The following is a 131,031-nucleotide window of genomic DNA, read 5'->3' as shown; positions in this document are numbered from 1 at the left end:
TTTTATTTCTTCCTGTTTATTTATGGGTTTTTGGTCACCACCCGTAACATTTTGGTGGAGGTGCGGGGTACCGCATGCCCGTGCAGCGTTCCCCTCCAAGGGCCCGCAGTGCAAGTCCGTTTCCCGGCTCGGTGAGAAGACCACTCACCGCGGAACCTGAAACTCGGACCAGCCGCCGCACCAAGGGAGAGGATCCTGAGTACGGTTTGCTGCTGGACAAGTCCAAGCCGAAGAAGACGACGATGGCCAACCAGTCGCAGAACCCCGCCGCTCCTGCCGTCGTCTACCTACCCGTCGTTGCTCGGACACCGCTCCCTTCCACGGCGAAAACCACGAAGACATCGACGACTGGGTCCAGCAGTACGAACGAGTGGCCCGTCATAACGGGTGGACACCAGAACAGTGTCTACAGAATGCGTACTTCGCCTTGGAAGCAACCGCCCGGAACTGGTTCGTGAACCACGAAGCTTCGATCACTTCCTGGGAGCAACTCAAAGCTGAGTTGCAAAGAACATTCACGAACCAACAACGAAAAGACCGCGCCGAAGAACTTCTTCAAGCGAGGATCCAAGGCCCTGACGAGAGCGTCGTTAGCTTCGTGGAAGACGTCCTGCGACTGAGCAACCGCGCCGATCCTGAAGCATCCGAAGCAAAGAAGCTCAAAGCCTTGATGCGCGGCGGGAAGGAGAACATTTTCGGTGGTCTTGTGCGAAGCCCGCCTACCACAGTCGAAGGCTTCATGACGGAGGCCACCAACATCAAACGTGCCCTTCAAGCACGAGCCGCCCACTATCACCGAGATCCCGGCGTCCGTTCCTTTTCTTCTTCCGGCAGCAACACCACGCACATCCACGCGATAATCTGGGACGTCGTCCGGGAGGAGATCAAGAAGCTTCTACCTGCCGCCGCAAGCCCAGCTTCGCCCTCAATCGCCGAGATTGTCAGGGAAGAAGTCCAGCAAGCGCTGCAGCCTGAGGTTCTCGTTAGCACCGTTCCGGAACCACCGACGTTGAGTTACGCCGCAGTGGCCCGACGGCCACCGCCTCCTCGTCGCACCTATGTCGCGCCGCCCAGACGTCAGGCTCCTGCGCCGCAGCACGACCGACGCCACGACAACCAGGTCCAGTACGCCTGCCCGGAGCCTCGCCCAGCCCGCAAGACCGACGTGTGGCGAACGCCCGACCGGCGCCCACTGTGCTTTCATTGCGGGGAAGCGGACCACACCTACCGCCGATTCTCATACCGACGACTCCGGCTACGCGGGTTCCACCCGAACGACCCGCGCCCCCGTCCCCGCAAGGGGCACCTGTGAAAGCAGGTGTTTGGAGAGTGGCGTCTCCACGGACCCCGAGCCATGCGGGTTCGCCCGCCCACGTCTGGCTGTGCGTGGCCTTCCCGTGTCCGGGGAAAAGGGCATACTGGTGGTTGAGCCGAGCCCGGGGTAGGTTTGGACCCTTCGGGGCCCCCCGGGCGAGGCAATACACCACTTCGGCCCCCGCTTCCCGTAGACGGGTGTCCTGGCTTGGCCCGACCAGGATGATTCAGTCAGTCGCCTTTTCTTCTACTATCCCCTCCCTTTTTTCTCCTTTCTCTGCTCTTCTCATTTTCATTCTCTCCTTCTTTGGCGGCAAGGGCTAACCTTGGGTGGAGACAGATATCTTTCTCGAACCACACTTGTTTATAGTTACTTGGTAGCACTGGTAGTGTAGCATACCCAGCCAAGCCATACTTGCTATGGGGTGCTACCTACCCCCTTAATGGGCTCGGTGGTGGGTGGTGCGCCACAGTTTCTGAACATCCTCCGCCTTTCATGGCTTCCGCAAATCCTAAACCCGGTTCGGGACGAACCTCTAAGAGGCAGCGTCCAGAACCACAGACCATTGAAAAAGAAACTGTCGAAACATTTTCAAAGTTTTTTTGTTATTCACTGACATGACGAGCGAAAACCTGTAGCAAAGATGTCACCTTTTATTGTTGCCAAAGTGCTAGAAAACCTTGTTGGATTTTCTTACAAGGCTAAGAAACTGCACTCGGAAGACCTTCTTGTTGAGGTGAACACTAAAAAGCAAAGCGAAGCGCTTCTCAGACTGACCAACATTGCGGACGTGGAGGTGTCGGTGAGCCCTCACCGTACACTAAACACGGTCCGTGGTGTCCTGTCTGAAGAAGCCTTTCTTTACACCAGTGAAGATGAACTTCTTGAGGGACTAAAAAGTTCAGGTGTCGTCGATGTCAGACGTATAGTGTTCCGCAAGAATGGTGAGAATATCCCTTCAAAACATGTTATTCTCACTTTTGAAAGACGGGCACTCCCAGAGACGGTCAAAGCCGGTTACCTCAACTGTCGCATCCGCCCATACATCCCCAACCCCCAGCGGTGTTTCCGTTGCCAGCGCTTTGGCCACAGATCACGCAGCTGTCGTGTGAAGGAGACATGTGCCAAGTGTGGAAATGAGGGTCACGTGTCTGATGGTTGCGAGACAGAGGCACTCTGCGCAAATTGCAGAGGACCACATCCTGCCTACTACCGAAGCTGCCCCCTCTGGAAGCAAGAGAAGGACATCCTCGCAATTAAGGTTAAAGAAAACCTGTCGTACGCAGATGCAAAAAAGCGCTTTTCCTTCCTTTCTAAGGGAGGTTATGCCGAGGTGGTGCGCAGGGGCCCTGCACCACGCTCGGAGACAAAGGCCACTCAGGTCTCTTCTGAGATCTTGGTTGCCGACCTAAAGGCCCCATCCCCACAACAGAGGCAGCATGCTGCTCCCCTGGGCAAGGACGGGCCGGCGATAGCCGTGCCCGCCCTCCCTTTCAAGACGGTGGCAAGGGGACAGCGGGCTCACCCTTCTCGCGGAGAGGGCGCTCCAGCTGACTCCTCTGCTCAGGACAGGCCAGCACTGGCTGTACCTGTCAACACAGGCCGCACCCCTATGGAGGAGAAAAAGCAAGTTCCTCAGCCTCAGTCTCTGGAGAGACAGCCAGGAACCAAGGAGCTGTATGGGTCGCATGCAGCTCCCTTGTCGGGATACGAGGTGGAACAGATGGATGGGGAAGAACGCCTCCCCAGTTCATCAACCACCCTTCCACCCAATTCTGGTCGTAGCCGCGGATCGGGGCCTCGCGGCACGGACCCTCCCAGGCCGGCAGGCAAGTCTGCCTGCAAGGCTCAGGAAAACACTAGCGCTGCCTTGTCTGCCCCCTCTTCGACTCCGGGTTCTGACCAGGACGAGATGGAGTGGCAGACTACTAAGAAACAAAAATAAAAAAAAACCTTTAATTCCTCCAAAGTGAAACAACTGACTCACCTTTCCATCTGCTCCGGTTTTTTGTCCCTAAAATGGCTTCAATACTCGTACAGTGGAACTGCCGTGGCCTTCTAAGAAACCTGGACGATGTCGAGCATCTTCTGGAGGAGTACAAGCCACGAGCGCTGTGCTTGCAAGAGACTCATTTGAGTCCCAGTCACTCTAATTTTCTGAGACGTTACCAGGTTTTCCGGAGGGATCGCCCGGGCTCTGGCAATTCTTCTGGTGGAGTTGCGGTGGTCCTCCCGAGAGACGTTCCTGCGACTCCGGCTACGCGGAGTCGCAGGTTTCTTAATCGTCTTCTTTGTTTGTGTTCTCATGTAGGCTCTTGCAGAAAGACGCTTGTTGGAGTGCGCGCGCGAAAATAGCTCATATATGGCTAGGCCAGTCCTAGCCATATAGGCTGCACTGAGGTTCCACTCTCCACACCACTTGAAGCAGTGGCAGTTTTTTTCATGCAACATAAAGCTCTGACAGTATGCTATATATATTTACCACCTTCTTTCACCTTGAAATGTTCAGATTTTAACTCGCTGTTAGACCAGCTTCCAGAGCCTTTCCTTTTGATGGGCGATTTTAATTGTCACAACCCTTTATGGGGGAGCACACGTCAAGATGTCAGTGGAAAAATTGTTGAGTCAGTTTTAACCACACGAAGTCTCTGTCTTTTTAACACGGGCCAGCCAACCTATTTTAGTCCATCATCTTTGTCATCCACTCCCATCGACCTTTCAATTGGTTCTGCTATTTTACTTCCAGTTTTTTCCTGGAGTGTGGATTCTAATCCTCGTGGAAGCGATCATTTTCCTACTCTTTTAAGCTGTAGCGTAGCCCCTCCTTTAATTCATACACGCCCGCCCGCTAATTGGGGCCTTTTTAAGCAGGCATCGCATCTAGCATATCCTTGTCTTGAAAGTCTCACAATTGACGAACTCAATCATATTTTAACCGAGCGCATTATCACAGCCGCCAAGTTGTCCATCCCGCAGACATATCAATTTCTTCCTAGGAGGCCAAAGCCCTGGTAGAATTCGGAATGTGAAGAGACACCCAAGAAACAAAATCGGGCTTGGGGTATTCTGAGATGATACCCCACTAGAGATAACCTCATATCTTTTCGGAAAATGAAGGCCCGTGCACGCTACGTCCGAAGAAAAGCCAAGCGGGAAAGTTGGCAAGGCTACGCTTCCACTATAAATAGCAGTACCTCACCTAAGGAGGTCTGGGATCGAATACAAAAGATCAATGGTTCCTATCATGCATTTAAAATCCCCCTGCTTTTTAGGAATGGAACATGCCCAGACACACTCGAGGAACAAGCTGATATTTTTGGAGAACATTTTGAATATATATCCAGTTCACATCATTATTCATCTACTTTCCTTTGACACAAGATGAAGGCTGAGAGCAGTCCCTTGAAAACCTCAGGAGGTGAACAGGAAGAATATAATGCTACATTAAGCTTGCACGAGCTTCTCGCAGTTCTTCATAACACAAAGCCCTCAGCTCCTGGACCAGATGGTTTACATTATTCAATGCTGCAGCATCTTCATCCTTCTACACTCGATGTTATTTTATATCTTAATAACCGCATATGGCAGGAGGGCTATTTTCCTTCATCTTGGAAGGCAGCACATGTTCTTCCACTTTTGAAGGCTGGTAAGGATGCTTCTTGTGTTTCCAGTTATAGGCTCATTGCTCTTACCAGCTGTCTCTGCAAGACACTAGAACGAATGATTAATCGTAGACTAATGTACTATTTAGAGCATGGTAAGGTGCTCGACAAATTTCAGTGCGGCTATCGTTCATCAAGGTCTACAGTCGACCACTTGGTCCGTCTCGAAACTGTCGAGCGTGAGGCCTTTGCGCACGGGCAGCACTGCCTCTCCGTGTTCTTCGATCTCGAGAAAGCGTACGACACGGCTTGGCGCTTTGGCATTTTGAGGGACCTGTCTGACCTCGGACTACGTGGTCGCATGCTTCGTGCAATTCAAAGCTATCTAGACAGGGGCACCTTTCGAGTTCAGCTGGGAAACACACTCTCCCGTGAATTTCTGCAGGAAAATGGAGTGCCACAGGGGGAAGCGCTAAGTGTCACCTTGTTTATAGTTAAAATGAACTCCATTGCTTCAGTAATCCCTCCGTCGGTTCAGTACTCTCTTTACGTCGATGACTTACAAATTTGAGTTTCCTCCTGTAACCTCTCAGTCTGTGAACGCAGGGTTCAGCTTGGCCTCAACAAGCTTACTAAGTGGGCTGACAGTAATGGGTTCAAGTTCTCTCCTGAGACGACTGCATGTGTTTGCTTCAGCCGCAAACGTGGAATCCTTCTCGAACCATCCCTAACAATCTACAATAGTAATGTTAGTGTCCAACCTCAGCACAAATTTTTTGGTCTTACGTTTGATAGTAAACTGAATTTTATTGATCATGTAGAAAGCCTAAAATTGAGAACTCACAAATCTCTCAATATCCTTAAAGTTCTCTCGCACCGGTCTTGGGGCTCAGATCGATTGTGCCTCCTGCGGATCTATCGCTGTTTGGTACGCTCCCAACTAGACTATGGCTGCTTTGTTTATGGGTCTGCCAGACAGTCTGTTCTCAAGATGTTGGATCCCACTCATCATCTTGGGCTTCGGTTGGCTACAGGTGCGTTTCGTACATCCCCTGTGCCCAGTCTATATGCAGAGGCTAACGAGTGCTGCCTCGAGAGACGTAGATTCGCATTGGGCATGATGTACTCTCTTCGCATCCGATCTGTACTCCAGCACCCTACTTGAGAAGTTGTTCAAGAAACACGCTCGGAACGACTGTTTCTTCCAAAACCTAGCGTGATCCCTCCGTTCAGTATGCGACTGAAGACCTTGGCCGAGTCTGTCGGATTTGATGTGGCATCCCAGGTAGTAGAATTTCCTGGCATCATAGCACCTTGGGAGCACCCTGACATACACTGCAACCTGTCTCTTGCACACTGTAACAAGAAAAACACTCCATGTGCTGTGCTTCTGCAAGAATTTTATGAACTGGCTCAATTGTATGAAGATCATACAAAGTTCTATACAGATGGAACAAAGACTGAGACCTTTGTTGGCTGCTCTGTCATTGGCTCTTCAATGGAAGTTGTAAGGCGGATAAACACTGCCGCTACCATTTTGACAGCGGAGCTGTATGGCCTCCTGCTGGCTACGGAACACATAGCCCGCCACAGGATACCGCTGGCAGTAGTTTTCACGGACTCTCTCAGTGCCTTGCGAGCCATCTCTTCTCTGCTGCCTACAAGGAACGCCCTTGTTGTTGAAGTTCAGAAAAAAGTTATTGTGGCAGCTACCCTTACAGAAATGTAATATCTGGACTTATATTAAAAAATACAGATATGAATATATAAGGAATTGGGCAGATATGGCCAGATATGCACAATCAGGCCATATCTGGATGGATATAGCCATATCTGCCCAATTCCTTATATACCCATATCTGCCCAATTCCTTATATACCATATATAGACTGCATTATATGATAACGTGTTTGGGTCTGGCAGATAGGGTACCCACCCCATATAAAGAAATTTTCACGTGATGCTCCTTCTAGCATCACATGAAAATTATTGCCATGGGGCAGGTACCATACTTTCCAGGTCCAGACATGGGATCATATAATGCATTTCTATGAATATCCACATAATATACATTTTTCTGCTATCCCACACTGCCAAACGTGTGCTTACGTAGATAAATCTACAGAATAGGCCACTGACCAATCTTTATTGCTCTGGTTCAGAATCTGTCATTCCGACAAATATGTATGCTACAAATATAGACTGCAGGCGATCGCTAGCTCGGAAACATTGTAACATATCATTCGACGTCGGAAAGTAAACAGCCCTTTGGCGGGATTGGTTGTCGAGGGAGCAGACCGAGAATATGGTTTGCAAAAGAAGTTTTATTTATAAAAGCGCCAAAACTCTAAACAAGTACTTCCCCCATTCAGGAAAAAGTTATAAGAAACAAAACTGTAATATAGCACAGACAAACATTAAAATAGACTAAAAATGTAATAGTACAAAGACACCTATTAAAATAAAACAAACGGAAGGCAACAATTAGGTTGTAAACTATACGAAAGTTTCAAAGTCGTTGATTCCTACTCACAGAGTCACAGTCCTGATTCAACTCTCCGGTCGAGCACAGCAGTTTTGACAAGGGCTTCCTTGCTAGCCTCGTCGTTGAAGTCCTTCCTTGCACCGTGTGATATGTTCAAAGCCTCCAGTCGCTCCTCGCTGGCCTTGCTTTTCCGTTCGGTCGCCAAATCTTCCCGTGTGATTAACACGTCACACACGCACACAGACACAGTTGTTTGCCGCGGAAGTAATACAAGATGAAAAGGTCATACTGCTCCTTGAACACGACGAGGTCACCACTGTTTCCCGGACTAGGAAATGACGAGGGCATCATTTCTTTTACTAAAACCTCATAAAAATAAAAAAATAAAATAATGAACACATAAGAAACAAAACCAAAAGGACTAAATCATAAGAAAAAAATGAAATAATGAACACATAAGTAAAAAGCATAAAAACACGAAGGACTTGCACAGACAGCCACATTTGTTCAATTAACAATGACGTTAAATTCTGATAAAAAATATTCCTGCTGCGCTAAAGATCACCAATATGGTGTGTAGACTAGGCCACCTTGAGCAAAGCAGGAATATTTGGGATCATAATCAAATGTCATTGCGAACTCAAAAAGTGTGGCTGCCTGCGTAAGTCCTTCGTACTACTATTCTTCTGAATTCCGTGTTCATTATTGTGGCTGTTTGGGACCAGGCGGAACTTGGTGCTTTTTTTATTCTGACCTTACTTCGGACAGCTTCGTACCCATGGAAAAACCCACTAGCTTCTCTACATAATCACACTCCTCAAAAAAAGAAAAAAAAAAGAAAAAATTGCGTGTATGTTTACACAGTCGGAAGTTAGCTTGCCTCAGTGGGCGTCTGCTGTCTCAGCTGTAGAGTAATTTAGCCAGCGCGGTACAACCGCTGGCCTGGGGTCTTTAACGCGCACCACGCAGTAGTGACACACAACCGCACGCCATAATGATGCTCATCCAGATCGAAACGGGCAGGGGCGGGGATCCACTCCTTCTCCTTGCTTCCCTTGAGGCACTGACAAATAAAAATCAAAGGTTGGGTCAATTATGTTAACGCAATATACTTCAAACACGTAGCATGAGTGCTGGCAAGATATTTGCTGCCTTCAATCTAGATACGCTTGGAAATTTACATGCTAAATAACAAGTAACTTAAAAGCTGAAATATATTTCGATGGAACTACAAAAACCGAAGTGTAGCTCTGCAAGTATAGTGCTATCTAGTACACCATAATTGAGTAGAATCGAATTACAGCGTCCCCCTTACAAAGACTGGAGCAAAACAAGTACAGACTCTGCCATGCCACTACAACAGAAACAATGGTATTGTGATCTCGTGGAGATCAGAGTTCGAAAAAATTGTGACAGGCTTTGGCACGACAAATATGCCAATGTCATTATTCATTTTTGCATATTCTATGGTAACAGTGCAGGGAAACAATCACACAACAGATACTCAGAAAGACAAGCACACGCGCTGAACGTATAACTCTTGTGTATTCGACTAATATAGATACCGAAAACTGGCGAGACACTACCTTAATTGAGGACATGCATGTACATTTCCCTAGAAGCTTGTAATTAATACTTCAAAGCCTCCAAAAAAAAAAAAAAACACCAGTAGGAAGAGAATAAATGCTTCACCATATAAAGCAGCCTGAGTGTTTCTGGAGATGTGAAATTCGTTACACGTACGTTGGATCATATGAAACACGTGTACAGCAAATGATCTTTAGAGCTAGACATTTCGCGAGGAATAAATGCCAGCGTCAAAAATTATTTCGCGGGCACAAATTCTTGCGATCGGAAGTGGTATACTATGCATTAATCACCACGGGGTGAATTCATCGCGGCACCAATTTTTGGCAATTTTTTTCTGGGTACGAACTGCGAAAATGAAGGCGTCTGCAGACGACTGGGGCGGCGAAAGCTACGGACTTGCTCGATCAATCAATCGCTGTTTTTGTCGGGTCCAGCTCTCACCAGGCAAGTACGGAGAGTGGCGTCGGCGATGGAGGGGCACCGCGCTCTTCCAGACATTCTAGCTTACCAGTAAACAATACGGCGGAGGGAGGAAATCAACCCCCCCCCCCCCACCCCAAAATCCGTCTCCCAAAGAGTTCCCCCCCTCCCACCCCCAATCTGTCTCCCAAAGAGTTCCGCCGCAACTGATCGACCTTAAGCGAGTAGACAGCCTCTGCATCGAGGAAAAAAGAAAAACAGCCTCGCATAACACCATTCGCGCACAATTAGTAATACTGGTAAAAGCAAGCGATCTACGGACAATAACAGGCCTTTTGAACGCAGGAAATAATCTAGCCCAAACGAACAAAACACGAACTTACTTCGATCCCGTGCCATGATCTTGGCTGTTGAGCAGATTTGACGTAGTTCCACGACCCACAATCGCTTCCGTCTTTGTCGGACACATTTGAAACTAAGGCAAACTCCACGCATCACCACCAATCGGATAATTGGACCGTTAGCCGGGCGTGAACAGGCATTCAAACGCACACGGCCGGCAAAACGTGCGAAAGAGAGGCCGTTGCTTCGATGACATTGTAATCGTATCTTCAACACGTTTGAAATAAAACGATCAGCAAACTGCATTATAAAACTCATAAAAGACACAGCAATAATAAATTATTTCGCATGTCAATTTCGCGACAATATTATGAATAAGTCCTGAACATGTTGCAAAATAATAAATACGAAACTAAGCCTGCAATAGTGAAAAACAAATTCAGCAGACATGCAACCCATAGAGTTATTATAATGTACGCTAGAGGTTCAACTGGCGCTAGTGTCTATGCGACTTCCGTGACGCAAATTGAAGCAGACAGCAACCAGTCTACTTTTGCGGTACTCCTGTGCATTCTTATGGGAAAACGCGCGTGCATTTTGTCTCTTCGCCGGAAAATAACACGGAACACTTTGGTTATTTGGGTCGTACCAAATAGCATGTACCTTGATTAACACTGTGTAAGTGTAATTGCTTTAGTTAGCGCATTTTTCTTCATCAGTGAACGATATTGAACTTCGCTACATTTCAGTCCCGAACGTGTGTTCCGCAGTAGGTGTTTAAAAACAAGAGACGATTCAAAGCAAAATTACAATCGAAACGAATATAGAGTGGGTTCAAGGCTCGCCAGCATTCCGGTGACGATTGTATATTGACAATATGCCAGTCCTGTCACTATATGAAAATGATCCCGTCGTGCATGAGGGGATAAAAACCTTCAAAACGTAGATAATAAAGTCCGTGGGCTATGAAAGGTGTCTCTTCGTATTGTTTTCTCTGCCGGGCAGCTTTTATCGCGCACTTGTTCTCAAAGATATCGAGCGCGCGGGTGATATTTTGAACGTAGAACAAGCAGCTTCGCTCAGGGCGAGAAAGAATAAAGCGGTACTTACTTATTTAAAATCGAAATAGATTACGTGGCCTTCAATTTATTTTGATTGTACATGCACTGCGAGTTACTGATCCGGTGTTACTGCGCAGTTCTTGCCGCCGCTCTTGATTTTCCAGGTGTGCTTCGTTCGTTTGGCATGTATATCCCCCATGCTGGAAATCGCCGACGCCGCGTTCGCGCTAACAGTGTCCGACAGTGCACATAAATACACGTACGAAGCCGTTTTAGCACCGTTTTTAATACGATGAATTCGAAAGAAAAACGCCGTAACTGACCAATTCTTTCGTTGGCCTGACTGAGAAATGTTCCAAACTACCTAGTACGTACGAATTATTTGGGTTATTTGCTCTTATGATCGAGCGCAGGCAGAAAATGCACTCACTTTTTCCCATAGAAATGCATTACCGGAAGTCAATTTTCGACTGGTTGCTGTCTGCTTCAATTTGCGTCAGCACACTAGCGCCACTTGAACCTCTAGCGTACATTATAATAACTCTATGATGCAACCTTCTAGAAAGGGAGCGAAGGTCACCCGGGCGGCGGTAGCGTAGTGTGGTGGCGCTCTGGTTTTCTGTTTTGTGGTCGTTGGTTCGAATCGCGGTAAGCGCTATTTGTTTACTTGCGCTGTTTTTTTTAATTTTAAATGTTTTTTCTCTGCTTTTCGTATTCGTTCTTATTATTTTTAATCTTTTTTCTCCCCTTTTTGTATTTTGTTTTATTTTATTTCGTATTATTTTATATTATTTTGTGTTATTTTGTGTTATTTTGTATTATTTTGTATTATTTTGTATTATTTTTTCTCACCTCTTTGTATTAGTTTTTATTTAAAATATTTTTTCTCATCTTTTTGTATTACTTTTTATTATCTTAAATATTTTTCTCTCACCATTTTAAATTTGTTTTTTATTATTTTAAAATTTTTCTCACCTTTGTGTATTAGTTTTTTTATATTTTAAATATTTTCTATGTGTATGCTGCCGTCGGCACCGTTCTTCGGGGTAACAACCACGCAGAAGGTGAAAATAAAAAGTGCGAGCCCACATTTGGATTGATGCAATTCAGAAACCCTGTCCCTCTTGTTTTGCCGGGATGATTCGATCCCTCCGTGCTAATAGGTGGGTCAGTGTAGAAGGCAAACAGCGCAACTCTTTTCAACGAAGAAAGACAATTAATAAGAATGGGTACATTTAGAGAAAAATGGGAAAATGTAAGTGATAAAACTGCCACAGTGATGAAGCCAAAGTTTGTCATGAAAGCGGTCCATCTTCACCCACTATTGAAATAAAAATACCGCCATTTTAAGGCAGTAATTTAGTTGAGCTCATAGCTCATAAGCACGTCTCTTAATTTTCTGACTTCCGGAAAGTAGTATTTAATTTTGTTCTGGTAGATCAGCGCTATTCCCCGCGTGACGCCAGGTCTTACTTATACACGTTGTACTCCGCAGTTTTACTTATTGTTAGGCCTAAACACTTTTTTTATTCCTGAGATTCAAGTACAGCGCGGATAATTAAACTAGCTTTCAGAAATGCTATCGCTCGGCATTGTGACATTTATTTTTCGTAGTGTCAAGGGGTCACATTCACAAACACAGCAGTGTGTACATTCAGAACGCATTGGTGTTTCTCACTTTTTTTGAGTAAAGAAAAAAGTTTTTATATTCGCGTTCCTTTGGTACGGTATGTCGTATAACATAAGCTATTAAAGGGACAGATACCGTTTGGCCTATGTGAACATTTAAAATATTTCTCTTAGATGATCGTTTTATATGGTAACTACCACGTAAAACAGTCAAATCCTGCCTGAAATAGCATATTTTCACACTAGATTAAAATCACCATTAAAATGATCTCTCAGGAGATTTATGTACCTCTCGTAGCGTCATAAGAAATAAACACATCTCTTAACCCTCATTCACACTGGAAGCGGATCCGTGTTCGCGAAGCGGTTGCAAACGCGGTTGTATAAAGATCCAGTGCAATTGCACGCGCATTTGATGTCATCAAATGCGCGTGCAATTGCACTGAATCCTTATACAACCGCGTTCACAACCGCTTTGCGAACGCGGATCCGCTTCCAGTGTGAATGAGCCCTTACTTTTCTAGTTCCTGGAAAGTAATGTTTATTATTGTTTTGTAGCTCAAAGCGCGTGCTCAATCATGCCACGTCTTTTTTCTTTTTTCATTCGAGGCTCCGCTATACCGTTTTTATTTTTTATCAGAGCCAAACACGTGCGTATAACGCCATGTAGTACATCTAATTAAACTGACTTCCTGAAAAAAGTGTCGTTCGGCGTTGTAAAATTTCATTTTCGTGGCGTAGGGGGTCAGATTCTCAAATCCTGGACTGCAAATTTTCCTCACGGCATTGTTTTTTTTTTTTCTCGTTTTCGCGATAAAACACGTCAGCCTTGCCATGGTGGGATCAAATACGCCAGCGTCGGCAGTCATTTACGAAGGATTGATCAACGCAAACATTTCCACTCGCTACATATGAATCGCCGCAGTTCGTCGAAATCTCAATGACGTGACTGCATAGTCAAAAAGGCAAAAAAAATAGAACGATGCCGGTCAGTAAACGGAAGTTCCCGGGGCTCGCCAGCCTGCGAACAGCAAAGCGCCAATGCCGGCCAGTCACTGAACTTCCATGTAAATACTGCCCATCAAAGACAGGAAAATACCGATGCCGGCCAGTTACTGAACTTTCATGTAAATACTGGCCATCAAAGACAGTAAAATACCGGTGCCGGCCCGTTACTAAATTTCCGTAAATACCGGCCATCAAAGGCAGCATAATACCGATGCCGGCCAGTTACTGGAACCTCCAAGGAAAGACTAGCCAGCAAAGATAGCAAAAACCCGATGCCGGCCAGTCACTGTAACTTCTACAGTTGGACTGGCCAATGAGCAAGACGAAATCCCGACGCCGGCCGGGGCCGGTAGCTCCCCGGTGCCCATGGCCAGGCGCTGCCATCCTGTTACCATGGGCGGGCCGGCGTAGTCCCGATACCGGCCGATGCGGAGTGCTACCCTGCATCTACATGTTGACTGGCACCATATAGTGCCATATACAGGAGTGTCAGGCATCCTATACTGTTATATATGGCAGCCACTGGCACCATATATGACTTTATCTGGCAATATATGTCGTCATATATGGTGGCACCTTACCATATCTGCCCTGATTTCAGTCCTTGTATGGCAATATATGACCGTATATGTTTACTTATATGCCCATATACGGCCCTATATTAAACATATATGGGTCATATATGACATTTCTGTAAGGGTAGAAAGCATTGCACCATTGTCTTTTGCTGGATTCCCAGCCATGTTGGTATCCCAGGCAATGAGGCGGCCGACCGTGCTGCTCGCACATGCGTCAGCAGAGAGGTAGACATAAAAGGAATCCCTTACGTGGACTACCGCTCTTCTGTAAGGTCTCACATACAAGCCCAATGGCAAGCCGAGTGGAATGAAGAGATCTACAATAAGCTGCTTCTCATTAAGCCAAACCTGGGTGAATGAGCAAGTGCCCGCCACCGAGAACAGTTTTATGAAGTAATACTGTGTCGTTTGCGCATTGGCCACACGCATCTGACTCATGGCTACTTGCTCCGTGGGGAGGATGCCCCTTTGTGTGAACAATGCGATAAACCTATAAGTGTTATCCATTTTTTAATTGAGTGCCCTTTCTACGAACGGGAACGCCACTCTCACTTTGCACAGTTGTAAAGAAATCACACTCCCTTACACCCAATGCTGTTGTTGGGTGATGAACCATTCGTGGCTTACAAGCGGGTTTTTAAGTTTTTAAATTCTGTTGGTCTTCTACATCAATTGTGAATTTCAGTTTCTCACTCATGCCCATTGTTGTATGTGATTTAATCCAGTTTTATGTCTCATTCCTTTATTTTTAACCCTGACCACTAGAGTCCTTTCTTCTCACTTACCCGCAATGCAATAGTTTCCTTCTTTGGCGCTCTTTGGCCTCAGCAGCCCTTGCGCCATAAAATCCCAATCCCAATCCCAACCCGCGCCCCCGTCATGGTGAACGCCCTACTGAGATCGACCAGTACCTGCGACGACCTCAGTCCCCCGAGCCTGCGTCCCGCCGAGAGTTCCGGTCGCCGTCACCGCGACGTCCAGCTTCGCCGATGCACCGACCACGACGTGAAAACCTGTCCCCCCTCGCTCCTCGCCGGGGAAACTAGGCGCGGCATCCCCTGGAGGTGGAGTTGCCGAAGACGACCGACGCCAAGATACTCCACGAACGTCGGGGAGCCCCCACTCGAACGATACCAGAGACCAAAACGACGCCCCTGCAGTGGTGTCCAATAACCTAAACGTCGGCATCGACGGCCACGACGCATCAGCACTCGTGAACACCGGAGCAGACTACTCAGTCTTGAGTGGGAGGCTCTCCCGCCGCCTTCGAAAAGTCGCGACGCCGTGGGATGGACCTTCCTCAAATACGAACCGCCGGAGGGCACCTCATCACACCAATCGGGAGATGCACTGCTCGCGTCGAGATCCGCGGTGAGGCATGCCCTGTGAAGTTCGTCGTTCTACAAGACTGTTCCAGAGGCGTTATTTTCGGCATGGACTTTCAGTGTAAATACGACGCCGTCATCGACCTTGGTGAGAACATATTCACGCTGCGCAAGCCTGTTCCGTCTTCAGAGAAACCTCGAACAGCGTCAGCCGCCGTCCGAGTCGCTGCCGACCACGTGAACCTGCCGCCGCGATCAAGTGTTGTCGGACCCGTAGTGGCCGATGCAGCTACCTGCGGCGAAGTTGCTCTTGAAGGCAACCTTCAATTACTCCTAGGAAGAGGAATAGGCATCACAAGAGGAGTGGCTGAACGTCAGGATGGGCGCACTGTGGTCTTCGTGACGAACTTTCGACAAGAAACGCAACACCTTGCGAAAGGTTTCGCTGTATGCCACGTCGATGAAATTCGGAACTCCGCCGAAATCGCCGCGATTGCTGAAGAATCATTCCCACCTCAGCAACACATTAAGCCGCCAGCGCAGCTCGACATTGGCCCCAAGCTTCCAGGCCCGAAACGACGGCAGCTGAGTGACCTCCTCACCGAATACAGTGACTGCTTCGCGACGTCGTCTAGGGTGCGCCAAACCGCCGTTCCAAAACACCGCATCGTTACCGAGGACGACGCGCGCCCTGTGCATCGATCGCCGTTAAGAGTCTCCGTTAAAGAAAGGGATGTGATCCAGGAGCAAGTGCAAGAGATGCTGAACGACGACATAATCCAACCTTCAAGCAGTCCGTGGGCCTCTCCAGTTGTACTGGTTAAGAAGAAGGACGGAACGCTTAGGTTCTGCGTGGACTACCGGCATCTAAACGCAGTGACGAAGAAAGACGTCTATCCACTCCCCCGCATTGACGACACGTTAGACCGGCTGCACCACTCCCGATAATTTTCATCCATGGACCTGAAGAGCGGCTACTGGCAGATCGAAGTCGACGAACGAGACCGAGAGAAGACAGCTTTCGTCACGCCAGATGGGCTGTACGAGTTCAAGGTGATGCCCTTCGGACTGTCCACGGCTCCAGCAACTTTCCAGCGTGTCATGGACACCGTACTGGCAGGCCTGAAGTGGCAGAGCTGTCTCGTCTACCTCGATGACGTCGTAGTGTTTTCCAGCGACTTCGAAGAGCACTTGCGACGACTCCGAGCAGTTCTCCAAGCCATACGAACCGCCGGACTCAACCTGAAGCCGTCAAAGTGTCGGTTCGCCTATTACGTACTGAAGTTTCTAGGTCACGTGGTTAGTAACGAAGGCGTTCGCCCCGACCCAGAGAAGACTCGCGCCGTCGTAGCATTTCCAGCACCGACAGACAAGAAGGCCGTGCGAAGGTTTTTTGGACTATGTGCCTACTATCGGCGCTTCATCCGGGATTTTGCAAGGATTTCCGCACCGCTCACAAACCTCACCAAGGACGCCGAGAAGTTCGAATGGGCCGAGGAGCGGCAGCAGGCATTCCACGACCTGAAGCGACGACTGCAGACTCCTCCTGTTCTAGGACATTTCGATCAAGATGCAGAAACCGAAATTGACACGGACGCAAGAAACGCTGGACTTAGCGCGGTACTGATTCAAGTGCAAGAAGGCACCGAGCGAGTTATCGCATACGCAAGTCGGACACTGTTCAAGGCGGAGACAAATTACTCCACGACTGAGAAAGAATGCCTTGCGGTCGTCTGGGCCATCACGAAGTTTCGTCCGTATTTGTACGGGAGCCCGTTCCGTGTAGTTACGGACCACCAGTCGCTCTGCTGGCTTGCGAACCTCAAGGACCCGTTAGGATGCCTCGTTCGCTGGAGTCTACGACTACAAGAGTTCAACATGACTGTGGTCTACAAGTCAGGCTGCAAGCTCAGCGACGCCGACTGCCTGTCCAGAGCCCCCGTCGAAACGCCGTCCGGCAGCAGCAACGACGATGACGACGAGTGCTTCCTAGGTGCAGTGAACACCGACGACATGGAACGACGTCAAAGAAACGATCCTGAGTTGCGCGCGTTAATCGAGCACCTCGAAGGACGAGGGGCTACTATCCCCCGTGTCTTCTCGAGAGCCCTGCCGACTTTCGTCCTCCGACAAGGTGTACTTTACAAGGAGAACTTCGGAGACAACAGCACACCATGGCTGCTGGTAATCCCTACCGACATTAGAGCGGAGATCTTCCAAGCCTGCCACGACGACCAGACGTCCGGACACCTTGGTTACAGCCGTACGCTGACCCGAATTCGTGAAAGGTATTACTGGCCCAAGCTGCCGAAGTCCGTTCACTTCTACAGACGGTCCTGCCACGAGTGCCAGCGACGCAAGAAACCGCCGACGAAGCCGGCAGGTCTCCCGCATCCGATCGCTCCCCCGACCGTACCGTTCCAGCCGATCAAAATGGATCTACTTGGTCTTTTCCCACCATCGACACAAGAAAACAGATGGATTATGGTCGCCACAGATTATCTCACACGGTACGCCGGAACGAAAGCCCTTCCTGCAGGGACTGCTGTGGAAGCCGCCAAGTTCTTTATGGAGTCCATCGTCCTCCGGCACGGCGCTCCCGAAGTTTTGATCTCAGACCATGGATCATCGTTCATGGCCCAGCTGACGCAAGAAATCCATCGTCTCAGCCACACCAGCCATCGGCGCACAACGGCGTACCACCCGGAGACCAATGGGCTGACGGAGAGACTCAACAAGACCATCGCCGACATGATCTCCATGTACGTCGACGTGGAGCACAAGACATGGGACGAGGTGTTGCAGAACGTCACATTTGCCTACAATACGGCCGTGCAAGAGACCACCGGGGTGACACCCTTCCGACTGGTTCATGGTCGCAAAGTAACCACAATGCTGGACGCGATGTTACCCCACGAACCGGCTGTCCACGGAAGCGACGACGCCCAGGTGGTTGCCCAACGGGCAGAAGACTTCTGCCAGCTCGCCAGACACCGTATTCAAGCCCAACAACGTGCCGACACTGGCCGCTATAACCTTCGTCGTCCGGACGTCCACTTCCAACCCGGAGACAGGGTGTGGGTGTGGATACCGATCCGCTGCCGTGGTCTCAGTGAGAAACTGCTAAAGCGCTACTTCGGGCCCTAAAAAGTACTTCGTCGACTCGGGGATCTGAACTACGAGGTGATGCCCGACGGAACACGGACTTCATTACGCCGCCCTCCACGACCGGAAGTCGTCCACGTCGTGCGCCTCAAGCCGTACTACGCGCGATAAGACTGCAAACTGTGATCTTGTGCACCGCTTGATAGGATTGGGTTTCGCGAGCGTCCGTATGTTCCCATTTTTTTTGTTTGTTTCGCTTTGTTTTGTTGCCTTTTACGTGGCATCGAGACGATGCCTTTTTAAAGGGGGAGTAAAGCCACGCTCGATCGGCGAGCGATTGCGTGCGTGGCCGAGTGGTTACCGTGCTTGACTTGTAGCTTGGAAAGTCTGGGTTCGATTCCAATCAGTGGAAAGCTCTTTTATTTGTTCTTTCAACATTGCGTTGTAGTGTGTCCGAGAACATTCTCGTATGATCGAGTTCCGAATGTTCCAGTCCCCGAACAATCTAGGCCGATTGTTCCAGAACCCAACGCTCGTACATAAGGGACTCCGCGTTGTGATCTGCAGTCTGTCTCGCTTCAGCGTTCGACTCTGCTGTTACGCCGACTTCGACGCCCGCGACGCTCTGTTATTATCTTTTGTGCCCTTTTAGTTTTGGCACAAGTTCGCCACATTAAACGTTTATTTCTTCCTGTTTATTTATTGGTTTTTGGTCACCACCCGTGACAATATGAATGGCCTTTTTCGTTGTCGCAACATTCAGTAGACGTTTTTGTTTTTTTTGTTTGTTTTTTATTTACGTTGCTTTCTGTCTTTCCTGTATTCGCAAGTGTTTACCTTTGCATACTCAATTGGTTCTCCCTCCTCTTTCGGAATTATCTTTGGGAGCTGAACTCCCTGGCACTCTGTCGCCGGAACAAGGGTGTGTGGAAGAGGCATTTATGAGGCAGCCATGAAGTTCCCAGGTAATTGCCTCGTTTCCAATTTTTCACCAATATCGCTAACAACAGCAACAACTGTTTGGCAGCTCGTTTCCCCCCTTGCTTGACCTGCTTTTGCTTTACCTGGTGCTTGTTTGCTTGACCTGGTGAGCTTTTGCAAATCTCACCAGGTCAAGTTTGGTCATTGTGAGCGTTATCTCTTTTGATTCTAGCAGCTGGGGTCACGTAGTATAAATCGAAGGGACCTGGCCCTTCGCTGAGAAGTTATTAGTCCGGGGGTCTGGCCGCGGATTAGTTCTACATAGAGTACAGTTAGTCCCAAGTTAATGGTCTCCCTGCAATTTAGCTGTAATAGTGATAGGTTAAGAATTAAGTGGCAAATTGGTATCACAAAAGTTTAATATGACTCCGCTCGCTAGTTACATCAACTCACTTCTTGACGTCACTGACGTCAAGAAACTATCGCTTTCAACAAGGAACGCGCTGTTTTAAACGTTGGCCCCGACGACTCGGACGCCGGGTTCTCAAAGTGGCCTGGGTTTACGTCACAGAGCCGTGGTCATATTCGCTTTCGTGCTGGGTACACGGTAGTAACGATGTGAGAAATCAACCGTTGTCTCGCCTTCCGATTAATCACATTCACGTGGAGGGGGTTTATGTTGAAAGTACGAAAAAATGGCCGCAAAACCCGTTCCGAGTAGGAAAGGTTGTCATGCTAAATCAGTAAAACCAAGTGTAGATAAATCTATAATCAGCAACGCACTGGACGAGTTTTCTGCATATTTTATGGGTCGTGCAGTTGAGAGGCAGTGGTCAAGGTTAGACGATGCGGGTTATGACTGTAAGTTCATAAAAAGACAATTAGAATTGCAGCAAAGAGTTAAACAACGACCAGAAAAGGAAGCGAAAAAACATTATGCGGTTATTCCGTATTTTCACACAATTTCTCACAACCTCGCAAATGTGTTAAGGTATTTTCACAGAATTTCTCACAACCTCGCAAAAGTTGGTGTAGCGTTGAGGTCCGACGTTAAACTGAACCGTTTGACACCGTTTCAAACGAGTCAGGAAGTATGTCAGAAAGCGCACCGCGATAAGTCGGTTGATTGCAAGGAAGGGGTGATCTATGAAATACCACTGGAATGTGGTTTCAAGTATGTGGGTCAAACGGAAAAATATGTAAATGATAGATTGGTAGAGCACAAACGAAATGTAAAACTAAACGCACCCAATTCAAAGATTGCTAAACACATTAGACAGTGCAACGATTGTACGGTACTTTGGTCACAAATTGACGTAGTGCACAGATAGCGTTACAACACTAAGAGGCTCATAAGAATGACAATTCTTATAAAATGCATCGGTAACTGTATAAGCCGGGTTCCGAAAGAAAGGTCCCCGGAATAAAACAGCCCGGAAAAAATGTCCCTGGAAAAAATATCCCCGGAACATATGTCCCAGGAAAAAAAGGCCCCAGGAGGAAAGTAGGAAAAAAGTCCCAAAAGAGATATTTTTTCCACTTTTCTAGGTTTTGCCTGATTCTCGTGGCCTTCAGGAAGTCCTGTCATTGTCCCGTCCCAAATGACCTGAGTCCACACTTATCCAAACACTTCTAGCCAAAACCAAATTATTGTGTTTGGGCAAATATGAGAGGCACTTGTGTATCGTCTCCAAATAGGTAAAAAGCGCGACACTGTTAGCACAAACAAACGACCGCTAGTTTTTTTTGTTTTTTTTTATACAAACTTTATTCAAAGTTCTTATAGGCACTGAAAGTGCTTATTTGGGGATATAGTGCAGACGGTAAAATTTCGTCCCCACTAATACTCTTTCTAAGTAAATTGTGAAAATGCGCCGATCTCGTGTTCGCGCTAGCAGTGTCGCGAGGTGTACCTCGGGGAGTCGCATATTTCCTTATTTGTTGAGGCCGTCTTTTCCTACTTGCAACACGGTGCCTTTTTCCCCGATGGCATATGACCGGCCCGCCCGAAAGCCACGAGAATCAGGGAAACCCAGAGATAGAGGATCTTTTGGGGACATTTTTTCCTACTTTCCATCTGGAGCAATAGTGACAGATGGACCAGTTGGTGCATGCCTTATTTTGGCAAAATGGGCTGCAAGACAGAAACAGAGTAAGACAACACGAAGTGCTTCCTGTTGTCTTACTTTCTCTGTCCCTGTCTTGCGGCGCATTTTGCCAAAATAAGCCACCTGGGGCCTTTTTTTCTGGGACATTTTCTCCGGGGACCTTTTTTTTTTCCGGGGACATATTTTCCGGGGACATTTTTTTCTACAGCCGTATCAGAAAGGCTTCGATGAAACTCGGAAGTACTTCCAAGACTTTCTAAAAATGTAATGTTTTGGTCGTTTTTTTTTTTTTCTTTTTCGTTTAAGTGAACATGCATTGAGTCATTTTGCGGGCAAGGGTTCAGTCGGAGGACGTATCAGTCCACGTTTAGATAAAGCACTGCCCTTTCAGACTCCGGCTGGAAAGGAAGTGGGTCGGTGGGATCGTTTCTTTTTTTGTTTTCAAAGTCCCAAGTTTTTTTGTTTTGGATTCAGGTCACCTTTTACGGGACAAGTGAAGATCAGTGTGGCTGGGATATTATAACAAAGGTTGACTTTGTGACGTCGGCGGTCGATGATTACATTGTAGATATATAAGGCTTTGAGAAAATAAACGCAGTAGCTGAGTTTCAGACGTTCTTTTCACCTGTATTTTTTCTTCGACCAAGTTTCCCAGCATTTACCACAGTCTCGGGTATCCTATATTATGATCAACATCCACCAGCTCTTCTGCGCACTTACTGTTTTTTTGCTTGTCCAATTTAGTCATCGTCAACATGGTCAGTGCCCCAGCTTGGCGATTACGGAAGCTTCTCATGACGAGACCGACGGAAACGGTGCCGATTGCTTATCTTTATTTGTTTTTACGGTACGCAAGCCCTTGAGATTTACACCGGCTCGTTGTGGTACTTGTTTTTGGAAATGTATGTCTTACAAATAAAAATTCTATTATATTCTATTATAACATTAAGGTATCAATTTGGGCCAGTTGGTTCATGATCACCTAAACAACCGCAAAAAATACAAGGACGAGGAAGTAGACCGACAAGAGCGTATTTTTCATGATCACCTAAAGGAGTGCAAAAAATACAAGGACGAGGAAGTAGACTGACAAGAGCTCTTGTCTGTCTACTTTCTCGTCCTTGTATTTTTTGCGCTTCTTTAGGTATTCTATTATTTTCGGTGTTCCCCCTTGAAACAGGTCACATTGCAAAATGATGGTAATGTGAACAGTTTTATGTAGTAGTTTTGTCTGACCGGGTAAGAATTCAACTGTAATGTAGTTGGCGTCGAAATGCTCCCTGGATTTGCTTGGATAATCGTGTAAGCCTTGGCGGTCAAGACCGGCGCAAGCTTTCTCTATTGGCGACTCCAGCTAAATCGACGCCGCGTAGCGGTTACGCCGACAAGCTCAAGAGAAGAGGTCGTTTCGACTCCGTCGTTTACTATCGCTGCTTGGTTCTCGTAGGCGGCATAGAAACAAACATCGTTTCCAGTAATTATTTTTATCCTTCCGCCGTATCATTCCTACGCACTGACCAGAAAAAAGTTCCTGCCGCCAAAAAATCGCTTTCCTTATATCTAACACCGATTTTAAGCTACAGTGCAACAAATGTATGGTGGTACGCGGGCTAAACGACAAAAGCGACCTCCTTTCATCCTCCATTTTGCCTGACCAACGTGCCCCCTATAGTTCACTGGAGTCGTGAATACCGATGGCTCTTTTCGTTCGTTTAGTGCTCGCTCCTGTTACAAGGTTTGTCAAAAAATTACGGGGGTGAGAGTGCTTTTTGCTATAATTTGCTGTGACGTGACAGTGCTGCTCCGTCCGCCTTGCTGCTCGGTTTTAAAAATGAAGTATGTCGACTGATGTGACCCCTTCAAAAATGTATTAAGTTATCCATGAAGCTTGCACCCTTGGCAAGTCACGCCGTGGTGACAAGTCGGATTGTAACTTCGCACACGGAAGAGTCCTGGCGTCATATTAGACAACACGAGGTAAAGAATCTTGTGGATAGCACGATTGCCCCGCGTGCAGAATCCCTGTCGCGAAGGTCCCGCGTCATTAGCCCCATGTTTTGAAAACCCCGCGTTTAATTACCCCGTGCCAAGAGAACCGTCCTCACTGCCCCGTCCCACCTTCTTCGCTTTTCAGCCAGCATTGTTCCATGTTCCATGTACAGGGTCTACTAAAGATATTTTAAGTGAAAGAAACAACTAAATAAGGCTTACTTGAACTGCCGAAAAACTTTGAACGACGTACAAGTGGCCGATGGCATGAATCGGCACCCCTAGCGATGCATTACTCTGTCATAGAGGCGTACTCAGAGCAAAAATTGATTTTATCTACATAGATAAGTACAAATATTTTATTAGAACGGTGTAGTAAAATGGAACTGGTCTTTGGTGCTGTGATAAGTATGTTGTCATAAGATGCGGTTTAAGTTTTGACAGAACCGACTTCGTCGGAATTGTGAATCTGCTCGTGCTTCAGAGTCAACGAAAGCTTCGATTAAATACTTATTAATAATAGCTGTAACTGCATATGTTTTCCAGTGACTGCTATTTGTTTCCTTATTTTTACTTGTAATGTCGCAAGACGTGAATATGGTCACGGCACACCTGAAGAACGGGAAGTATTATCCAGTGATTCCTTACTACAGTCCCGGGTACGGCATGATTTCGTTACACAAGCTCGCGTGCACGCTTACTGCGTCTTAGTTAAAAGCGGAATGCTACGTTGTTACGTTGAGGACCCGGCCAGCCGGCACGAGGGATTCGCGTCATGGGCCTCTGAAACCACGGCATTTGAAAGCGGGGCAAAAAGGACGGGGCGTTTGCCGCGGGGCATTAGACACGAGGCTTTTGAGATCGGGTGCTTTCGTGCACCACCCAAAAGCTTCTAGAACTTCGCATCGTATGAAATAACACAGCTATCTCTCCTGCCTCGAGTCAATATCGTCCCGTACAAAAACTAGCGAACTTCGGTCCCTCCGCTTGCCCCTACAACCAACGCTGCCGATGCAGCCATAGGGTGGAGCAGACGATAGACGCACTACTTTTTCACAGCGGAGGCACTTGCAAAGGACATATTACGCCTGTCGGAGGAAGCATCTACTGAACTCTAAACCTGCCACTGACTGCAGTAAAGTATTTGGGATAGCGCTGTATCTCGACAGTCCTCGCCCGCTCACCTGCTTTATCCTCAGTTTCCTTCAAGTTCGCCTTTGTCGTCTGCGACAACCTATTCTCTACAGGCTGTTCCCAGTATTCATATCGTCACCGCGGACGGTGCTGCGCGCTCTGCAAATGTTTATTTCTCAGCCAGCGATACGTGTCACCGAGCGGCTAAGCCAACCAGCGGCAAGTTGGTAAAGGCAGGCCGGCTTTATTTACGGCTGATATTTCGTTCTGCTGGGAATTTAACCAACCTGACCACGGTCGCTGCCACACAGTTTTTTGCGGAGGCAATATTCAATGCTATGCAAGAGCGCCAATTTCTTTATATTGATCATCACACCGATATCAAAAAGCGGCCGAGAAAGATATGGTCTGGAAGCACAATATAATGTCTCTTTTGTCATGACAGGTTCGTACTGTTTCACGCCGGCTCGAGTGGGTACATTCGTGTTTGTTGATTGTGTTTACGTTTCCGCAAACACCAGGCGAATATTATGAGGATTCTTTTACCACAAAATGCAATTTATCAGCCAATTTAAATTAGAAAACCGTTCCGAAGAACCCTTCTGTCAATTTCACTGTTAATTGGTGTTTAGGTGACCACGTCACACGACCTAGAGTGAAGTGATTTCTAATTTACGTGACTTGACTACATCATGCTAGCTCGCTTTACGTGACGTAAATTTCTGAGATGTGGTAGTTTGTGCTTAACACATCCTGTACTTTACAGTTTTTGTCAACGTGACCACGTTTTTTTTTTGTTTTTTTTTTTTGCTTTTGCTTTTTAATGATGCAAGAGGAAGTGTCTGCAAAGTAGACTAAATTTGTAGGTGGGCGGAAACAAACTTTAAAGCAGCGAAATGGGAAGCGTACCGTGACCTGAAGGACAGCACCGTCGAAGGCGCCCGATCGGCGAATTCTCGCTCCAAACGAGAGCCTCCAACAAGTGACTCGCCGATCACAGGCTCAGGTGTATGTGTAGGTGGACGCTTGTTGCGTGCCGCTGACCGTTCGTACAACTGCTGCGACAAGGAAATCTTAACGCGGTTTCAATTTCCCTTCAAATTCTTTTTTTCATTTTATGCTAAAAATTATATTGTTAGCAAACATCGAGAGCCGTTATCACATATTCTGACATTATATTATTAAATTCATTTTTTAAATATCTCTTTTAAGGGGTTCAGACAAATGTCTGTGAGAACTCAAATAATTCAGCGTTCGTAATAGGAAGCGTATGCTGATGCTGCCTCAGTCGAAAATATAATTATCGACTCGACGACTTTTTTAAAAAATTCTTTAAAAAAAATAAGATTCAGACATACTGATTTATTTTACCTGATTTTTTTCCGAGTTATCCATTCACATCCTGTCAGGTCGTAAATGCACGAGCTGTTATTCGTGTGGCATTTTGTTCGAATAAATTTGAAAATGGGATCAATATAACGCAGTAGTTAAGGGAAATGGCACCGCAAAAACCATATTATCAGTATAAAAATTGCCCCCCCCCCCCAAAAAAAAATAAAACAACCTCTGCCAACTAAACGCTGATATTGCTCAGGTTTTATTTCATTTTTGTTATTTTTGATTATACTAGACATCAACGGCCTAGAAAATGAACGACGCCAAAAATACATTAAATATTTCTGTCAGGTCTGTCCAACGTGATGAAAAAAGATTTCGAGAAAATATCAGTTTCACAGGGAAACCTTCATATCATTTGTACGATTCACTGTAAAAAGGTTGATGAAAGGCTAGTTGGTATTCGAACAGCTAAACGGTATTAGCGCACACGTGAGAGGAGAGAGAAGATACAGGAAACAGCGCTCTTTCCAGTATCTTCTCTCGCCTCTCACGTGTGCGCTAATACCGTTTAGATGTTAGACTATTCACTTGATTTAACTTCATATTGACATAAATGGAGACCCAGGTAGAGACAATAAAGCGGGCCTGGACCTGAGATCTCTAAAAGTAATTAATTCACTTAAGTAATTATTTGCCCCAACCTATCTTCCTATTCCAATCAGCACACTAGTCGAAGTTCCACAAACGTATATTTCACTGTTAATAAATAACAGATGCAATTATTTTAAAAATCGCCTATAAGCGCTACACGCGTGGATAAATATTAATGCGCATGGTTAGAAAGCCCTTGGCATTTAAAGGTTCACGTGCAGATTCCACATTCCCAGTTGTGCGAGCAGTCGTTGCCAAACAGCGCGCAGCTATTTCTGTTTCAGTATCGAATAAATCTCTACCAGTCTTCATAAATGACGCATTGTGAGGAGATGCACTTTATTTTAGACGCTTAAGTATTATACAATGCACAGCCGACCACAGAAAACAAAATTTAAACGGATCTCATCCGGTTATAAGAGTCATTGTAGAGTTTGATATTTCAAGTCTTGGTGTGGGCTAAACCAACTGCAATGCTTCCACCTCATAGACTATGCGTTGTGGCATTTGCTTAACTGACTTTTTTTTTATACATATAAAGATATATTCCTGCTTGTTTTTCTGTTTGTTCGTTTGTTTCTTTTGTAAATCGGGTTGCGCTAGAATTGGCAGTTTAGCTATTGGAGGGTCTACACTAGAGCTCACTCAGAAGTATCATTCGTGCGTAGGATGAGAAACACAACGGCGCATGTGCAGTATTTTATCTCACCCATTTATGACAGCCTGACTCAGCATTTTTAGTCGCAATTTGTTATCGGTTCATGCTTTACAATAATACTGTTTTGAGTTAATAAAAATGTACACCCACTTTAAAACCCACTCCGTGATAAGAGTGTTGAATCCGACACACCGCTGACCATAGAGAGAACGAAAGATCCATCAATATCTTTGCGAGATTCAGACTAAACACGTTGAGCATAGGAATGGTACGTAAACGGGTTAAACTATTTGAAGGACCAGTGATAATCCTAAATAAACATTTGGCTGTCCCAAAGAACTGAAGGTAACCCCCGGTGATTAGCCTCGAATGTTAGAAACCGAACACTCCGTCATTGCGACAAATGGATAATAATTTTAAAAAAATCCCAATTTGAACTTCCCGCGGCAGTCAACAACTCTGAAGTGCCGACCGATGACCTCAGAAAAGCACGAGTCTCATGCCAGACAAGAGCCTAGATTGTAGAGAAAGTCCAACTCAAGCCGTGGGGAGCGTTTGCTATTTAAGGATGGGCGGTTCTCGCGTCAATGGCTTGCGAGTAGGCATATCAGTTGCGTTGTCGCGTGGAGAGGTGGAAAGCAGGTGGAAAGGCCGCCACACTCGCAGGCAATCAACGCGTTCGTCACCTCCCTGAAGTTTCAAACGCGGCCCTGAAGCCACGTGACTCCGATCCAGCAGTTGAAAAGTCTCCGCAATACAGACTTCCTATACCACGCTGTGGGATGTCGCGATCCTGGCGGTTGGCACTAGAAGTACCGGTAAAAAGCAAAAGCGAACACGAGTGTCGCTGACGTCACAATGCGGTGGCCGAACTTCTGGCTGCTAAAGCTTAGCCTGCGGTAGAACAGGCCAGAACCGAGTACATAGAGTTTGGTCAATCGGAGGCGTTGGCAGAGCCAGGGCGTGCACCAAACGCAGAAAGTGGGCTTGACATGCTCTCTTGGCCAACCAGAAGCCGAAAAGAGTCCCTTAGCGGTGGTAGTGAGAAACCGTTTTAATCAAAGATATGTGTTGGCATATGATTTTAGTAAGCGCGTTAGAGCGAAATCTGGTAGCCCTTTATAATTGAAAATAGGGTGCACTAGGTGTTTCGATCATGATGATGCAGAAAGATGTAAGAAACAAATGCGCGGCTCAACTCTGTTTTACTGGGGCAGAGTGTGACCGTTCGGACGGCAGATTGCCGGCCCTCGGCGCTTCGCGTACGAATTATGTCGATCGTTTTGCTAGTCAAACTCTTCCACCATTATTTTGGATGACCATGAAGCATCACGTGCACTATATTTTCAGTCACCGAGAGTTACTCCGACGCACTCATCAAGTTTGTTTCTCGCGACCACCGCCAGGGTAATATTTCCCGCTTGGGTTTGGCCACATTCGAATTTGCAAAGACGCCCTGGAACACGCCCAGCACGCTTTCGGTACAATGGTGGCCAAACTCTCTACATATACGGCTCCGGAACAGGCGTTTGTCACGTCCCTCGAGGCTGCTGTGACATAGCCCGGATTGCGGACAGCGACAGTATGACAACCTAGCAGCAGGAATGGCTGGCGATGGTCTTTTGGCCAATGGCAATAGAGTGGCCATTCATCGGCCAGTGTTTGGCCGATGGCTGATGCCCAGCAGTGTTGCGGAATGGGCACCCCCATTCCATTCCAATTCCATTCCGGGGAATTGGAGTTTTCGATAATTCCATTCCTTTCAACTCCTAGGAATGGGGACACAGGGCCCATTCCCACTCCTGGACTGGCTGAGTCGCTCCATTCCATTCCTCCAATTCCTAAACGTTAAAAGTGTCACTTGACAGCTGCATTACGTTGCAGGGTTGGGCAGAAATATTCAGAAATGTATTTAGAAATACAAATACTGGGATAGATGAAAATAGTTGCTAAGATACTGATACTCAAGTCTCTAATATATCTGTAAAAACGTATCGTGATACGTATCGGAAATACATTTTAAAAAGAGGCAAGAAGTCTTTGGAAATACAAATACAAGAATACATTTTAGGGAGGGCAGAAATATAAATACTGATAATACAATACATTTTTCAAATTTCTTTGAGACGCCAACTGAGATGAGGCTTTAAGTTTAAAGTGGAAGTTTCTTTTTTTTTTTTTCGTCCCGTAATTACTTTTCTACAGGCTTGGCACTTCGCATTGAAGATAGTGGTCCCTGTACGAAGAGTCCTAAATGGGTTTAAAAAACGTTCCATCAAGGATTGACCGCGGTCCCTTCCCTGGCATCCTGTCTGACTGACCAGAGATGCGAAAAGACTTCGAACTCTAAAACAAATTACATCAAAACATCACCACATCCCTGTCCAATAAGGGCGCCCCTGTCAGCACTGATCACATGACGTCACGGTGGGATGAACTAGTATTGTTGAATCTGTAGGTGTTGCCCTGAAGATGAAACTTTACCCACGCTGCTGTATCAAAGGACAATACATACTTTCGTTGTAGCTGACCTCGTTGAAGACCATGCAGGCAGTTGCATTTGGAATTTTCGAGAAAAGTGGACCACCTGAAGCATCCTGAAGCACATGTATTATCTTCTGTTACGGTTGAAAAATCGATACAGTGGCATTCCTGTTGTGACGGTCCTTCCTGCCGACTCTTCGCCTCCAACGCATTAATGGCAGTCTTCAAGTTTCGCCTAGCATCATTCAAACAGTGACCTCGTGGATTGCGACCTGAGATGGCCGGCACATTTGCGAGCTCTCCGAGAAACAGCATGCTCGAGACGAGTCGAAAGTGTACGAAGTCTGGGTCCGCAAAGGTCCGGCCTCCTTCCTGGGTATCGGATCACCAGAGCAGCAGGTCACGTTCACCTCGGCTGATGACGTACCAGCCGTGCAATATTACAGGCGCAGACGCATTCGGATATGTGTTGAACTTCACTGGTGAAAGGCGCCACCACCGCCTCCCCCCCCCCCCTCCCCTCCCCCTCTGTTCTTTGCTTTGGCGCTTGTTTTTTTGTATTGCATTTTTTCTTTTGCGCATAAGTCTGCTAGGGCCTTACGCGGGTTCGTAGTTTCCTGCTCATTTTATTTCTGTACAACCGACTCCCTGACTGGCTCGGTATAGCTGAACGTGAAAAATAAATAAATAAATAAAATATAAAGAACCTGGCCCTTTCCATTCCCATTCCATTCCGGGCAAAAGGCATCTAATTCCATTCCCATTCTATTCCCCTGAACGTTGCCGCCATTCCATTCCCATTCCATTCCGGGGTCGCGAAAATGCGGAATGATTCCGGAATCATTCCAACTCCGGAGTGGCAACTCCGCAACGCTGATGCCCAGTGGCCATTGGCCAATGGCCAGAGAAAGGCCAGTCATCGGCCAGTCGCTGGCCACTGTGTGGCCACTTTCCGAAGTACCATTGCCAGCCATCGGCCAATGATTGGCCAAATATGTGCCGCTTGGAAAGTCTATGACGTAATGAGGCGGAAATCGAGGGTCCACATTTTGGACGTGGTAAACGCAACATTTGGAGACGCGTTCCATGCACCATAGTAACACGTTAACGTGAGTGATTCGTTGTGTGTTCGCGCGGTTAACGTTTCAATATTAGCCTTTGTCTGGATTGGCTATTCTGGTTGCGATTAAACGTAATATGGTCCTAAACCACACTAGGCAAAGAAAACACTCGATAATATCTTCCTCGGAGTGCGAACGTCTTTTGGATCGGAAAAAGTAGAAACAACAAAGCCTGCGGCAAGTTTTTTTTTTTTTTTAATTTTTTTTTTTTATTTTTTATAGTAAAGCGAGCTTAGCCGTCGATTGTCGCCATATTCAGGTGCAAGCAGAGAGCTCAGTGCCTGCCTATGCCACATGCCACTTCTGGGTCCTATTCGTTTATGCTTCATAAAAAAACGACTCAGTCGAAGCGCAGGAGTCGTAAAAAGAGGTTATTAGATGACACTATTTATTTTATTTATTTACGAGGAGGCTTCTGACACATTGCTGAATTGTGATTTGAGAATACTATAAACTTTGGTCGCAAACATCGCCGCAAATGCGGAAGTTATAATCCCGGTGGAGAACTTTTTTTTTAATGCGTATTGAGGCGCTATTAAAAGTTTATCGAGAATTTTAATGGTTTGCTGGATCATGTAACACCATCCAGTAGCGTTTGAAGCAAGAAAAAATAACAATTTTATGGTCCTTATTGACCCTTTAGTAAGGACAGTAGACCGTTCATGAATTATTTGCGGAGCAGAAGGCCGTCTCTGGTCTCGAGTAGTTTGGTGAGGGTTGTAAACAAAACAAAACATACAATACTTTACTCTTTGCAATTTCGATTGTGTAGTACATGTCCTTAGAGGTATAAAATTGCTACTTTACGAAATATCTAGAACACTGTTAGTCGCAGAAACCGTTGTTACAATCAATGCTAGAGAACTTGTCTCAAGACGCAGGCAGCACACTTCTAGGAGATAGGTTTGAAAACACTTTCCACAATAGGACAAACGTCTTACCATAGCTTTGCTGCAACGAAAGATAACTTAAGCTAGGTGTTGGAGTGAATTACAAAGCATAATTTAGATCATATCGAAGAATAAATTAAGATCACTGAGAATCATAAATCTCACAATCAAGGTAGATAAGTGTCTAATTTCATATCGTAATTTATTTTTAAACTGCCCTTGAGTTTTTCGTTGTGGTTATTTTTAGAGATGTTCGGTAAAAATTTTTACTAATTTCATACACCGTGTTGATAGCACTGAACTTAGAATAAAGAAGTGCTGAACAACCATGTTGGCGCGTGATATACAAGCCTAATACGCGCACGCGCACGATCTAATGAATCCTTGAAGCCATAGTTTTTTTTGTTTTTGTTGTTATAGTTGTTGTTTTTAAGTTTTTTTTTTCATTTGTATACCTTCTAGAAGCTCAAGAACGGTGTGCAGAAAAAAAAACTAAGGGTAGTACAATGTTGTGCTGAAAACACATGTTGTGCATTTTAAAGAAAAATATATCATACATTCAACATCCTCCCCCCCCCCCCCCCCACCCTTATCCCCGGAATTCGTGACCCTTGATCTTTCATATGTTGTTGCGTGAAACCATCTATATAAAAATGCAAGAATAAAACAAGTGTACCCGCCTTGACATTTTACATGAATGCGTATTTTTGGCGCCCACACGTCGACGGAGGATATAATTCATACGGATGTATTATTGCTTAATGTAACCTTTATATTTTGGAGAAAAACAAGTTGTGTAATGCCTGTACTGGTTTGAAATGCCAGGCGAAGCTCAGAAGCAACTGCACTTGTAACACAAATATCGAAAGGAAAGTAAATAACTTCTGTGTCTTTCAAGAACAACGTTTGAAAAGTCTGCATATTTTTGTGCTGTTCATTTCGTAGATATAGGGAGTATTTAGTTCTGACCATTAATTGAAGTTCATCACGATCTTGGATTGATCTCGACAGTTTCTACTCAAAACTACATAACTAGCCTAAAGAGACAAAAACGAAAAATGGAACACACATTACAAAGACGGACGCTGTCGTACGTTTTCCTCTTTTCGTCCTTGTCGTGCTCTTGGTGTTTAGATGGTTTTGACTACATTTAGTAATAGACAAGTCCTAAATTGGGGGAAAAAAGACATTGATTTATATATATTACTTAGGATACAAGACAAAACTCCACTTCTATAGTTGGAGCATCCACAAATTCACCTTAAAAAAAGGCTGACGTGAAGTAAACATGAAGAATTATTAAAAAGTAATGTATTTTTATCACATTTTTGTGATTTAATACAAAAATACATTATTTAAATCACTGTAGATAAAATGCAGTGATTAGTTACAAATAGGTGCGTTCTAGAACGTGGGAGATTGATTGAGAAATTGTTCCGATCGGTGATAAAATTGCTGAGAAAATAATTACGGTAAATATGGAGTTTATTTAACTATTTGTTATTGTAGAAATCCTCGCCACATAAGAACAAAAACAGCTTGAACGCTTTCTTAGTTAAACATTTTTATTTGATGTTTCTGCTATTTGACTTCACTGCCATCGAACATAACTTTTATTGCTTTCATTTCTCTTATTTGCGTTTTGATTTCGTTACATTGGTCATTACGATTAAAGTGGAAGGTGGTAATTAGGCTCGAACCTCCGATTTGCATAGAAAATAACTTTTTGCTCGTGTTCAACCTAATATACTTTCTCTCGAATAATATTTGTTTTATATAAATACAATACAAATAAACATAGAAAGCATCAAACAATACATAAATTGTAAGTACAAAATATTATCGAGATTAGGTTTCCGGGAATTTTTTCTTTTATTCTGCCATATTAAAACTGGTCAGATTTATATCAAAATTTAAATCATATTGATTTTCTTTATCCTTCCTGCCCTGATGCCACTTGTTCTTGCAAAAGAAAGTGCGAGTAAAAAATCTGAGAAGTCTGATGTCATGTCCACAACTTTGGGCATCTCCACGCCTTCCGCCAAGCTGTCTCAATCAATAAACAAAATGTTTGCGGTTCGTATTTTTGTTTTTTACCCACGCAGTTGGCCAACTTGTTCGTTAGATTAGATAGCAGATGTTTGTTGCAGCAGTTCTTTGTGCCTGTTTTCACCATAGTTTCAGGGTGTGCAAAATTTACACGGTTCTTCCTTTCTTTCACGGTGTTAGCTTCACAATGCCATTCCTGCCTACGGCAAGGAGTGCGGGTACTCGCGCACCTCGCCGTCCTAGTCTAGACACAGCCGACGCTACAAGCCGACCGGACCAATCACGCAGCGTCACAAGTGTACGATCGCGTTGTTTGCCAAGCTCCTGTTTGTGTTCAATCATCGTTGAACCAATAATAAATGAAGACCTAGTGACTTGCGCTTTTGACGCTGCTTGATTTATTCCATTACTTCGCTGCGTCTGCTGCGTCTGCACTTAAGCTGAAGCGAAGCATAGAAGTTTTGCGAATCTATGCACGCGCACCTCTACACGATGAAAGAAAAATGGCACAAAGGGCCAAGACGATAGGCGCTGATTAACCACCACCACCTAAGCCAGCTGTCAACCCTGCCGCAGCCTTCACATCTTCATAAATGCGCCAAATAGTATACTCGAATGCTTCCCCATAAGCAAGCGCGATAACCCATAACGGTTATCGCGCTTGCTTTCCACACAAAAGGCCGGGGTTCGATTCCTGGCCGCGGCTACTAATTTTTGTTGACACTGCAATGTGATGTTCTAGTGAATTCGAGAACCGTCTAGCTGATTCGAGGTTAGAATGTTCTACGCGCCGAACCTTCTACGCCGAACGATCCATAAACCCACGAGGGTACATAAGGGATTCCGCAAGGCGAGCGGGGCCAGTTTCGCCCCAGCGTTCGACTCTGCTGCTACGCCGACCTCGACGCCCGCGACGCTGTTATTATCTTTTGCACCCTTTTATTTTGGCACAAATTCGTCACATTAAACGCTTATATATTCCTGTTTATTTCTTGTTTATTGGTCACCACCCGTGACATTTTGGTGGAGGTGCGGGGTAACCGCATGCCCGGGCAGCGCTCCCCTCCGAGTTCCCGCAGTGCAAGTCCGAACACAAGCCCCCACGAACCCAACGAAGACCAGACCGAGATCCGATTAAGTCGCCGGAACCTTGGCCTACCCCCGGAATCGGGACCCTTGCCACCCAAGACCAGGCAAACCAGGAGGACGACGATGGCCAACCAGTCGGAGACCCCGGCCGCTCGAGCCGTCGTTTATCTGCCCGTCGCACCGCGCGCGGCAATATTACATCGTAACGTGGCGTAATTATTTGCACACTAAATTTATCGTGGAAACACATTCCGTTATATTATTTGACAATACTATCAGCCCCACTGCGGGGACTATGATAGGAGAGAGCATTTAGGAAAGAAAATGAAACATCATTCAGATTCTGGCACGCACACGCAGAACACCATAAATTGTTACTCACATACCGCTACGATTATACAGTCATTCTAATCATCCCAATGCATTTTAAAGCTGGGCGACACAAAAATACTGCTCAGGCATACAACAGTGATAACAGGAATACCATCAATCTATTTCTTGCATATTTAGACTTCTTTTAATCTCCAATATAAAGATGGCTACGACAGTTCTCTCCAGCAACGCATCCCAATACCTTATCGATTGGGGGAAAAAAGCATTTTTGAAACATTTTTTTCTTTTGTTTATCCATTCTAAGTGTTTCATCTAAAACCATGTAAAGTGTTTTCAAGCGTTTGTTTCTGCGCTTGCTTTCCAGCGTGCCGAAAGCTGCTTTGGTATAAAGTTTTGTTGGTTAATAATACATCCGATACTTAAAAAAACAATTAACCGAATTTAGTGCATGAATGGCGACGTCGTGTAACACTGCAAATTCACATAACACCGTCTTGTTACATGACTATAATAATAATAATAATAATAATAATTTGTTTATTTAATGTGCCCAGAAACAACCGCGCGGTCTTCACATTGGCGCACACAAAACAAAAAGAAGAAACACAGCACACGCACAGCTTAAAATGTACAAATTAGCATGACAAAAAATAGGTCGCACACTTCACACAAAATGTAATAGTTTTAACTTTTAACTAGACTTCCCAAGTTCTGGCGAAAAACTACGACATCTGTGAAGATGTCCAAGCTAGACGATGCGATTGTATTAAATGAAATTTGCATACGGTACAGTGTTGAGAGTTTAGACATGAATTTAGTATAAAAGACAGTAAAATTTCTGGTAACGCGGCAAGGAACATGAAAATCGACAGAATTCAAAAGTTGGTTAGCATCAGTCCAACCATTTACCACCCCGTGCGAAAAAATCAGATCACGCTCAAATCTTCTATTTGACAAAGACTTAAGTAAAACGCTCTTAAGAAGAAATTCATAATCATAATAAAAGCGACGCTGAAAGCGCCTATCACATAAAATGCGTATGATTCTTTTTTGCACTGACGTCATGTCACAATGTGACGTCGCATGGAGTTACATATCGTCAAAAGCACGCGGTAACCAAATAGCAGACGATCTCTCAGCGGTTGTGTTTTTTTTTCGCACTTATTATACGGGATGCTCGACTTTAATTCGAGCAGTTTTATTTTTAAAAGCCGTGAAAGGTTCCATAATGCGGTATGTGCAGTTACATTCTACAACCAGGGGGACATATTACAGGAGTAAATTAACTGACAAGTTGGATTATGAAGTAAAATTTGTTAATTAATTATTTAAATATTACAAAAAATAAACGTGAGTTTCGAATTAGAGACGCGTTGAACATTATTCAAGACTACAAAATTAGCAACCTTTAGATACCACTCAAGCAACAGCCACAAAGTTGGCGGCACGGAAAAAATGTGATCAAATTTTTTGCCGCGTCTCCGCACCACCAGCCTTGCGCCTGTTCCATGAGTGGTAATTTTAGAGCACCTCCGCGCTTTTCACGCGCATCAAGTTGTTCTATAATTTACAAATCTAGTAGTTCTCAATGATGCTGGGCAAGTTTCTAACTTAAATCATGTTCTTCATTACTAATTCAAACATTGAATAAGTAATATTAGTTATCTGACTTTTCGTTATATTTAGCTACTTGTATTATGTCCCCTTGGCCGTATAGCTCACCTGCAAGGATCGCCTTAGTGTACTTTTCAAAGAGTTTTTTAGATAATTCTGTACCTAATAAAATCATTATATTTATATAAAATCAACCATAAAATACCTTTACATTAAATTTCATATGCCTGAGAAGAATTATATTTGTATTAAAGTGGCCTCGCTTTTGCTGGAAAAAAAAAATCTAAAAATTTGCTTTCCATTTTGGTGGAACGAAGCGATTTACAGCGCGCGTTCCTGGTTTTGAGAGTGTACGTTTGTGTTTTCCGACTGCCCTGATCTCTTGGTTTTCTAGTCAGTTTGCCTTGGCAACCTGCGTAGGCGCAACTCCGGATACTTGTAGCGGCCAAATTGCTGCGTTTTAATGTTAATTTTGTGTTTAAAGGCGAATTTAATTTGTTGAAGCCTTTGAAAAAGCATTGTAGCATTTTTTTAGAACTAAACACAAAACATCCCAGGCAGCACACCATTGTTGGACCTACATTGGGCCAACAATGGCAAACGCTGGCTCCGGAGGTTGGTCCAACATTGGTATTCTGGCCTAGCGCAACTTCTTCTAATGTTGGCCCAGCCATTGGCACCAACGTTGGGCCATCGTTCAACCAATGTTCCAGCCATCATTGGCACCAACGTTGGGCCCTCGTTCAACCAACCTTCCAGCCGTCATTGGCGCCGACGTTGGGTCATCGTTCAACCAATGATCCAGCCATCATTGGCACCTTTTTTAGGCCATTGTTAAACCAATATTTCAGCCATCGTTGGCATCCACACTATGTCATTGGCTATGCCAATTTTGGCTTTCACACTAATTCAATGGCTATGCCATCATTGGTATACAAGTTCAATCATTGAATAGGCCGTTATCGGCAGTCAAGCTGATTCATTGGCATGTCCCAGTGTTAATGCCATATCTTTAATGCTGGCCATGCAATGATGGCAATGTGTTTAAATCCTGGTTATTCCAACATTGGGTTTTAAGAACCCCTGGCCTGTTTCTTATTAGCAGCCCACTGCAAGAAAAACATTCTGGGCACAAATGGCAAGGTCCTCCTATGCTTTGTCTATGCACTATTTTATCTGGCGAGCAAGTGACTACTTCGAGATCAATTAATACTTTTTTCGGAACTTTTATTGAAAGGGGCTAGGGAGGAAGCTCAGCGGGGAGCCTATGCCTGGTCCTGGGGAAGGTCCTGGGGCGAGTCCTGGGGCTGGGGAGCCATTACGGCTTCCTGCAGCCTCTTCCTGCAGCCTCCCCTGTCGCAAGACCCTGGCAGCTACTTCAGCACCATTTTTAAGCTGCCGATTCTTCAATTGTTAGCTTCGCACTGATGGCATCTACAAAAAGATCCAAAGGTCAAAGATCAACGCTTTCAAACCCACATTGGTTTTAGTAAAACACACTCCCAAGCAGCACTTCAACAAATGTTAAGGTTTGAGTGTCCCCTAAAAAGTCCCTCGCTCACGACTTTTCAGTCCTTGCGGCGTAGCACCCGTGGTAGCCGATGATCAGGGGTCTACGACGTCAGGGCAGAGGTCCGGACGTAGTGACGAGGCAGTTGACCGATGGCCGAAGGCTTGAATCAGGCCCCGCACGCCGGTGGCAGCCTATGACCAGGTGTCCGCCAAGGTCTGGGCCGAAGGACGTAGCGACGAGGCAGTTGGGCGTTGGCCGAAGGCTTGAGTCAGGCTCAGAACGTCTGTGGCACGGAGTGGCCGCGGGTGTTCAACTGCGCCACGCATGCGGTCTTGTCTACCTCCGGAAGGTTGGCGCCCGGACTGCGTGAGAAGTGGGTTCTGGGTCGGGCCTCTTGACGTCTGGTCACGCCGACGGAGGTCCGGCCTGGTCGCGTCTGCACCGTCCTTTGTCAACCGCCCGAATCCCCTCTCGCGCTCCTCGCATGCCCCCACCTCGTCTTCTTCTTTCTCGTCCTCTTCGGCTGGTCGCGTGATCGCTCATCACACCAGACTAAGCCAATCAATTGGCGACGTGCGCGACCGAAAGCGTCGCTGTGGTCGGCCTTTCACGATTGGCCCAAAAGCTGACTATGACGTCGGAAAGGGTATACCATCGACGGAAATAAGAAGAATGAAGGAACTTTAATTTCGACGGTGTTGGCAGTGTTCCTTTGAGAGCGCAATGATTTCAGGCTTCCACCATGCTATTTACAAACACCATCGAACTTGTTCGCAAGGTAATGACGTCACAAGGAGGAACCATAGGAGGGCGCCACCAAAACATCTCGCCGCTAATTACCAACGTTGGTAGGCCACTGGCTAAGACAGGCAATTGGTGGCCAGCTTAAACCAATCGATTGCCAACTTAGGTAACCCGTTGGCTCTATTACAGCTTATATTTCTGAGGGCGTTGTCACTACCGTAGTCAGTACTGCAGTTGGCGTATTTTGTACGCACTTTGAAGTCATTTTTGGGCAAGCAGGCATAATGCTCCGCTTCTTCTGTTATAGACCTTTCCAATGTTTACAAATCCACAGCTCAGCGTGCGATCTCCACAGCTCAGCGCGCGCGTGTGCGTCGCTTCGGAAAGCGAGCAAATCACGCGCGATACGCACGAACACTGAAAATGAAACCGGCCAGCAGCCCTTTTCTGGAAAGGTCTATATGTTGCGTGATAACCTTTCTTTGCAGATTGAAATGCGCATCAGCTTTATGTCACCTCTTACCTCAAACATAGGGTGTTCGAGATGTTAATTCAACGCAATTTTTTATTCGTGAAGACATGTAATTGCTTAATCAGTCGCTGGATATTTGTTTAAGGTTTTATTTTTTTTTGCTAAAATTATTAGTGCTTTTTATTTATTTTTTTTAAATTTTGTCAGGTTCAGTCTGAATTATAAGCCGCGTTTTGCGGCTCAGCAAAGCGGGTTGCCTTGAGATTTTCAAGATCACATACAGCTGACAATACACCCGTGTCCTAGGTTGGGGAGGCGGGTGGAAATTTCGGGGTTGAACCCTGCCTCCCCCCCCCCCCCCCCCCCTCTTCGGAAAGGTTTCCCGGCTGCGTCGCTAAATGGGCATAAGAGAAGAGGCACTATGCTTTTTGCCGTATAAACATATACACAAATCGAAGGAAGCGTGCATTTTGTATTTTGTGTGGAATTTACTAAGCATAACCATCAGTTTTGGGAAGACGCGTGTTAGTTATAGTCGGTGACAGGTGGTAGAAGCTCCTCCCATCTCTTTCCATATTTGTAGATCGAAAGATCAGGAGGAGTCGACCTCCTCCCCAGCGTTTATTTTTAACCTGTCACCGAACACGGTTTTTTTCTGCGTGGACGTTCAAACTTGCTACAGCTCGCAATGCATACAGCGTTCTAATTCAGTTGCTAACTTGCTCTGCGTGCGAAAACAGAAGAATCGTTCCCCCCGGAGGCATAGCTAGAGATTGTTCTCAGCGTGCGCGATCAGCACATTAAAAGAACTAAGCCAATTATATATAACATCGGTAAGCCACTGGCTAAGACAGGCCAATGTTGCCCAGCCTAAGTCAATCGATTACCAATCTCGGTAATTGGTTGGCTTAAGCTGGCCAACATTGGCCTGTCTTAGTCAATCGATTACCAATGATGGCGACTCAATGGCTAACATAGACCAGTGTTGGCCAGCCTAAGCCAATTTATTACCAATGTTCGTAACCAATTGGCTAAGACAGGCCAACGTTGGCCAACCTAAGCCAACCAATAGCCAACGCTGCTAAGCCGTTGGCTGAGGTTGGCCAATGTTGGCCAGTCTAAACCAATCGATTGCCAACGTTGGTAAGCCATTGGCTGAGGTAGGCCAATGTTGGCTAGCCTAAGCGAATCGATTACCAACGTTGGTGAGCCGTTGGTCAAGTCAGGCCAACGTTGGCCGGTATATTCCAGTGTACCACCAATATTGGTTCCACGATGGCCACATTGGCCCAATATTGGACCATTGCTTGTCAATTAAATACCGATGTTGGCCCGACGTCGTGTACTGTCTGGGATAGCTCTAATTTCCCCGCTCTTAGGTAACCATATCACTTTTGTTGTAGATTTTCCTACACAGCCAGGACTGTAACCTATGCATAGGGTTCCGTGTCTTTGGATAATCTGAAGAACTGCGAACAACGCTCGCCTGTAAACTCATCGGCCAGTTCGTATTTATCGCATAAACTCCCAATTTCAAGATCACGAAGTAAAAAGAGCAATATTCTACTAATAACATTTAAAGTGCACAAAATCAGTGGTTCAGTTTTCTTTCGGATATCAGATAATTTACAAAAGGGTGCACCTCTTATTTCGTAGAGGTTAGGTCAGGGTAATGTGTAATTCTACTTCTTATTTACGATAAAACTCAGTGTTCGTGACTTTGGGTTTCCAAGTGGAACCATACTATTTTTTTGCTTTTTAGTGAAGGCTATGACTTGTTAGATATTCTTGGAGGGGGGTAAGGATGGCTGAAATATTTATGTTCGTTGCTTCGACACTTCCGTGCAACCGTGGAGTTAAGTGGTGGAATAAGATTAGAAGAGAACTAGTTTCACAGCGTTATTTCTGAGTTTCTAGATTTCTAAAGCACCACTGGTTTGCAGGTTTCGTCGTGGAACAGCACAATATTACCAGTCCTAAAGACGCCAACGACAAATTCGACTGAAGAAATATCATTTTATATTCGAGGGTTCTTGTGACTTTAGGGCGGAACTTTGCAAAACCTGGGAACGGAGCGAAAATAAATCTTGAGGGAAATATAATTGAACATCTAACAGAAATAAAAACCGATAAACTCCCAACTTTTTTACGGAACACAAATTTCCTTCATTAAACACCCTCCGATTTTCACAAAATATCAGCTTCGAAAGCGCAAAATCCTACCTAAACTCCCTTAAAATAAGTAAAACTCGATTCAGTTTTTTCTTTATATCAACCGCAAATACATTCAAGTCTGTAGTGTCGGCTGTCGTTTTCGACTGAAGAGACTGTACCCCAGCATTGCGTTACCACTAAGGTTGTGGTCGATAGCAACCAGTTCGTCAAAAAATAGTTCGTTACACATATGTGGTGTATTCGTCTGGCAACAAAGATTGCCGATCTCTAACAATGTCTGGCGCACCGCACATAATATGAACAGTACCTAATAAGTACGTGACTGTTATGAACATTGGTGGTACTAGTCGATAAACGAACACAAGGGGGCTCAAACAATTTATAAAAAAAAGTATGTAAAGAGCTTGCGTGTAGTTGTTTACACAATTTCGCAGCAAAACATACGTCTTTATATCCCACTCTCATGTGCTGGTATATGTATAATCTCAATCGGCAATGCACCGCTCGTAAAATTTGAGCCCGATATAGTTTTATATTACCCTTAATTCTCAATACAATTAACCGAAAAATGAAGGATATTTAGACTACCATGTTGCTAAACAATATTACTTTTACGCACGCGCGTGGCACAGGCATTGGGAAAAGAAAATCAGTGTAATTCACAGTCCTAAGTGCCTTCAGTTTTTCCGCCGTTATAAACCACAAACATGGACAAGGCCACTAATAAAATGAGCGCAGTTGACAGTGGCCAGAACGTTATTTTCAACCAGACTAAAACACTGCTTCAAATTAAACGTTCACGCCAAGTTAATTTATTTTGCAGGATGGTTCAGTGCAGAACGTTTTCTGTTCAGCCGTCGAATCTCTATTGCAGTCAGCAGTCAGCAATGAAGGGTCTTCGGTTGTTGTGAGCGTAACAAATTTGTCCGACACTGCCTAAATGCTAGAAAATAAAATGTTCGTATAATTAGCAGTAAGAATAGCATACATAAATAAATAAACTTTCATTAATGCATAACTAATTCAGTTTACTCTTATGGAAATTGTTAAATAGCTGAAATACTTAACAAGAACAAAGACAAACACTTTTTCTATGACGTACGTATATCCTGTTTACTTTCTACTGCAGTCGACATGTTGCTTCTTTGTTGAAACAATATTTTACCCATTTGAGGCTTGGCAGTTCACTCTAAAGGTCGGCAATAAAGTGTGAGGGACACAATAGTCAGCCGTCTTCGCGGATTCGAAAGCTTTTACCCAAGATGAAATCCTGGGTGATGTTCATGGCTCTGGGAGGCACTATGGTCGGTAAGTGAAGAGCTTTTTTTTGAATAAAATGTAAATATGGTCATCAAGTCCTCTCTACTTTAAACTCTTAAATTAATTTCTTATAATATCTGCGTGAGGCAGTTAACACTTACAACGGATCATTGCTCTTTCTTTTTTTAGGTACTGACGAGCCTAAACTTTTACCGCCTAGGATCGAACTACGAATAAAATTTTCTACGGTTCTAGGAGTTTAGATGTGGGTCTCAGGAAACGCTAACAAACTCTATCTTTATAATATCTGTCGGTATCGAAAATGCAGTGTTAATTGTGTGTTTTGCTTTACTAGCCCTAAAGAACAGATTCGTGAACATTATGGCTCTTTTAATGCGAAAACATGAAATGTTCTCATAAGGCGATCCGGCGCTTTTTGAGCTTGAAGCCAGTTTAATTGTTGTCTGTAGCAGCGATAAACGGCAACTAACTTCCCCTGAATGAAACAGCACTTAAATTTCCATTTGCTGCGACGCATCATGTGGCTCCATATCAACGGCGTCATCGTTGCTAAAGGGTCAGCCGAACTGCTGGTGGCGCAGCGCAAAGAGTAAAGTACATCAAAACAAAAGAAAATAATGGATTTGAAATGAAAATTTTTTAGATTTCGGTCCGGGTGGGAATCAAACCCGGGCTTATGGGGTGACGGACGAGCGCGCTTCCCCGACGCCAGGACGGCTCCACGCTTCCGGCAGACTAAATCTGTGCCCAGTGCGTGTGTTATGCTTTACCCTTCCCGCACGTAAGCAGCCTTAGAGCGAGTTCGCTTCGCACGCACTGGCACGGTTCGAGTTCTCTCCGTGTGCATCTCACTCGCAGAGTGTCGCACGGAGAACTGTCCTCAAACAAACTTGTGGAACGCACCGAGTGCAGAAGACTGATGCGGCCGCCATCTATTTTGTAGAAAGAGTACCGACCTCAAACCGAAACAAGCGCATTTCTGTTCGACATGATGCCTGGGAATGCGAGAGTGCAGTCCGTACGCACGTTTCTCTATAAACTTTGGTCGCTGCAACCTGTAGTTTTTATTTGCGATGACGTCAAGCAACTCGGCTGTTGGAGAGATATTTACAGATGGCGTAAATTTCCGCAATTGGCTGACTACAAAGCAGCTGGGGTTTACACTGGAGAAAGCGGATGATGCTGTCCCCGCAGAAGCTTGATCCGTTTGAGCATATTATTATGCGTGAACCACGGAAAGGGTCTGTTGGGATGTCCAGCAAAACGTTTAGTGGGACTCTCGATTTCGATCGTAGTTGCAGGTGGATCAGAATTTAGCTTTGGTGTGGGCGTCGAGAACGGGAGCTTCCTCAAACAAAAAACCACGGGGAAAGATAGCTGACGTTGGTAAATGCTAAACATGGTGATGTTGCCTAAGCCTGAGGTAAAGTCACTAGGTTTAGCTTTGTCGGATGCTCATTGAACACTCAGAGGTTTCTGCTGGGGGAACTTCGACGACAAATATTCCATTATTCACCCTTACACGTATGGTGATAAAGATATCGGGAGCAGCTGGTGTGATTGCTCTGAGCATTTCTTCACACACTGGTATCTTTAAGCGCCTGTACGGCAACAAAGCGACTAGAAACTTTCAAATAAAGCGCGGTTTGTCAATTGCTTCCTTTATAAAATAGCAGACGCTCACAATTCAAACTCTCGTTTGATTGCGTTGCCCGCGGGATGCGATTAATATCAGAAAATAAACGTTTTATCCTTTCGGTTCCGCCTCACGAAAGAGACATCGTAACACACGGTCCTTTGTCGTTGCTTCCGCTCCTCGCCAGAGCAGGGTATGACAGGATTGTTTTCGGCGCACGCTCGATTTTCTCGGTGCAGAAAGTGCATGCACGCATGGGGTGCCGGCGGTGAAACGGGACCGGATATTGCAACAACTCGTGGAGTGCCGGCTGAAACGAACCCGCTCCACGCTGCGAGTGGGCACGAGTGGGCACAAGTGCCCACTTGTTCCCACTTGTGCAAGCACAACTCCTGTTCCTGCCTAACACCAAATTTCTTCAAGCCCCGTTCAATACCGTTTGCTAGGCGAAAAGCAGTAGAGAAAGACTTGGCGAAGCACGTCAAGAACAACGTTCTCACACCTATGGACTTCTCGCAGTGGGCCACTCCGATTGCGGTCGTCCCAAAGTCGGATGGATCGGTTCGAGTCTGTGGTGACTTCAGTGTCACCGTGAATCCTCAGCTCGACATAACCCAGTACCCACTGCCACGTTCAGGATAACTTTTCACTAAACTAAATGAAGGCAACAAATTCACGAAGCTAGACTTCTGAGAAGCGTATGTCCAGCTGGAACTCGATGAAGAGGCAAGAATGGCTCTCGTGATCAACACGCACAAAGGTCTATTCCAATTCAACCGGATGCCCTTTGGAGTCGCCTCCGCCCCAGCAGTGTTCCAGCGCACGATGGAACAGGTAATTGCATGGCTCGAAGGCGTTGCCTGTTACCTCGATGATATCATCGTCACTGGGGGAGACACTCCTGAATACCTCTGTAATCGTGAACAAGTGCTCCAGCGGTTACAGGAATACGGCTTCACGCTCAAGAGGCAAAAATGCGCCTCTCTTCAAGAAAAGGTCGAGTACCTCGGGCAAGTCGTTTCCACCGACGGCTTCACGTCTTCCATAAAAGGATCTCGGATATCCTTAATATATTAGAACCGAACAACATCAGCCCGCTTTAATCTCCCCTCGGCATGGTGCAGCAGTACAGCAAGTTCCTTCCGAAACTTGCTGACGAATGTGCGTCAATGAACAAGCTATTGAGAAAAGACACCACCGGGCGACGGAGCTCCGAGTGCGTAGATGCGTTTGAAAACATCAAACAACAACTGACGGCTACGGAGGCACTAGTTCATTTCAACCCTGATCTGTCAATTTACCTTGCGGCGGATGCATCGTCGGAAAGCGCGGGCGCGGTGGTATACCACGAGACCAATGGCAAGGAACATTCCACATCAGTTTGTGCTTATGCACTAATAGAGAAGAAAGCACTTACTATCATTTTTGGAGTCTCTAAGTTTTAATAGTACCTTTGGAGACGCAAGTTTTTGCTCTATACTGACAACAAACCTCTGACAATCATCCTTTGCCCCATGAAAAGAACACCCGTGACATCGGCGAACAGACTCCAGCGTTGGGACCTCATACTAATTAACTACAGCTACACCATTGAGTACGTGCCAACGGCAAAGTTCGGAAACGCTGATGGGCTTTCGCGTTTCGCACAAGGTCCCGACGAGGAATTCGACGAAGAAATGGCAAGCGGAGTTTTCCGCTTGCCATTTGTCTTTGCGCTTGACACCCAGAGTTTGTCTACGCTACCAGTGAAGGCAAAGGACATCGCCACGGAAACTGCGTCTGATCCTGTCCTCTCCCGAGTACACCCGTACATCAGTCAGGGCGGGCCAGAAAAGGTGACGGACTCCGACCTCATGCCATTCCAAATACAGAAATCAGAATTAACCATCCTCAACGGTTGCATCCTATGGAATTCGCGAACCGTAGTTCAACGCAAGTTCCAGCACCAAGTGATAGACCTTCCTTATGAAGGACACGTAGGACAAACAAAAATGAAGATGTGGTTAGGGTTGTACGTCTGGTGGCCACACATCGACAGAGACATTGAGCGCACGACGCAGCAATGCGAGCCCTGCAGCAGTGTTTGCGATAACAAACCACACGTTTCTCTTCACCACTGGGAAGCTCCTGAAACCCCGTGGCAGAAACTTCATGCTGACTGCGCAGCTAGATCAGCTAAGCTATCTTATTGTCATAGATGCTTTTTAGGAAATGGTACGAGGTTATGCCGATGAAATCCATAACAGTGGCAGATACCATCGACGCTTTGCCGGAAATGTTCTCTCGTCAAGGCCTGCCACAACAACTTGTCGCCGATAATGGGCGACATTTCATCAGCTCGGTAGTTAAAAAAATTCGTGCAGAGCGGCAGTATTTTTCATCTCTTTACCCCGCCGTATCCCCCGAAGTTCTATGGACAAGCGGATACTTTTGTGAAGGCATTGAAGACTGCTCTTCGACGTTCCTCCGGAAGAGAGAGGAAGGCAGCCATCCGAGACTTTGCCTAAGTACCGGCTCACTTACCACACCTCAACAGTAGAACCCCCTGTCAACTGCTCACGAGCAGGCCTACCGGACGGTTCTCCACTTATTGAAGCCTTCCAAAGTACAGACTCATGCCGAAACGGCAAAGAAAGACGAGGGAACCGTTACGCTCGCAAGAAACAGAAAGCGTGAGTAAAACATCCTCTCCACAAACAACACTGGATAAAAGCTGTTGTCACAAAAAAAAAATGTCAACGTCATTATGAAGTTTCAGATGAAGGTAACAAAGCACGTCGGGTCCATGCAGATCACTTGAAACCAAGGTTGGCATATAACGATCCCGACACTTCAATCTTCCCAATGGATGCGCCAGGGCCTTCTCAGGTTTACACCCAGCAGGAGGCCACGAACAGGCCAGCTCCTGCGGGGTCTCCACTGCAGCCAGACCCCAGTAGGCGATATCCGGCCCGCAGCCACCTCAAGCCGAATCGCTACAAGCCTTCCTAAGAGGGAAGAAAATGTGGTGACTGCAAAAGACGATCGTCGTCTTTGTCAGCAGAGCACGAGCTCGGACATGGGAGCTCGTGCATTCCGTTCTTCGGCGAGCTGGAAACCTGTCAGCTGGTCATGCCCCTCCGACCTGGTGCACTAGAATAAACCCTCAGTAAAGCCCTCGATTCGTGTCTACTACAATATCAGATATAATTTGTAGTTAATAACAAGAGCCATCTTTATATATTCCAGTGATATGAAGGTTATTAAAATTTCTCAAATAGGCCACACAAACAAATCTACAAAGGAAGAAAGTCCGACTTTTTAAATACTTTGAAAATTCTTATTCTTTTTATTCATATAGCGTAATACATATATTTTGAGAGTTTCACAGAAGAGTCCAAGTGCAGTATTTTTAAGTGCACATCTCTCAAGGTTCAACCTTGGCTTGCTTTGACATAAACAAATTTACCGAAGTAGTATTTATATTTTCTTATAAGGAACTATTATAGTTTACTGCTAAAAAAAGTAAAGCAAATAAGCAATGTGTTTTTGATAAAATCGATACCAAATTTGGTATATTTTGGTCCCAAATTTTAGGTTCTTACAATTTTTTTTTTTTATTTTCTAAGTTTAATATTATCTCGTTTGGGAGTGTCACAAAATACTCTGCGCTTTATTTTGTGAAAAAGAAAATAGTGAGCGGTCAAACATGCGATCCCCGACCGGTGGGAGGAACGTCAGTTGTCGCCTCGGCCACTTCAACGGGCAACAACACAACTCGGAAAAAACAAATTTGAAACCTTGCCGTTTGCGCGCTCGTTGATATCAAATGAGAATGCTTTTTAAACATACATGTTTTGTCAACATTAGAAGATGGACCCCAAAACACTGCCTGAATTGAGATGAAAACACCCAAAAACATTGTGCCTTGTGTAGAAATTATTACATTTTCATATAGATGCAAAGTAGCCCAAAATCGTTTATCTTATCTAAAGTCGGTGGCGGTTTAGAAATTTTTTCTTGTTTTGGGTTTTGTGCGTGTCCTAAAAAACAAGATGTTCTGTTGTGTGGATCGGCGTATATAGGACGAATGTTTTAATAAAATCATTGGTTGAGTTCAAGCCGTAGTCTATATCTTTCTTTTTATACCATTGTCAAAACGATTCCCTCATTGGGCCCCAGTCTTAGGTTGAACTAATTATAGTTTATCTAAATAATATTTATATCTTGATAAACTATAATTTTTAATGTTTTTATAAATGAAATAACAATGTCCGGTGAAATAAGACGGGGAAAGAAGTTTTAGTCTAGTTCTCTCTTAACCGCACATTTTTTAGAGCGCAGCTCTTTGGCGCCCGTTTCCGGCTTGAGCGGCGTCGGCGTCGGTGACCGCGTCGGCGTCGCTGTCGCCGTCGCCGTGGGCGTGACCGCGCGGTGCATTATGGGTAAATGTCCCCGCTAAGTTTAGCGGAAAAAATTCCCCGCTAAATGTAGCAGAAAGATCTCCCCGCTAAATCTAGCGAAAAAAGTTCCCCGCTACATCTTGCGCAAAAATTTCCCCGCTAAATCTAGCGGAGAAGTTTCCCCGCTAAATCTAACGGAAAAAATTCCCCGATAGATTCAGCGGAAACTTTCCCCGCTGATTCTAGCGGAAAAATTTCTCTGGGGGGTCACGTGACTTCGGGGGGGGGGGGGGGGAGGGTCACGTGACTCCCCGCGTGGACCACCCTCCCCCGAGGTCACGTGACCCCCCCCCCCCCCCCCCCCCGAGAATACGTGACCCTCAGTACGCTTCCCTTCTCCTCCTCAAGGGCTGCGCTCTAATTCGGCGTTACAGGGAGTTTTAAACGGCGTTCACTTTTTTTATCAAGGAATAGACCCTTTCACGAATTCAGTGTCATCTAGTGTCTGAAATATTAGTCCAAATTGTTGTATGCTCTTGGCAGATAAAATCTGTTACCTATTCATCAACGGTAGATGTACGAAAGTTACGGTGTTTTTCCATGAGCAGTTATCTCTCTATTCGCTTCAGTTTCGATGGTGTCAAGAAACTACCACTGCACAAGGCGCGTATAGTTAAGTAACCCTATTAAAAAAATAACATTTTATCATGTGTCACGAACTGTCTGGGGCGTGCCGAAGCCGAGCATTCCAAGGACTTACATGACAGCAACAAATGCGTAGAGCGCAAAAACTTAACAAATCTCGTCTCGACGTCATCAAACAAGAATACAACGAAGTAAGGTCTGGATGCTCAGGCTCCGCATCGGTTTCTTTCTTAAAATTATTTTTTCACCAGCCATCAAAAAGCCTCCATTAGCATGTACAGATCATACACACTTAGGTGATGATAGCTCTCCAAGCGACTAGACTGAATTTCGGAAAGAGTCTATTCAGAAGAAAATAGCGGACAGTATAATAGGAAGGCTATTGAGGGATGCACATGAGGGCTTAAGAAATTATGTGCGTATGATTTTGGTATTATTAATGATTTTAACTTTAAGAAGAAGTGATATTTCTAAGCTGTCTTTCAAGCTTGTGGTCATAATTTTATGTTTCAGGGGCGAATACCATATCCATGATGCCAGATATAACACTAGGCGTACGTTTTGTATGTGATACTTCGTTGGTCAAGGCACGCCAAGAAAAAAATCACACTACACCTCTTCGGCAATACATAAGTATATTTCTTAATACGGTAAGTATCGACCGTGTGCGTGTTCCGATATTCTTATTCAATTCTGAACAAATGCTACGCACTCTTTCGTCTGAAGCTCGATTTGTAACTAACAAAGCATACTGCATGCATCTCTAATATACTGGGTGTCTCAAGGAGCGGCCAGGCTCTTTAAATCGACCGCTAAATTCGGTTTCTTAACCTATCGCGCTATTACTTTGTGCAGCGTCGCCCACAGATGGTGCATTTGTTTTGTAAAATTTCCAAAGAGCGAACTTACCTGAGGAAAAAGTGAAAAAAGAAGAAGGCTTAGAACCTATGGAAACGCAGCGAAGCCACCGGTCTTCATACAGTACGGCGCCGTTTCGCACGGGAGACAAGAGATGGCGCAAGCGGTCGCGAAGCCAACTGACGCCAACGAACGAGCATACGACGCCGAGAGCCGGCGTCTTTGGCATACGATCTTTCAACTCAAAAGCGGCGCGCGTTCCGCAGGCGGCGACGTTCGCAGAACCAGACATACGCGGCGACAAGAAGGAGCTGCAAAACAGATGACATCCGTACCCTGAGACAAAAAAAAAAGTCAAAATATTCTGACAAACCATTTTTAATCGATTATGTGTCATTCAATATGTTATATTAGTAATATTAGTAAGGATGATAAAATAATGCATGCCAACTGATATCAGAAAAGCTCCCGCCGCTTTTGAGTCGAATGGATCTTATGCTAAAGACGCCGGCTCTCGGCGCCGTATGCTCGTTCGTTGGCGGCAGTTGGCGTCGCGACCGCTTGAGCCATCTCTTCTCTCTCGTGCGAAACGGCGCCGTATTCTTTGAAAATCGGTGGCTTCGCTGCGTTTCCATATCAGCTAAGCCTTCTTCTTTCTTTACTTCTTCCTCTGGCAAGTTCGCTCTTGGCAAATTGTACAAAGTAAATGCACCATTTGTGTTCGACGCCGCACAAAGTAGTAGTGCGATAGGGTAAGAAACCGAATTTTGCAGTCGATTTAAGGAGCCTGGCCGCTGCTTGGGACACTTAGTATTAAAGCTACTTTACTTCTGCGTGCGGGAGTAATGCATGCGACTAGTTTAATGTGATATATTAGCTTGTTTTGTGTACAAATTAACGTATTTTCAAGCAATTAACATAAAATCTTCTGCTTAAGCCCCGCTCTCAGTTTCCCGTTCAATTTAGGAGGGAAGTATACGTCACATGACACACCGAATTCCTTTCCCCATTCCTCTCCTTCCCATTTTATGTATCTCCCCGTCTCTCACCTCGTAGGTTGTCCTTTCCATCTGCCTTCCTTCCCTTCGCTCCCTTTCCATCTTTCTCCCCATCTCTCCCCCATTCTCTTAGCTGCCGTGCAAAGATGTAAGATCAAAGTCAAATTCGATTTTGTCCAGTGTCAATCAGGCAGCTCCGACTTCAATCCACGCTCGATCCGAGGCGCCCGACTCCAATTCGCGCCGGATCAAGTCAACCGCTTCGATTGCTCCGGTCGATCCAAAACGATCCCGGCGAATCCAGTGTGGCCTGATCAAGACGGAATTGTTATTTTTTCAGCTTTTGACATAAAGAGCCGTAGGACGAAGGCAATTTAGGATTCCACGAGGTTCGAGTTTTTATCTACATTAGCGTCCAATACGAATCAGAACGCGGATTCCTACACGTTTGGCTTGCTCTGCTCTGCCGGTCCGATGGCCCGGTCGGCTCCTCGTCAGTGGCTGTCGTACCCCTTTCAGTGCTCTGGCGGCCGATTCCGCCTATTACTTGCGTGCGTGCTTAGGAAGCATTTAATACGGCATTGATAATGCGAAACACTTTCACCTGCACAAGGCGGGCATGCTTTCAGCGACTGCAGATATTATATCACTGGGCGCCGTCTTCGTATACATGTAAAATCATTTTGTAGTTACCCGAACTTAAAGACAAGGACAAAGAATCGCACATGGTGTCATTATGACCACGTATTGATAGGAACGTTTTAATATCGATCCCTTGTTAGGTCTCTTGTGAGTAGCAATATTAAACTAATTCTAATCTAGGCGATACATTTTTTGGCTGGCGCAGTGCTGGAAACAGGTGGGCTACTCCTCTATGCTTGGATCTGTGGCTCACATCAGTAAAACAATCCCGAGGGTTCGGTGATATCCGTGGTGGCTATTGGTGATGATAGGAAAATGAGGACGGCATAGATGTGCACTTAAGCTTCGTAATGCCAGACATTATTAGGATAGCCGTTTGATATTCTTCATCTGTCAACGAAAACTGTGCAGCGTTGATGCGTTGGACCATTTGTCCGAGCCCAGGCAGCACCGAGTTCTGGGCCAAAACTTGGCTTGCGTCTGGCAGTTTAGGGCATTAAAAAGCCCGAAGAAGCCAAAGTAGTGCCAAACCTGACCTCCCTTGGCAGCAGTCTGGGTATCTTGGCCCTAATCCGCCAAACAAGTGCCAAACTTAGGCTTCGCTGCCGGGTAGTTCGATTATTATTTGGCATCTTCGGGCCTAAATCGCCTAACAAATGCCAGATTTAGGCTTACTGCCCGTTAGTTCGACAGATCTTTGGCATTTTTGGGCCAAAATCGCCAAACTAATGCCAAAGTTAGGCTTCACTTTTTGATAGTTCGGCTATCACCTGGCACATTCGGGCCAAAATCGCCACAGATGTGCAAGAGTTAGGTTTACTAACTTGTAGTTCGGCAGAGCTTTGGCATTTTTGGGCCAAAATCGCCAAACTAATGCCAAAGTTAGGCTTCACTTTTTGACAGTTCGGCTGTCGCCAGGCACATTCGGGCCAAAATCGCCACAGATGTGCCAGAGTTAGGCTTACTACCTTGTAGTTCGGCAGAGCTTTGGCATTTTCGGGCCAAAATCGCCAAACTAATGCCAAAGTTAGGCTTCACTTTTTGACAGTTCGGCTGTCACCTAGCACATTCGGGCCAAAATCGCCACAAATGTGCCAGAGTTAGGCTTACTACCTCGTAGTTCGGTTGAGATCTGGCATCTTTGGGCCCAAGTCGCCAAGCGAGTGCCCAAGTTAGGCTTCGCTTCCCGATAGTTTGGCTGTGATCTGGCAGCGACGGGCCAAAGGTGCCAAACAAGTGCCAGAACTAGGCTTACTGCCTTGGAGTTCGGCTGATGAGGTATTTGATGTACGCGAGTGGTCTTCATCTTAATTAAATAGAAATCAAGTTTTATTCGGCTGGCAACTTTATCTTATTTTGGTTGTCTCTTGATTTCTGCAGTCCAAAGGTGGGCTGAATGTTTTGACGCGGCTGCAGCAGGCTTTGCAAACGCAAATTGTGGCAGATGTTTTACTCGCGCGTAGGTACACAAGCCAATATCGGGACGCGCCGTGAGACTGGTTCGACATTATGGCGCGTTCACACCGGCGACGCGATCTAGTCGCGCCATAACTTTCATCGCAAAAGCGACCGTCGCGGGCAAAAAGTGACGGGTTTTGAGCAGTCGCTTGCTGACCCGACGTTTTGCGATGCACTCTAGTCGCGGAGAGGCCGAGCCAACCAACGGCGTTCGGAGCGAGAGTTTTTGAGACGCGACTCGCCAACGAAGGCATTGGACTCGCTCATCGCGCACGCCAAATTGACCAACTAATTACTTTTTTTTTTTTTTTTTTGCGATGCGATTCAGTTGGATCGCGCGACTGCTATCCCCGGTGTGAATCCGCCTTTACAGAAAGTGCTGCCGTTGAGCTAACACTGCACAAGACGGATGTGCGCACGTCTCAACAAGATATATCATTATTAAGGGGTGTCCAAACAGGACACTACAAAACGCACGAGTCCTACAAATCGTGAAAATTGAAGCGGACGCGCCCACTTCAAGCCCGCTTCAATTTTCACGATTTGTCGGAGTCGTGTCCTGTTTGGACACCCCTTTAGGCGGCGCATTGCAAAAGCGAGCGTGGCTCTGTGCGTGTCTTGCATCGTGATTGAGCACTGTCAAATCCTAGCGATAACAAAGTGCGGAAACGACCGTGGCTCTATGGCGCGGTTCCCACATCACACTTGGGGGATGAAAATGAAATTCCGGAAATTGTACTATTTTAGCGTGTTGATACTTTTTAAACATTAAAAAGTGGAGACACAAAAGGGACGATAAAGACAGGACAATCTTTGAACTTTAAAGGCCGCTGTACAAACGGGACGTTTGCAGAGAAGAACCTTCTCTCCCGAAGCCGGGGGACGGGGAGGGAAAGGTCAAGCGTTGGATGAAAAGAGGTTTAGAGAATGGGATTAGCCTCGGGGCGAGCCATCCTCTCGAGAGGGAGTGGGGACGGAACAAAGCTGCCGTGGGGTTCCGGCTAAAAGGTGGAAGAAAGTTAAGCTTGTCAAACGGCGACCTCGGATCCGAGGACGGGCACGCCAGAGAATTTGAAAATAGCTGCTTGATTAGCCGGACGACCCAGTGCGGTCTACTGGCTCTAGAAGGTGACTCGGAAGAAGAAAACTCGTTTTGGTTGAAAACTCTAAAAGCATTCTGGACGTGAACTCTTGCCACAAATAAAAATAACACATGCATGAAAAACTGCGAAGGCACCTAAGCTTTCGCCTATGATGTCGGAATGCATGAGCATTACAGGCAGAGTTATGTTGGCGCAACTTGCAATAAAGAAAGAAAAAAAAAGTTATGTTGGCGCAACGGATAGCGCGCTAGTTTCACGATCAAAAGGGCCTAGCTTCGAAACCGGGCAGGGGATGGTTTTTTTTCTCGTGTTATTTTTTTTTTTTTTTCGTTTTTTTTTTGTTTGCTCACGTGACAAGAAAAATCACATGAACAGAATTTTTTTTGGCCAAGTCACCAGAGATTTTTTTTCTAATTTCTCCTTTTCTTCAGGCTTTCTTTCTTTCTTTCTTTTTTTTTTTTTTTTTTTTTTCCTTTTTTTCGGTTTACGCTTCCTATCGAAAAACTCTTTGCACCTATTTCGCGTTACATTGGCGTTAGCCAAATCGTTTTATTTATGGCAGGGAATTCTGCCGTACGTATCTTATGTTACTATTACCAACCCTGGATTTCGTCCGGCAACCAGTTTGGGAATAACGACGCCAAATTTGTGTTATAATTTCTTTGAGGTCTAAGGCCTCGTTATCCGTCGGTCTCTAAGATTGGCTCTTCAAGTATCTTTTGGGAAAGAGTTGACGACAGGCATTTTTAACGAGCACGTGTGTCGACCAGAGTGAACATTGCTGAAGCGCCTCTAGTGTGATTTTGGCCGTAAATAACTGGAGGCCCCGGGCAAACCAACCCAATGGAGAAAAGTATCTACCTTTCTGGTTTCATAGAGAGCTATGAAAGTCAGAAGGGACGAATCCCAGCCGAGTCAGACTACCGGCTTGCAAACGCTATCGTGTTGATAATAGCGCAAAGGAGTTTGTATGACTCTCTCTGGCGGTGCGCAGAGAGTAAAGGCACGGAGGTAAAATATGCTTTTGCCCAGTCACCTCGCGAACGGTTGGGTATTGGCGGCAGAGATCCATTTCGCGTTGTTTTATTACGGGATTATATATTGATTTCTTTGTTCCTAGTTTCACAGACGGAACGAAATCGCTTTTCTCGTGTGGTGTCACGGCGGGAAGACAGAAATCAATCAGTGTACCGAAATTCGACGCTTGTGCTCGTTCTATAGCGCTTCTAAAAACCGCGTGATCACGGCTGCGTATCGTCAACATTGCATAAACTGCCGTTACTTGTACTCGTATTGCATCGTGAGGGAACGACTATGACTGGGTAAACAGAAATAGGGAGAATGGGTGCGTGTGATTTGTTGAAGTTCGAATCAACAAATCGAGCTTCAACGAATGCGATAGTATTGCATTCACTCAGCCAGCTATATGAGTTTTCAGATCCTTCCAAGTATGCGATTCGTGTTCTGCCAGTGGTACCTCAGTTAGATTAAAAAGCAAAAGCCATGTTAAAAAAAAAAAAAATTACGGTGACTCGAGTTGCTCCCGCGCCGAATCATGTTTCACGTAAGCGTAATTTTGGGTTCGATGCACGGCGAGGGGTCTTCAATTATAAAAAAAATATTTTGATTACGATTATTTGCGGCGCTAAAAATTTGAAAGCCAAGCAGTCAAGACGATGGTGTTCTTATAAATATTATATACATTTTATTTTACACTGTTTGAATACGCTGCCGTCGTTATGTCCTTGAATTATTGGCTAGCTTGTGGCGGACAGGGATGTCTTGCAGGACCATTATGATAGGACCTACACTAAACCTACCGCGCTTCGAAAAATGTTAGTCCAATGCATACCAGCTTGTTCAAGGCGGGCGAAGCGTTACGCATCCGGCAAAGCGCATTAAATCGCTGCCCGCGACGTTTTTTTTTTTTTTATTTTTTTATTTATTTTTTTTTTTTTTTGTGCAGCGAGATAATCTTTAGTCAAGCAGCACGCCCCCTCTACGGCGGGTTATGCCGGATTAACGGAGGCGTCTCCTAATCCATTCTCCGCGTTGGCCCCTCGGGGGAGGGCGGTGAAGGGAGGAAAGGAGGGCAGGAGAGGAGGAAACGCAAAAAAAATGGAAAGAGCGAACTTTATTTTCGCCTTCAACCTCGAAACCCGCCCGCTCCGTGGGAGTACCGGAAAGAGAAATCTTGGCGGAAGGAGAGGAAGCGAAGGAAGTGTACGCGATCCCCCTGTCCTGCGGGACCAGGTACATCGAGCAAACGGGGCGATGCCTCAACGACCGACTCCGAGAACATCAAATGGACGCCGAAAGAGCTGCTTCGGAGTCCAAGCACCCGATCGTCATTTACGGGAGAAAATGTCCCGGTTGCGCTCCTAATTTATGTAATAACAAAAACGGCTTGACATAACAAAAATAACAATTTAATTAAACGTTGCGCCTCCAATGCGAGAGGCATCTTCAGTAGAGCACAGAGCGAGTAAGAGTCGCACAAAAAAGTTCGGCTATTTAGGCATAAAGTTTGTGTACACGTCCGGCAGGGGGCCACGGTTCTTGTTTACCAGCGATGAATCACTTCCGCGTTTATCGTTCTGGATGAACCAAGATTCCAGCAGCTTCCTCGGTTCCCACCTTTTATCCCCCTCCAAGGTCGATGCCTTGTCAATGTCAAATTGGTGTCCTGACGTCCATGCGGGTCGACGAGTTCGGACTTGAAGCCGAACGCTGACAGGCTAGGCAAGGCGACAAGGTCACCGGCAGAAGCGGCCTTTCCTTTTATGCGTTGTTGATGCCCCTTCGACCTCGCCTTTTGCAAATCCTCCCCACCTGGTTTTGCGTCTTCGTGTGGCTGCCAGCGAGCTCGACAGCCGCTTTAAGCAAATCAAAAGGATGAAGCGAAACGCGTGACTCAGCGTGACCTCTCTACATAGGACGCGTAGGACAAAAGCGTTTGGACGAAAATTTGTCACGTGACTTTCTCTGTCACGCTGATGGGATCTCTGGGGCTGTCGTTTTCGCCGTTTGCCTAGTTACAGAAATAAGCAGGCCACGTAGGTCCGGTTTTCGAACTGGGCTCTTCACTGTTCTGTTGCTTTCGTGCGTTGCACACGCGGCCGTGTTTTTTCGTCGTAAACGGTCGGAATACGTCCATGCCAATTTTTCGGTAACGGTCATTTTTTGCACCGGAGTTCGTGGAATACTTGTGATGTGTTTGTTGGACACGCTTCGACAAAAACTGCTCTTCGCCGACGACGAGACGTCAGTTGAATGTGCGCAACCTTCTTCCTCGAATGTGTTTGTGGGGTGCCTGAGTTGGATTATGCATCTATCAAGGATTACATGATATCGCTCTTTTATTAGTAAGTGCACTGCAAGCATGATTCTGATAGTCGTCCTGCTTTCCTTTTATTCTCCGCGGTTTTACGTGTGATGAGTTTTGCTTGGCATGAGGACAGTGTTAATTGTATTTTATAATTTGCTTTTCGTTTTACAGAGAAGTGTGACCTTGTAAATATGTTGGGAATACACTGTGTGTAATGATAGTTGTTTAATAAACTTCTGGGAGCGATCGAAAAAATTTGTTTGTCCGTATAAGTGATTGGATATGCAACAAATGACATGCAACGTACACATACTTGCACGACGTTCGGCCAATACGAAGCAGACGCATCGTAGAGTTTTCGCACAATATTACGTGAACGCTAGGCCGGGGCGAAACAGCTGTACGGCAATACCTGCCGGGTATCAAACGGTGGTGCAAAACTGGACAGTTGAGCGATATTGGAACCCACTTTCGGCCGGCACTGGCACGATACTGCAAAGTATTGCCGTGCTGCTTGGGAACGGAGGTGATGACATCTTACTATCGTGCTTCCAACGCCTATTTATTTTATTTCTCTTCTGGGACGCGTAAAAGAGCACTTCTGTGACACACCAGAGATATTCGAAACTTGGGCTGGCCTCTCGGCTTTCTTTGCCACTTTGGCACTTACTTGGCACTTCAGTGGGTAGCCAAGAAAGAGCCAAACTTCGGCATGCCCCGAATCGACAAATTAAGATTTACTGCGGCGGTTATGGCTCAAGTCTGGCACTTACGTTGGCACAACTGTGGCGGACCAGAGAAAAGCTAAACTCGGCGAGGCTGAAATACCGAAATTAGGCGTTGCTTTGGTAGTTATGGCTCAAGTATGGCACACTTCGGCACTCCTGTGGCGTATCAGAGAAACGCCAAATTTTGGCGTGTCCGAAATACCCAAATTAGGCGTTGCTCTGGCAGTTATGGCTGAATTATTGCATCAACTTTGGTGCTCCTCTGGCGGACCAGAGAAACACCAAACCTTAGCACGTCCCAAATACCGAAATGAGGCGTTGCTCTGGCAGCCATGGCTGAAGTATGGCACCAACTTTGGCGCTCCTCTGGCGGACCAGAGAAACGCCAAACCTTGGCACGTCCCAAATACCGAAATTAGGCGTTGCTCTGGCAGTTATGGCTGAAGTATGGCACCAACTTTGGCGCTCCTCTGGCGGACCAGAGAAACGCCAAACATTGGCATGCCCCGAATTCCCAGTTTAGGTTTTACTATGGCAGTTATGGCTCAAATCTTGCAGCAACTTTAGCGCTCCTCTGGCGGACCAGAGCAACGCCACACTTTGGCATGTCCAAAATACCCAAATTGGGCATCGCTCTGGCAGTTATAGCTCTAGTATTGCACTACTTCGGCAATCCTGTGGCGGACCCGAGAAAAGCCAAACTTTGGCACGTCCCAAATACCGAAATTAGGCGTTGCTCTCGCAGTTATGGCTGAAGTATGGCACCAACTTTGGCGCTCCTCTGGCGGACCAGAGAAACGCCACACCTTGGCACGTCCCAAGTATCGAAATTAGGCGTTGCTCTGGCAGTTATGGCTGAAGTATGGCACCAACTTTGGGGCTCCTCTGGCAGACCAGAGAAATGCCAAACCTTGGCACGCCCCGAATTTCCAGATTAGGATTTACTATGGCAGTTATGGCTCAAGTATGGCTCCAACTTTGGCACTCCTCTGGCGTACCGGAGAAGAGCCAAACTTTGGCATGCCATAGGATCGCCCAACTAAGGCTATAGTTAGGCACCGTACTTTGGCACTGATGAATGCCATGGTGCAAAAACCTAACTGCGCCAAAGTTGGGCCCTTATGTTTGCCAGACCTTTGCCCAAGTTGGGCATTCCTCTGGCGTGCTACCTGGGAGAGCATTAAAAAGGAAAGAAATTGGTAACACGCGAGCAGTGCCAAAACATATGAGGTCTCTCTGCAACTTGAATTCAAAATTCACAAAGAAATTTCAAATTCAGTCGGCGTTCTTGCGGTTCGACGATGATGCACTACAACTTACAGGCATTTGAAAATTTTATTGACATCAAGGGTCTAAAAGAACGAGGCTATATTAGGGACTTTATAGTGCGAAATTGAGAAACTTCAACCAGTTGGCGTCGACCGCCAAAGAGGGAAGTCACCGCACAGCTCCCGGTTTCAGTCCGGCGAGTTCCGTTAGAAAAACTACAAAGACACTTAAGACTGCTGATGTGGAAGAATGCGAAAGCATTCGCATACGTAGCGTATTCCTATAAGCTGCGCGCCGCGCTGAGCCCGGCGAAGCGACACCTGCGTAAGCTGCCCGGGCAGGCTCTGCGGCCGGCCGCCATGGCCACTTATCTAAGCCCGGCCACCCTCTCCCTCTGACAGTCGGCCGGGCCGCTCCGCCAGGGAGAAGGCTTCTCTGTGGGGTGGCGTTCTTTGGAATTATGCCGCGCGCCAGCCAGTTGGAGTTACCCATCAATTTGCTGCTACAGACTACAGGCTTGGCTCCATGGGACAGGGGAATTTAGGGGCCGTTTGACGCGGCTTCAAAAGTTGATAACGCTGGTTCGCTTCATGGGACACTTATTGCTTTCACGTTAAAAACAGAACAAGAATTACGCTACAGCTAGATGCTTTCAGGCTTTCTTGGTGCATTGCGCCAAATTAGGAAAATTTTTATCCTAATTTGGCGCCTAATTTCAACATTTTTCTTTCAATTCTTTGCTGCCGAATTTTACGGCTCGCAATAGCGTGGTTACCAAGGGAGACGGAAAAAATTGCCTTGCCTTTGCCCGACCGCGTTCAGCAGCCAACTTCACAAAACCCCGTTAGGTCATTGTTGAATCACGCCATGGACCGAATTTAAAGTACCGCGTTGGATTATTTTTCGAGTCAATATCTAACGACAACGTGTATCTTGGTAGTAGCACAAAAAACACCGAGGAACAAAATGGCCGACGGAAACGCAAACCTGAAACAAAACGCAGGTGCAGGCCAATGGGAGAGCACGTCGGCACATCCATCCGCAAGTTCCAGCTACGGTGTCGCCGCACTGGCGGCTAACCTTTGAAGCGAAAAAAGGGAGATTGAATTTGCCAGTCTAGGCTCTGAACGTAGGTACAGGGTGCTCACAAACTCCGCCAGAACTAATATTACGGGACCACAGTACGATAAGCCGGTAACGTGGTGTGCTACTAAACCACACGCGGCAACAAGACCACAAGGAAAGCGCGGCGTGCGTCCGCTAGGCACCGGGCCCGCCGCTTGATGGTGCTCGTTCGTCCCAGTGCCATGGGCTTCTTCCTCCAAGATGTGAAGAAGCTTCGCTGCTAATTGACAGTGGAAACGTCTTCTCTAACGTCTGTGTTTGTTCTGTGGTTGGATGATTCTCATGGAGCTGCTTTTGCAGCTCCGGTACTAGCCCTGAACGGAAGTTGTGAAGGGCGACGAATAGTCAACAAGTGCTCCCGCGTAGACTCTAAGGAATAATTTTGACAAAAAGTTGGGTTAAATGTTGCATTTTTTATGTAACCAATGTAAGAAAACTAAGTTCACTATGAACACTTAATTGCTGTTTTAATGAAGGTGCGTAAAACCCTCCTTCATCGCGATCGTTCAAAACGATTTGCACCCTTAACTTTGCAGTCGCTCGGTTTCTTTGGGTGCACTTTGTCTAGAACCTTGACAACTTATTTTATGATGCTTGTTTGCTTCTCTCCTATGGCCTCAACCATGTAATTACGTCTCCGGAGTGTTCGTCCCTCATATCTCGAAAGCAACTACCGATGTAGTCGAATAGCTTGTTCCTGTTTACTCAAAAAGAAGTGCAGAAACGACGGTATTCAGATTAACGCTGAAAACATTATAAAATTATTCCACGAACCTGTAAAGTGCAGATATTGCAAATTACACAGCGCCCGCACGTCGTCGCTGCCGCCACCAAAGTGTTGAAACTGCGATGCGTTAGATCGACCGCCCAAGTGACACAAACGATAATTGATAGTGGAAGACAGTCTGGACAGATGGCAGTCCTAGGGTCCTGGCCTAAGAGCCGTTTAAAATGAGAGAGTTTGGCCGATTGGCAGAGCGTGTTGCCCGCTAGAACCAGCGTATTTCGCACTAACAAAATGGTGTTACATTTTCTCCTCTTTATTCCTCAGAAATCGCAGAGAATTTCTATGAGTAAGCACACCAAAATGGCGCACGAAGTAGTCATATTCCGGTTGTCCGAGTACGCTGCTGTGGCTGCCAGACTATCAAAATCACCCTGAAAATGCAAAACTGTTCCTATTTAAAATACGACTTCTGCCTTGATGTTTTATAGGACCTTCTCAACGCCTCCAATCTCTTCGGGCAATAAAACATCGCATCCCTCCAAACCACTTCAGGCCTTCATCCCTCAAACCCTTCAGACATTGAGACCCCCTCCGACTTGCACCCTTTAAACTATAAAATGACTGTGAATCATAGACTAACATTCTGTTTAATACGTTATTAGAAATTCATTTTTACATGCCTGTTGTAACTCGGAAGGCGATAAGAGCCAACGTTTACTCAAACCAGGCGCAAGATGCTGTAGACAAAAGCGTTGCGTTCAGACCAAACGGAGACAACCGAGTTATTTGTCGCAAAAATATATTTTGCGGTACTCTCAATGCCGCTAAGTAAATTCCTGAGTGTACGGTAGTTCGACAAATAAAAACACCGCATGTGCACACACACTGTAAGTAGCACGTCCAGCGAATACAACGAACACGGAACCAACATCCGCCGCTGTTGAGAAGGCCTGAGAACAGTCACGTCGCTGTCTCATAGAGGCGTCGCGGTGACGTCTCACGCGTCGTCTTCGATTGCTGGCTATTTTTGGAGCCGAACAGACGCGAAATCACATAAAACCGGGAAATGAAAGACATTTTTGATTCACACATCCAGTTGCTCTGGAAAATACATCCCACACATGGGACGGGAAGCTGAAACAGCGCCCGCTGGTTGTTGCGCATTCAGTTTGCGCTCTGTCGGGGGAGAAAAAAACGGGGCACCAGCTTCTAACCAAGGCTGTATTTCGACTTAAACTGTCTATCTTCAAACAAACACCAAGAAATCTTCCTCCCGATTTCCCACGCACCCTCTTTCCATCGTGAGCGTGGACTGCGCGCCCATAGGCATCGGGAAAGCGACATTTCTTTTTGTCTCTCTCTCTCTCTAGTCCAACCCGAGAACAGCCCGTGAAACACATGCACACAAAACACAGACTCAGCAATGATGGACGGCGAACGTCTCCTCTATTTCCAACGTTCGTATTGTCCGCCCGATACAAAATGGCCAAGAGGCTTCTCCGACGCATATATCATGAAGAACAAGTGACCCTCCCACCTGTGGTTTCAATGAGATTGGGATACAAAGAGCATGATGGGTTTTTTACACGTTAAGAAAAGCTAAAAGTGTAGGTCATGCTCCTTAGAAAACTTGGAAGAAGATCTCAAACTCCTCAATAATGTCTAAATGGAAAGTCAAAGTATTTCAGAAATACTGGTGGGCCCCATAGACAAATATTCAATAGGGTTCTCAGTATAAACGACACTGTTTGCCCGTAGGCACGCAGGATCTCCAGAGAACGATGTAATGCCAAGTCTAGAGCTTTTTTTCAAAAATGCCTGAGCATTCCCAGTCATCAATTGTAAAGTGCAGAGATTTGAGATTACACAGCGCCCGTACGTGATCGCTGCCGCCGCCAAAGTGTTCAAGCTCCGATGGCCCAAAGTCACCGGCGACTTGATGCTAGCGATAGTAGGTTGATAGTTGCAGAAAGTCTGGACAGATGGCAGTCATGGGATTCTGGCCGCGTCCTCTGGCTGAAGCTCAAGAGGACGCGACAATGCCAAGTGTCGAGCCTTCTTCTGATGTGCCCGGGGATTCCCAGCCACCGACTGTAATGTGCAGAGATAGCGATTCCAGAAAACCCGTACGTCGTCGCTTACGCTACCAATGAGGCTCGCGTGGCTCGTGCCCAGCCAGCGGAAGTGGCTGTGATCGAACAGCCAGCGCACCATCGGCGCAGCGTCGAAGCTTGGGTTGTGCTGGGCAGGGGTGAAACACATCGGAGTTGGACGCACTAGAACAGGGGTGCCAATCCGAGGGAAATTTTCTAGATTAAGGTCATATTGAAGTGTACGTGGGAATAAGAGAAATCCTGCTAGTTTGAGAGAAAAGTTGGCCATCGTGTACATCTGGACTGTTATGTGTCAATTACGACTTTTTTTAAACTTTACATCGAATTTGAGCGGTTTTAGCTACATTTGTGTTATTCCCTCCAACCGTATGACGGTTTGTTGTGCGACCATCTGGCAACATTAAGAAACACTAAAAAAAACTTTTTTTTTTTTTTTTTTTAGTTTCTAACTTTTCTTTGTTTCCTGTACCGTGCGCTGGATTATGAGATCTCACTTGATTTACACCTCTTGTTTTGGAATGACTATTATAAAATTTACTTATGAAGTTATTAAAGCAGTACCATGTTCGGTTGCCGTGCCTAATATTTGATGCGACGATAGGAATTCAGTCGTCAAGTTGAATCTCCAGGAACACTTCCTGGAGATCTCCAGGAGAGTGTGGGATATTTAGACAGAAAGAGGGAAATTTCAGGCGTCCGGTAGGAATATTTTGACTTTCCGTAATGGCTGCCAGGCACTAGATACTTGTATAGGTATAAGCTTGCAGAGTCAGAGTATCGCGCTCATTTTCCTTTTGACGCCAATTCTGGGTTGGCGGAAAAGTGGTCATGTGCACCGACCCGGATCTAAACTTCATCCGGGAAAGCAACCTTGCAGGCGGCAATCGAGTTTCGGACGGAGCATGTTTCTTCATTATCATTTGCTAAATATACATCCTACACTAAATTCGAACAAAATTTGAGGTTTCTTGACCATTGAACATTATGCGTACTCACTGGGTAAATTATGATAGCGTTGCGTTATAACCAGATCCATGTTTTAAATCATTTTTAATCAAATTGTGGGAAGCAGACGACACGGAGGTCGCACGTGTTGCTCGCATCTGCGTCGTTCGCGGAGTGGTGCGCGACCGGCACGTCCGGGACCCTCGCACCAGACAACAGCGCGTAGCTACGACTCGCGAAGGGACCATATTTTTGTCGGCTACCACGTCCTACCGAAGGCATAGAGGGAAACAGGAGACAAATGACGGGACGACGGCACACGCGCGGCGTGTCGCCGCACTGTAACTTTACTGGTGCGCAAGCCGTAGCACGCCGACTCACGGCCACGCCAGCCGCGCCTCCGGGTCTCCTGCAGAAGCGACGGTCACTTCCTGCAGCGCAGCTTGGACCCAACATGGCCGCCCTGGGAGCACCATTGCAATAGTCTGCTCCCGATGCCGAGCATCTACATCACAGCGTTTGATGCACATTTACTCTAGGACGCAAACCCTCGCCTCGCTTTACTCTCCACCCGGCAGTTTTATCTGTCTCCAAGGAGCTCCAGCAGGCGTCGCATTTGTCGAAAGCCACGCGCTTTGCTGTTCGCATTTAATTTGATCCCTTTAGTACGTATCATGAATACTAAGCGAGTCACGGCTGAGTCGCTGCATTAAACACATGCATTTTATATCACTATAGGTTTTGTGGTGAGCGTTGACCACCAACTATCAAAACAGTGCAGAGAGCGAAAAGTGGTTGGAACATATCGAGACAAGTGAACCAACCCTGCACACTACTCTATTCGAGTAAGCTTAAAAATGTCCGGAAATAAGGAACAAACGAACCATGATAAGCGTGCCAGGATCATTCCACTTTCGTGAACATGATTAAAATTTTAATTTTTTACGCCCATATTACAAACGGTCTACCGAAAGTGGATCGCTCCAAATATATCGCATTTAACTTGCTCGGTACCGGAGACATTATGTGCATTACGCACTGCAGCGTGGCCCAACATGCACTTATGGGCACCCATTTTTCACTGGCCCGAAAATAACTAAGAGTCAATCCCGGAAGTCCTAACAATTTATTTGATGCCAAACAGGATAATTTCAAGTCGCTAGGGATACTTATGCCATGCTCAGTATCGAGCGATCTGCAGACGCACCGGCGATTGTATCCCAACCAATACGTTTGTGCACCTCTCATAAACATTCAGGAAAATTCTTGATAAAACTACACCGACAATTACGAAGTCTCCAGGGACATTTCCTGGAGATCTCCAGGAGAGCGTGGCATGCTTAGACAGAAAGAGGGAAATTTCAGGCGTCCGGTAGCAAAATTATGAGTTTCCGTAATGGATGCCAGGCACTAGATACTTCTACAGGCTAAGCTTGCAGAGTCAGAGTATCGCGCTCATTTTCCTTTTGCCGCCAAGTCCGGATTGGCGGAATTGCACCGACTATGCAAAATTTCTCTCAAACTAGCTGAATTTTCCTTATCCCCACGTAGAATTGATTATTACCTTAATCTGGAAAATTTGCCTTGGACTAGCACCCCTGTTCTAGTGCGTCCAACTCCGATGTGTTTCACCCTTGCCCAGCACAACCCAAGCTTCGACGCTGCGCCGATGGTGAGCTGGATGTTCGATCACAGCCACTTCCGTTGGCTGGGCACGAGCCACGCGAGCCACATTGGTGGCGTCAGAGACGACGTACGGGGCTGTGGAATCGCTATCTTCGCATATCTCAGTCGGTGGCTGGGAATCCTCAGGAACATCCGAAGAAGGCTCGACACTTGGCATCGTCACGTCCTCTGGAGCTTCAGCGTGCCTACGACCAGAATCCCACAGGTGCCATCTGTCCAGATTTTCTGCAACTATCAACCTACTATCGCTAGCATCAAGTTGCCGGTGACTTTCGCCCGTCGGAGCTTGAACACTTTGGTGGCAGCAGCGACCAAGTACGGGCGCTTTGTAATCACAATATCTGCACTTTACAATCGATGGCTGGGAATCCTCAGGAAATTTGGACAAAAACCCTAGATCTGGAAATCCGGTGTGCCTGCGCCCAGACAGAGAGGTTTATACTGAGAACCCTATTGGAAATCTGTCTATGAGGTCCACCAGTATATCTGAATTACCTTGACGTACCATTTAGAAATTATTGAGGAGTTTGAGATCTACTTCCAAGTGTTCTAAGGAGCCTGACGAACACTTTTAGCATTCCTAAACCTGTAAGAAACCCATCATGCTCTTTGAGGGGCCTGCGGCGTCTATCCCAATTCCATTGAAACCACAAGTGGGAGCAATCACTTGTCCTTCATGATATATGCGTCGGAGAAGCCTCTTGGCCGTTTTGTATCGGGCGGCCAATACCAACGTTGGAAATAGATGAGACGTTCGCCGTCCATCATTGCTGAGTCTCTGTTTTCTGTGCATTTATTTCACGGGCTGTTCACGGGCTGGACTGAAGAGAGAGCGAAAGACAGAAAGAAATGTCGCTTTCCCGACGCCTATGAGCGCGCAGTCCTCGCTCACGATGTAAAGAGGGTGCGTGCGAAGTCGGGAGGGAAACTTCTTGGTGTTTGTTTGAAAATAAACTGTTTTAGTCGAAATACAGCCTTCGTTCGAAGCTGGTGCCCCGTTTTTTTCTCCGTCCACGAGCGCTAACTGAATGTGCAAGAACCAGCGGGTGCAGTTTCGGCATCCCGTCCCATGCGTGGGATGTATCTTCCAGAGCAACTGGGTGTGTGGATCAGAAATGTCTTTCAGTTCCCGGTTTTATGTGATTTTCCGTCTGTTCGGCTCCAAAAATATCCAGCAATCAAAGACGACGCGTGAGACGTTACCGCGACGCCTGTATGAGACGACAACGTGACTGTGCTCAGGCCTTCTCAACAGCGGCGGATTTTGGTTCCGTGTTCGTTGTATTCGCTGGACGTGCTACTTACAGTGTTTGTGCACATGCGGTGTTTTTATTTGTCGAGCTACCTTACATTTAGGAATTTACTGAGCGGCTTTGAGACTACCGCAAGATATATTTTTCGCGACAAATAACTCGGTTGTTTCCGTTTGGTCTGAACGCTGCGCTTTTGTCTACAGCATCTTGCGCCTGGTTTGAGTAAACGTTGGCTCTTATCGCCTTTCGAGTTACAACAGGCATGTAAAAATGAATTTCTAATAACGTATTAAACAGAATGTTAGTCTATGATTCACAGTCATTTTAGAGTTTAAAGGGTGCAAGTCGGAGGGGGTCTCAATGTCTGAAGGTTTTGAGGGATGAAGGCCTGAAGTGGTTTGGAGGGCTGAGAGGTTTTATTGCCCGAAGAGATTCGAGGTGTTGAGAAGGCCCTATAAAACATCAAGGCAGAAATGTTATTTTCAATAGGGAGATCTTTACATTTTTAGGGAGATTTTGATAGTCTGGCAACCACAGCAGCGTGGTCGGACAACCGGAAGATGACTACTTCGTGCGCCATTTTGGGGTTCTTACTCATAGGAATTCTCTGCGATTTCTCAAGAATAAAGAAGAGACTAGGTAACACCATTTTTTATTGCGAAATACGCTGGTTCTAGCGGGCAACAAGCTCTGTCAATCGGCCTAACTCTCTCACTATAAACGGCTCTTTTGCAAGCAACCTAGGACTGCCATCTGTCCAGACTGTCTTCCACTATCAGTTATCGTTTGCGTCACGTTGGCGGTCGATCTAGCGCATCGCAGCTTCAACACTTTGGTGGCGGCAGCGACGACGTACGGGCGCTGTGTAATCGCAATATCTGCACTTTACAGGTTCGAGGCTTAATTTTGTAAAGTTTTCAGCGTTAATCTGACTTACCGTCGTTGGTGTACTTTTTTTTAAAAACCGGGACAAGTTATTTAACTACATCGGTAGTTGCTTTCGAGATATGTGGGAAAAACACTCCGGAGACCTTAATTACATGGTTAAGGCCATAGGAGAGAAGCAAATAAGTATCATAAAAGAAGTTGTCAAGGTTCTAGACGAAGTGCATCCAAAGAAACCGAGCGACTGCAAAGTTCACGATGCAAATCTTTTTGGACGATAGCGATGAAGCAGAGTTTTACGCGCATTCATTAAAACAGCAATTAAGTGTTCATAGTGCACTTAGTTTTCTTGCATTGGTTATATAAAAATGCAACATTTAACACAACTTTTTGTCAAAATAATTCTCAGAGCCTGCGCGGGAGCACTTGTTGACTATCCGTCGCCCTTCACAACTTCCGTTCAGGGCTAGTACCGGAGCTGCAAAAGCAGCTCCATGAGAATCATCCAACCACAGAACAAACACAGACCGTAGAGAAGACGTTTTCACTGTCAATTAGCAGCGAAGCTTCTTCACATCTTGGAGGAAAAAGCCCATGGCACTGGGCCGAACGAGCACCATCAAGCGGCGGGCCCGATGCCTAGTGGACGCACGCCGCGCTTTCTTTGAGGTCTTGTTGCCGCCTGCGGTTTAGTAGCACACCACGTTACCGGCTTATCGTACTATGGACCCGTAATATTAGTTCTCGCGATAATTGATTGCATCCTTCACCTACGTTGAGAGCCTAAACTGGCAAATTCAATCTCCCTTTTTTGTTTCTAAGGTTAGCCTTCGTGGCTGCGAGGGTAATGATCCCTTGTACGTAAATGAACACCTCTATATTCATAATAAGAAACTGCTCGGCAAAACTCGTGAAGAGAGAAAGAACTTGAACTTTATTGGCGCATCAAAAGTCAACTTATTAATGCGACAATCGAACAATTCGCCTGTACTGCACGCGACGTGTGAAGGAGACACGGCAAGAGTATTGTAGCTATCATGATGCCAGTGTTCATGATTTACTTCTCGTGGTCACCTTGCTTTACACTTTTCATCAGGTTAATCAATTACAACAAAACGGCAATACTTCTTTCATCTTCCATACCAATCTGCGTATTGTAAGAAAGAATCAAATGCCCTGATTGCACAAATTCCTTCAACATGAGTGTGTTTTTATGTAATAGCTCTAAGTGAAATATTACTCCAAAACAATGAAGCAGCTTTGATACCTGGATGCAGTTTGTCCTCCCTTCCACGGCTTTCTCGTGCACAAGGAGGTGGCGTCACGTTCTCTCTAAAAGACAGTATTGTCATTCAGGTTTTATCAGCTGCTTCTGTCACCTAGGATATTATAGACGCCCGTTTTATAAAACTACCTTATAATGTTAAAATTGGCGTAGTGTACCGCTCTCCTAGCTCTTCGATGACATTATTTATCCAAAAGTGCGAGCAATCTCTTACGACACTATTTCATGACCATAACTGTGGCATTGTTGTTGTAGGAGACTTCAATGTTGATTTGCAATAGGATGCTTATAATTACAATACTCTGCTTCTTGATTCATTTAACTTGCGCAATCTTACGATTAAACCTACTCGCATATTGTTGTGTCAGAACGCCGTGCTCTCTTTGGTTCTGATTGAAAGATAGTGAGTAGGCCTCAAGGCAGCTTGCTTTGAGGTCTACACACTATCCTTCAATCACAGCTAATCCGAGTTCGGCGTCATTCTAACGTCAGCGCAACTCTGCGCAATAAGCGGACGAATTGCTCTCCGCGTAGCTTGTACCCTTCGTGGTTTGTGATGCTAAAGTCCATGACAGCCTGCATTCGCTGTGGATGGTAAGGGCGCGGGCTGTACTTTGGGCATCGTACCGCAAATGCCATGAAAACTGGGATTTCACGCGAATGAAGACCAGAATATTCGCTAAAGCACCGAGCTTAGCGTAACGGAAGCGCAACAATTGCGCAGTGGTTAGCGTTTGAAATTTATTTACGGCACAGTGAGTGCAACGATAGCGATTGAGGAATGATTCGCTGCATCGTCCTGGCATATACTTTGTATTTATATAAGTTCCTAAACAGTTCCTCTTGGCAGACAGTTGGCGTGACATTGCATTCAGCCTCTATGGGAGACAAAACAAACGTAATAAAAATAACGCAAAAAACGGGCCAAAAAGACGAAGAAGCACGCAGGACAAGCGCTAACGACAAATTAAAGTTTATTGAATACTTCCAACTTTGCTACCGGCGTGCACGTGCATAATCTCGTCTCAACAATAAGATGGCGCACCGCCAAATCAATAGATATAGCCCGCCCACTGCCTGTTCAAAAAGTTAGCAAAACAGCTGGATCACACCGCCGCACAGTTAGAACGAGGAAAGAGAAAAAAAAACGAGGAAAGGGAAAAAAAAACGAGGAAAGGGAAAAAAACGAGGAAGGAAAAAAATATATAAAAAGCGCAGCGTTAATATTTACAAGCTAGGTAGTGTTAATAAAGCTGTACTCTTTCGTTTACATATACACCGATGCGACGCTGATACAAATGTCTTTGTCGCAAGCATGTATTTCTGGCGCCTCCAGCAACTCTCTTTCCAACCTTCCCTTGTCTCGTCTCTCCCCTTGCGCACCGTCCAGCATGGGGGCACAGCCACAAGTTTAGCAATGCCCCGGCAAGTGGGAACCGTAATTGTTGCGAAGAGAAGCCGCATGTTCTCGAAGTCTATCATCTAGGCAACGTCCTGTCTGGCCCATGTAAACACGACCACAAGTTAAAAGAATCCTGTAAACCACCTCAGTGGCACAAAGCACAAACTTTGTGACGTGTTTCTTGCTGCAAGCAGGTTTCTTAATTTTCGGCCCGCTTACCATACCGCACATTTTAGACAATCTGCTCGGGACAGCGAAAACAACGTCCACGTCGAACTTCTATGCTATCCTCTTCAGATTGTGTGACACTTTATGAGTATAGGGTAGCACTACAAAATTCCTTCGTTTCCTCCTGGGTGCCACGGTAGAGCTTTTCAACCTTTTTTAGACGGGATTTCACAACTCCCTGTATTATAACCGAGGGAAAACGGGAGTGTTCAGAGCGAAGTGTCTGGAGGTCAAAACTATCACTAATTACATGCGGACAGGACTTCAGCAGTGCCGGCCGGAGGCACAGCGAGGCGAAACAAAAGTTTGAGGCAGTGACTTCAATGAAAAAGGCGTCTTGAAAATCATTATATTTTGCAAGAATTCATAAAGCGGGATGGTTGTTTCCCCAGCTGCAATGTGTCTAGTAAATGGGTAGATTTATGGCTCAGGTCTGAAGCTAAGGCCTGTGGCCATATAGTTCGGGGTGTAGGGGAAAGGTGGTCGCTCTTTCCGCCGCCCCTCCCCCCCTCCTTCCTAAATTTATCACTGCTCGCAAAGATCGTCGCAGCACTAATTTTCGTAGAATAGTAGCTATAACGTTCCCTACTCGCGTAATCAATCATTTTTCTATGTCATTTCGTTACTTCACAATCACAGCCTCAAGGTACGTTTACACCTGAGAAGAAATCCGCTGCCGCGGGAGCGGAACCTCTGCAGCAGTTTCGGTCCCGCTCCCGGCGGCGTCGGCGACCAAGCCGGTTGCGTTTACATCTATTTCCTTAAAGCGGCGGTGGCTGCGCCGGCTGCGGTAGCGGTTCCCGTAACATCCCATCAAATATGACGAGAAAACGCGTGGGTTCCCACCTCGGCTGTCTCTTCCGGACGTTGCTGCTCCCTGAAGAACGCGTACTCGTGACGGAGGGAGCGTCGCGCTGCGCAAGAATGTCATTTCCGATCAGCGAAACGCCTTGTCCTGGACCAATAGGTCCTGGACCAATTCGGCTCGCCGCCGCGTTTTTCGCCCAGCGTTTTGCCCCAGTGGCGAAAGCTGGGCAGATTAGCTAGCGGATCCGCGAGTGTAAACGTACCATCAGACAGAGGTTGCCCACGTCTCTGTACAGTTTTTGTTCCGCAAATTTTGCCTCCCCTTTTTTTGTTTCATAAATGCATGCGGTATTCTCTATTCTCAAAAACGATGCACTTTTTAGTAAGTGTGGTGAGAAATTTATTAATTGCGAGCACCACCATCTTGGAAGGTCGTGGTACTAGCTAAAATACACAGAGAATTCAAAGTGAATTCAAAAGGATAAAGCAAAAAGCGACGTATGCCTAAGGCGACCTTATCATTATGTTAGGCATAATGGTTTATGTGAAAGAGACGAGTAAAACACCTCAAGAACTAGTACCCTTACGCGTATTCTTTATATGATAAAGTATGTTTGTTTGTTTTGTTTTTTTTGTGAAACGGTGGGCCCAATCCTTCCGGCAAAAAATACGCGTCGCAAAGAAAAAAAGGTTCATGATCTGGTGGTCTGTGTCAAATGGCCCATTAAGAAAAATTTTTAGCGTTCATGTTATTGGTTAATGAAGTGCTTCTTAGTACTAACATATTTAAATTTTATAATTAATGTATTGTTTTATATATAAACTTGATGCGAATCATCAAAAACAACTAAACACACCAGTATTACAATAATAGAAGACACGTGTAGCATTTTACGGTGTTTAAAAAAAATGCTCGACTTGAACTCTCTCTAGGAATAGCCTCCTATAGACTGAGGAAGCCTGGCAGATCGCCACGAGAAGCGGCCGCCATAATTGAAAAGGTGGAGCGGCAGAGAGCGGATGAGAGGACAGCCACAAGAATGGTGCCCCGCTGCGGCGAGACGCCGAAACACATTTCCTCCGAGCGACCAACTCTGTTTCGGGTCATCCCGCTGCAAATCTGTGCGCTGATGTCCAGGTTCCCCGAGAAATGGCTCTTTGATGCTCTTTGGTACCAGATCCTCGTGTTCCAAATCTGCGACAGGATACTCTATGGCTCCGTCGTCGATCTGCCAGGCTTTGTGAGAGTAGAGGAGGCTATGCTCTTGGTTTCAGCGTCTTATCGGCACGCATCTTCGCCCCAGCAATCTGCATGTCGCCCGCAAACGCAAATATATGCACGTGCGCCTTCGCGCATCCCACTTAAAAGAAGCAATATAAGAAAGACTTCAAACAACCACATGAGATTTGCCTTTTTGACGTCGGTGCCAGTCTGAAAACGCGCCTTTACTCACCTTTACGTGCAATGCGTGGCAGCGCCCACACGTTGCGCGGTTGTACCCTGCGGTGAGGGATAGGTCGCGCGGAGATGCCCTTTGATAAGAAGCCAAAACAAAGATACATGTCTAAACTGAGCACTCTTCCTGAACGACGTCAAATGCTGCGCGTGCCTTATATCATCGCAAAATCGATGGATCTAATCGTTTTGGTTTATTCCCCTTACGTTTTAATTCAAAGCGTACCGTTATATAAATGATTAAAATACATAGGTGTTAAAACGTAATTAATAACCCGATTATACTGAACGCTAATAATTTTATTTGGGAACCCTTGGCACAGACCACTACGGCATCACCCTTTTTTTACTGTTCAATGCGTAGTTTTCCCAGGAGCGTTTGGGCCAACGTTTGCCTCGACATCCTGTGTAATAATTTTACTGCGAATGCAATATGACCCCTAAAACCAACTTTTAAAAATTTAATGAGCAAAATTTTAGTAAAATAGCTCACTCATCGCGATGAATATTCACTAATCAAAAGACCGCCGAGCTTGATAGATACATGTTACTTTACCTTAGCTTAAACTCTCTGAACTAAAATCAAACACTCATGTAATAAAATGTATGGAAGACTGCTCTTTTCCTTTGATGTTGAATTCTTCTGAATATATGAACCTCTTAATATGTACGAATTACAATATTTGATCAGTTCATTCTTGAATTTCCGGTTATCCCAAAATTTGCACCTTACGAATATAAAGTGCACATTTTGTGCACTTTAGAACTGTAATGTGCACGGAATATTACATATGAAGTGCACACTAACCGAATGTTACATTTGTAGCCTCTTTTATTCTCTGCCCCATGAGACCCTTTTAATACAGTAAAACTATGCAGCAAAACTAATGGTAAGACGGCCTTCCGAAACACCTACGAGATTAGCGTTAAAGGTGTACTCCGCCGATTTTTGAGCTACCTCAACTAACTATATTTTCTCACTCCCCGGCCTTTGCCCTTTCTGATATGCTATTTAGTATCCTGAAATTCGTAATAGTTATTGCGAAATCGGCAAATGAAAATGATGCCCGCCCTTTTCAGGGCCGTGACGTCACTGGAAGGTTAGCTTGCCAGTCGGGCGAGTAGTCTAAAAAATAGAATATGCCAATCATTTGTTCCGTGCTGGAGCGCGGGGACTGGAGCGAGCTTCCAAATCATTCATTTGACACCATGAAACTGCTTCGAATCAGTGGGGAACAAATTCTACAGTCCAAAGAGTGAACCCCTGCACTTCAAATGACGTCACTTTTTCATTGTTGCCACTAGAGACTTTCAGTTTGAAAAACACGGTGAGGAGCAAAATTGTAAATTCAATAACTTCGTGAAAAAAAATTATTTTGACCTAATATTTGGGATACTATTTTCGCGAGGTATATGGCGAGGAATATGTGGAAAAAGAAGGCATCTGTGTGGGCGGCGGGTTGCTCCTGTCGTTGGCGATATTTTCTTAACTCATTGCGACAATGCTATTTTTGAGATGCTGGGGGGAGACGAGATCTTCAAGGTGTTTTGATACGTAGATTACTGCTTATTCATTGCTCTCCCACATAATGAGCTCTCGGACGCAGTTACAGCCTATTTGTTAAGCATTTTTTACGGTTTGCGCTCATAGATTAGAATTTACGCGTAAAACACTTTGGAGGGAAGAATCCAATTTTTGGATTTAAAACTTGAATTCTCGCGTGAGTACGTTCGTTGGGCCTATGAACCCCGCTTAAAAAAAGCTGTGCTGCCATACTACTCGGCCCACTCCAAACTGGTAAAAAGAGGCATCGAAACTTCGTGCCTCGGAGCCTCTTTGGCGAAATCAAATCCTGATGAAATAGGAAGCAGCTTCCAGACACAGGTCGACCGACTCTTGAGTGCGGGTTTCCCACACCACACGTTGATTGACGTTGCAGAAGGCCTAATAAAGAAGCTCATGGGCGCCGACAAGAGCCCCCGAGAGCACTTGAGGCAAAGGCCGGAAATAATTCTTTACATACATACCTGGCCTCACAATTTAAAAGAAGTTGCTTGGCCAGCGCCGCTATGCCGCGCGCGCTGGCCAAGTAGGCAGGGCGCGCGTGGCCTAATGTTGTTGCGAGATCAGAATAATGCATTTTTGCGTACAGTCCTCCAAAACCTGTTGCATGATTATCTGCCCGATTTTATTATATCGTCTAGCAACCAAAGTTGTGTCAGTGTTCGTGGATTTATGCGAGAAATAGTTTTATCTTTTCGGATGCTAAAGGTTCGTTTTTCAATGGAGTACCTATGTTCAGTTAGTCGTAAAAGGTTGTATAAAGACTTGGTAGATGTTCTTTTGCCTGTACCCCTCTATAGGTCCCTGTATTATGACTGACCAGGGAAGGATGTCTTGAAGAGAGTGAAGAAAATGCCGGTTAAGCCGTCTATCAAGTCCTTTTTCTTTCAATTACATTGTGGTGTGCTTCCTGTTAAGCCATGGCTCGAGGAGAGAGGTCTTTTTGTCCCATGGTCGGTTAACTGTCTGTTGTGTAAGAAACAAGAAACGATAGAACATGTTTTTCTGGAGTGTTGGGACGCGGTCTTTCTATGGGACATACTTCAGCGAACGTTGAAGAAAGACCTCCCCCTCGATCCATACGGCATACGTTTTTTACCGCTGGAGAACGAAGGCGGGGTTCCGTACGATTTGTTCATGCTCCTCGGCCTCCACAGCCTCTGGAGGACGAGGACAGAAGTGAACAACGCAGATGTCAAGATATGCCCCGCTGGAGACCATTTAATTGAAAGTGCCGCGTATATACGCGAAGTGTATCGCGCTTTGCAAGAGCCCCCCGACTGGGTATCTTTGCTAGATGAATTGGTCAATGTAAAACGTTTTTAGATGTAACCGCGGGGCCTCTCAGAGGTTCACGCGCTTTTAACATTTTCATATATGTGTGTTTTGTTTTTTTGTTATAGCGTTTCAATGCCTAACCAGGCAATAAAGAAAAAAAAAAAAGCGCGCGTGGCCTAATGGTTATCGCGCCTGACTCCCACGCGAAAAGCTAGGGTTCGAATCCTGGGAGCGACGTGTGTTTTGTTTATTCCTGTAATTTAGTGTTCTGGAGAATTCGAGAATCGTGTTGCTTGTTCCAGGCCCGAATGTTCCACGCGTCGAAGTTTCTACGCCGATTATTCCAGAAGACCACGCATGTACATAAGGGGCTCCGCGTGGCGAGCGGACTCAGTTTCGCCCCAGCGTTCGACTCTGCTGCTACGCCGACTTCGACGCCCGCGACGCTCCGTTATTATCTTTTGTACCCTTTTATTTTTGGCACAAGTTCGCCACATTAAACGTTTATTTATTCCTGTTTATTTCTTGTTTATTAGTCACCACCCGTGACAATATGATGCCTCAGATATTGTTTTCTGCTCCAAAAAAGCTATCTGGTTTGTTCCGAAAAATAAACGCCCCTCATTTGGCGAGTGATGGCCGCAAGAAAAAACTCAAAAACAAATTTGTGGAATGCTTCGCCTATGTGTTGGATGGCATTCCACTTACTTGCGGCCGCTCTTACGTGGGCCAAACTGGCGATGCGTCAATGACCGTGCAAGGAAGCATGCTGGTGTCAACAAACAGTCATTCTCAGGCCACTTGGTGGTGTATAGCAATAGATGCGAGTGCACTACACTTTTTCGCAGATTAAGATCCTCGGAAGGCATATGAATAAGGCAACAAGAGAGATACGGGAAGCCTTTAAAATAAAAACAAGCGGCACAAGCAAGTGTGCCAGCGAGCCTTCATTGGCCCTTCTTGATAAAGAATTTGAGTTTTTGCAGAAAGAGTGCAGCCTAGGGTAATAGCGTGGTGTGTTACGAACCGTATAGAAGTGTGGATTTTTCAATTTACACTATCATTTGCGAATACGCCAACGTGTTATCTCTTGTTCCCCTTGTTCATGTCTCTAAGGCGTTCAGTTCAGTTATAAAGAGCCTTGAGGGCGTAGTGTGTAATCATCTTTTGATGTAATAATTTTAATTTTTAATTGATGATATGTGAAAACACCTTACACCTGTAAAAATTGAAAACAATTTGAATGCACTTTTTTTTTGTGCAGGTGGAGCTTTATTTACGGAAGTCAGAATGTCCGAAAGTCAATTTAGTTCTCACTGGTGTAAACGAAACAACGGTATGTTCACCATAATCAGAGGATGGGCGTCTTTTAGCATGCCTGTCTGTTCATTTTCTTGATATTTGTAATTACAAGTTTGCTTTGAGCAAATATGAAACATTTACTGTGCGCATATTTCAATGTTACAATACGTTTATGTCAAGGTTAAGTGGGGTAAATTAAAGGGACCTTTTGGAATAATGACTTCAGTTTACAGTTAACATGTAGGCCTTCAAAACATGTCTCAATACTAGTGCCATTGAACAATAGTCGGATAAGCAATTTGGTAGATAATACTAAATAAGCGATTTAGTTGCAGAGGATAGTGATTGTGAAATTTCGGCTCAAATCGGATTCGTATCAGGTTGTGCAAATAGTAGTTACAAATAAGAATGTCCAATCAAGTATTGATTACCGAATCTTCTAATTTAATGGCACAAGAACAAAACAAAAAGCTTCAGGTACAACAAATGACGCCTATAATTATATTATTCTGTAAGGACTGCGGAAAGAGCGTCTAGCCGGAAATAGAAATGACGTTGGTAACCGCTTTCAACTACCAAAGATGTGAGACGCAGCTGAAGGATGTCAGTGCATTCACGCGAGAATATGTAGTGTTTTTAATGAACTGACCACTGACGTTCAAGAGCAAAGCCAAACCTCATCACTCGCTGCCTGCGAGTGCAAGGCTTTAGTAGAAGAGTAGGACTAAATTGATAGTTTCCTTCTTGTTTTGTTAATTATGTACTGTTGTATGGTCGGTAATTATGAAATGAGTTTGTGTAGCGTACAGATCTGTCAACAGTTATCTGGATTATTAATTTATGAATCATAATATTTTTATTAAATATTAATATTACTCTATTGCTGTGAAAAATTAAATCAAGGCGTATTAAATTAAAATTCTAATTACAACAACAGTACAAAGAAACCAACTCATACGGATTAAAACAACGCCAAGAGCATGCCACCCAGAATACATATGTACAAAAATTGTACAATGCGCTTTGCGAGAAGCACTTCTTTCTTGAAGACAAAACCATCGATGCTCCAAGCTCGGGTGGCGAGACGCGCGTGCCGAGGGCGACGCCGGTCAATTCCCTCGGGGGAACGGCGGCAGCACGAGCTCAGGCCGGGTGGCCCTCCGAGAAGGCGGCGGGACCAAGCGGTGACCGATGGGTGCCGCTGAAACCGGAAAGCGGGTTCCGTCCCGTGGCGCTAAAGGGGGGGGGGCATGTAGATGTGATACGGGTGGGCCCCGAGAGGCACTGGTCGCCACTCCCCGAACATCTGGTACACGTGCTGGTACTTGGGCTTGCCGGGGCTAAGCGGGTTCAAAAGATTGGTTCAGGCCACGGCGGGCGCCTGGCCTGGCTGCAAGTAAGCCGGGAGTGGGTAAGCCGCGTGTGGCCTACCGGCCTTCGGCCCATTTGGGCCCAGGCTCTCTCACACCACCACGGCGGAGGCCTGGACCCTGCCCCCGGTATGGTGGTGGGCGGGGGGCGGCGACAGGAACTGTTCCCGCACGTACATGGGCGGGTGCTGCTGGGGGGTCAGGTAGGGTTGTCTAATGCTGCTGCCTGCCCCGTACACTGTGGGCCGGAAGTGCTTGCGGCGAAAGGGGGCGTCCTACATTCGCTATACGGCATCTGAAAGCGTGTTCGACCGGTGCGCTTAATTTCTATACCGCCCACGTAGCGAAGGTGTTCCCCTCACGGTTGGTCGTCGTGCGTCGAACATCGCAATCCAGGCGGTTAGTTGCAGAAGCTCCGGCAAAAGAAATGAGTAAACGCACAAGTCGCCGTCTTCGGCAAATAAGAAACGAACTACTTTTTTTCAAAACGGGTAGTCATTCAAGTGATCTCCCCGCAGACGGGATTGAGATCTATAGTCGGTTACAAGTCAAGAAGTTAACAGAAGATCCTCCCGTAAGCGTGATGCGCCAGTTTCATATCTCTCCGCAATAGAAAGAAGGGTTCACTAGAAATTCTCCTTGTTCCTCTTGAATGAATTCCAACTTGTCTCCGATCCCACCTTTTAAGAAAGCGACCTTTGTATTCATTTCAGGGGTAACTGAGCCCCTGAAAGCAGCCTTTGTATCCTTTGGAGGGGGAAGCTAATCCCCGAAAGTCGTATTTGTTTCCATCAGAGGGAGAAAACTCTAATCTCCCTCTCGTAGCTTCCACAATGCTAAGTCAAAGTCGAAAGATAAAGCAATAATGTACAAAAGGCAAGACCCTCCTCGCGCGTTGGCCGCGACGTCACGGAAACGATGGGACGCTATTGGATATGGAGGTGGAGGAGGGATGTATGATTCCCTTTGAGGGGCATTTGCCGCTACCTTCTTAACCTGTAACCGACTATAGCTATATCCCCTTCGACTACAGTCCCCATACAGGCAGCATTCTTATTATAAGCTAATTTTGTTATGCTGTTCAAAATGTTTATTCATTTGGAAACTCGAATAGTACAAATCTGAGCGCCGAATGGAATTCTTCATGCTATTGCCATTAAATTCAACTTCAAAACTCCGATATTCGCACACCCATTTAGTCGAATGTAATTGAGGTAACGACGAAAGTACTGCCTACAACTTATTTTTTTCAACTTAAGTGTAAGCGAGGCACGTAAACAAATGCAGGGTTACCTCGAAACAATAAAAATTTACGTATGCACCTATATCTGAAAACTTCTCATAAAATAATGGAAATATAATGTCTGCCCTTAGAATTATATACATTACACAGGGATAGCTAAACTAAGCCTGTGCTTTGATGTATTTCAGGGAGAAGAGGAGTCTCGCTTTGAGAAAACGGATAACGAATCAAGTGTAAAGCACCTTGACCCAACATTTACACTGGGATTGTTCCAGCATTGGGTTAAAAAAAATATAGGTTTTAATAATGATGTCATTGTATTCTTGCTAACCAGGTAACGAAGAAGTTCTTTGGGTATTTTGTCGGAATTGAATGTTAGCAAATAATGAAGTCTTCTTTATTCCTTAAAAAAAGCATCATCTTCGAAGATAACATTGGGAATGGAATTAGTCCGAATGGTAAGTTATGTTGCAGCATATATATCTAGCGGTTGCAATAATATCTTTTTAAAATAGAGAAATTATTTCCTGAGTACACATCGTGGAGAATGCTAGTCCTGAGAATTTTTGTCGAATTTACACAAGCCATACGTAGACGTCGGCGCGCGCATGTCTATCAGAAATGGGACAAATTTTCGCTCAGGTCCTTTGTACCTGATATTTACTGATAATTGCTTGCGTTTTCTTTACGGTGTCCTTACTGCTCGTCATTCCTTCTCGGACTGACGGGCAGTAAGAATTTGTGCGGGAGCTGCTCCGCTCCCTTCTACGGAAGGCAGCAGTTTTTCGCTAGCTACGGGACCTGCAAGCGAAGATTTCACTGCAAATGCACGAACGTTGGGGAAGGGGATTACGACCTACTCATGGTGAACGGAACCAGCAGCTAAAAGTTCTCTACGTGTGTCAAGCGCCTGGGCTCGTAAGAAGCGAAGGTTTTGGTGACGTCTATTCGTCTACTTTAATCGAAGAAATCATTTCGCACTGCAACAATGAATCGCCCGTTACCGAGGCCAATCTTCAGAAGCTCGTCGCGCAGCTTTGAAACAAAATTGACAAACAGGCGAACGATGCATTACGACTGCAGCTATCTCAAAACACGAACCTCCTGCGAAAGCATGTGCACCTTTGGAAGTGCCAGGTTTGCCAGCGAGACGATCAAGTAACTTCGCTGCTGCGTTGAAAATTCCGAGCAAGTCTACAACAAGCACCGGTGCTGGTAGTATCGGCAGACAATCAACTAAAGCCCTTCGTTTTCCGCAACGCTCAAATTCGACAAGGCCACTCAACCAGACACCGAGAGGGATGACGTAGACGGCAAAGGGTTCCAGACAGACATACGAAAGGAAAGGGTCAATCTTGCCGAAGGAGGAAACACCGTCAGCAAGCTGAGCTCCGTGCCACGTCAGCCAAGTCGTCGAGAGGTCTTCATTTCCCGAATGAATCTACTTACTACTGAATATGACATTGCGGAATTCCTGACTGGTGTTCACAAAGGCAAGTCGACGAAGTGCACCGAGCTTCCAACCAAGCATGACAGTTATGCGTCTTTTCACGTATCAGTTGAATACGATGACTTTGATGAAGTTAACAGACCTGACATTTGGCCGACAAAGTACCGTTTTCGCCCCTTTGTCGGCATTCTTAAAGAAGTCTTGGCCACTTCGGTTTATCAGCGTCAAACAGTGCAGTGTAGCTGATTACTGTAGCTTAGTATAGGTTGAATATTTGTTTTAGGTATTCCAGGTATTGTATAAATTGTTATACTAAAATTATTTCGACGTGATTTAATAGTATTCTTCTTTATATGGCTGTGCTATATTTCTCAACTTGCTCTTCGGTACAAATATACTGAACACAAATTTCGTATAAAAGTTGGGAATCGCGGAAAGCTTCCTTGGACACTAAAATATTATCTATGGAAAGCTCAGCTTGATAAACACCATGTCACAATGCCGAATTCGTCTGTTCAATTACTTTTACACAGAAAGACAAGTTTTTCCTGAAATTTGCTTTGTCGTAGCACTCATGTAGAAGTGCACGTTTTATTTGGTGCTATTGCAGATTATCTGCAATGTTAGCGTGCATTCGTAAAAAATAAAAATAAAAATAGAAAAACAAGTATTCGCGTTAGAACGTTTTTTTTTTTTTTTTTTTTTTTTTTGGCATAGTAAAGGCTTGACCACACTAGCGTGAACGGCGCCGCCGTCCGGCGTCCCAACGCGAGGAGTCCACATTGGCCTCCGTTTTGCAGGCGTCACGTGACAGCACTGGATCCCGCGATCGCGCCTCCCGTCGGATTTCCCGCTCTTTCGTCGTCTGCTCTTCGTTAGATTCTTCCGTTCCGCACTCGCTGTCTAGACGGTAGGAGTTCATATTGACCTGGTGATCAGCGTGAATGTGATTATCCTAGCCTGCTCGCTGATCTTGCGACGTCGCCGCGCTCTGAAGGGAAGGAGGCGCAGGTTTTGGGTCCGGCCGAGTTGGTTCTACCGAAACACCGAAGGACAGGACAGCTCTGGCGCGCCGCCGGGGCTTTGCTGCCCCGGCGGCGCGCCAGAGATGAAGGCTACTCTCGAAAGTGTCACCAAATCAACACGACATCCGTCACAACAGAGACGACATGCAACAAGTGCCACGGAGAAACTCACTTGTAATTCCGAATTCCTCTCCTATAATTTCCCAGCGGTGAGTTTCAAGGAACCGCTCCGTAGGGGAAGGCATCGGGGGGAAATAGGGGGAGCAGACGACACGAAACACGTCCTTCGCTTCGAGACGCGCCGAGGACCGGCTTGAGCGTTGCCATGGCATCGCGACGTCACAATCTACGCCACCTCCCATTGGCTCCTATCTTCTGCGGCGTGCGGCGCTAAGCTCTGAACCGCGCAAGGAGCGGTTGGGTGTGCGGCGCCGCACGTCGTGACGTTGAAGCCGAAAACTGGTTTCCGCCGGCAACCGGCAGCGACGACCGTCGCGCCGCAGGCCTCCGAAACGCCAATGTGGTCGTGCCTTAAATCATTGTGAAACATTTTCTAAACGCACTTGATATATGTGTATGTTAATATTACGTGTCGCTTAGTGACTAAAAAATTATGTCATAACCTGGGACACCGGCCTTTTTGTGGTGTCGCGGCTGTCCAGAGCCTAATCTATTATTATTAATATTATTATTATTATTATTATTATTATTATTATTATTATTATTATTATTATTATTATTATTATTATTATTATGGTGTTCTTAAAAAACGCGTTGTTTTCTTCGGATGTACAGTTATCGTTCAAGTCAGCGGAGACAATAGCACTGTGTATCTTTACTTCTGTCTTTGAAATCTACTTACTTGCCTTTTATAGACCGCCTTCTGGAAAAATTTCCGAATTTATCTTTGACCTGCATAAAGGCCTACAAACTTTGCCGAATCATGCATCGCTGTGCCTTGTAGGCGATTTTAACATCGACCTTTTGAAAATTTCCAAATCTTTGGTTTGTGAATATCTTACTCTTTTGGCCGATCACGGTATTGAACCTCTGATACTTGCACCCACAAGGGAAGAAATTTTGGGAGACAAGTTAGTGATCTTCATCCACTACAACAAATGCGGCAGTTATATCACACAAACTAGCGGACCATTACTTTGTAGCCTGCCACTTGGAATTTTCGGTTTGCGCTTCAGAACCAATCCCCAAAAAGATTCGTCGTCTTGAACTTGTAGATAAAAAAAAATTCGATCACTTAATATCTACTCATGCTTGGTATACTTTTCAACGATCTGTAGCTCAATATGACATCTACTCATCCTTTGTGCTACTAATCAAGGAGTTCTCGCAAGCTTCAAAAAGGGTTGTTATGCTAAAGCAAAGGAAAACAAATATCCGCTGGCTAAATACCGAAATACTGTCTGCTATAAAACTTAAGGAATTGACCTGGAAAAGATGTCGCCGCTCGCCTCATAACACCAGCCTACGTGACGACTTCAGAACATTACGGAACAGAGTGAGTGCGCTTATTAGATCTGCGAAGCGGCTCTATTTTCAGAAGCAATTCACTGACTCTCGATGCAACTCAATTAAAACCTGGTCTTTAATTAACGAATTGCGCGGAGCTACATCGCCTCGTTTAAAAGCAAACAATATCAATGGTGTTTTTGGACATAGTGCGCAAGCTACGGCCAATATCTTTAACAACTTCTTCCCCTCCTTCTCGGCCAGAGCACGCTCAAATGCCACACCGTCATCTTTTCCAAATTCGAATTTAACTTCCGCATTTCTCCCTAAAATGTCCATTAATGATTTGGAGTCGATCATATTAGAGCTCAAACCTAATAAAGCTCCAGGTCACGATAATATATGTCTTATTGATCTTCGCAGAAATTTAAGGTACATACAGGACACACTTCTTATGTTTAACGAAATAATCGAGACTGGGTCTATTCCAAATGAAATGAAAACTGCCATTGTAAAACCGCTTTACAAGGGAGGGCAACGAGATAAAGTAGAAAACTATCGACCAATATCTATTCTATCATGCCTAGTTCAAATATTGGAAAAATTTATTTATAGAACCATGGCTTCTTTCGTTGATAAATATAACATAATAGCTTCTCCTCAATATGGTTTTATTCCAGGACGGGGTACACAAGCACTGCTCGAAACACTCTCTGACAACCTAAATTTAGGTTTTGAACACAACCTGTTTAGCTGTGCATGCTTCCTCGACGTTGTGAAGGCGTTCGACACTGTGCGCCATTCGATTTTGGTACAAAAACGTTCTTCTGTTGGTTTCCGGGGACCTTTCCTGTGTCTATTACAAAATTTTCTGCAAGATCGATCCCAAGTGGTTTCCGATCGACGGTGTATACAGTGCCAAAGTTTTCTTAAAAGCGGGTGTTCCTCAAGGTTCAGTTCTTTCTCCTCTTCTATTTAATATATATGTGAATGATATGTCTAGCATGGTATCAAACTGTACCCTTTTTCAATATGCTGATGATACACTCCTACTAACGAGTCATCGGTCTTATCATACAGCAATACAAATGCTTCAGGAATGTACACATAAACTCATGGAATGGTTTGAAATTAATCTTATAAACATAAATATCTCCAAAACAAAGCTTGCCTGCTTTCGCAATCCTCTAAAAGTTGTGGTTCTAAATATTCCTTTTCTTCTTCACACATCACACTGTGTAGGATGTCATTGCAGTCCAATTCCTTACTCAGGAATTGGACTACAATCAAAGTGGATGCCTAAAATACTTAGGCATCCACTTCGATTCGGACCTTTCATGGAATTCCCATCTGACAATAGCATGTTCAAAACTAAGAAGCGTCCTATGCTTACTCTACAAGATTAAGACGTTTTTACCTTTCGGAATTCGCAAGCTCTTAGCCTACTCTTTAGGATATAGTATACTTCGGTATGGCATTACAGTTTTCGGCCAATGTTCTGGATTATGGCATAAGAAAGTAAATAATATCTTAAAAAGTATTGTACGAGAGGTTAATAACAAACCTTCAACCTCAAACGTGAATCTTTTTCAGGCCTTATCTATGCCCACCTTCGAATCACTGTTTTTGGAATCAGTTATACTAAGTCACTATTGGACAAAGGATTTTAAAGCACCTCGACCTAATTCACGAGAACTGAGAACGGTTTCACGGTTTCTTGTTCCAGTATATTACACCCGCTATATCAAGAACCTGCGATCTTTTTATGTCCCTCAGATATTCAATTCTTTACCTTCCGAATTCTTCGACTTCACATCCAAAAAGAAACTCAAAAAAGCGCTCCGCCATCTTTTATCTACCAACGAGGCCCTGTAATCCGTCACCATTTTATTTCACAATTCCTTTTCAGTTCTATAAAGAATTTTGAACACCAGATTTTATTATTTTTATTTTATTTGGTTTATGTTTGAGCAAATCAACACGACTTACAACACCCTGTCCTTCTGCTTCAAGAACCACAACACCAAGAACATAACATCTATCAAGACCTTCTTCAATGGTGACAATGACCGGCTTGCGTGTTTGTGCATATGTGTAGGTGCGTGTATACGTGTTTTCCCTTGAGTCTAAGTGTAATAAGTGTCACAAATGTTATTGGAACTGACTCAAACTTTTTCTTTAGTACGTGGCATAGTTATTTTTGAGGCCACTGCAGATAGGTTCAGTCATACAAGCCCCGGATGGCTTTGACGAACCTGACTTGTGACGTGGACATGCTAGTTTTATTAAATAAATTTATTATTATTATTATTAATATTATTATTAATATTATTATTATTCTTTCCTAAATCAACCAAAAACATGATAGCTAAAGCGAGAGCGTACAGTATTATAAGGCATGGTATAACAATCTGGGCATGGGTCTGTGATATGGTGTCGAAAAATAGATACAGTTTTGAAAGGAATTTTTTAAGAGCATTGTCCACGGTCCAGTGTCACAAACTGAAAAAAAATTGGTTTGCGTTATTTAATACTTTATTGGTTCACACTGTTATACTGAAATGTTTTTAGAATGATAGGTATGAAGAACCTCCACATACTGTCTAGATCACTTCGTCGGAACGAACGCTTAAAATGCCTTGTAACACCCCGAACAATGGGAAACAAGTTCGAAATTTTTATATTACTTCAACCTTCAATGACCATCCGGACAACATACATGGTGCGCACTCTCTAGAAAAACTCAGGCAGGTGCTCCAAGATCTTATTAAAACAACATAACTATGCTGAGTAAGTGCGAATATGTGTCCGTGTTTTTGTTTACGTTATCATTAATTGCATAAAAGTGTAGACATTCAAGCTATGCGCGTGTTTTTATTTTCATCATATTTTATTGCGTTACACTGTAATCATAGCATGACGAGCTAGTTAGTGTTCGTTTGTGCGGGCATTGTGATTAATACTTGCATGCTGATGTCCCACAAGCCCTTACTGCCTTTCACAGACCCTTGCCCCTGCCTGAAGAACTATCAGCACAAATAAATAAATAAATATATTATTATTACTATTATTATTATTATTATTATTACTACTGTCTGCTGTTTAATGTATAGTTTAAAGTGTTTTGTACCTTTATCTATAAGAACAAACATTATGCATGCCCTGGCGTACATTTTACTGAGGTATAGCATCACAGTCTCCTTCAATTGTCCTCTTCTATGGCACACACGAATTGACCGCATCTTGCGTGGCCTTCTAAAGAGCGTTGCTTACCGAACAGAATACTCATCGAGTGATAACTTGTTCGCCTCGCTTGAACTACCGTCGATCTACTCTTTATTTCTACAAACGGTCATCTGGAAAGACTTCTGGGGGAGCGAGTTTAAAATCATTTCGACACCACTCCGTAAGTTTCCAGCAGCTCAAGGTTCTCAGACCCCAACAGCGAGATCTCGCTATGGTGAAAGTATGCGCGAATATTCTGTGCCAAACGTTGTCAACAGTCTTCCATACTCCTTGCTTTCCCTTGCTTCTAACAAAACACTGAAGAAAAGTCAAAGATCTTTGTTTTCTGACGTGTTGGGAGAGCCATCATGATAGCAATGGGAAGCTATATTCTGCTTCTTTTTATTTTCACTTCTACACACAAGCTTGTTGCTTGGTTCCACACTTTTCCAAAATTTCAGACCTATTTTTTTTTCTTTGCCATTGCACCGATATTGTTTCTCTTTTTTTTTTTAGCTAACGCAGGCTTTTTTGTTATGCTTTTTCCCGAAATGTTACTGTTCACTGAAGGCTTCTTCGAACCTTGGGACCTGTGTCGCGGAAAAACGCAAACAAATGTGTGCGTGCTTTTCTTGATATATTTCTTTTCTGGTACGGTTACGATTGCTAACTCTTCTCAGCCACATCTTCGAGCAGCACTTTCCTGTTCGCTGTGGTGCTCTGCTTATGCCAACGTGCGCGCCTGTGTGCATTTTGTATTTACTTTATTTTTATAGTGTAACTTTTCCACCTTCCATACTCTGCCTCCAACGGAACTGTAACCTTTCCGTACTCGGTTTTTTTTTTAATTTTGTTTATTGAGCTGCATTTCTTAGTCATCTTTCCTTTTTTCTTTGGGTAATCTCTGGTCCTGGTCTAACACGCCCTAACTGGCGTCGACCAGTCCATCTACTGTGCCAGATCTGCATTCCTTAATAAATATTATTATTATTATTTTGATCATTATTATTAACCTTGCTTCACGAGCGTATGGCAAAACAAAATATGTCACCAAAGATCTAAGAGTAAAAGTGGCGGTTTCAGTTGTGTGATCCAACAGGCTGCTCTAATCGGGGCTGGTCTGGCTAACATGGGCTGTTCTTGGTTTGTCTAAGTGATGTTAAACAAAAGACGCACAATCCCGACACTTGAAAACAAATAAAAAACATATTAGCGAGGCTTGAGGATACCGCTTTCATATTTATACATGTGGGGCAGCCAATGGCTCTACCGAATAGATTAGATTCACTGCATCATTCCTTCTTACATAGCACAATTAATTGACACAAAAGGAAGTTGAGAGACGTAATAATAAATCACTTCTGAAGCTAATCGACCAAATGCCCAGCGTAAAAAAGACTCTTGCGAATTCAACAGCACGCAAACTCAATCCCTGCGCAGTTTAATGACAGCTGACTGCATGTTCTACTACAGCAATAGGAATTTACACCCCCACGTTTGTATAAAGTAACCGTTGCTTGTTATTTGGGAATTTTACAAAAACATGTAGTTCACTAAATTAAGTTTAGTGTACGCTGTATTTCAAAATACATTCAGCTGAAACATTTGAAAAATAGGTAGAAATGGCAATGTCTAGTACACAGTTACTAATGATAACCAGACAAAGCAGGAACAAAAGTGCCGGAACGACGTAACAGCAATCGTCCAGAACTTTGTCATGTGCAAGTCCCTACTTCTTAGCACGGCTAAATACCTAGACTAAACGAGTTCGCCGACATGAACAGTTAGAATTCAATAACATACAAGTTTTTATTGGTATATGTATTTTTAAACATATCCAGGTGTGCTTTTATTTTCTACTTAGTTTTCTTTTTAACCAGTTTGTGTGCAAACATCATTTTTATTCGGGGCGATTTTACCATAGCTGTTCAAGCTCAAGTATCAAGTTCTTTTTTCTAATAATTAGTCGCACTTATTTCACAGTTGTTCTCAGTTTTACACAAAATCATAGAGTTTATTTATGTCGAGTTCATAGGATAGGATTTCCGTAACGCGTGTGGAAAGTCGTCCACGTCAACACTTTAACAACTTTTATACATAAGGAACCAATGCGGATTACAGTTTATTATGAGGTGCGATGTGCTTTTAATTTATTACAATTTATTTGCAGGCTATTCCTATTTCAACGATATCTGCTCTTTAGGCGTTGGGCTTGCCCGTGACTCAGGTGTTATGTTTGACGGAGCGTTATCTGTGGCACAACAAATAGCACATATGTAAGTGTCTTCGCTTTAAAACAAAATATATGTTTGCATATCACCTTACAATACCGTATTTTCTGGTGTATTTTCTTCCAAAATTTTCGGCAGTGCGTTTTGTACACAGGTCCCTCTTGTATACTAATTTTTACTTAGAAACTTGCGAAAAGTGTGTGTGTGTGTGTGGGGGGGGGGGGGGTTCCGTCTTATACACCGTAAAATACGTTACTTAATTGTTAATAGGGAATGTCTTCCTACATGATTGCTTTTGCTGTTTGCTCTCCAGCTGTCTCAGCCTTGTGTTTCGCTCAATTTGAGCGGAATGATAATTACGTAAAAAATAAAAAAAACGCTGCCAAGAGAATTGGCCATAAACAGGCAGTTTTTTCACGAGCTTATAATAAGGAATTTGCAGAAAAAAATACGAGTAAGGCGGTGAATGACTTCAAGAAAATGGAGGTAGATTTTGTTTTCTGCTTTATTTTGTAAAAGCGTTTGATCACGTATCGCATCCGAGGCTATTGTGAAATCTTAGTCTCATTTTAAAGGACAATAAGATTATAAATTTGTTGAACGTAGTCATTGACCGAATCTACCAAGGTTCTAATTTTGTCGAATTGGGGAATTCATTAACTGTAAGAGGAAAACTCGGCAAGAATTTGACAGGCCTCCGTACACGCGGCAGCAAAAACAGAGCGACGGAAGAAATAGCCAATAATTCGGCTGATTATTCGGCATCGCGAAACGATGGTACGCGAAGTGTAATTGCCAATAAAATACAAACTTGAAATTCATGGTAATAGCATGGTTTGTTAGGGGATGCGGCGGCTGAAGAGCGTAACAGGTAGGAGTGCGCGGAGCAATGGTTCCCTCTGCACAAATCGAGAACCCTGGGCTCGATCCCCGCATCTGCTCGTTTAGGTCTGGATTACCAGCGTACCGGCATGCGTTCCTATACCCCTACTGCGCGATGCACACTAAAGGCTTTAGGCTGGCACTGGTAGTTCTCTGGCGAAGTTTCTCGCTTACAGCGGAGACAGGCGCCTCCTAGCCACACTAACTTCCCGGCGTTCAAATTTGCATATCGCAAATTGCTTCCTACAGCACGCTTTTAACTTCTGGGACTATGCGGAGAGCAACTCTTCTGCTTCTTGCGCAGGAGTTGTGGTGACGTCAAAGGCACGCCGAACTCTGATTGGCTCTCACTGAAGGATAGTGGGTAGTACTCAAAGCAAGCTGCCTCGACGTCTACTCACTATCCTTCATTCAGAACCTATCGGAGCTTGGCTTTCTGACATCACCACAACCCCCGACAAAAAAGCTGACGAACTTGCGCTCCGAATAGTGTTCGGAAATGTTTTATGTAAGGAGCGGAAGATCAACGAGGAAACTGCAGCCGCGCGCTCTGCAAGTCACAATTGGGAAATCCTTTTTAAAGTGAGATTATAGTTTGATCCACTCACTGATATAGATGAGACAGCGAAAAATAAAGGTCTTGAAACATTGTTGCTACGCACAGTGGTTACTTTTGTGCCCAAGTCGGATGAACTGGCTCTCTTGTGTGCGCTGAAAAAGGGCATTTTTTCATAATTATCTTGTATGCCACATTGCTAGGCTGTCCCTGTGTCAATAGTACCGCCTTCGTAGCTGAGTCGGCGTAGCTCAGACGAACAAATTAGTTTAGGCGTGTTCGTTTTGGTGGTCCATCTTAGTGCCATCTCTCTATACGCTTTATTTTTCTTTGTCATCAAAGCAATCCATTTTTGGGCACGTTGATTGAAAGGCATTTGTGTGGTTCCTTGCTATATTTTGTTGTTTCGAGTTGTGATGGTCAATCTGGGCTACTAATGGCTCACTCAAAGGAATTGGCCTTAGCATATAATTTTTAGACGTGCTTTTTCTTAAATATCTGTCCAACGTTTCACGAAAGTGTCTAACAAAAGATTTAATTGAATTGTACAAAAAATTCACTCGCAGGACACGACGTCCTTTGCCTTGTAAAAAAACAGTGTTGATATCAGCGGCTATGAAAACTTCCGTTTTCAATTAACATAGCGGGGCTCTCCGGGCAAAGAGATTGCTTTAGGAGAAGAGTATCTTTGTACACTGGACTGTAGACGGCCTTTTGTATACGCATTGTCAGAAGGTAATAGAGGTGTTCTCCTCATTAGAATCGCTTAAAGCGAAAGAATCTTCGAGAAGAGTGTTTTAATGAGGTTTCACAAACTAAACGCCAACAAATGCCTATTAGCGACTTCATTTCCTTCTCCATGTTGATGCAATGTTAAGAATTGGTGGGCGACCACACTATTTTATTCCCAATGCCACCTCCTGGTTATCTTAGATAATAGTCCTCTCGCAACTTTTATTGCGTTGCTATCACACAGCAGACGTTTACGTGCTGAGGAGTTAGAGATATGCACACAACTTCGAAAGCTGGTGTCTGCTGCATAAAGAAATTTATATCGGACGACTCTTATCTATTATATCGGACATCACTCTTCTGAAAAAAATTTTCAGCCAATTCTGTAATATGAAAATATAATTTGGGACGCTTTTATAAAATAAAACACTGCAAAGTTTGTGAGGTTTAAACATAAAGTTGTAAAATTAATACGTAACACACATGGGAAAACACGGGTTTTGGGTCTAGTCCAGAAAGGTGAACTTCCGTCATTGCGGAAAGAAATCGACTATGCAGATGAATTTTCAACATCAAAATATTCACGGCCAATATAAATGGTGGAGAGGTCACACCGGCTTTCTCGTGAAACAGGTGAATATAAATCTCTAGACGTGTTTATTGCGCAACAGGTTTAAAGGGTTAATGAATCGTCTATAAAACTCATGAACTCGGAGCAGCAATCTTGAGTGCTGAAACGAGTTTCAAAGCTGAGTGCTAATCCCGATATTGTATTAACAACCGAAAAAGAGGTTATAAAGCTGCATAAAAGATACCGAAGCCAAACCTCCCAATGTCATAATATTTCTCAAAGATGGGGCTTCGCATGGCGGCAGAGTTGCGATCTAGTACGAAGTGGGATTTCATGTACCCTGCTACATGAGCTCCAAGAAATTAAATGTTTATGATGTATTATTGTGTACGAGAACACGTCTCGCTACGTTGCAGCTGCCTACAGGCCTCTAAATGCTACTCGTGAGTTATTTAAAGCAAAATTATTACTACATGCATAAGAACTTTATGAGCAGTAAAATTAGAATGACTGTCATTTTCAATCTACATCTCTCTTATTGGTCTTTCAAGCAACCGCCAAGACTTCCTGTGGTGTAGATGATCTTACTAAACTATGCCTTTCTTACAACCGAGCTGAAAATGTTACCAATAATATACGCATTCCGAACTCAACACAATGATTGTTCGGTAATGTTTTCGGGTTGTGATCACTCTATAAAACAGAAATAGAGTGTTGACATGTTAAATCGAATATGCGATAATGAAATTGTCAATTACACTTTCAAAAGAAGTTTCGTAGTTTCGTTTACACCGTAGGTTTGTACAAGTCTTAATTTTAGCAGAGCAGACGACATAGGCGTACTCGATTCTTTTAACGTACAATTTGACACCTTCCATGAACTCGCCATGAACGCTCCCGCCACTATTGGCGCTCTTTGAAATGAATTTAAAGAAACGAACATTATGCTTGTATAGAAACGTTTATCCCGACTAAAGATATTCAGAAACATGCCTGAGATAATCCAAAAAATCATTCACAAAAAACCAGAAATAAATAGATTGCGCATAGTAAAAATAAAATAAAAACTCATGGGAATAAAAATTACGTGGCAGAGCTGAATACTGAACTAGGTTTTAATAACAAATCAGCTAAACATATTTTTTTTGTTTTTGTTTTTATATAACCCTTCAATCGTTCATTAAATCGTCACCTTCCGAATTCTGGAATCGTGTTGATCAAAAGCCAAGTGGAACATAAAATTACTTTCTATGAATAAAGAATATATCGCAATAACGTAAATAGATTCTTACCTTTTGTATTTCAAGCTGACAATGGTACCACACCCTCCTTCGCCTCTTGCTCAGCCTCATTCATAGGTGATGGGGTCAATGAACACTGTGTCTGGACATTTTTACTTGAACTAAATAAAAAAGGACCGGCTCCGGCAATCAGCGCAACGAATTTATACGAATAAATGCAGAATATGTTGCAAAATACATTGTTATTATTTTCAGTTGTTCACTCAGTGAAGGGGAAATTCCCAAAAAACGGAAAATCGCTTAAGCCATTCCCATATATAAATTGAACGCACTGACTACTCTTGTTGCAAAATGCTTAAGTGAATTATCTTAAAGCACATTTAAACCTTCATAGAGCAAAAGAATGTATTAACCTCACTTTATCACAGCTTCAAACGTTAATTATCGACTGTGACGCAATTAACTGAAAGCATTCGTGATTGTCAATCACGAATGATTTCTGTAATTGTTAATAGGTGTCTGGTGGATGATATTTTGTACATTTATTTAAAAAATTGACAAGGTATTCCACAAAAAAGTGATAACTAAAGCAGAAACAAATTTTCTAGGAGGTAGAACATATAAGTGGACAACAAAGTAATTTGCAAATCGATATCAGTGCGTTACAAGTAAAGCTCATCCATCATCGGAAGGGAAAGTTTCATTTTACGTTCCAAAGGGAACGGTATTGGCACCTCCTTTGTTATTGATCGTTATAAACGACACAGTTTAAAAACACTGGTGGAAAAAATCTGCCACTTTGCTGACGATGATATACTTTGTTCAGAAATTAAGAGTCAAAAATATTAAATCATCCTCAATAATGCACTACATTTCATCGCGAATCAGAGTGACGATTGGCAGACGGTATGACATTAATATAAATCTGTATTTATGATAAGAACTTCCAAAAACAGTTATTTTTTTACCATGTACACGATATCCCCCTTAATAAAATCAAAGATTATAAATACCTTGGCATAGATGTAAGTCATAAACACCACTGGGACCTGCACATTGACTCTGTGACTCATAACGTATTTCTAACGAAACTATTAGCCTATACATAGGGTTCGTTGTTTTCGGATACGTCCGAAAAACAACAAAAAAAAAGAATCATTCGCCGGTAAAATATTTGCTAATTCACATTCAACCGAAAAACACCGAATCTCAAGACCACAACAGCAAAATAAAGATAAAAAATTAAAAAAAAGTTTATTTTACATATGTATTTCTAGAGAGCACAAAGTCGGTGGTCGTGGGGAGAGGTTTCATATAAAGTTTTGGACTATTGACAGAAGTCTCTGTCCCATTTTTCTCGTCAAGTTTGTTCAGAACAGCGGATCAATGATCTGATTATAATTCAATTAAGAGCAAAGGTGCCAGCGAGCTGGACATGAATCACAAAAATAATACCTGGAGAAGGGGAACAAGAGGGACAAAGTACACGCACAGCTAGGTGACTGGTGGTCGACCAAAAAAATCTGCTTGGTCCAGGAATCGAACCCGGGACCTCTACATTTTCAATGGAGCGCTTTACCAACTGAGTTAACCAGGGGTTAGACATCAGTAGAGCGAACTTGTTTTGTCAGCTGCCACCGTCATTCATGTTCAGCTCGCTTGCACCTTCGCTTTTAATTGCATTAAAATCATAACTTTAAATTGCAAGCTTCACCCTTGTTGGTGTTAGACTGGTGCAAGCTGATAAAACCCGTTTGCTCTACTGACGTGTAACCCCTGGTTAGCTCAGTTGGTAGATCTTTTTGAACTGTGCCTTTGGTTAAAAAATAAATGCGGACAATAAAAGCAAAACTGAAATTTAAAAAAAAAACGCGTCTGCATAACGAAGGCGCTTTTGCTGCCAACGGATTTCGTCTACATGTCGTCTGTTTTCTTTCGCTGGTCGGCTGCACCTTCAGAAGCTGCTCCCGACGCCATCTAACAATATGAACGCCAAACACACCTCGCTACCGGTCTTGGTCGTCTGCGTCGCCGCCCGCCGTTCACCCTGGCTAGTTTCTTGGGCCTATTTTTTTTAGTAAAAGAGAACTACCCTTTGTAATTTTACACCAAAAAACCGACCTGTGAAATACACCTTTGACGAAAATTTTAGATTGCTACGTGCAGGCGTCGATTTTTACGGTTCATTTTAGATCAAGCTCGGCAACTTGGACCACCCTATATATGTGTATATATATATATATATATATATATATATATATATATATATATATATATATATATATATATATTGTAAATAAGAAACGACAAAGAGGTGAGGCGCCGACAGGAGCATTGTGCCCTTATTCCTTCGCTATACGTTCGGTTTAAGCAGCCGCAGCAAACGATTATTTCTTGCTCTTCCTCTCCCTCGCACAAGTATTATTTCATCTATTTATATCTCCTGTTTCGCGCTTGCCTTGTCACTATCCATTTTTTCATCGAATATTTTGAAAGTGTCGTGTTTTATGTTTTTTTGTTGTTTTTTTCAGGTTGGGCTCTCCGTGGGATATAAGTGATACCTGTCCAGAAAGCGGTAGAACCTTAATGGCCCCGACGTCTTTGAGCAGCCCGCGAGATTTATCAGAATGCACCAAAGAGGTTTTGCGTCAGCAATACAACGATAATACGTGAGTACTCCCTTCTATAAAGTTGTCAATACATTATCTAAACACAGTAGACGACTGGGAACGTAGAGCCTAGAGTGCTTACATGGATTCGTATCACATGTCAACATCGAGACATTACCCGTGCGTATTAACGTTAATTATTATTAGGTCAAGGATGCTGAAAGATTTCGTTTTATTAGAATTCCATATGAAAGTTTTCTATGAAATTTTTGGGAGCATATCTGTTTGTTTTTAGCGCGTCTAATATTGCCCAATGTTATCGCAAAACACACATACAGTACATTACAGCACAAATAAAAGAACATTTTTTATGAATTTCTTTGAAATTAATACAATATAAAGCCCACATAAGCCAATAATGGCTTGTGCTTGGGACGTGAGAGAAGCCTCTGATTTTTATTTTGCACAGATAACTAAAAACATCAGGGCACGCCAGTATAAGTATAAATTACTGCAATTCCACCTCCTCTCACAACTAATATTTATTCTTCTATCTTGAATAATATGAATGTAAAACAAGTGCAATAATAGTGATTTAGTATTTACATACTGTGAAGGACACTAGAATTCACGACTTAATGGTAATTCTAATAAATCAAGAGAAAAGAGAACGTTTTATATTATGCGTTTTCGGGGCTGCTACATCATCCATTCTTATTTCATTTTACGGGTCCTTTTTTTCCTGTTCAATTATTCATGTTTTTGCCGGTTTGTTTATTCTGGGGATTTTATTTTATGTAATTTCTTAAAACGTTTAGGTACGTAATGTTTTTTTGAGGCCTCCCAATATTTTGTCCTTATAACTTGTTCAACAATTTTCATATCCAGTTTTAATGTCTTTTTTTTAATTTCCTGACTATGTTTGTTGTTGACAAAATGTTTTATAATAATATTATGCTTCATTAGATCACTGAAGGATTCCTAGTTATTAAGCATACACTTTGAGAGATCAATTTCTTATTTTCGCTAACCAATACTCCTCACTATCTTTTTAGAGCGCAGTTCTTAAGCACCCGTTTCCGGCATGACCGGCGTCGTTGGCGTCGCCGTCGGCGTCAAGTAAACGCGCGTTCCGTTGTGGGATGGTTCCCAGAATAACGTCACGTGTGGCGTCAGGAGGATTAAATGTTTCCTCTTAACTTAGCGGGAACGATTTTCTTCGAAATTTCGTGGAAAATACTTCCCGCAAAATGTAGCGGGGAACTTGTACCCTCTTGGCGTCACAAGATGATGTTGCACGATGATGCCACACGATGACGTCACATGTGACATTACAATGGTACAATTTTCACGCTAAATTTGGCAAGAAATTTTTGCCCTCGTGACGCCACTCGTCATCGTGACGTGTGACGTTCCGATGACGAGTATTTTTTGTTGTTGTATTAGAGCCCAGCTTTAAAGCGCTCCTGGTTGAACGGCGTCGGCGTCTGAGTTGGGACGTATCCCATAAGGACGTCACACGTGACGTCAGGTGTAACGTCACGAGGGTAATCTTTTTCCGCTAAATTTATCGGGAAGATGTTTATAAGTTTGCCTCTAAACTTAGCGTGAATATTTCCCCGCTATAACTAGATGAGACATTTTCGCTTAATTTAGCGTGAAATTTAGCGAACATTTCCCACTAAGTGGGAGGGGAGCAGGAAAGGAGGAGCGGAGGGTACGAAGGGGGAGCAAGGGCGTGCCCTTCCCTACGTACCCTCCGCTTCTCTTCTTGAACAGCTGCGTGCTAATTTCGGCATTACAGAGAATTGTAAACGTCTGTACATTTCTTGCTGAATTTTTTTATATAGTCATCTTCAAAATGTGTAGGGAACGTTACCAGAAAAAGATTTCGCTCAAACATAATATTTAAAGAGAAATCAAAATTTAGCGCGCCAGGTAGGCATATTCGATTTTTCACATTCCCCTTTAGGTTATGTTTGGGGACACCTACTACGCAAACTACAAATGTGTGAAACATCACATACTTTCCACTTTTAATGCATCATGCCAACTATTCATTTAAGTTTACACAGCATTTTAAAGGCTATATGTTTTGCTACAAAAATGAGCAAACTCTGCTCTTTTGACGTTTCGTCGCTATATGTCTTAGCTGTTATTTTAAAAAAGTTAAATAAATACAACATTTAAACTTAAGTTACATATTCTTATTAAAACATTATTTTCAATGATATATAAAAGATCGCTTTATGTCAAATATTGAATTTTTTTATGTCGCTCCAAAGTTGTCCTAAAATACAAGTTATGAAACTCAAAAAAGGAAATAAAAAACATATTTCATCATTCTGTTTCCTTCAAATTTACAGCCTTCCAAAGTCACCTTCCACGCCGTCATTTCCGCCCAAAGCCATAGTAGCGATTATCCTTTTTTCTGTGTATATTCATTTCATTCAATTTATTTAATTTATTTAATCTTAAAGGCCCAGTGAGCACATTAGATAAGGGTTAGCTTATTGACATGAAACAACAAAAAAACGCACTAATAACGATAATACAAAGAAAGAAAAAATAAGTGCAGTAAAAGTTATACAGAATATAAAACAACAAAATAATACTCACATAAGATGGGTTTGAAAAGCATTTAGGAACGCAGTAGAGTCGTTAATGGTAGCTACAGATGATGGCAAGTGGTTCATTTGTAAATGGCGAGAGGAAGAAAGTATTCAATAAGAGCATTGGTCTTACCAAAAACTCATTTGATAGTCCATGGTAATAAAACCCGAGACTCAGGGACACAGAAGGGGACGAACACAACAGAACGTCTCAAAACGTCTCAACGGGTTTTATTACCATGAATCATCACCAGCTCGCTTCTTTTTTAAGTATTATTTCATTTGATAGCACAGGCGTTACTGAGGCGATGCGATATTTTTTTTGCGGGGAGACAGCAGTGAGTCCTTGATGTCTGAGTTATTACTAGATATAGTTTTGGGCTGTATTCGGCTACCAGGCTGAGGTGCAAGTATTCTACTAATTGAAACAATTCGCGCGCTGCTTTTTTTTTTTATTAATTTAACCAATAATCCTATAAAATTATGGTTCTAGGAGCTTTAGCTGAACATTTTCCACAAAGGCGGGACGGAACCGATTGTAATTGCTACTGAAACATTTTTGTTTACGAAAAGTAGTATAAAAGTAAGTACAGCTGTGAAAAGTATATGCGAATATCTATACCTAAATTTGCGATGAAGTGGGAATGTTGGAGCCGCTTCTTACACTGCTATTCATAACGGTTGTACCACCGGCTGACTAAGGTAAACCTGCGACTTCACTGGCGGATTTTCAATAAGAAATCCGGAAACATTAAAATATATTTAAGTATTGATCCCAATAGAAGAAATTAAAAAAGAAGGAGCAGAAATGCCGAGCGCTCTAGCTGTGTACGTTGGCAGAAGGAGTCCGTCTTTTGTTCCTATTCAAACCAGACTAACGAATTTCGCGAATTTCTAACGAGTGCTAGAAAATCGGTCAACTACGAATGTGGCTACAAATAGGAAATGCACGAACTGGAGGATCTTTCTTGATTCCCTTTGGAGAAACGACATTCAGATCTTCCGCACTGTAAAAATGTATCTGTTTTTGTTTCTTTTCTTTGTATTTACTAATATAGTCCCCACAGAATGCACTACAGGCGCTGCAAGTCGTTGCCATGGCTGAAGACGTTCTGCCATGACGCCACTGCCTGCGACTAACGGCCACTTCGTTTTTTTTTTTTTTTTTTTTATGAGCGCAGTGCGCGTGTTTCTTGACTCACGATCACTGGGCTCAGTGACTTCGCGAAAGGATGTCAGGAGTAAGAAAGAAGGAAATATAATGAGTTATCAGCTCTTTGAAGCAACGTACAGAGTAAGTCTAAGCATGCGGCAATCAGTTCCTCCGAAAAGCAAAGTCCACCAGGAGAAAACAGGCAATAATTGCGTGTGCACTGCGGTCCACGCTGCGTCCGGTTCCCTAAAGCTTCTCTTCGGGCTCAAAAGGGGTCCACCGCCACCTTGTGAGATTCGCTGCCTTTCTCATTTAGCGCTGATTTGGTCGTTTCCGCTACTATTGCGCTCGTCGCCTTAGGACTCGCTGTATTTCCCTTTTGACCCCGGTGTTGGCTCGTGGGGACGATATCCCAGGGTGTCCCGAAAAAATATTTACAAGGTATTTTTTTCACCGCAAAAATTAACTACTATTCGACGAACGCTCATTCTCCGAGAGCGCTAGATGTCCGCCTCAGATGCCGAAGTTCCAGCCAGAACCGATATCTTATTCAGAAAATATAAGGGATTATCTTAAAATTTCAATGGGAAAACGGGGCCCATTTTTGCCCGTTTTCGTTTTCTGGCGCCAAAGAGCTCCATGTATTTTGAGGGTTTCGTCGGCCACCATTTTCCTACTGAAATTTTCAGAAAAACCCTTGTAATGTTTGGATTACATATCGGTTCGGGCTGAAACTTTGGCATCTAGTTCGCGCATCTAACACAATCTTCGGGAGGAGAATGAACGCTTAGCGATGCGCAGTTTAATTTGCGGTGAAAAAGCCCTGTAAATGTTCTTTGGGGGACACCCTGTATATTGATAAATGTGTTGCTTACCGCCGGTGCCGCCAGTGAGTCAAAGCTATAGCACGTCCCTCGACAAACTGCGTGCACATTGAGACAGGGTTACAACGAATGCCCTTCGAACCTCGTGACTCTGAAATTGGTTTCATTGGTGGTCATGTCGATAGGCTTGGCGGCTTTGCTTTGCTTTCCGATCTGACACGTCGAACGATGCAAGGCGAGCAAACAACTCCCGCATCGGTAGACCGCCATTCTATAAATATCCCGACAACTTGATTACCGACTGTCTTGCCCTGATAAATTCAGGCCTAGTTTTGTCCTCCGTTTCAAGAGGAGCTCGCTGCCACGTACCTAAACTAGGGCAATCAGAGAGCCGGAGTTGGACTTACTCCACACGGACTCTCGAATTCTCCTCCCCTAAACCTGCGGCTTTGAGACGGCGTCAGTCAGTTCGTGCATTCATCATTGGGCACATTTGACTCGCCTTCGTCGGGATCATTGCAATACATGTGAGTGCTTCAAAGAACTCGTCAGTCTGGTTTTAAGAGGGGCGAAAAAACGGACTTTTCAAGACACCCTTATGCTAACGCGGGCATGCGCTCGATATGTTTACTCTTTTTTTTTTTTTGTTCTTGCATTTTAATTTTCTTTTTACTTTATTAGAATAAATTATAAATATTTTTTTTCTTCTTAACGGACGTCTTAGTGAAAGTCTGCCCGTGAAAGAGTCAAAGGCTTATTTTTGCCAGCCGGACCTACGACCGTCATGAATAGCAGTTTAACAAGATCTGTGCCTCTAAAATCCCCACTTCATCACGGATATGGATATAAATATTTGCATATAAGTTGCACCGCTGTTCTTACTTTTCTGGGACTTTCTGTAAAAAAGATGGAGTTGTAGCGATTAAAAGTGGAAAAACTTCGGCTAGAGCTCCTAGAACATGTAAATTTAAAGGCCAAAACCAGGTTATTGGTTAAACAAATGCAAAGAACGAGACACGCGGCTATTGTTTAATTAGTAGAATACATCACTGTGACCCAATCCCGGAATGCAGCACAATCTTATTAGTCATAAGAGACAAGGAAGAAATAATCCCGTCTTTGGCATTAGGCAAAAACACACACATATGGAAGGTACAATTCGCAGTGCTTTAAGTTTGAAGGAAACAAAATGATGCAACATTTTTTTTATGAATAAACAGAATAGTATGGTGGACATCTATCACTATAAATTAAAAAAAATCGATTATAGATTTTTGTTTTTCAAACACCCCTTGAATTTTCTTAGCTTTATACCTTAAAACAAGTTTCGAGCAGCATAAAAGGTTAAATTTTTTAGATAAATTACTTATTTATATTTTATTTGAAAGAATGTTTTCAGGAGAATTGATGGCATAATTGCTAATGTTGTGGCTCTTCAATTTTGTTTAGATAACGGTTCAGAAATCTAGGGGCAAAGCGACAAAGGGGTCATATTTGCGCATTTTTAGCGCAAAGTATATACTCGCCACAATACTCTACACATCTAAATCAATAGTTTCCTTGATTTATTGTAAGTGAGAACTGTTTGAGATTCATCATAGTTGTAGTTTGCGTAGTATGTATCACCAAACTTGACATAAACAAAAACTTCAAAAGTCAAATATGCCTCTCTGGCGCTCACAATTTTTTTTTCTCTTTATTTTTTTTCTTGCATTCTTTTTCGGAAGCTTTTTATTACTTTTCCTACACATGTTGTGTGGGAAAGTAATAAAAGAAGTTAGTAAAAAAATATGGATGATTAGCGCTGTCATTGTGTATAGGCAAAACTTGACTATAATATACGCCTATTTTATTGTGGAACCTCCAACTTGTAGATAATTGAAAGGTAGCGTAATGTGTTGCTTAAAATGCAGTGTGTGGCATTACGCAAATGTTCTAAGTGTATTTGTTCCAACTATTTAGAATAAAAGACGTCTGTTGGAAAAAGACCCTGAAGCCCGATGCTTCGTCCAATTGGAGCCTTCCAGTGACATACTTCCAAACAGAGGACTACTGTTCTACTCGAGATTCACACAGAGGTTTCAAATGTCCTGTGAGTACAAGCCTGCCCTGGCAGGCGTATATATGTTACAGAAAGACTTAAATATTTGAACCAATAAATTTCTAAATATTGGACATTGCAGGAGGGCAATAGATATCACGTTGCGAACGCTACAGAATGTTTCATGGGTTGTTGCGTAAACAATACCAAGGAAGCGAGTGGTTTCAAATATTCTGTGCCGGATGGCACTCCATGTGGAGAAAACAAGGTATGTACGCCGGCACCTGAAAGGTTTACCTTGAATTCAGAACACGTTAGTCGATTACAAACGTAGATTAGAATGGAAAGTTGGGCTAGTTGGTATGAATCCATATTGCAAAACAGCCATTAACCTAGAGGAAAGTGAGATAGTTTTTGTTTTGGACATGGATTAACCAGAGAATTGAAGATCGACATTGAAGATCGAAGAAAGAAGAAAGGAGAAAGTAGACGCGATTACTTATACCTGTGCCGGTGTGCTTTAATGTGCTGGTGTGTTTTAATTTGGTTAGATTTATAATGTTGCGCGCTTAATGGCGAATGACTGGAAGAGGAAAAAGAAGACGCCGTTATCGTGTAAATTTCTCTGGATGTCTTCTGAATAGATAGTTGATAGTCAGCACCTCGTCCTGTGTGTTTTCTCCTCCTTGTCCGTGTGTTATTCGCGCTGTTTTACAATGCAGATAGGAAATTATTTACAAACGTATCAAAGCACGTCAAACCTTCTGAATACGAACAACCAAAGTTATAAAAGCGATCAGGGATCACTCTAAAAAGTGAAAGCCGTTTACAACTTCCTGTAACGCCGAATTGGAGCGCAGCTCTTGAGGAGGAGGAGTGGAGGGTATATTCCTCCTCCTCCCTCGTGATCATGCCTGCTAGTCCTTCTCCCCTCCTGCTCCCCCTCCCTCTCTTCCGAGTACTTGTGTAGCTTGTTTCTTGAAAATAAGTCACATGACTTCAGCGGGGGGTCACGTGACCCCCCCGGACCATACTAGACGATGAGGGGAGGAGGAGGAGGGGGAGGAGGAGGAGGGCAGAGGTCCGGGGGGTCACGTGACCTCGAGGGGACGGGATCACATGACCTTGGGCGGGCCGTCACGTGACTTCGGCGGGGGGAGGGGAGTCACCCCCCGGGGTCACGTGACCTTGGCGGGGGAGGGGGGGAGGAGGAGGAGCGGAGGGGGAGAAGGAGGGGGAGGGGCGACGCCGACGCCGACGCCGCACAGGCTGGAAACGGGTCATGTGACCCCCTCCCCCCGAGGTCACGTGACCTGCCCGGACCATACTACACAATGAGGGGAGGAGGAGGAGAAGGAGGGGGAGGAGGAGGGGGGAGGAGGAGGAGGGGAGGAGGGGGAGGAGGAGGAGAGGGAGGGGCGCGGTTACGCCGACGCCGACGGCGACGGCGACGCCGACGGCGACGCCGACGCCGCTCAGGCCGGAAACGGGCCCCTAAGAGCTGCGCTCTAAAAGAAGGTGTAACCATTACATCCCTTGTCACATACAATACACCCCAAAACTTCAGTTCGACCAGCACCGCATTGACGTCGAACAAACGGCCCCACCTTTTACAAGAGGCTTGATGATGGTGCGATCTATCATATTAAACAGCCAAAATACTAATCAAAGAGAACAGAAAAAAATGAGATTTTTGCAGTAGGGCCCGGAAAAACCCCTTAATTTTTTCGCGTGCAGTGACACGTACATTACTTATTTTGATAAATTGTGCAACTCCGCTATCAAGCCGATCGTGAAAGTTGGTACCGCCGGTTCAACGTTAGTGCGCTGCACGTCGAACTAAAGGTTTGGGGTGTATTACATGTGACAAGTGGTGTAAGAATATATCCTTTTTTTATGTGTGCATATATTAACTATGCTTCTTTGAATTGAAAGAAATCTATTTTTCACATGATAGCTTCCACGAAACTTTTGAGGACTTTAGAACACGATATTACAATTGACATCCCTTGCACATGACCTCCAGCAGGGTTTTCTTCTCTATAACTTAGGAAGAAATACAAACAAGACCTGCGAGAGTTAAGTTTCGCCTAATTAATCACGAGACCATACTAAATCAGTATATGGTTCACGCAAAAATCACTTACATCGATTCCTCCTGGTTCCTTTAGAAAGGTTAAATGGTCAACAGGTTTAAGCAGCATTTTCGCAACGTTTCAAGATCACATCAAATGTCTGAGTCTAAACTATTACTGCTGATTGTAGTTACTACAAGCCTCAGTTTGTTTGGGGCACCATTAAAAGCTTCGGAACTATCACATAGTTCGGTTTTAGTGCTGACAAAAGAGGGGCGCGTTGGGTCTGTACAATGCTTACTGTGTACAATCACTCGTGCATTAGAAATATCAGTTAAAAACCACGCTCTCGCGCGCTTCACTTTGCCAGGTTTAAAGGCAACTAGTGAAATAAAGTATGATTACTTTTCCAAGAGTGTAATTATGACTGATTCATTATACGCACGTGTTCAAACTCTTTAACACTGCGAATATTGTTATACTTTTCAATTGGTGTGATGTAGATTTTTAAATAGTTTACAAGAACACAAATCATTGCGACTGTTCAGAAAGATGATTCAGCAATCATCTCAATAGACCGTACTTGCAAGTTTGTAATCTCAATAAATGTTTTTTTGTGGTTTTTAGACGTAAAACGCAAAGTGTGAAAGACACCATTGAAGTAATGCTTCTATTACTACAAAAGCCATTCCCGCCATCTTGTTCAGTGTGGGATAGCAGAGTTTAAGAATTTGGCGTTTACCGATGCTGCAGATTAACATGCGTGATTCCACTAATGTGGTTGCTACTTTCTCACTTTCATTGACTGTACCACAGATATGGAATTGAAAAAAAAAAAGTTCATACATGCCAGACAATAATTAGTCATATTTTAGGCGAGCTTGAAACTTAATTTAAGCTTGTAAGGCCCTCATATTGCATAGGAACCGGCGCTTTTATTGGTCCTATTTAATTCTTCCTAAACTATCTGTTGTCCTTGAATTTAAGCGGTACGCCGTTTGTCAATACCTACAAGAAATAATTATCTACCGCCTATATATAATTCGTATATTCGATTTGTTGGATAGATTACTATGCGATAGGATGTGCGCCAGGAATGTAGTCAAAATAAATAAAAATAGGCACGGCTGCAGCCAATAGCCAGCTCAGAACTGATTGCCACAAAATGAGGTTTCCATACAAAAAACTCATATAATCGAGTTTCATAGTTTCTTCAGGAATGGTTGCCAATTGACTGAAACCTGCCTTGAATATGAAAATTATAAGTTCCTGGTCTGTCAATGTCACATTTGAGGTGAGATAGTTAGACAGCGTGAAGCTAATCTACAAAAAGATTATGGCTGCATTATTACACGCTGTAGATGACAATAGCCGGTAAGACGTAAAAACGCCTGCCTAGGGTGTCTGACGTGCACTACACAAAGGTTGCTACACGAACTCACGCTGATGCTCCTCCATGCTCAAGCGGGTAAAGGGGGAAGGGGGGGGGGGGAGAGAGGGAGAGAGAGAATTCTGCAGCACGAGCTATCGCTTCACTTGCTCCAAGCTGCAGTTGGGTAAAACTCTCCATTTTTTTTTCTGCACAAGGTAGATGAGCTGTTATACTGGTGCAAATATAAAGTGTGTAAATATACAAACTCACATCGGTGTTACTCTCCAGCATTAAATCATAGAAGCCCGGAAAATGCTAATCCTGACAAAGCACATGAATTTCTAGTCAGATTTATTGGCCCACTCTTCAAGTCTGCATTCGTAGTGTTGCAGAAAGACAAGTGATTGCGCAGGCGAGCTGATGAGCAAATATACTGAAAACACCGGGAGACAAGGGATGACAAAAAAAAAGAAGGTCAAACACAACACCGTTTTTATTTAAAAATTTTGTTCCTTTTGTCCACTTCTGTGTGTCCCGGCGTCTCCGGAGTTTTTCAGTGTGATTTCTATTATGAAGCTCAATTCATGCTTCAAAAATGTTTTATATGAAATGATGCCTTTTATACCGAAGGTTCTGCATTGCTTTTACCGTCATATCCACAATAAAAACTGACGTCAAGAAACAAAATACGAAGGAAATCGAAGCTTGTATACATAATTTTAAATGAGAACCTTACGCAAGCCTCAGATTCAGAGTGGTAGTCCACGTTTCGTTAATTGTTTTTAAAATTTACTAGTTTTCAACCTGATGCGCAGGGAGCTTCTTTCTTAAAAACGGAATACATTCGATTTCAAAGCCAAAACTGATTAATTACGTCGGAGTGCCGTAACTGCAGCTTTGCGATAATTACTTCAGTGCTACATGCGTCTCTTCGCTTAAGCTAAATCCTAATGAGTTAAGCACACTTTACCATTGCCATCAGTTTCACTAGTCTTCTTTCCTACATGCGGCTATGTTCCCACCCGTAGTGGCTTTCAGAATTTTTTTTTCTATTTACACAATTTAGAAGCTTTATAAAAGTGTTCTAGTCTATTTTTTCCGCGCCTCCGGCAAGCCGAATTGAGCTGAGTATCACACAACAATTATTTGTTTTTGTTTTTTATTGCGTCGTCAGTGCGTCGTCCTCATGATTTACAGTTCGCAGTTTCAAAAATAAATTTAGAACGAATACGTTAGTATATGCTCAAAATGTTTTTACAGGTTTTATGTTTAGTGAATACCGAAAGCATACTCTTAGCACTGATAATTTGAACACGAAAAGCTGTGTTGTGTTTTTTTTTTTTAAGTTAGAAGGAAAGTACGCTAAATACAGCCAATGCACGGATCTTGGCTGCAGTGCTACTACGCGAGTAATTAAGGGCCTGGTTTATGGTGCAACTGGTTGAAGTAACCAACGGTAGAAAGAGGTCCTCTTAAACATGACAACTGCGGCAACACACCATCAACGACTGTACGGCGGACCAGAAGGGAAAGTCTCAGTCGCGTGGGCAAGATTGGTCCACGATTCAGCCTGCAGGGAACAGTATCATCAGCAAATCGACAGCAGTGTCACCCTGCCCTCGTACGCAGCAGGCGAGAGTATGCGGTCGAAAGTGAAAGGACCAGTGCAGCTCACAGTAGCCGATATTAGTTGTGGCGCTGCTGTAGACTCGAAGATGGCGCTCCGCTAAGTTGAATCCCAGGACCATTCTCGCTCGTTGGGTAATACGAAACACTCTCACACATGCGCCATTCAGCTTAGAATTTCGACAGGCTACAAATCCGTAACTGAAATTAACGCGTGAATTAAATATTAGTAGCTCGATTTCAAAATATGTTGTGGCTGTTATATTTTAGAGAACCAAATGTCGCTTCGCGCTACGTATTTATATACAAATTGAAATTGCCAATGCCCGATATTGGCGTCAAGAGTCTTCGGTGGCGCTCTCTTATGACCCATACCCGTGGCACGTCTCAACTACGATTTTTATTTGCAAACGCGAAGTTCCGTGGTGTGAGTAAAAAACTTGAAGTAAACTTAGGTTCATCGGGTTCTAACACGAACACCGTAATGTCACGAGTTCCTCGTGCACGCTGCCAGTAAAAAAACTAAGACACATGAAAGAAGATCGCTGAATGAAAAGACGTCAGTAATGTGGAAAAGTGCTTATAATCACATCCAGTAATTCCTGAAGAACACAGGAGGACAGCCATAATCACACCGTCAAAATTGCCCACGTAACGAACTCGCCAACATTAATAAAACGATTTGCAACATTAGAAAGCTCAGGAGCTTCTTCGTCAGATGAATAAAGGCATGATGACTACATCAACGATAGCCGCTTCGCACGGTAAAATATTATATCGCCATGTCCCTTTCGTATACAGCCTTGTGGTTTAAATAGAGTAACTATAATTACCAACTTTTTTTTCAGATCTGTATTTATGCGGAATGTTCAGAATTTTCCAAGGAAAACAGCGACTAGCAACATTCAACATAAAACGTTTGATGAAGAAACGCTTATTATTCCCAATTAAAAATATTTCTTCGGGAAAAACAAAAAACATCTATATAAAGTGCTCCTGTAACCTCTCTGGAAATAAATAAAGGCCGCCCAAGAGGAGCAAGGATCACATACCGTGCTCATTTAAAAACAAAAGCAAAAAAACAACATGTATATGCTACGCCAAATGTGCATATTATATTGCGCACAAAATCATGCCCGCTTCACATTTTTGTAAGATCTAATGCTAAAAACACGATATTCACCGCCACGAGCAACCCCGCTACTCTAGCATAAAAGTCATAAATCAAAAATGACGAAATTATGAGGATAAAAACAAATAAACTTTTGATGAGGCGAATTCCGGCCTGCATAAATTAACGAACAATGGGCGTTTAGTATGCAGAGCAGACGGGCTCTCTCGACAATTGCAAGAGTCTTTGCGCAGCCACTTCAGGGCTGATAAGTTTTGGAGGTTTGCACACTCTCTCTCTAGAACGTGGTTCGCGGTGGAGTAGGATTGAGTGGGCTGTGCCAACACCTCCTAGACAGCTTTTAAGCTCGCGCGTTACGTCACACGACGTCACGTCCGGGGTCCCGCACGGGCGCTGATTGGATGCGAGTGCCGCGTCTGCGTTCGCGTGTGACTATGATAGGAAACGAACCCCACGCGAACGCTAACGCGGCACTCGCACCTGATCGGCGCCCGCGCGAGACCCCCGGACGTGACGTCATGTGACGTGGTGCGCAGGCTTTGCTGTCTAGGAGGTGTTAGCTGTGCTCGCTTGTAACCGCTTGCGACGGAAGGTCTGTCAGATAGACCTGGAAACTATTTCGGTTTTCGTCTTTAATTTCTAGTTTGTTTTAAACAATCATACATTTACACGAAGCATAAAATAATTCTGACAATGTTAAAGCTGTGATAATATAATTAATAGAAAGGTGCAAGCGAGCCGGACAAGATTGGGAAAAATAATCCCTGCCGAAGGGGAACAAGGGGGACAAAGGACGAACGCAAATCTCCAAATTCACCAAAGTGACTGGTGCGCGACCAATTTGTGTTTGTCCTTTGTCCCCCTTGTTTTCCTTCTCAAGGGAGTTCTTTCGCCATTCTTGTCCAGCTCGCTTGCACCTTTGCATTAATGGCATTATCATCAGTGCCTTAAATGCAGGTCGTTCATCCTTGTTTGTGTTAGAATGCTGGTGGCTGATAAAACCCGCTTGCTTCACTGACATCTAAGTCCCCGCTACCTTAGTTTGTTGAGCGTTTCGCTGGAAATAAAGAGGTCTCTGGTTCGATACCAAGACCGAGCTGAGTTTTTCGGTCGCTCACCTGTCACCTACCTATGTTTATAAATTTGCCTTTCTCCTTTGTCCACCCTGTGCCCCTTCTCCAGGGATTACTTTCACGAACGTTAAAGCGACTATTTCTACAAATGGTGCTCAGGTTTGATCTCGCGAACACTGCGATGCTTTATAAACAGAATTTGAAGTGTTCCAAAGGTAATAGATAGGCAACGCCAGCGTGACAGATGGTTCTTTTCTTGTAATTTGTTACAACAATCAAGCACATTTAATCCCACTTAAATTCAAATGTGTGAACCAGTCCTGTAGTTCGGTACAGAGCAAAAATTAGCAAACGAAATTTTCCGGTAGAGGCGAAGGGGGTCCGGAAAAAATGGTCCAGGAAAAAATTGGTCCCAGCCAAGATCGCTCCTCAGTGAGTGGCTCCCCAAAATATAGTTACAAGTGCAAGCCTGGAAAAACCGGTTTCCGTTAAATTGTGCGACACAGTTTACTCTCTCCTCAACGATACGACATATTCTTTCTATGCAACTTGAACGTTCAGAAAATAAACTGTTTGATATAAAGTTCTTTAGTTATTTTCAAGTTATATATTGTATGGGTGTTTTTGGACACAGCGCCATCTTCACCATCATCTTCATTAATGGAACGTGCACTGCCCCACGGAAAGTGCCAATGGCAGTTGAGCTAGTTGAGCTCTCGACCTGGGAAAGTAAAGATCACGCTCAGCAGCCTTCGTCTTCTTCACATTGTCACTAATTACAGACGATGACACAGGAAGAAACAGAATTAAATAAAAACATTTATATGGGCGACCTTGTGCCAGAAACCAAAAAGAAGAACACACGTCGCGAAAACATCAGCGAGCGTCGACGGCGGCAACAGCAAGCGACGGTGCGTCTGCGTAGCAGCTGGCAATTTCAAAAGAAAATCAGTGAATGAATTGGGAAAACGGCCGCTCGGTTTTTATCTACTATGCTTGTCCATCTCGAATAACATGTTCGAGAAAGAGCTAGGGCGAGATAAACTGGGCAAAGTCATCTGACGTCATCGTCTTTTACGCTCGAGGTAAGTGTATACATGAATCTTCTAGGTGAGCGGAGAAGTGCATCTTCTCGATCATGAACGCGGCATTACTCCATCCTTTAAAAGCGCATCGCACCGATGCAACACAAAAGAAAACAAAATAATGATAAGCTAAAAGTGTCCTCTCAGACACGAAAAGTCCACAGTCCTACCAAACGTAGTACGGCTTGAGTGGAACTAAGTGAACTACCTCTGGTCTTGGTCGGCGTCGTGATGATGCTTGCATTCCGTCGGGCACCACTTCTTAGTTGAGCCCCCTGAGGCGACGAAGTACCCTGTACGGTCCGAAGTGCCGCTTCAACGGTTTTTCGCAGACGCCACGGCGACAAGTTGGTGTCCACACCCACACCCTGCCTCCGGGCTGGAAGTGAACATCTGGAAAACTAACGTTGAAGCGGCCAGCGTCGACACGCTCCTGGTCCTGAATCCGGAGACAGGCGAGCTGGCGGACTTCTTCGGCCCGTTGAGCAACCACCTGAGCATCGTCGCTTCAATCATAAGCTAGCTTGTGGGGAAGCATCGCGTACTGCACGGTCGTTAGTTCCCGTACATGTACCAGCTGGAAAGGTGTAACTCAAGTGGTATCTTGAAGTCCGGTATTCCAGCAGAACGTGACGCAGGGTTAGACCTCGTCCCACTTCTTGTGCTCAGCATCGAACTATATGGCGATCATGTCGGCGATGGTCTTGTTTAGCAGTTCCGTCAGCCCGTTCGTCTGCCGGTGATACGCCGACGTTTGACGATGGCTGGTGAGGCAGAGCCGGAGAATCTAAGTGAGCCAAAAACGACGACCCTCGATCTGTAATCAGTACTTTGGGGGAGCGTGCCTCAGGACGATGGCCTTGACGAAGAACCTTGCAACCTCCACAGCGATTCCCGACGGGAGTCCTTTTGTCTCCGCGCACTTTGTGAGGGAATCGGTCGCGACGATGATCCCCCGCTTTTCTTGCATCGATGATGGGAACGGTCCAAGCAACTCCATTCCGATCTGCTGAAACGGCGGAGTTGGGGGAGTGATCGGCTGCAGGAGTCCTGGCGGCTTCGTCGGTTGTCTCTTGCGTCATTGGCATTCGCGACACGAGCCGACTTAGCCTGGGCCAGTAGTCTTTCTTTTTCGCGAATCCGTGCAAGTGTCTGTGTAGCCAAGGTACCCCGCCGTCGTATTGTCATAGCACGGTTGGAAGATTTCGGCACGAAGACTCGCAGGGATAACCAGCAGCCACGTGAAGTTGGTGCCGCCGGAGTTTTCTATGTACAGTGAACTTTCTCGAACAGCGAAGATTGTCAGGGATCGGGAAAAGACATGTGGAACCACACTCCGACGTCCCTCTAGATGCTCGATGAGTGCACGCTGCTCAAGATCGTCTCGTTGCAGTGCTGCGATGTTGTTCACGGTCACCACGCCGACAAAAATGCCGTCATCGTAGCTGTAGTCGGTGCGCTAAGACGCCAACTTGACTGTTACCCTCGACACAAAATCCGCGTAAAATTCTTGAAGTCGAAGACTCCACCGTGCGAGACGTCATGAGGTACCCTTCAGGTTTGCGAGCGAACAAAGCGAGTGGTGGTCTGTGACCACCCGGAACGGGCTTCCGTACAGGTACGAGCGGAATTTCATGATGGTCCAGACGACGGCAAGACATTCTTTCTCGGTCGTTGAGTCATTTCCGCGTTCGACAACGTCCGACTAGCGTAGGCGATAACGCCCTCTGTGCCCTCTTGTCGTTGGACCAGTACCGCGCCCAGTCCTGTACTGCAGGCGTTCGTGTAAATTACTGCTTCGGCCGACTGGTCGAAGTGGCCAAGATTCGGTGGTGACTGCAGTAGTCGCTTTAGATCGTCAAATGCCAGTTGTTCGTCCTCCCAGTTTAAATTCACGGCGTCTTTCGTAAGATGTGTGAGAGGCGCAAACATTTTGGTGAAACCCGGTAGTATGCGCGAAGTCCAATCTTCGGACGGTCTTCTTGTCTGTTGGTGGTGGAACAGTCCGCTACGGCACGAGTCTTCTCAGGGACAGGATGAACACTTTCGTTGGTCGGAACGTGACCTAGGAACTTCACTTGGCCGTAGGCGAGCAGGCACTTCGTCGGCTTGCGGGGGACTCCGGCGGTCCTGATTGCTGGAAGAACGGCCGGAAGATGTCGCAAGTGCTGGTCGAAGTTGGCTGACAATACCACGACTCCGTCGAGGTAAACGAGACAGCTCTGCCATTTTAGGCCTCCCAGTATAGTATTCATGAAACACGGGGAGGTCGCCGGTGCCGTGCACAGTTGGAAGGGCATCACCTTGAACTTGTACAGTTCATCGGGTGTGACGAAGGCAGTCGTCTCTCATCCCGTTCGTCGACTTCGGGTTGCCAGCAGACACTCTTCAGGTCCACCGAAAAGAAGTATCGGGAGTGGGGCAGCCGGTCCAGTATGTCGTCGGTGCGGGGGAGCGGATACACGTCTCTCTTGGTCACCGCGCTGAGCCGCCGGTAGTCTACGCAGAATGGAAGCGTTAGGTGTTTATTCTTCACCAGTACAACTGGAAAGGTCACGGGTTACTTGAAGGCTAGATGACGTTGTCGTTGATCATTTATTGCACTTGTTCATAAATGGCCTCTTTTTTCTTTGGGGTTGACCCTATACAGCGGACGATGCTCAGGTTTGTAACGATGCCACGTTTCGCAACAGTTGTTTGGAACACTTTCGACGTTGCCACAAAGCAGTCGCTTAATTCGGCAAAGAGGTATCCGAGTTGTTATCGATCCCGTTTCTTGGCACAGAGCGAGGGGTTAATGTCGAGTTGCCGTGGTGGTGTACCCTACGACTGAGATGGCCAGGGCTCATCGGAGATTGCGATGATTTCGGTGGTGTTCCAGAGTTCCTCGACGTGGCCTTTCATGAGGAGACGCGCCTCGTGTAGAAAGTTTGTCACGATGACCACAATGCGTCCTTCCTGCAGCTTTGCTACGCCACTTGCGACGCTTATTTCTCTTCCGAGAAGCAGCTGGACATTGCCTTTCAAAAGAACTTCCCCGAAGGCGACGGCATCAGTCACGACGGGCACAAGGACAGTCGAGAGCGGCGGCAGCTTCAAGTGGTCCGCAATACCTCGGACGGCAGCTGGCGTCGTTTGGGACACCTTCAAGGGTGGAACGGGCTTACGCAGCGTCAACCTGTTCGCTCCAAAGTAGATCACGGCACCGTATTCACACTGGAAGTCCATGCCAATGATGACGTCTCTCGCACAGTCGTGAAGGACAACGAACTTGACTGGACAGGCCTCCCATGTATTTCGACGCGGGCAGTGCACCTCCCAACTGGCGTGATGACGAATCCTCCGGCAGTGCGTATTTGCGGGCCGTCTCAAGGCCCGCAAATACGCACCGCCGAATGCGGGGAGAGAGCTTCCCACTCAAAACGGGGTAATGTGCTCCGATATCTACGAGTGCTGACGCGTAAGGCTGTCGATGACAACGTTGAGGTTGTTGGGCACCGTTGCAGAATCGTCGTTCTGATTCTTCTCATTGCTAGAGTGGGGCTTTCCAACGTTCATGGATGATATTTCCGACGGTCGTCTTCGGCAACTCCACCTCCTGCCGCGCTTAGTTTCCCCGACGAGGCACGAGGGGCGATAGGATATCTGCGTAGAGCCGATGCTGGGCGATGGGGTGACGTCGAGCGGAAACCGCCGCGGGCAGAAGGTCCCTAAGATGGCGACCGCGGAGGTATTCGTCCATGTCCCGAGGTCGCTCGCCGTACCTTGGGCGTGGTTTGCTCGGCTGAACACCTCGGAGCCTAAGCTGGCGGAAAAAGCAGCGGCGATAGAAATGGCTAGCCTGAGCACAGTGGAAGCAAAGTGGCCGCCGGTTTCAATCCCTCCACTCGTCGGTCTTTCGAGCCCCAGGTTGCTCCTGGTGGGCTTTGTACTGTGGCGAAGGGTCCTCGAAGTGCCATCGAGTATTGCCTTGAAAGCGGGTGGCGAGATAAAGCTGCGTAACTCAGGGCCGGTTGTTCTGGAGCCGCGTTGACGAGAACCTCGGGCTGGAGCGCTTGTTGAACTTTTTTCCCTGGCAACCTCTGCGATTGAGGGCGAAGCAAGACTTGCGACAGTAGGTAGTAGTTTCTTTAGTTCCTCTAGGACGACGTACCGGATGATCTGGTGGATGTCCGGGGGGTTGCGGCTGGAGGGCGAGAGGGAAGCGACGGTGGTAAGTCGCTTCTAATGGGAGACGCGCGCTTGAAGGGCGCGCTTGATGTTCGTTGCCTCAGTGACGAAGGCTTCGACGGTAGCCGGCGGATTGCGCACGAGGGCTCCAAAAATGTCATTCTTTTATCCGCGCATAAAAATTCATAGCTTCTTTTCGTTCGCTGCCCGAGGGTCGGCACGGGTTGTCAGGTGCAAAATATCTTCAACGAAGGTCGTGACGGTTTCGTTGCGCCCTGTGTTCGCTTTCGGAGAAGGACTTCAGCCCTCTTCCGTCGATCGTGGCTGGTGAACGTCTTTTTCAGCGCGTCCTTGAAGGCGGTTTACGTCGTTAAGTACGTCTCGTGATTCTCACACCAGTACCTGGCCGTTCCTTCAAGCGCACAGCTCTGGCCAGTCCTCGATGTCTTCAAAAAGCTCACTGTGGAAGGACGCGGGCGTACGTGCAGCCATGGGCAGGACGACGGCGGGTGGGGTGGTCACTCCTGGTCCTGTAGATTGCTTAGTCTTGCTCTTGGCTGGCAGGGGACAAAACCTCGGGGGCTTGCATTGAGTACGGCGGCTTTCTCGTACGTCGGCTTGCTCGTCCGAAAGTGTTCTTTCGCTGAGGCGCAGGCTGGTTATGCGAGCACTCGTAGGGGTACGCTGTGTGGGTTGCGTTACCCGGCACCTCCACGAGGATATCACGAATAACAGGGGATGAGGCAGGAGAAAACAAAATTAACTAAATATTTATAGAGGGCGATCTTGTGCGAGCAACGAAAAAGTACGCAGGTCGAGAAAACAGCAGCGAACGTCGACTGCGGTAGCAGCAAGCGACGGAGCAGCGGCGTAACAGCTGTCCGTCGCGAGAGAGAGAACCAGGAATAGAATCGGCAATACGGTGCTCAGCTGTTTACCTACTATGCTCGTGATCTCTAATATTGTCACGAGTGACAACCGATGAGACAATGACAACTGAAGAAACTAAACCTTTAGTGGGGCGAGCGTCGCGGGTGTCGATGTCGGCGAAACCGCAGGATCGAGCGTCTCAGGTGCTCGTCGAAGTCGCTGGCGAATACCACGACGTCGTCGAGATACACGAGACAACTTTACCATTTCAAGCCGGAAAGAACGGTGTCCATTACGCGCTGGAATGTCGCCGGTGCTGTGCACAGTCCGAACGGCATCACTTTAAATACGTACAGCCCGTCCGGCGTGACAAAGGCAAATATTGTCTATGATTTTGTTTTTGATATTTAGCAGTGCCATTTCAGTTGATTTACCTTTTTAAAAACCATACTGGTTGTTTGTAATTATATTATGTTTATTACAGAAATCACTTAAAGGGGCACTGACACCCCAAAGGTCGTATTTTTTTTATTGTCTAAAACGATGCAAGTTGCAGTCATAGACACGCCAAAAAAAAACGCATCGCGAAAAAATATTTTCCCGCGCGCGCGCGCGCGCGCGCGCGCCTTTTTGTTTTTTTGCGTTTGAATCTCCCGCCCCTCGCCTCCTTGCTTCTTTTGATTCGTGACGTCAAGAATCATGAAATTTAGGAGGTTTGTAGGCGACATCTCTACAACATTTAATAACGGCAATCCGAAAACATGTTTTTTAACGCAATTGCAAACGCACTACGACCCTTCTTTTCGAAATACCAAAAATCGGGAGTTCGCTGTGGTGCCGTCTCCTGGATTTCTATCCTCCCACGGAAAACAGGCGACACCACTCAAAACCGGTCCGCCGGCGCTGGTTCCTTTCCTCCTCGCTTTGGGTCGCCATGGCAACAACAGGGAGGCTTGAAAGAAAGTGGACTCTCAGGGACTCCGCGATATTCGGCGTCAACGCACCGGCGCGGATCGCGCGGGAACTTCGAATTTGGCATTTGGACATTTTTTTTTTACTTCACAAATACTGAATTCCCAAATTTCAAATTTTGAGAGAAATGTCCCGTCATCGTTTTCAATCATTTCGGATAATAAAAAGAAATATAATTTTGATGTGTCAGTGCCCCTCTAAACGTTTGTAAATAACGCGTTCCACTACTTTCGAAAAGACTGGAAGTACTGATATTGGTTTATAGTTATTCATATTATTCTGGGGACCGCCTTTATGGATCACAAAGACTTTCGCTATTTTCATTTTTCTGGAAAGATACCGGTACTTACAATAAGGTTGCGGATATGCGAAAGCGGAGTAGATATGAAAGAGGAAACTGCTTTGATTGGCTTAGAACATAGCCCATCTTCTCCACAGGCACCGCTATTCCCTAAGGATTTAATGATAGCAGTTATTTCTAGTTCAGTGGTAGGTGCCAGAAATACTGAGTTATGTAAAGGCTATCCAGCATAAGACTCACATGTAGGCGTTCTTGCTGAGGGCATAGTAGAAGAACCGGATCCTAGAAAGTGGGAATTAAATTTATCTACAAGAGACTGACCCGAGTAAGTAACCGGCTCGTTTGTAAGTTCGTTTAGAGCATGTGCACGAGGCCTAGAAGCAAGCTCATTTACGGCTTGCCAGACTTTCCGCGGATTGTTATATATTGCATCAAACTTATTTTTGCAGTATTGAGCTTTAGCTTTCTTGATATCAGCGTTGAGCTTGCTCTTCACTTTCCTAAATTCCTGTAATATAGAGATATCTCTTGTCTTGACGAACTTATATAACTTATTGCGCTCTTTTATACGCTTATATAACCGACTTGAGATCCAAGGTTTTTTTTACTTTTTATATTCTTTAATCTCTTGCCATGGAGATGACTCCTCATGACACTTTTGTAGGAGGTCCAAAAATATACCGTATGATTTATTTGGTTCCGTTTCAGTTACTACCGACTCCCAGTTTATATTCGATACCTTAGAATGAAACAGCTCAATTGAACTATTGTAAATTCTTCTAAATGCCTCAGCGGCATTATTAGAGCTCAATTTTAAATTTACTGGACCGACAAAAAAACTAAATATCGGAAAATGATCACTTAAATCACAAGAAAAGACACCAGCAGCCTCGGTATGACAATTTGTAATACAGAGACGAATTAGCGTTTCTGTTTCCACCGTGATTCTAGTCGACAAGTTTATTACATTATCAGATCCGTAGGACTGAACAATATCAAGTAGTTCAAGGGATCCACTCACGGGCGAGGTCATATCAATATTGAAGTCACCTATTAAGATTATAGAAAGGTTCAGTGAGGCAGCATATTCCATAACGTTCTCAATGAATTCAAAAAACTTCATCAACGACCCGGCGGGGGGTCTATAAGCAGTGATTATTACCAGGGAACGACATTTAGCCACAAGTGCTTCGTAGTCTCAGCATATTTTTGAAAATTCAGGCAATACTTCATAATGTAAGTTATCACGAAAATAAACAGGGACCCCTCCTCCCCTTTTATCACTTCGATATACTCCCTCACTATTATATCCTATGAACCCGACAACGTTATCCCTGCTTGTAAACCAAGTTTCAGTGAACGCTAGTACATCAAAAGTAAAATTTAAAGAGTTCAGAAACATATCAACATCATCGTGTTTATTGCCAAGACTTCTAGCATTTAAGTGGAAAAATGAAAGCATATCTTTGTTATAGACAAGACATTCTTGAACAAGATGAGTAAACGATATTCGATCGTGATAAGTAGACGTTACGTCCATTAGAAAAGAAAAGAAAAAATACATATCGCAACCCGCCGGCTTTTCACACAATCTTATCGAGGTCTGCCTCGCATTCAATCTTTATTACATGGTCACCCAGCTTTTTTCGTGCGAACAAGTTGCCATTTTTCTGCCAGACAAATTGATGCTCTTTTTCTGCAGCCTTTTCTCTCAGCATCCAGAGAAGCTTCTTGTTCCTGGTGGTCAAGTTATCAAGAAACCAGACATCTGATCGGGTTTCTTTTATGTATTTTCCTTTTTCTAGCCATTGATCTCGGGTCCTTCGAGATGACAATCGCACCAGAATAGTGGGTTTTTTTTAATGTTTGCTGAGAGTCTGTGCGGACCTTCCACATCATTCTCAGCTAGTTTTGGAAGTTCTAATCTTTTTGCGAGATCATTCAATTAGTTCAGCAGGTTCTCATTTGCGCTTGGTGGCATTCCATGAATCTCAAGGTTCTAGCGTCTGGAGAACTGCTCTAGACTGTCTACTTGTTTTTTCAGTATGCATATTTCTTCAGTATCTTGGGTTCCCTCAACATTTTCCACTCGTCTTCACAAGTTAGTGATTTCTTTTGACTGCTCGTTCATTTTGTTCAGAACCAAATCGTACTGATTTGACATAAGCTGAACTGACTTTTCTATCTGATCAACTGTGTCTTTGATCGACATAAAAGATTCTACTTTTGCGTTCATCGTCATGATTTCTCTCAACTTTTTGTTGATAGCAGCTAATTCCTGCCTAAGCTGTGGTTCCTGTTCGGGCTTCTGCGTTCCACGGCTTTGAATGCCTCGGCTTTTCGCGGTAAGGCATGTTCGGCATTTCCATACATTATTTTTGGAGTTTCTATTTTTGCCCGTGGATGTACTTTCACCGGAACATGTTCCCACATGGTACCCATATCCACAGTCCGAACATGTTAAATACTTCGTAACTTCAGGTAGTGGTTCGTTACACAGTACACAAACCTCCGGAATCAGCACATCCGCGTTCGCCATTCAGCTCACGATTAAAGGGCAACTCCGCTCAATTCCGAAGATTTCGGGATAATGAGTGCTTTCGAATTAAAAAGCCCTAGTAAAAGACACTACGTCGTTTGCTTCGCGAAAAATGGGATATATAATTTTAAATCTAATTTTAAACACGAACGGAAATCGAAACCGAAACTTCGGCTCCGTCCGGCAACATTGCCCTCGGGCCGCCAAGTACATGGCCATCACGTGGTACGAAATGTCACGTGATCCTCGGCCCAACGACGGGTGGGATGGGGGCGGGTATGCCGCGTGCGGCAGGTGCGAGTGTCGTCTGCACCGCACTCTTCGCCACGTTTTGGTGTCTACGGCATTCGACGATGTCTGCACAACTCTGGCATAAGTCTCCGACTCTGCGCACGTGGTGTCCATAGTGTGGACGAAACTCCGAGAGGCAATAATCACAAACGGTGAGACGACGACGGTGGTTGTGACGCGGAAGACGGCGGTAACGGCGGGACCACGGCGGGCGGTTGGTCTGCTCCCAAGAAGCGCGCTGCGCAGGAGCGTACGCCAATCACGTGGACACCGCTGAGCGCCGAGAGGCAACGTTGCTGACGTCATGCGCTACGCTCGATCGGAGAAGTAAAAACAAGCAAAGGGGGGCCATGGTGATGACGTTTAGCTCAATGTTGGCTCCGCCCATGCCGTAGCCTTGACCGCGCTGTTGGTTGCGCCTGAATTCGCCCGCTCGAGTCAGCCGATTTCGGCAACTTGGCGAGTTGCAAAGTTTGCCAGAACGTTTAAGAAACATTTAGACAGAACTGCGTCGTAATATTTGACGTGTGGTCTTCCTAGGCGATACTGAAGAGGACTGGATTGTTTTTTCAAAACCAAAAACGAAGCGGAAATGCCCTTTAAACAAGGAAAAGCACTTTCAGCAGCAGCCGCGTCAAGAATACGTGTAAGTAGATACACTTGCTATCAATCAACACTAACCTGTAAAACGGTGAAGACAAGAATTAGCCTCCGAAAGGAAGCCTTGACGCCGCTGCTGCTGTGTGCGTTTGAAGAGTCTTCGCAGAGCCTTCTTCTTTTAAAGCTGCCTTCCGACGATATCCAAAAAAGCCAGGCCAATCGCAGGCTGGTATCGGCGGCACGGTGATAAGAGCGTCGATGAGCAGCTTAAAGGTATCAGCGACGAAACGCAGTGCAATTGCACCAGCAGCCGTGAACTCTGTAAAACGGTGAAGACAAGAATTAGCCTTCGAAAGGAAGCCTTGACGCCGCTGCTGCTGTGTGCGTTTGAAAATAAAAAAATGAAAATACCGCTATTTTAAGGCGGTAATCTTTACCCACTATTGAAACGAAAATACCGCTATTTTAAGGCAGTTATTTAGCTAAGCTCATAGCGCGCTACGTATTAAGCACACCTCTTAATTTTCTGACTTCCAGAAAGTAGTACTTAATGTTGTTCTGGTACATCCTGGTTCTACTTATCGAGGTTGCACTCCGCAGTTTTACTTTTAGAGTGCAGCTCTTAGGCGCCCGTTCCGGCTTGAGCGGCGTCGCCGTCGCCGTCGCCGTCGGCGTAACCAAGGTGACCTCAAGGCCACGTGACCCTAAGGTCATCCCACGGTCACGTGACCCCCAGGTCATGGAACCCCCAAGGTCACCCCACGGTCACGTGACCCCCAAGGTGACCCCGAAGGTCACCCCAAGGTCACGTGACCCCCAGGTTACGTGAACCCTCCCAAGGTCACGTGACATTAAGGGGTCACGTAACCTGGGGGTCACGTGACCCCCAGGTTACGTGACCCCCAGGACCTAAGGAGGGGTCACGTGACTCCTAGGTCACGTGACCCCTCCCTGGGTCATCTCAAGGTGATGTGACCCCCAAGGTGACCCCCACTTGACCCCCAAGGTCACCCCAAGGTCACGTGACCCCCGAGGTCACGTGGCCCCTCCCGAGGTCACGTGACCCCTCCCTCCGAGGTCACTTGACCCCCTCCTCCCGAGGTCAGGTGACCCCCCAGAGCATATTAAAGAATGAGGGGAGGAGGAGGAGAAGAAGGACGAGGAGGAGGGATCTCGGCCTCCTCAAGAGCTCCGTTCCAATTCGGCGTTACAGGGAGTTGTAAACAGCTTTCACTTTTTTTATTAGGCCTAGACATGTTTTTATTTCTGACATCAAATAACAGTGCAAATAATTAAACTAGCTTTCAGAAACAGTATCGTTCGGTGTTATACCATTTGTTTCGTAGCATCAAAAGGTCGCATTCACAAACCAGAGAGTGTAAACATCCAGAGCGCATTGGTGTTTCTCGTTTTAGAGTGCAGCTCTTAGGCGCCCGTTTCCGGCTTGAGCGGCGTCGCCGTCGCCGTCGGCGTAACCAAGGTCACCCCAAGATCACGTGATCCCCCAGGTCGTGTGACCCCCAAGGTCATGTGACCCCTCCCAAGGTCACATGACCCCCCAAGGTGACGTGACCCCCCTCCCCGAGGCCACGTGACCCCCCTCCCCAAGTCACGTGACTCCCCAGATGTCACGTGACCCCCTAAGGTCACGTGACCTCCCCGCCGAGGTGACGTGACCCCGATGACGTCATCGTCACTGACGACGTCACCGGCATCCGCATCGTCATCATCACTGATGGCCTCATCGTCACTGATGACGTCACCGGCATCCACCTTGTCATCGTCACTGATGACGTCATCAGTGACGTCACTAATGACGTCATCGGCATCCGCATCGTCATCGTCATCGTCACTGATGACGTCATCAGTGACGTCACTGATGTCGTCACCGGCATCCGCATCGCCATCGCCATCATCACTAATGACGTTACCGACATCCGCACCGTCATCGTCATCATCACTGGTGACGTCATCAGTTACGTCACTAATGACGTCATCTGTATCCGCATCGCCATCGTCACTGATGGCGTCATCATTGACGTCACTGATGACATCATCGCCATTGTCATCGTCACGTGACCGCCAAGGTCACGTGACCCCCCTCCGGTCAGTTGACCCCCCCTCCAGTACCCTTCCCTCCTGCTCCTCAAGAGCTGCGCTCTAATTCGGCCTTCCAGGGAGTTTTAAACGGCTTTCACTTTTTTATCTGCTAAAATAAAGAAAAAATAAAGGTTTTTATATTCCTGCCTTTCTGGTGCGGTATATCGTATAGCATAAGCTATCGGGGGACAGATGGTCTGGCTATGTGAACATTTCAAATATTTCTGTTAGATGATCGTATCTAAGACATTTGACTCCTGCCTGAATGAGCATATTTTCACACTCAATTAAAATCTCCAATAACATGATCTGAGGATAGTTACGTATTTCTCGTGGCGTCGTAAGCAATAAACACAATTACTCTTTCTAGTTTTTCAAGAGTAATGTTTATCATAGTTTTTGAAGCTCAAAGCGCGTGCTGATTCCTGCCACGTGTTTTTTTTTCATTCGGAGGCTCCACTACAGTGGCGTCACAAGGGGGGGGGGAAGGCGGACCGCCCCGGGTGCAGCGCTCAGGGGGGGGGGGGGGTACGTGTTCATATTCTCAATATTCTGAATGTGCTTTCCTCGCCGCATTGTATTTTCTCTCGTTTTCGCGGTAAAACACGTCGGCCTTGACATGCTGGGATCAAATACGCCAGCGTCGGCAGATTTGCCCTTGCTATTCATGCTATTCATGCCGAAGTTCGTCAGAATCTCAATGACGTGACTGCATAGTGAAAACGGCAAAAAAAAAAAGATAAAACGATGTCGGTCAGTAAACGAAACTTCAACGGCGGGGCTCGCCAGCGTGAAGACCAAAGCGCAGATTGCAGAAAGTTACTGAACTTCCATGTAAATACTGGACATCAAAGACAGCAAAATACCGATGCCGGTCAGTTACTGGAACCTCCATGGAAATACTGGCCACCAAAGACAGCAAAAACACGATTCCGGCCAGTCACTGTAACCTCTGCTGAACTGGCCAGTGAGTAAGACGAGACACCAACGCCGGACGGGTCGGTCGTAGCTCAAGGGCGCCCATTACCGGGCGCCGCCATCCAGTTACAGGACCGGCCGGCGTAGTCCCGATACCGACCGACGCGGTGTGCTACATGGGTACATGCATTTTGCTACGGAAAAACGGCTTGCTTTCTGTTTTCAGAGCGCAGCTCTTAGGGGCCCATTTCCGGCTTGAGCGGCGTCGGCGTCGCCGTCGGCGTCGGCGTAACCGCGTGGTGCATCATGGGAAATGTTTCATAATGCACCACGCGAGCCCCCCACCGGGGTCACGTGACCTCGTGGGGGGGGCACGTGACCCCCCCGAGGTCACGTGACCCCGGTGCATCATGGGAAATGTCCCATAATGCACTGCGCGAGCCCCCCACCGGGGTCACGTGACCCCCCGAAGTCACGTGACTCCCCTGAGGTCACGTGACCCCCGCCGATGTCGCGTAACCCCAATGACGTCATCGTCACTGATGACGTCACCGGCATCCACATCGTCATCGTCATCATCACTGATGACGTCATCATCACTGATGACGTCACCGGCATCCACATCGTCATCGTCATCATCACTGATGACGTCACCGGCATCCACATCGTCATCGTCATCATCACTGATGAAGTCACCGGCATCCGCATCGTCATCGTCATCATCACTGATGACGTTACCGACATCCGCATCGTCATCATCATCATCACTGATGATGTCATCAGTGACGTCACTGATGTCGTCACCGGCATCCACATCGTCATCGTCATCGTCACTGATGACGTCATCAATGATGACGTCATCAGTGACCTCAGTGATGACATCATCGGCATTAAGGGTCACGTGACCCCCAAGGTCACGTGACCCCCCAAGGTCACGTGACCCCCCCTGGTTAGTTTAGCCCCCCCCCAGTGCCCTTGCCTCCTCCTCCTCAAGAGCTGCGCTCTAATTCGGCGTTACAGGGAGTTGTAAGCAACTTTCACTTTTTTAGTGTGTCTCCTTATTTTGTCATTTTAAAACATGCTCTTCTTTTAGACTTGATCACTATTCTGCTGCAAGATGGTTGCTTCATGTGTACTCGTCAGTGCACTAGCTTTTTCTCTTCGTTTGTTTCCGGTTCACTGGATATCTATGTAATAAACCTAATAAGAGCCCAGAGAAATCATGTCCTGCATCTAATTTGTGTGTTGTCTATAAAAATATAGATTTATTGCTCTGCATTTCGCCAATATGCTTTTTCGCTAGAATACGGAACACACTAGAGTGATAAGGTCACAGCACAGAACACGAAACTGGCGGCTTCGGAACAATGTTGACATAACGTATTGATGCGTGAGCATTAGAAACCTAATTTCGAAGAAAAGCCCGCGTGGTCGACGTCGTCGGCGTAGTGTTCTGCGCAATAGGGTGAACGATGTAACTTAAAAAAAGACTTACAAAACAGTTATATTTTGAATGACTTCTGTAGAACATACCTTGAGGCGCACATCCACAGGCTTCCTATAGGCCTCACACATGTCCCGTCTAGCAACACAGAGCGCTCCCCTAGCGTGTGGCATCCCTACAGCAGCCCGCACAATGTCGTACTTGTCCTATGGGATGCTAAGCTCTATCCCCACAGGCTGCGGGGTACCTACATCAACCCACAGATTTTCTTACATGTCACATAAAAGCCAGGGTTATATCCCCACAGACTCTGGGTTACCTAAAGAACCCCACAGGCTGTGTGGGTTACCCAAAGGACCCCACGCAGTAACCCGCATGTCCCATTGGCCCACAGGTCCGACTTCACAGAGATTTTAGGACATCCATACAATTCCCTGGGTGCCCCATAGAGACCTATACGACCCCGCACAAATTTTCTGTGGGCGCTCAGTGGGCATTTGGACCAGGGAATGCAATTGGAAGCACTTAGCACGCCTTTCTGAGCGGCATGTAAGCAATATAGCGATCAACGAAACGAGCAGCGACGGCAAGCTACGAGTGCCGGCTACGAGCGACGATTTCTCACGGTCGCTGCTTGCGTCGCGCGGTTTTGGGGTTTCTAGAGAACGTTGCTCATCGCTTTGGTCGTTTGCACCAATCGCTTTTCTTAGGTGTCTCGTCGCGCGGCTGACTGAGCGACAGCGAGTGCTCGTCGCTGTCGCTTGTCTTTTCGCTCGCCACATCGCTTACATGAAGTACACCGCCCTACACTTCTCTGCACCAGTGCAGGAGGTGCATGTAAATTGAACGAAGCTTTTATACACCGCGAGCGTTCTCTTGACCAACTCATACTCGCGATTATTTTCACCCTGTCGATTACATTTATGCAAAACGGGGACTGCTGGTTCATCGTATAAACCAACCATTTGTGTTTCATTAAAGCGCATCACTGACCTCAAGAAAAGTACGGCTATCCTAGAGTTTATGGGATAGGAATGTATCGCTTCAGATACATTTGTTAATTTTTACTTTTAGTCCATGCCCCGCCAGATACAACATCTGGCGTAAAGCAGTGTTCTGGATCTCCTTCCAAGACCTCAGGCGATCGTCATCCAATCCAGGAGTTGGTGGCGTCTCATGGGCGTGTTGCTGATGCTTCTTACTGGTTGGTGCTACCGAGGCAAAAGTGGTCATGCTTGGGAAAGGCAAGTATGGCAAGTGTGGCCGCCGTAAGTATACATATTGTTTTTACCTTTGCTCGAATCCACTTTCAAGAAATGCACAGTTCGCATGTGAGCATCTCTCAATGCTTCTATAGTCGGCGTGTTATTATTATGGAGTGCTCAAACTCTGTCAGCGCTAGTTTCTCTAGATCATGCAAAAAGGATGCAACACTAAACCACATATGCTCTCACAACAGTGCTGTGCTGCACTGTGGAATCTATTCTAGCTTTAAAATGCAGCACAAAATAGTTGACGCCAAGTATAGCTACTTTTGAGACTCCGTTTTACCAAAAACTCTACCAAAACAAACTTGCCACCTTATAGATAGTGAAAAAGAACCTCGCGTGCCTAAATGGAGAAGGGCTTTTTTTATAGGTCAATTTTTTCTTAAACCAATACCTTCAGCCTCCTTGAAATGTTGACATCATGTGATACACGTAAGAACAGTAAACCTTATAATGTTGGCGAGCCTTTAATTTTCGCGGCCTTTAATTTCGCGAAATTGAGTGGCCGCGATTATGTCCTCTGTGACCAATTCGAGAAGAAATTAAGTCCACGAAGATAAGGGGTTTTTACTGTACATTGGAGAAAAGAGGAAGTCACTTTTGTTTGTACGCAAGAGTAAAACCAACAACAACAATCATGGTGTCGACACTTTGTGAGTCTATCTGTGTCTATTGAATGATAACAATTTTATTTTAGTTCGTTAAACATTGTTGCATGTACGTTGTGGGATGTCGTCTTCGACACGAGCGGTGCTTTTCCTCTGAAGTAGGCAGCATGAACGCGTGCCGCAGAACAGCATAGTTCATTTGCAGGTGGTAGCGCTGTTTGAAGGAAGATTCGCAACAAATGGGAGAATCACAATTAAATGGCCTACCTTGGGCGTGGACAAGATTTGTTCATTATAAATAATTTTCGCTATAAATCAGGGTTTTGTGACGAATGTACCCGCATGGTTGAAAGGGCAACACAAGCCTTGTGACCGCCTCATTCTCTAGCCTCTCAGTCCTGAACCCACTCACGCACCACATGTGTATATGTTCCAATAGGCGGGAGGACTTATTTGGAAAATGGTGGATGGCAACTGTTCTAATCTTTATCAGAGTTCTGTATTATGATCAGAGGTGAACTGCATATTTGCAATACTTCTTCTCACTTAAAATATGTCGTACTATAAATATGTAGTATAGCCGATGAAAAAAAATGAAAGCCGTTTCCAACTCCCTGTAATGCCGAATTTGAGCGCAACTCTTGAGGATCAGGAGGGAAGGGTACTGAAGGTGGGGGTCATGTGACCTCGGGGGGTGACGTGACCTTGACGATGACGGTCCGATTACGTCATCAGTGATGATGACGATGACAATGCGGATACCAGTGACGTCATCAGTGACGTCTCATCAGTGATGATGACGATGACCATGCGGATGCCGATGACGTCATCAGTGATGTCACTGATGACGTTATCACTAATGATGACGATAACGATGCGGATGCCGATGACGTCACCAGGCTGCATGCAACCTGGATCACATGCAACAGGTTGCATACAACTCGGTGTATGACAGCTGCATGCAGCAGGTTGCATGCAACCCAGGTTGCACGCCAGTTGCATGCAACCTGTTGCATGCATCTCCCGAAGGAACCCGAGGTCCTCCCGAGGTCCTACCAAAGAGACCCGAGGTTTTCCCGAGGCCCTCCCGAAGGGACCCTAGGTCCTCCCGAAGGACCTCGGGTTCCTTCGGGACGACTACGGGTTCCTTCGGAAAAATTTACCCAGAATGCACCGCGCGGTTACGCCGACGGCGATGGCGACGGCGTCTCCAACGGCGACGGCGACGACGACGGCGACGGCGACGCCGCTCAAGCCGAAAACGGGCGCCTAAGAGCTGCGCTCTAAAAGTGAAAGCCGTTTACAACTCCCTGTAATGCCGAATTTGAGTGCAGCTCTTGAGGAGGAGGAGGCAAGGGTACAGGGGGTGGATCACGTGACCTTGGGGGGTCACGTGACGATGCCGATGACGTCATCGCATCGTCATCAGTGATGACGATGACGATGCGGATGACGGTGACGTCCCCAGTGACGATGACGTCATCGGGGGGGGGGTCACATGACCTCGAGGGAGGGATTCACGTGACCCTGAGGGGGTCACGTGACCTCGGAGCGGTCACGTGACCCCCTCAGGTCCCCTCCGAGGTCACGTGACCGCTCCGAGGTCACGTGACCTCGGAGCGGTCACGTGACCTCGGGGGGAGGGGGGTCACGTGACTTGGGGAGTCACGTGACTTTGGGTGTCACGTGACCTTGGGGTCACGTGACCATGGGGTGACCTTGGGGGTCCATGACCTTGGGATGACCTTGGTGGTCACGTGACCGTGCGGTGACCTTCGGGGTCACGTGACCTTGAGATGACCTTGGTGGTCGCGTGACCTTGGGGTGACCTTGGTTACGCCGACGCCGACGGCGACACCGCTCAAGCCGGGAAGGGGCCCTAACAGCTAAGCTCTAAAAAAAGTGAAAGCCATTTACAACTCCCTGTAATGCCGAATTAGAGCGCAGCTCTTGAGGAGGAGGAGGGAAGGGTACTGGGGGGGTCAACTGACCAGAGGGGGGAGGGTCACGTGATCTTGGGGGTCACGTGACCTTGGGGGACGATGACAATGCCGATGATGTCATCAGTAACATCACTGATGACGTCATCAGTGGCGATGACGATGCGAATACCGATGACGTCATTAGTGACGTCACTGATGACGTCACCAGTGATGATGACGATGACGATGCGGATGTCGGTGATGTCATCAGTGATGATGACGATGCGAATGCCAGTGATGTCACTGATGACGTCATCATTGACGATGACGTCATCAGTGATGATGACGATGCGGATGCCGGTGACGTCATCAGTGACGATGACGTTATCGGGGGGTCACGTGACCTCGGCGGGGGGGGGTCACGTGACCTTGGGGGGTCACGTGACCTCAGGGGAGTCAGATGACTTCAGGGGGTCACGTGACCTCGGGGAGGGGGGTCACGTGACCTTGGAGGGACACGTGACCATGGGAGGGGTCACGCGACCTTGGGGGGTCACGTGACCTTTGGGGTCACATGACCTGGGGGGTCACGTGACCTTGGGTTGACCTTGGGGTCACCTGACCGCGGGGGTCACGTGACCGTGGGGTGACCTTGGTTACGTCGACGGCGACGTCGACGACGACAGCGACGCCGCTCAAGCCGGAAACGGGCGCCTAAGAGCTGCGCTCTAAAAATGAAAGCCCTGCAACTCCCTGTAACGCCGGATTAGAGCGCAGCTCTTGAGGAGAAGGATGGAAGGGTACTGAGGGATAGGATGGTAAGGTACTGAGGGATAGGTGACTCCCTGAGGTCGCGTGACCTCGGCGGGGGGAGGGGTCAAGTGACATCAGGGGGTCACGGGACCTGAAAGGTTCACGTGACCTCAGAGGGGTCACATGACCTCAGTGGAGGGTCACGTGACCTCAGGGGGTAACCCTCCTGACCCTCGTGAGGGTAACCCTCGTGACAATCGGGAGGGTAACCCTCGCGAGTGTCTCTCATCACCCTAGTAACCTCCGAGAGGGTAACCCTCGTGACCCTCGTAAGGGTAACTCTCATAACCCTCGTGACCCTCGTGACGGTAACCCTCGTAACCCTCATGAGAGTAACCCTCGTTACCCTCGTGTGGGTTACGAGGGTTACTCTCACGCAAGGGTAACTCTCATAACCCTAGTAACTTTCGTGAGGGTAACCCTCGTGACCCTCGGGAGGGTAACTCATAACCCTCGTGACCCTCGTGAGGGCAACTCTCATAACGCTCGTGA

At 45.4% G+C, this 131,031-nt stretch overlaps 1 protein-coding gene across 1 annotated transcript; it reads left to right on the top strand.

The window, feature by feature from the left end:
• Positions 1-43,005: 43,005 nt before the first annotated feature.
• On the top strand, positions 43,006-109,332 carry LOC115317357 (A disintegrin and metalloproteinase with thrombospondin motifs 5-like). Its single transcript, XM_040222743.2, has 10 exons — positions 43,006-43,051; positions 50,201-50,337; positions 78,091-78,162; positions 80,930-81,075; positions 81,156-81,199; positions 90,079-90,184; positions 96,653-96,790; positions 103,282-103,411; positions 103,503-103,628; positions 109,282-109,332. Exons 1-10 carry the CDS (start codon positions 43,006-43,008, stop codon positions 109,330-109,332), a joined length of 996 nt encoding a protein of 331 aa, XP_040078677.2.
• The last annotated feature ends 21,699 nt before the right edge of the window (positions 109,333-131,031 follow it).

This window comes from Ixodes scapularis, unplaced genomic scaffold (assembly GCF_016920785.2).
Source record: "Ixodes scapularis isolate PalLabHiFi unplaced genomic scaffold, ASM1692078v2 PGA_scaffold2__306_contigs__length_199485367, whole genome shotgun sequence".
Lineage (NCBI taxonomy): Eukaryota > Metazoa > Arthropoda > Arachnida > Ixodida > Ixodidae > Ixodes > Ixodes scapularis.
Note: the sequence above shows the minus strand (reverse complement) of the source record. Positions and strands in the feature narration are given on the sequence as shown.

Bases quoted from the DNA above. Each gene is read 5' to 3' on its own strand.
- LOC115317357 (XM_040222743.2), top strand. From the start codon at position 43,006: ATGAAATCCTGGGTGATGTTCATGGCTCTGGGAGGCACTATGGTCG. The intron at 90,185-96,652 runs GTAAGTGTCTTC...TGTTTTTTTCAG, and splicing joins GCACAACAAATAGCACATAT to GTTGGGCTCTCCGTGGGATA. The intron at 96,791-103,281 runs GTGAGTACTCCC...CCAACTATTTAG, and splicing joins CAGCAATACAACGATAATAC to AATAAAAGACGTCTGTTGGA.